The sequence below is a fragment of the Trematomus bernacchii genome, unplaced genomic scaffold (assembly GCF_902827165.1).
Source record: "Trematomus bernacchii unplaced genomic scaffold, fTreBer1.1, whole genome shotgun sequence".
Taxonomy (NCBI): Eukaryota; Metazoa; Chordata; class Actinopteri; order Perciformes; family Nototheniidae; genus Trematomus; species Trematomus bernacchii.
Window position 1 is genome coordinate 3192127 of NW_022987720.1, and position 144179 is coordinate 3336305.

The following is a 144179-nucleotide window of genomic DNA, read 5'->3' on the forward strand; positions in this document are numbered from 1 at the left end:
ATTGTCTAAAGCCTGATGTATTGTGAAAAATAACATAATCCACTGTGTTGTAAGTAACTACATTACAGGTCCACATTCACAGAGCTATGAAAGAGTCATATAAAAAAACCACACTGAGGAGTAAGGTAATATAAAACTCTCTCTGTTTTCTCAGCTTATTGATGCATGTCATGATGTGTTACATCACCTACACACTATGGTTGCATTCCTGTTTGGCAAAGGTGAGACATTGGAAGAAATACCAAGCAAAGTAACAAATAATGGCTTCCAAAACAGGACATGTGTCAGATCATTTTCAATTCCTACACATTCTCTATTCCCCAAGCCCCTTCATTTCCATTTTCCATCCGTCCACACGATACCCACTCCTTTCCGCCTCACATGACTGCCCTCCCATCTGCACACCTGTTCCCACTTCCCTCATCAGCACTGCAGTTCCTCCACCTCCTCCTCCCCACCTGCTGCTCACCTGTTTTGAATAATCCTCGTCAGCAGTGCAGTGTGAAACCGGCCCATTTCCACTCATTTCCAGCCGATTCATCAGAGCTGCAATGTGCATTTGTGCTTTAGAGCTTCTGTTACCTTCCCCTCGCACTCCAAGCTTATATTTTTAACAATTAATCATTAGAAGGCATTTTCTTTAACGGGTTTTCATCTGGTGAAGATGGTGTGAGAGCACGCTTGGGGTTTTAAAATAGGGAACAGTGTATACGATAAGATAAGATAAGATGTAAGATAAATTATGTACTTTATTGATCACAATTTGGGAAATGTTTGTGTTGCAGCAGTATAAAAGACAAGGCATCGCACATAAGAGAAATGAAAAGACTAGAAATGAACAATTCTAAAATGTAAATGTCTCAAAATAGAAATAAAAAAGTAGAGAATATACATGTTGAAATACCAATTTACAGTAAACAAAATATAAAGCAGGATATTATATACATTAAGTGTGTTAATGGTGACTCAAAAGTAAGAACAATTGTCCTTAACTACAAAGCATTGTTGTCTGCTGTAAGAAAATCTATAAATCATCAAAGTATATACACCGTTTTAAAAACCCTGCATAAACCCCCTTAATTCCCACTGGTCAACCAAAATGAAATCTGACATCTGGACGATACAAGGTTTTCACCATCCCACAATGTCATGCTAATTAGCAGGATGTTCGATGCAATACTCGGAGCCTGCAGAGAATCCACTTCTGCTAATACAGCTGCTCTAATTCAGTGTGATTACGCACATTCAGCCTGTGATTAAGGATTTTCATTCACAATTAATACAATTACTTGACACTTGATTACATAAAAGTATTCAAGTGTGAGTCATTGTCACGGCTCATGTCCTGCTCAAGAACATAACAAAATGTGGACTGTGTGGTAAAGTGTTTTCAATCGAGAAACCGGAAAAACAAATCAGTCAGGTCAGTGTGACCTCCCAGACATGAGCACCCAGACATTTCTTTTGAAAAATACATGTATGGAAATGTCTGGAAATGTGATTCATTACTTAGTCTTACTCACACATTGCTGTAATCTTATTTAAGTCTGTACAATATATCACAACAAAAAAAGACTTTCTGGTTAAAGTCGTACCTTAATCAATGGCTTATCGATTCTCAGGATTTATTTTTCCAACCGTCAGTGAATATTTTCTAAGCAATCAGGAGGAGCATGGGCAGGGGGGAAAGTGTCAGCATGGATAATGCAATTGACGGAAAACCACAGTCCCTTTTTACGTCATCGGCAGGGTGAGAGTAGGGACACAAGGAGGCTCCACCTGGATAAAACATTCATTCATCATCATGCTGGAAGGTGTAAAAGTAACACATGTATAAAATATATGCTACCATGTGGAGGTTGGAACATGTTATTGGCGAGTAGCAAAGGCCAAGCAGAATATGTCGAGTTCAGCTGAGAGCATGGCACTACAGAGAAACATATATTTTACTGCAACAGGTCAGTAATTTGTTATGACTCACCAGTTAAACAACTGCTGGTAAACCCTGTAAAAGCCTGAGGTGTAACATGACCTTTAGAATGATAAATCGATAGTATAACCTGTCCTTGTGGACATACAAGGACACTTTGAAATACAAAGTGTGTGTAAACTGATTTGAGTCCCTTGTAGGCAACATTTGTGTGTTTTTGTGTGTGTCTTCTCGTTAGATCTTTGTGTTTCCCACTGCTGCTTGCCAGAGGATATGTGGGCTCAGAAGGCTTTGAGATGGGATAAAAACAATTCAATCTGTAGCCTTCATCTAATTTTAGATAGGAGTTAAAAATAGTAGGAGTTAAAAATAACCAATTTCTAAGAACCCGGTGTATTTGTTTAGGTGCTTTATTTTTAGCTAGGCCAGCCACGTGTTTGGGGGTTGTCATAAGTTGTTTGTTTGTCCACCACTTCCCGACTGACATCTCAACAGTAATTGAATTGATTTCACATCATTTCGAACAGACATTCATGGTCCCTTTAGGATGAAACAAATTAAATCTGGTGATAACTTGATCTTTCCTCTAGCTCTACCAGGCTGACATTAGGGGTTTTTATGTCAAATGTACCAACATTATAATGGACTGCCATGAAAATGCATATCTTTGTGAGTTCATTCACTTAAATAGTTGAACATATATTAGATGGATAGGAAGAGACATTCATGGTTCTCAGAGGATGCATCATACCAAGTCACTCTCCTCTAGTGCCATCACAAGTTTGACATGTGTGCCTTTCACTGATAAATCTCATTATTGGTATGGATGACATCTGCTAGAGACATTCATATCCCCCTCAGGATGAATTGTAATTACTTTAGTGATCCCTTCAATCTTCCTCCAGTGCACTCAATCAAGTTAACATTTTAATATGTTCAAAACAAGTCCATATACCTGCTGAACTAAGCACATTTTGACATGTTCAAATACTTAACAAAGCTAAACATAGTAACATTATAACTGCTAAAAATGAATTTAGCATGTTAACATTGCCCCTCTGTTATGCAAGTTACCTTGTTAACATTGACTCAAAGCACCACTGTGCCCAAGTAGAATATCACTCAGCTGCTAGCATGACTTGCTGCTTTTTATATCTCCAATTCTCCGTGTGGGATTGTCTTCTGCTCGGGTTGTTGCTTTTGATTTGCACTTCCTCCAGAGAACTCCCAGGGAACAATGCGAAAACCTACTGAAGCTATTACTTGTGCAAGAGGTAACTGCTGAACTAAACAATATGTGTCAGCTCCAAGGGTGATTGGCTTAGTTTCTTTGCATGTAAAAAGTGTTGCAAGGCTGAACAGGAACACTATGAGGATAGATAATCTGGAATCCAACACTTTTAGGGTGCGGTGAAAATATAAAATAGATTTCTATGTTTTTGGCTCCAGGCTCTTTAATTTCATAATAAATATTTATCTTTATTGGCCATTTAGACCTTAAATTCTAATCACTGACAACAAATGTAATATATTCTATTCAAAAGTCACATGGAAAACATTGATTTGACCTTTGCTCAGTCCCTTTGTACTTGTTATTAATTAAATTAAACTTCTATTCTTAAAGCAGGCTTGTTTAAATGTTCTCCCTGAAAACCTATTACTTTTTTCAGAGGTAAATTGGGTTTGACAAAAGGCCTGTTTGGTGATCTATTATTTAGTAATGTTTGGTTAGTGTTTGTTGTTTCTGTCTGAGATTGAGTGCTTTCAAACGAGTATTGATTTGAATGCTCAGAATAACACTCAATTAAACTTAAGGACCTGTCTTCACCACTTAGGGAGGAAACACTGATGCCTGTACTGAATATATATAAACTGTGTTTCTCTGTGCACTCAATCACTCTGTGGGTTGAAAAAAAGCTGTATATTTTAATCATAATGGTAGAGGGAGTGTACCTGAACATGCAGAGACAAAATGACTCTGTTGACGACGTGAAGTCCAGCTATTACAAGGTTTGTCAACCCTTTCTTTTCTCACTCACTTGGTCCCTCTGGTCTGCAACACACAGACAAATGCACACTGATAATGGCCTGTCAATTCTGCATGAGCACTACTATGTGTGTGAAATGCAGTTTTTGTCCGGCTGTGTCCTCTGGAGACACAAACAGCAAACAAGAGGAGATGAGGGAAGGGAGGGATGGAGCAGGAGAAATCTCAGCTGGCATTACGATCTGTCAAAAACACAACAGACCTGCTTCAACCCAAACACGTCAGGCTGACACATACATTTTATGATTTTTGTCCATTAAAATCTATTTTTTGATAGTAGAATTGTATGTGTGGTTTGTGTTCAAAGCTGCTCCTATGAACATTTTTTATATAGAATGTCTCAAATGACGAAGCGTAGTTTGTAAAAGGGATTGCTCATGTGACCAACCTAGAATTAACTTTCTCATGTCCTTGTTTCTTGACCATTATTTTGTTTTGATTCAATCTTACTGATCTCATTCAAATCAATCTCAATAAAAAGTATGTGTTTTAGTCACCTGAGAAATTCCCAAACACTTTTAGAGAGTTAAACAGTATCAAACAATAGAAACAAAATTAGTTTCATTAAATGAAAACAATGATTTTAACTCCCAGGGTTCCATCTAAAGCTCTCTAAAAGCCTACTCTACTAGATGCTACCTCCTAAACTCCAGATGGCAGATAACAAATATATCTGGTGAACATATTGGGGCATTCAGCAGCTAAGAGCCAGATATTTCCACCAGGAGTTAGTAGAGACCAAAAGCTGAGCTAAAACAGTAAATATTTGACCATGTAGCTGGAGTAATTATTTAAAACCAATAATGCATTAACTGTTTGCGTGAATAGGAAACTGTTAGCTAACAAAATATACAAATCCTAAGGTATGTCAGTATTGTCCCCAAGTAGCTATGAAATCAATTATCGCAGGTTTAAGTCTAATAATGTTAACATTAATGGTTGACTGGAAGTCTTTTACCTGAAATGATGAGTTCAATGTATGGTGCATTCTGTATGAGTCAAATAATGAGTTAACATACTTCTCCATTCTGTATTGGAGGACTAGGTTAAGTCTCCCCTCAGGCGACGAAGTGTGCTTGATGAATCTGCCAACACGCCAGTGACATGGTAAATGAGGGCCTGTGATGTTTCTGAAGTGGACTGTAATTAGTACTAGCTGTGGAGGAAGGTGAAGCCCTCAGGTTTTCCTTCTAAATCATTCAGAGAGGCATTGGATGAGAATATAACGTGCAAAAGGATGTCACAGATGCCTTGTTATTCTCAAATTACCTTTAGTATCTGGAAGATAAAAATTGCATCCCTACTGTATAGGCGAGGTAAAAGCAGATGTTGCATTAAAGATCTCCTATCATGCTATTTTTAGGCATATAATATGGGTCTCAGATATGTACAAATATATAAAAAGCATGTCTATGATGTGTTTTGCTCAAAATACCAAAGAGATCATGAATGTCAGACATCCCTCATATCCCTCTGTTTCAGCCCTGTTAGAGATGTGCTGATTCTGGGTCCTTAGCTTGAAAAAAAAATAAAATAAGAAGAGGAGGGGGAGCTAATGCCTGCTCAGAATTCTACCGGCAGATACGGCTAAATGCTGCCGTGATGAAACGCCATATCATGTTCAAAACCACTTCAAGGATTATTTCTGAAACAGTATGGAGCTCAAATGCTTTTTCTCTTGCGGGTTTACCACAAGGTGAGTTCCTTTTTTATTTCCTGCTTTTTAAACACATGTACTCTCTCCAGTACAGGTTAGCTCTGAGTGTTAGCGATGCTTGCTAATGTAAACAAAGACCATATTACTTCCAAAACACGTCGTGCATTGTTTTTGATAGCGACGTTTCTGATAGGGCCGTGGGTGTAAAGCCATTCCACATTTCCGATATTACGTCATATCAGCAGCAAATCTGGATCCGCTCCGTTGTACCCCCGTTTTTAGAGATTTGGGTACGGAGGAAAAGAGAGAGGGTTTGTTTTCTGACACTTTGTGAGTTCCCTGACACACCGGGCGGGGACACATATTTATGTACAAAAGACGTAAAAAAGTGCATTTTGCATGATAGGAGATCTTTAAGGTTTGGTTAAAAAACGTGTAAAATAAGGACTTTCTTTACATCGACTTTTCCATTCTCTTCATCCAAATGAAATTCACCACCACAGACTGACTCATCCATTTTCCCTATATGACCCCTTCAATCTCAGAGGAATCAGAAGCTGTTATCATCAAAGACAGTAACCGTGTTTGCCTGAGCCACCTCTTTCAGCCGTGTCTGCCTTTTACTTACTTCAGTTCAAGTCCCTGCGGTGCACTCGCGTAATAAGGTCGACGTGATACATGATAGCATGGGGAGCGATGAATAGAACTGATGAAGTCGGGTGTCTCCTCAAATGTATTACAGCCGAAGAGCTTTAAGCTAGACCTGGAAATCGTTGACAGATAAGATGTGTGTGTACAGTCAGTGTGAGGGAGGCAAAAAGAGAAATCTTGGGGAAATGGTTGCATCACGAAGAGTAACTGCACTGTCAAATGGCATGAACATAATTTTTCCTGAGAGTGGTGCACACAGCCGATGCATACTGATTGATATTGACTGATTGATCGTGACGGATACTGGAAGCCTCTCACTGAATTTCATGCATCACAAACAGGTTACATGACGCCTGATCTGTGGCATGATGATTTTATGGGAAAGCAATAGGTTAAGTGTGCATGTTGAGGTGACTGTGAATCCATAACAATAATCTGGTCTTCTTTCTTGTTAAGCAGATAAAATACATTTTCTGGCATAGGCTATATCAGAGGCTAAAAGTCAATCTTTTTAGTTACATATCTGCAGGGCTTTCCATTTGTAATGCCAATACTGCAAATATCTTTATTTTATTATATATATATTTTTTTAAGGGTATTTCTATATTTCATCTATATTCCATGTAAATATTGTTATATTTTAATGTTAAAAGAGTTTTCTTAAAATAGTTTTTTATCATTTTATTTCTTTATTGTCCTTTTCTTACAACTAATCCTCTTTGACTGTGTCTTTGTATGTACCAAATACCTGGCAACGTTTCTGATTGTGATTCTCAACATCAACAACAACATTTTTGTTTTGTTTATCAAACACTAGCACATTATTTGTTTCTTGTGTTTCATGTAATATGACATTTCATAAACTATGTCACCCTCTCAGCCACAGAACGCTGCCTCCATTATTCACCAACGTAGGTGCAAAGTGAACCAGCTGTTTATTTATGTAACTGCCCTGAAGAAACACAAGTCATTTCATGTTTATTTAATGAAAGAAAAGTTCACTCTTATACTGAGAAATATATTGGACGATATTCCGGCTTGTCTCAGCTTTGACTGTTAAATTATTGCATTAAGTGCTGCTAATGTCCGGAATTAAAAGCAAGGGTAAATAAAGCACTGTTTCAAGGGTAAGTGTGCATCCTCTAAGTATATTGGCCTTAACTCAACCTTAAAAATTAAACTCACCGTTCTTAGGGCTGTTCTGAAATGTTTGCCCCGTGCCACCCTTAATTTCTTACATTTAATGAGCTTACATTTATGCACACGTAATTGAACTTGACATTTAAAGTAAACACACTTAATGCAAAATTAAAAGACGGGATCTGTAATTTCCTAAATTGGCTAGGAAGCTTCCTGGTAAGGCTAACATGAAAAGGTATAGAGACAATATGCAATCCAATCTAATGAACTTACAAATGACTTATTAAGTCAAATAGATGCAAAACACGACTTACTACTGTTTAATGGAGCACGGCTTTCAAGGAAATGTCTAATTCCATAATAATTACTACCAAATTATAATTATTTCCAGGAAAAATCCTAGTCAATCATCAAGTAATTTTGTATTTGTGCACTCTCTTTTTGTTCAAAGCAACATAAGCCATAAATTAGAAGAGACTGTTTAAAACTGACTCAGAAAAAAGCCATATTGTGAAGACAGTATATGTACACAAAGATGGGCGACCAATTCAAGAAAAGCGAAAACACGAGAGCTTTAATGCTCCTTGACAGCAATTCTATGTCCCTCTAATACAGAATATAAATGTATCCTTTATTTGGTATTTTGCTAATCTCTGTCTAACACATTCGTCTACAATTCCATATTTGCTCAAAACGGTTAAGGTCCAGTGACTGCAGAGCAATTAGTCATTATAATTCACACACTTTTTCTACATATCAACCCCTCCCTGCCCTGTTCTCTGTTTCATCTTCATTCTCTATGTTTCTTTGCTCATTTGTTTTTCTGTCAACCATGTGTGAGCGAGAGATAACAGCAACCCCATAAAGAATGAAACCGTATCTGCTATTTCCATAAAATCAATAGTCCATACACTGTAAACAAGACACTAAGCTATAGATGTTTGTCACAGTGAGTGGACTTTGTGTAACTCCTCATTTATTGATGAAATATAGGTCAAGCTGTGTCGGATGAAAGAAGAAGCATGCTGTGTGTGAGTTTACAGTTCACTGGTCTGCAAGATTATTATTTCTTATTTCTCTCTTAACTACATACATGTATTTCCACAGTATATATGATATATAATCAGAAATGAGTATCTGGGAAACAGTTGTCTGAGCTATATAACATTTAAATCAAAACTGACACTAATAACAGCAAAGTGACTTCATAACATTGATTTTTGTATCACTATGATTTCTGATTACACTTTGACGTTTAAAGCAACATCATCAGCAGCTATTGGTCATTAATTAAACAGATGTCTGCTGGTGTTGATTTTACTGGGTATAAATAAGTTGCTATAGAGAAAGCCCATCATTAAAAGCAGTTTATACACAATGTCCATTAAAGCTACGTAAAAAAAAACATTTGTATTCACCACTTAGTACCAGTGAGTGAATTGATTAAATGCTTTTTGATAAATGACTGTGGTGAGGCTTGACAAAAATGCCCAGTTGGCACCATGAAGCCTAGTAAATGTAGTTTTTTAACAGAACTAGAACCGAACAAAAATTCAGGCTTTGAGGATATTAAATAAAAATTACAAAAAATATATTTTGCAGGTATATTTTTACAATACCCTTTAATTTGTTTTGAGTATATGCTGTGTAAAAAGCCTTGACTATGGCACCAAGTTACCAAAATCCGATAAGATGACTTTCCTACATTACTTTTTACCTCCTTCTCCTTTTATATGAAATCAGCAGTAAGCATAGTCTAGTAACTAATAATATATTGTTATTTGTTGTTTGTATAATGTTGTGCACATCAGTAGGGAAGCTCATTATCCCTTCAGTCAAGGCTAGGAGGTATTTAAGTAGTAACATAGTGCCACCATGTGGCCTCAGACAGTTTCTCTCACACCCAGACAGCAGACACCAACAGGAACAACAGCAACTGTTTCTGTGAGCAAGGTTTAACATTCATTAGAGCTTTTATGGGTTATCAAATATGTTTGTACAATATTTGCAATGCATTGGTCAGGTGAAACACTGCCCTGCTTCGTGTGTGATGTGAAGAGTCTTGTGAAAATAGCAGGAAGATGATTTTTCTCTGCAGAGCCTCTTTGAGAGTGCAACAGTTCCCTCAGGAAGCAATGCAAATTGATATGGCATAGTCACAGTACAGAAAGCTGCTTTCAGGATATATTTTGTAGTTTATACAAGCCTACAGAATAGCTTTTACATTATTATTCAAATAAAAACAAAGAATTTGGTTTCCAATAGCAGTTTTTCCTAATAACAAGGAGACCATGTTTGCTAGTGGAGAGTATAAAGATGTAAAGAACGGCTTGGCGGCTGTAATAGGATCAGCACCCCTCATTCTCCCACTCACATCAGCCTTCATTACGACTGGCTTTGAGCAGGATTATTGTGCCTGGAGGTGATGCTTATTTACTGTAGGTGCCCATGTGTGCTGGCGTTTTGCTGATGCATGTAATATATGTGCATTCAATTCAATTCAATGCACATACATTACTTGTTCTGTTTAAGTTATAAAGTTTAATTATCCGTCCATGTCAAAATCTGGTTATTCCTTGAATTGCATAAGCTTTATCACCATGAAATGCAATACACTACATATTTCCCAATCACTTGATGTTAAGTTGTTTTGTGTTTATGTTGCAAATAGATATTGCTTAGTATGTTTACATCTATATTGCAAGATTATCTTGTGTCTCTTTTACCAATAATTTCATTACCGCCTTCCTATTCATCGGCCTCCTTCCATCCCTCAGTCATGTTGAATCCTCTTAGCAGTGGATTATAGGACTAAGATGTCTACACTGAGAGGGGGAGAGAGGGGCACAGAAGTAGAGCATGAGGCACACACAGTGAGTGAGAGAGAGAGATACCGGAGATACACAAAAAAAGGAGAAGGAAATGGAGAAAACCCCTCAGCCTGAAATGGCCTGGGAATGGGGTAGAAGTTGGTCTTTTACTGGGGTGAGTCACTGCCATTTAAGAAAAAAATGTAAAACTAAGGAAAAAATATTTCTGCAGAAGGCAATGCAAAATGTTGTCATGATATCTGTGCATGCATGCATGCTAATGAGCGACTTAGAAAGTAAGAATAGTTTGGCTTTTAAGAGCAGGATACGTGTGCAAGCTTCTGTGTGTGTGTGTGTGTGTGTGTGTGTGTGTGTGTGTGTGTGTGTGTGTGTGTGTGTGTGTGTGTGTGTGTGTGTGTGTGTGTGTGTGTGTGTGTGTGTGTGTGCGTGCGTGTGTGTGTGTGTGTGTGTGTGTGTGTTCATTGAGTTACCTGAGGACAAACTTTAGTAATGTGATAGACCGTGGGGATTAATCCCACTTTGCTAATAGCATGTGTAAGAGACTTTGTATGCAGTAAATATTCTGAGCATGATACACTGATGTTCTCAGTTTCCAGCAGAGCCTCATAAGGTGGAGCACACACTCCTGTGTCCCGTCCTCGTTCTAACTAAAAAGGCCGGGACGGATTAACCAGGCGGCAGAAATGTCCCCCCTGTCCCTCCCCCTCCCCCCCGGCTGGAGCCTGTGCTCTGCTCTCTGTATCCTCACCCTGTTGCTCCCCGAGGCCCGAGCAAACAGCCTGAACACGACCAATCAGCGCAATGGAGGGGGATCCCAGTGCGGAGAGTACACTAACCAGGTAATTACTGTAAACATCCGGAATACAAGCCAATGTAATCTCAACGAGCTGTTTCCTCCTCTTGCTAGAGACGTGTCTGATCTCTGAACCAGCAACTCAACTCTCTGCTGGTTTCAGAAATATATACATAAAGTCTGAATGTAGTGCCAGACAGTTGAAGTACTTATACAACTACTTAAAAAATAGTATTGAGGCCGGGAAAGTACAGATAATATCAGCAAAAAAATACTCAGAGTAACCAAAGTGAATTTCTCCCTAAATGTGGTCCCGGTAAACAATATATTATTACATATTACATTTTGTAATGTATGTATTGTAGCATTTTACCAAAGTATTTGGTCAAAATGCTAGTGCATTATTTTTGGTTGTGTGGGCCACGCCCCCTCCAATGTGTCACAAGAAAAATCTGAGGGGTGTTGAGATAACAAATGCAGTTGGAAAAAAATATATATATATTGCTAGACCAATCTATTTTCATAGTTTGATTATTTTTTGTGATATTTTGAACAAGTTTACCTTGAACAGCTGTTTAAAAGATTAGGATCATATTGTAGTTGTTAGATGTTGAGATGATTTGAACTCTTTAAATACTCTTGGGTAGTTTTATTGAAAGAATTGCATTAAAATGTATTTTTACAAGGTGAACATATGCTTTTTATTAGAAAAGTAACTAGAAAACTGACAACTAACATCAACTGGACTGCAGAATGATGTCATTTGATGCTCCATGATCAACTGCCAAAAACCAGAAACATCCATGTCCTCATTGTGGTTATATTTATACAAATCTACTGTCATATTTGAATTCATTCAAGGATAAGTTTACGGATAACATTGCGGATAGGAATGTATGTTTAAGCCAATAAGTACCCAATCTACCGACTTAATATAATACAATATAACCATTAAAAACTACTTTTTGCAGATTTGCAGCATTGCACATGTACACACATTGAATTTAACAGAACAAATGGAAAATAATGTTCTTATAACATCTAATTATAATTCATGTGTTCTCTATGTTTGAGGCTGTTTTTAAGGACATGGCATAGAAAGTAAAAACTCTGCTTATGGCAAGAAACTGACTGTAGTTAAATGATATATTACTAGATATTTTTGACACCGTTGAGCAACAGCAGGTCTGGAAGTTCTCACTGTTTTGTCATGGAACAGGTGATGGAGGATGGGATGTGCCGGCTGGTGGCCACGCTGCCTCAGCTGGAGGGACAGAAGTGCCCGGACATGTTTCGCTGCACAGATGAGGTCTCCTTCTGGCTGCATGAGAACGAGGAGAGGAAGCAGCAGATTGTGACGCTGAAGGAGACCATTTCTGAGCTGCAGGAGGAGCTGAGGAACCACCGGCACCGCATCAGAGTCCTCGAGCTGCATGTGAGATCTCCATATGGACTTAGCAGCCCTGGGTCAACTATCAGCAACAATCCTCTGAACTGCTTTCGGTTCCTCTTTAGTCCACCTGCAGCTCACCGGATGTTAAACAATGTGACTGCTCCTTTTTAAAGTGATATAAGTTTTTTACACATTTTGAAGAATTCTGCTCTTTAAATCTCTTCTGGCATTAAATATCTATTCAGAGCCAGACTTTTAGTGAAATATTAACTTATTATTATGTATTTCCTCTGCTCAGGGCCTTTTTGCTAAATATTTGATCTGATAAGTCTTAAACATGGTTTGATGCTTTACCTAGCGGTCAACTTTTATGAAACTTTACATAACTTTCTTTAAAAATCCACTCCTGTTCTGTGTTTTAGCACAGGAGACACATTAGTTGCTTACAGTTCTGCAGAGTAACATGGTGCCTGGTCATGGAGCTGGCTCCCCCCTAGCATGTCCTTGACCTAGTCACTAACAGGATTAGCCTACTACTCTTCCACGTGTTGCCTCATGCGTCTCAGGCAGTGAGCCTACACAAACAGAGGCTGTCAGCTGGACCGCTCAGTGGCAAAAGGTGGACGTTGGACAGGGTTCATGAGAACGGGGCCGTGGAGAGAGGGATCCAGGGTTTGTAGTAATGGGAGTTAGTGTTATCCTCCATGTCAAGGCTAGGAATAGACCACATACTGTGTGTCTGGCTTTACGTTTTAGAAGAGAGGGTTCGTCCTTTTTGTGCTGAGAGCACCATGGAGACCTGCAGGTTTTAGTTTTAATGTGCTCACTTTACAGATGTAGGCCCCTAGTACTAAATGTAAGGCTTAGTTCATGGTAAGTTAAAGGCATATTTCACCTCCATAAGTATCACTTGAAAATAAATAAATCACAAGGTGTAACTTTGAATTCTTGGAGAAAATGTCCTAGCATGCCTCGAGCTAAAATGGATAATTCAAATATTCTGTACACTTTTTTTAAAGTGTCCTTACCCAGATCTCAGTTAATGCCTATATATGTTGTGTGTTGTTATGAGTGTGTGCTTTTGTGATTGTGTATTTTCATGCATGTTGTCAGGGTGGAGAGAGGAACCCCACAAATTCCTCCTTAGAGGAGCGTTTTCATGAGTTGGAGCATCACTTTTCTGAAACCAACACCCTGCTGCACCTACAGGGCACTCTGATCCTAGACCTCCAGGTACACCCATCATAAGAAGCCACAAAAAACATCATAACTTATTTTACGGTGTTTTTTATGGTTTTGCTTCATTTCTTTTTAGAACCAGCTGCATAACCTGACACTTTTGGTGGATGATGTTAAAAAAAGCCCCGGTTGCTTGGTCAACATGGTCCGCCCCAACCCGCTGATGAGTGCCCAACAAGCTCCTCAGACAGGTACACTTCAGAAGCAAACAGTGCGTGCAGTCTCACGTGCTGTAACCCCCAGCAGAGGGCGCCAATGTCCCCTTGTGGATTTACTCCTACCAAATCGTATCTCACACTGTGTTCCCTCAGAGTATCAGCATGTGAGAAACTGTCCAATAGACTGTGCTTCCATCTACTACAATGGAGTGAGGAGATCAGGGCTCTACACAGTCGTGCCATTCCTTGCCGGCGTACCTGTGCAGGTCTATTGTGATATGGACACAGATGGTGAGTCATAATTACAATCACATGAGTAGAACGTTCTATTGAAAATGTGTATTTTTAGCTGAACTTCAAGATTTTCCCACCAGATGTTGTCAAGCACAAACAAGTCTTTCTCATTTCACAAGATGTAATACAAAATAATAACCCATCATACGTGGCATTAGTTCTGCAAACATAAGTCAATTAAGTAAAAAGGCAGACGCTATTTTGAAGTTCACTATTGTCACCCGGATGCTATTGACATCCGGGCATACATTTGATAATGTTTTGAATCTATAGGTAATGCTATTTGAACCTCGTGACTATAGTGTACAATGCTATTTGAACCCAGGTGAAAATAGTCAACAATGCTATTTGCACCCGGGTGACTACTGCTGTTGACATCCTGGCATACATTTGATTATGTTTTGAATCTATAGGTAATGCTATTTGCACCCGGGTGAAAATACTCAACAATACTATTTGCACCCGGGGTGTACTACATTGGCTATTTGCACCCTCCATATATGACATTATTACAGTGAGAAACCAACACAATGTATGTCATTTATCCTAACTGTTACATGTGTATCCTTCGAACCAAAGATGCAATGTCTCTGAAAAGATGTCTTCAACTCCCATTCGGACATTACTTTTTTTGGCGTGCTTTGGCGCCTAGTAGCCTAATTCCGCGCTTTGTTGCATTATGCAACGAGGGGAGGGGAGAAAGGGGGTTTGGTGTAAATAGCCGAATAACTGTTGCTATTTTCACCCGGGTACAAATAGACACTCCGGGAAAAAAATCCTGTACAGCCTTCCTCATAAGAGATTTCCTGATTTCAGTTTTTTTGTATCAAATGAAATAGAAAGTCTTTTGGTTTTTAATTAACAAAACAAGGCATTTATGAACATTACACTGATAGTGAGAAATTGCACATGCCCACATCCTGCCAACTCCAATGCTATACAAAGAAAACAAAACAAATTGAAGCAGAACAAATAATAGACAATACAATATACATCTAGTAATATACCTACTTTTTGCCTCAGGTGGGGGCTGGACTGTGATCCAGCGGCGCATTGACGGCTCATTGAGCTTTGACCGCAGCTGGAGGGACTACAGGGACGGTTTTGGTGACCTGCACTCAGAGTTCTGGCTGGGAAACAACCACATACATGACCTGAGCACCCAGGGAGACTACAGCCTCCGCATCGAGCTGGAGGACTGGAGCAACAGACACAAACATGCCCTCTACCAAAGCTTCAGGTTAGCGGCATACAAGTGCACAAACACGCACAACCATCTCGTGCATAATGACCCTACTCCATCATTGTGTGTTTGTGTGTGCAGTGTGGAAGATGAGGAGCATCTGTACCGTCTCCATGTGTCAGGCTTCAGTGGGACAGTGCAGGACTCTTTCAGCTGGTACCACGACAAGCAGGGCTTCAGCACCCCCGACAGTGGCAACATCTGTGCAGAGATCTCCCACGGCGGCTGGTGGTACAACCAGTGCTTCTACGCCAACCTAAATGGCGTCTACTACAGGGTGAGTGTACAAAGATCGCCCCAAACATTATGCTTTTAATGTCATAGGAGTGTTTACTACTTCCTGTTCCTGCAGGGAGGCGTTTACACTCCTAAAGGCCTGGGGCCACTGGGTCCTGATGGGATCGTTTGGTACTCCTGGAAAGACTCTGACTATTACTCCCTACGCAAAGTCAGCATGATGATCCGACCTCACTCTTTCAGAGCACGTTTGTCACCATGACCCACCGTGGCCATGACAACAGTGAGGACAGAAGAGCAACCCCAGAAGTAATGTCTGCAGAGCCATCTCACCAGGGATGTTTTTATTGACAGAGCTCATCATGAAGGAACTGAATGCCACTCATGTCAACAAAGAAGGACCTCTCTTCTGTTACCTCTGAACTACTCTACCTACAGATCTGGCTCTATATCCTCAAAACTGTTTTTCTGCTGCGTATCTTTGCAAACACAAACTTTATACTCTGAAGTTCTGTAATGTTCCTGGACATTTCTCATTGAGTCAATGTGGAGTGAGTTCTTCCTTATTTTCTACTTCTATTTTGTACTTTAGTTTGATACTTTAACACTTGACAAACTCTTATCAATACAGTTTAAAATGGTACATTTGTACGATGTGTTGACAGAGGAGGCATGTGCAGCTGGCAAGAAGACCATGTTTATTGAAGCATCTGCAGTTGTATGATTATCCAACTGTAGTCATTTTAAATTGCAGCCAACTATAAGCTATATCTATTGTGTAAACTGTTTATTGAAATAAAAAGGGTTTGAATACTTTAACAGGTGAAAGGACACTGAATTATATTAGATATAATAACCCTTTGATAGTGCTACTGTCTAACAGTATAGAGTCAGGCAGAGAAGATGTATGAGGACTGTGTATACATACATACTGTATTGATGGTACAATAAACACTATATGTGTATATACAAAATGCAGTATTGGATGGTACTTTTACTTTAATATTTTCTTTGTAGGCCACATTTTTACTTCTACATCACTACAATGCAGAGACAATGTTGTACATTTTATTTCACTACATTTGTCTGACAGCTCTAAGTACTTTACAGACTATTTTTTCTGCACACAAAACATATAAAGGGCGACTAAAATATGATCATTTGTTATAAATTAAACTACTTGTAGTAAATACAGGTACAGCTGTTACAATTAGAAGATTACTCAACTTGTGGATTGACAAAAAGTTAATTTGCAACCATTTAAATAACCTTACGTCATTTTCATTGTTGCTTTGCTTATCATAATTTTAAGGTTTGTAATAATTTGTAAACCAAATTATTTATCCATTAATGAACAGAATATTGAGCAATAAAAATGAAGTTAAAATGAATATATTTACTTTGGTAAATAATTGCTCACTTCCTTACTGACGGAATGCGACGCAAGTGACACAATTGCATATATAAAAAAGTGTTTTTTGTCTACAAGAGCACTACTTACATTCAAATTACTCCAGGCATGGGTCTCCAGAGACCTTTTGCCTATTGGCAGGTTTCTGTTAATTTAGCGGGCATGTGTTGAGCAGATGTGGGCTGAAGGATAAAGGAAAAAAAACTGCAGGTCAGTTCATTTTAAACTATGGTAAAAATAAAATAATAAAGGTATTACAAGATTTTACACACTCAGTATGAGAGTATTTGTCTTATTGCTCCAAGCTTAGAAGCCCTAAACACATACACAACAAATATTGAGAATGCATGTACTGTGTGGTGCATGCAATCCTACATTATGTGGCCTCAACATCCAGCTGCACCTGATGGGGGCAGAGAGCTGTACGTGGGGTAAAAGGGCTCTTTCACTTGCCCAACTACAAGAGTGCACAAACACACTCTTTGACCCTTCACACAGGCTGCCGACTCATTCTCATTCCTATCCATCTCTACGCAAGAAGCTGCTAAAGCGAATAAGGGCTTCACTGTGAGTTATTCAGAGTGTGTGTGGTGTGCAGAGAACAAGACAAGGTTCCTTTCAAAAACACACAAAGAAACTCCCAATGAGTACAAATCATTGTTTAATAAATCAAACAGAATTTCTGCTCCTCTCCGAGTTACACAGTATTGCAAATACTCCTATACATAAAATAGTATCTCAATGACAAGAAGCACCTGATAGGTCAGATATAGAATATATTTATATATATATATGTATATTTTTCAGGTATCAAGTGATAAGAAAACAAAGCGTGAACATGATTAGAGACTGATTGCAAACTGGGTGGTGAAAACAAAAGCAAAACTGCAAACAAGACATAATCCATGGCTTCGCCCCAAACTCTACTTATAGTACAGATTCTTACAGCTAACATTGCTGCTACACCTTCATATAAAACACCATAAAATGGTCACGGACAATATTCTTCAGAAGAACATGGAGCGAGAAAGAGGGAGGTTAATGTCCTTTAAACGCTTTCAATCATGAACCCCAACTTACGTATCAACATCCTACATTTTGTCTTCTCTCCTGAAATGTAAACTGCAGAGTCATGGTACGCAGGCTGGGGGGGGGGCGGCAGCCAAGTCAACCATTTCTATTTCCCTCAAAAGGGGCAAGGCACGTGGTCAAGACAGGAAGGGGGTGGAGCTTCCTGTTAGCTTTTGAGGAAGTGCAGGATGAAAGGGGGCTAGGGAGTGCCAGCAGTGGACATACAGAGGACACACACTCTGGGCTTTGACAACTCTTACAAGACTAGGATTCATAAAAAAGCTCCACTGCTTTCACCAAAGATGTACTGACTTTTTCAAATCTTAACGGTACTATTTAGAGGCAAAACATATTAAAATACCGGGGGGGAAAAAGACAGTAAATCTCTGATTCATTGGCAATGCTGCTTTCAGAAAGGATGGCTTTTTTTTCTGTATAGGAAACAAGTGGATATCTTATCCTTTACCACTAATAACATGGAAAATGGCATAGTATTGATTTAAAATCAACTGTGAGCACAGGCATGTTGGCACCTAAAGCTTTACAAAACTTCAGATTAGAGAAACTCAAATCAATGTAGCACTTTTACTTTCCTGTATAACAAGCTGCAGGCCTGGACAAAGGAAAGTGTGTGTGTAACAAGTGTGTCTTATTCTGCTATCAATGCAGGCCCTAAAATAAGTGTCAGCTGCTGCACATGCTCATCAACGGTCCATTTACATCTGAGGGCTCTGGCGAATGTAACACCATGAGCAGGGACGGTTGGCAAGAGCAGTAAAGCAAGAGATGAGGTAAGAGTGAGAGAAAAGAAAGAAGTGACATTTAAATTAACAGTAGGGAAAAGTATGCCGTGTAAGCAAGGATATTTTGGATGTTGAGCTGGTTTAACTCTTCTTTCTTTGAGACTGAAGGCTCTCACATGGTAGTGAACTGACCGTGTGCTTCTCTCAGCTTTGCAGCAATCTGTGGATTCAAAAGAAGAAAAAAACTAGCGTGAATACAAAAGGCCGGCAGCTACACCCCAAGTGATAAGGCAACAAAAACTGTTACAGACTCCAATTTACTCTGTTAGATGGACGATTAAAATGCTTTACCGTCTCGTAAAACTTGACTTGCTCTTCCAAGTACAACTGCATGACCCTGTTGTAGTCATAGATACGGTTGCTATGGAAGTGGTTCATCTCAGCTGTGGGAGACACGGGGGGAAACCAGATGTCAGATACCTGTGAGAATAACCTCCAGCGCTTCAGTGATTCTGAGTGAGCGTGTTACCTTGTAATGCGTACGACATGGTGCTGACGCGCTTAGCCATGGTCACTTTGTCCTGAGGGGTGATCTTACTGGTGGCCACCAGCTTGTCGCCCTCCTTCACTTTGTCTATGGCTGCCTGTAAGAATCAAACAAATAAACACAATCTAAGAGTCTTCAGAGACATTGTAAGAAGACAAAAGACCATTAAACTTACTAGCTTAAGAAATTAAAAGAGAAGTAAAATATAAGTTTTGCATGTTCACTGCACTGGTATTTTCTGGACTGGGTTTCACCAGATATTTAAAAATCCGTTACAAATGTTTCAAGTACTTATTGAGCTTTTAGCTAATAAACTGCTTTCTAAATGAGGGGTGTAGCAAATAAAGTTGCACAGGTTAGAATTAGCCTTACCTAAGACACCTTCATAGTGTGTATATAAGTTCCTCTTCTGTACGGTTGTACAATCAAAAGCAGTAAAAAATGTAAACAGGAAGTCACTGAAGCATCATAAGCTTTAACATCACTTCCTCGTATAACAGTTTAGGAGGCAAACAAAATATGAAATGGTCTATTCTGTAAAAATATCTATTACTTTTTCCTCATGGTGGTGCAACTGGCTCCTGTCTAAATATATATTTGTTTTTGTTCTAATGATCCTTATGTGACTTTTTCCCAGCTTACCTTATGGACTCCGATTGTGTCCGGGAAGCATCCAAGAAGACCTTTATATTCATTGTTGGTCTCCATGACAAAGTGGAGGTCTTTCTTGGGCTGTGACGGGAGCAAAGAAAGAGACAAAAAAAAGATGAATGTAACCATAAATCAAAAACAGGAAATAACATAAAGCCCTGAAAGTGATAAGAAAAAACAGGAAGACATGTCAAAGGAGCAACTTCCCAAATGTTTAAATTTAACAAATCGGCCTCTTGCCTAAAACAAAAGTCAAGTTTAGAATAGAGCAGATTCTCCTTACAAGAACACAAATATTTAGCTAAAATATCCACATTTCTTTCATATGGTAATACGGTTTAACAACTACTTTATTGCCTTTTTCCAGAATTGATCAAGTAAATGCTGTGTGCAGAATTAAAGCAACAGTTACACAGCATTGTTTTACACATCTCTATCACAGTCCAGATTATCAAAGTCTACTAGCTAAACTACAATAATTCTACAGCAGATCTGACAAAAAGAGTCCGAAGCAGCATGAGCTTACCAGATGATTCCTCCCTCTCAAAGCTGCATGGTTATCAAAAAGTCCCAAGTTTGATTTGATCACACACCAATCAGACTACATAGAACAGTCTGAAAGCCACAAATAGTGTAGGAACTAGATTTAGGAAACACTAGATATGAATTTGCCCTTGGCTTCTTCCCTTACAAATACAGGTATTTAAGAACAGGACGCTAGGTTAAAGGGGCCATTAAAACGCCACAAACAGGAAGTAAACACTGACCGCAAGCAGGAAATGTTCAGACATTGCGAGATATTATGGTTATTGATAGAGTTAACACAAAACAATGTAGTTGAGAAAGACGCAGAAAGGGAACTCTAAGACCTTTGAGGAAAGAGAAGCCTTTCCTGAAGGGAAACAAGTGGAATATATTATGCAAGACAGGCAAAGGAAACACAAGATTTCTAATAATAGTACTACGTACCTGCTCTGCTACCATCTGAGCTATCTCTTCGTATGTCTTGCCCGCTGCCGTCATGGCGTCAGTCAGGGTCGACTCGCCTGAAGGGGTTAAAATGTTAAAATGTCATCGCCGTGTTTCCTAATAGCATCCGTGTGCCAATTTGTTACTTCCCTGCCAGGACTTCCTGCATAGTAAACAGTATCTCATTTTGCTTCTACCATTGTGATGATTCCATTTTTTGGGTTCTCATTGAAAGTAGTTGTATTGGTATTTATTGCAGTACCTTGGTATCCACTGCTGATGAAAACAGATGAGAGGTTTTGGAAGGCTTTGCCGATTCTCTGGTACTCTTTCGGCAAAGCTGTGGAGGGAAATAAACGACAGTGTGAAGGAATTATGTCTCGAGTTCACAAAATACTCAACACAATGATCCATTGTTAATATAAACAGCAATTAAAGGACAAATTGAATGTTTGGCCTGTGTATCGTAAAACATTTATTTAGCTTCAGTGCAGTGTTTACGTACGGCCTGTACATCTCTTCCAGTGCTCGTTGCCCACTGTGAGGATCTCCTTTACCCCGTCATCCATCGCTTTGGTGAACCTGCTGAACTGCTCACATTTCTGCTCCCTGTGGACGGGGGGGCACACTTAATGTCAGTGCTTATTCAGTGCGTTTATTTTACTATTTACAGTGGTTTTAAAGTTTGATTTTAACTCACACTTCAGTAGGATCCAGGTCCGCACCTTCCGGCTCTATCGTGGAGAAGATCATCACTCCTACCGTCTCATCCTTCTCTGCTTTTCTTTTCCCTGTTTTCCAGTCCTGTACCAAAGAATTCCTCATTTTAATTAAAGGTCCCCTATTATACTCTTTTTCATCAATATATTATAGTTCTCGGATATATACAAAACATGTCTCCGAAGTGTTTGACTCCAAACACCAAACAGATCATGCATTGCAGCATCCCATAATCCCCTCTGTTTCAGCCCTGTTTCAAAAGTGCTGATTCTCTGTCTGTTACTTTAGATGAAAATAAGGAGCACGCCAAGATATTTGGTTAAAAAGAACACAATGGTGCTCTAGGAGGAGATTCAGGTGATGGGGGGGGGGGTATCTTGGTTGGTTATTGGCTAATGGTTACACAAGCCAAAAAAAACATTATGACATCACAAAGTGGCCAATATCTGATCAGCTCATTTTCAGACAGGTTTTTATATAAATGGATCAGGACAAAAAGAGAGAGAATCTTTTTCCCTGAAACTTTCAGAATCTCTTCACACAGAGGGGACACATGTTTATATATAAAATACATGAAAAAGTGGATTTTGCATAATAGGTGACCTTTAAGCAAAAAATAGAATCCCCACTTTGAGTTTCAAGAATTTCAAAGTAGGGCCTTTAAATCCTTCAATAATACAATCTTAGAGGTACAGATCTTTTGAGAAATGGAGGAGCAAAAGCATACCTTCTCGTCCTTGTAGGTGAGGAAAGTCTGGAACACATCACTGCAGGAAACGACCGGGTGCCTGCACATCCTGGTCATCCAGCCCTGCAACCGCTCCATACGCATCTTAATGAACTCTTCCTCAAACCGCCCTGGAATAGAGGGGAGAAAAGATAAACATTATTTACTTATGTTGTCGTAAGCAATTTTACTCTTGGTCTCAGTCCCAGTGTCTCTTACCTGTCACCTGCTTGTCTGGTAAAGAGGGGATGGGGATAGCTGACCCAAATTTGTCCAGCAGCCTCTCATACAGCCAATCAAAGTGCTTGTATCTGTGATTGACAGTTCGGTTTGTGGTCTGCAAACCAATAACATAGAGTTTAAGACACTGGTTGGCGTATAAACGTAACTTTTTTCATTATATTAACCATATTTATCCAGCTTATTTCACTGAATATGTAAAAACAATCATTAGATTATACTGGATACTTACATTGGGTATGATTTGGTACTCGATGTAGCTCTTGAGCCCGTACAATTTTGAACCTTTCTTGGGATCAGCCACCACGCAGTCTAGCTGAGTGTCTGGGTAAGACCACACCGGACCCACTTCACCAACCTGAGCAGAAAACAAAAGGTCTAGATACCTGCGACTCTTCATCTAATGGCAGTCAAACATACATTCACACTGGAAAAAACTGAATTCCAAGCTATGAGACTAATGAAACAAATTGTGCTTTTCATGTGTTAAGATACAGCATATGGCTTTTAGGTAACCTACATAGATTGGCAGCCTCTCTTTGCTCTTAGCGAGCTGCTTGCACAGGAGGTAGAGCTCTGGGCCATTCTTGGAGAAGCCAGGAAACCTGCTCAAAGAGAAAGGAAAGTTTGAATATTCACCATGACGACACTGTTTTGCTGCTTCAATACATGTTTCAGAGAGCTCAGGAATCTAAAGCCTTGTGTCTTACTGCCTATTGAGTCTTACTTGTTGAGGGATATTTTCATTGAAGACGCATGCACTCCTCCTCTCTGCATCGCTCCGCCGTCTCCAGATTCTGACTCGGGGTATCCTGTGGTGGACTTGTCATCCCACTCATCGTCCCACTCATCAAACTCCGCTCCTGAGGGCAGATACACGCACACGTTGGTTGTGTTTTAGGCACACACAATACAAATTCAATAACCCTACTGTACAACATGTAAATATACAAGAAGCTAACTGAGTATTAGAAGCTTCAGGGGAAGATGAATAGCCATTTGTAATAGAAGAAAATAGCTTTCGCCCTATTATAACAATTAAAACTAGCAGGAATGGACATTAAAATGTTCCATCCAGTTTATTAGTCAAATTCTTAAAATCACTGTTGTGTTGGGTAGAGAGAAAATGACACGCTGCAGAATGAGTCTGCTTAATGTTATCTAGATGTAGAATATATTAATGTGATATGGGTTTCTTATTTCATTTCCTGAATACTCAGCTTATCGTATCTCTGTGGTCTTGAACATTAAAAAAAATTACAAAGATATTTTTCCAGAGGCTATGAATGCAGTTTCACTAGCTCAGAGGCATGCAGCACTCAACTAAAAGCTATCAGACACACGTAATGTTTGTGATTTAATAACATGCATCACAAGCTAAACTGTAAGCATGTACACTGACCTAAGCTTTAAACCTCCTTTTAACAACTTTATCCTATCTTCCGTTACTGTTCTCTGTTTTTGGTAGTGCAGACATGCTGTGAGACATTATGAAACCAATCGTAAAAATAGCAATCACAACAAAAGTCTGAAAAATTCTAAAAGTTTTACCACATGTATCAGAAGAGCAACATACTGTAACCTAGTCACACTCCTCAAGTCACAGCTGACACTTTCCAAAATCACAATAAGGTTAATAAAGTGTTAATATCAAAGTACAAATTGATGCCTCACACACACATGCCTTTTAGGGATTCAAATCATTATCAACTATTTGCTGGAAATTCTCTTCATGAGCACTTTTTACCAGTCCACACACAAATAAAAAGAAAAGCTTCCAGCAGGCGATGCACGGGATACCTGTGTAATCGATAAGGTAAGGATATGGGTAGATGTCTTTGGCGAGAAAGAAAGGAAGAAAAAAGCCTGTTATTTCTTCTTGTAATTTATTCCACCAGTCAGTTCTATTTCTACAATAACAAGTGGAAAATAAAAAATTGAAAACGGACAAAAAACTTGTCAAGTAATCTGTCCTTCTGAGTCAGGAGTGAGGTTAACTTTTCCATAGTCTGGCAATAACAGAGTCATGATTTGGTTTCTCTGTCCACGTGTGTCTCTGTGAAGGGAGTGGCCGGAGGCAGGCGACTGAGCAGAAACATGTCTGGGAGTTAAAGTCACTTTAAATCTGTAAAGAGCTGGATGAAATGTTTGCATTTTAATAATATATACTGGATGGAACTACCTGGAGTTTTATATCAGAATGTTATCTGTACATTCTCAAGTATTTCTCTTAGTATTGGGTTGAGTTGAAGTACAGAAAACAGTACTGTCCTGAATATATATAATTTATATTGCACTTTAGAGAAGTTGATTTTAAGAATCATTTGCCACGACAACTTGACGTTTACTTCCCCATGGGTTTTTATAATCTTCCTAGTTAACATAAAAAGCAAAGCCCCAAGCACATTTGAAAACATCTTCTGTTTTACAAAAAAGACACATGTTATAGTTGCAGATAATCTCACTGTTCTCAAATATTAACTATAGGATCTCTTTGATTTCCCCCCAAACAAAGACATACAGTATTACCACATCTCTGGGAAACTATGGGACCAAAAATCTTAAAACATACATAAGGTGTACATAGTCCTGTACAAAACGATTCACAAGCTACATAATCTAACTGTGCTGTAGTGCAGTACAACACAAGCTTTCTTATTATTAAGAGTTTTAATTATTATTTGATGAATTTAAGTCAGCAGTACGTCTTGGCTTTCTGTAACAACCATATTGACTACAGCCATATATTCTTTTCCCAGAACTACAGTTTAAAATAAAAGTAACCATAAACTTTTTTGTTTAACAAGACAATAAAGCTAAGTGTGACCTTCCCATGCATGCAATCACAATAAAGAGCTCAAATCGAAGTTTTAGCACCACAATTTCCAGATCATTATGGCTGTTACCTTATAAAACCTAGATCAAAATACATTAAAATAATCCTGTTAAACATTAGGGAGTAAACACAGATCAACAGAGAAGAAAGCAGAAGCAGCATCGTCTTCATTTCTTGAAATTATCATTGAGGTTTTAAATAGCAATGCCGAGTAGTTAATGTAATCCCAACCACAAGAATGAAAGTTAACATTTATAAAATAGCACAAGCTAATGGGCAGTGGCTTTCCTCTGCTGACACGTGTTGTGTTTTTGACATCCGGCTAATCATGGTTTTCAACTGAAAGCTGTTCTTACCTGGGCCCTGGTACGCCTGAGGGTGGCCCTGTGGTGTGTTGCCCCAAGGCTCTGCAGGGCTCTTCCCAGTCTGGGTGCCCTCTGGATTGGCCGCCCAGTTATTGTTGGAGCCCCCCGAGGGGTCCGCGTTCCACACCGACCAGGGATCATTACCGTTACTCGCCTGCAAGAGACGGAGAGAGAAAATGTGAGGAACGAAAGAATGACAAGCATGGAGAGGGAGAGGGAGAGGGGGAAGCGAACACAGAGGAGGGTCCGGGCAAGTTTAGAGTCTGTTTAATGAGACGCTGACAGAAGTATTTAAACAACATGCTTTTTCAAACACCTGATGCAATCTGGCCTCTAACAGGGAACATTTTATGACTTTGTATATTCTGTTGAACACGTGCAGAAACTCTAAAGGCAAAAAGCTGCATACTTGAAAAAAGAAACTCACTTACGATGTTGAATATGCATACACACTTCCACTCTCAAGTCCTCACACACATTAGTTTGAACAGCGCTTACAAGATGAAAATGCAACTGCATGCCATGCTTGCGGTGCCGCCATATTGTGAACCACTATGAGAACTTGTGTGCACAGGCATGCAAACATTTATGTGTGCCCTTTGTAGGTTAATGCTAACAAACTACTAAGCTGTCTGAACACAGAAATAGTGCAAAGTCACTTAAAAAAGAAAGACATCATGCACACAGACATACAGAAAAATACTGTAAATAATCAACCATTATTTTCACCAAAAAAATGCTGCAATGACAAATGAGCACAGAAGAACACAGCACTTTTCAGATTCAGCAGCACCTTTACTGTACACAAATATATCACATTGTAGAGAATATTTTTACGATTTTTCATGATCATCTGGAGGAAATGTTTGTGTTGTGCTCTTATGATTCATCTGTGTGATTCGTCAATTATATGTGAGATACGAAGATCACTGACTCTGATCTTTAGGCTTTGAGATTCCCTGTAGTGCTGATTCATAATTGACTCAAAGGTAATAATATAAAGGGCGTGGAGATCGATTGGTGGCGTGAGTGTGCACTGTGGAGCAAGGTGCACGGAGAGTATGAGATCATGCTTATGCAGGCAGTATGAGTGGGGGGGGGGGGGGGGTATCAGACAGGAAGGGGGCTTGGGGGGTAAAGGTTTTTTTTCCACCACCCCTACGATGAGGCGGTTACCTCATCAGGGGACGAAAGGTAGGGGGAAACTGGGGTGTCGGGGGTGTCCGGCTGGGGACCTAAGACCCCAGCATCCACCTTGAGGGGAAAAGAAGGTGACATCATCACAAAGCGCCAGCAGGGAAGGGTTACACTCGGCATGGGATGGGTTAACGTGATGCTGGATGTGGATGTGTGAGTTAGGGTGAGAGAGGGAGAGCATGAGGGATAATGGCTGACACATTTCCTGCCTTGACTCAACCCCTTACTGTGCCCAAATTTCTACTGACCCAGCAGTACGCTCACAGTAGTGGAACTTCCTGCCTGTTAAAAAACACATTTCACTAGTTCCACAGTTTTTCACTAGAGCTAAAACTGAGTTATAAATGACATGTACCACAACGATGAATATCTTCCACAGCAGCTGCTCTCACTTCTGCATCTCTGGGGTTCTCACAAGCTGCACGGATATCAGCAAAACTCTGTCATCACTCACTTCTGCTTTTCTTCAACATCATCACATACACATATATTGATTGAGCGGACAAATAGGCAGGTGATCGTTGAGGTATTATCGATGTAAAAAGGTATTTACGTTAACTTCTCTACTGATGGTGGCTGAAATTAGGGAAGTTATGGCTGTATCTTAATCTACAACTCTAAATACAGGTCAGAAAATAGCCCAATAGAAACATAGCATTACCTGGTTTTGTGCAGGTGCTGCTGTGGGAGCGTAGGAATCAAAGATGGACAGGTCTTGAGTAACAACCCCAACATTTGGAGTAGGTGCTGGAGGTCCTGCTGCTGGGAACGACGGTACTGCTGCTGGGAACGACGGTACTGCCTTACCACCAAACTACACATTTAAAAAAGAAAAGTGAGAAGGGAGAGTGAACAGTCCCTTTAGGAAAACACATCAAGATATTCCATAGCGATTTAACGACTTTTAAAGGTACATTCTTCAGTGGTTATGTGATCCCGTCTCATTGGCATTCCCTGGGTTTGCAAACTGGGCTTTATCCAAAATGTGTCATGATAGCAATGGCTGTTGATACTTAAACATACACATCGACATCTGCCAGTAGACCAGTAGAGAGCAGTGAAATGAATTGTTCTTCTAGAGAAACAGACTGTGACCTTAGATGAAACATAAACAACAAGTGCAATTGTGATCAGAGTGTTTTTATGAACAGTCTGGGAGCAGCTGGAGAAGTCATTTAAGGTCAGACAAGCACACACATCCACATGAGCGTGTATGCTCAGTAAAGCGGACAGATAAAATCTGTGGCAGACACACATAGTACATTGTTAGATGTTTCAGTGAGGCAAAACTCTTTAAGAAATGTCACAGACTTTACTTTTTAAACCCTCTGTTAGGGCTGCTCAATTAATCGTATTTTAATCGCAATTACGATTATGGCTTGCAACGATTACGAAAACAACGTAATCGCAATAAAACGATTATTTTTGTATTATTATTATTACTTTTTTTTTTTTTTTTTTTTTATTACTTTTTTTTTTATTGGTTTTTCAGTTGAATTATACTTAAAGTTCAGGGTAATCAACTGTTAAAAACATACTGTTCAAAAACAAATTCTCCAATAGATTGATGTTTTCAAAGTAAATGGATAATCGTTTTTAATAATCGTGATATCAATTATTGACCCAAATAATCGAGATTATGATTTTTGCCATAATCGAGCAGCCCTACCCTCTGTGTCTCTTTTTGAATGTCTTCAGCATGAATCACATCCCCATGATGAGCTCAGAGTCAGTGGACACACAAACACAAACCCCCTAATCAGCAAAACCCTGAAGGAGGCATATCCTGTTGTGATTTTGGGTTTGCACAAGAGACAGCCAACTGTTTACAGTCCAGCACCACAGATATCTAACAGTTACATGATAGGGTGTGCTGTTAAATCCTTGTTTTTACTTTGATAAAGAAAGAACACATAGTACACTAAGTGTGTATCTTACCTCGATGTAGTCTTCAGGCACCAGTCCAACCTCCCCTCTGGAGTTCTGTGCTTCAATCCAGCCGCCTCCAATATTCTGAAATAGAGTCAGGCCAAAAAACAGCGTGTTAGCAAAACAGACCTAGAGCAGACAGAAGATGGTATGTTTTTGAATCACATGCAAACAAAAGATCACACTACTGGGAAAGATTGGTGATAGCAGAAGACAAAATGTGAAAGCCAACCCCGTTTTGATATATGAATCATCCAGAGAAAGCTTCATTTATAGCTAGACTCATTCAGTTTGATGTAAGGACACATTTCTACGAGTAATGTGTTACTATGTTTGATCTGTTGCCACAGAAATACTTAGTCATAGTGTATGAAGTATTTGAAATGCATGCAGAAACCCTGTAGAAAGAACATTTCTACAGAAAAACGTTGTAATTTTCTCTTATATTGTATTGCATTTAAGGAAATAAGGCTGGCCATTACATGTTACAGTACTGACAATTACCTGGTGAACTGAACGAGTATCTGTACATACTGTACACTTAAGCTCCCAGGATAAATTCCTCCACAATCAGTTTATTTAGAGAAGAGAAAAAACAGTCTGTTTCCTGATACAGTAGTTTCTGATTGGCAAAGACCGACTTTGATTAGAAAACTATGCAGGTCAGCACACAGTGTGTGACCTTTGAACTGTTGTCGGCTGGCTGTAATGACATCATGTTTACTCCCTCTCTTTTTGTCCTTCCTCTAAACGCGCTTGTGACACGTTTATTTACAATCGGAGATCATGTGAGATGGGCCTTTATAGGATTGTTGGTTTTGAATATTACAGGATCACATGAACATACAAATGCTGAGGTGGCATCACGCAAAGCTATCATAGCTAAACTACACTTTTAGGTCGAAAAAAACCCTTAAACTCACAAAGAAATAAAAAGATTAGCAAATGTACTTTCAGTCACTATTTTAACTTTTTTAATTAAAAAAACGTTTTATTCTCTTCGTGTCAGCACAGCAGATCCATTCTTTATAATCTGATGAAATAATGTACACTACATCAATAAAAAAGTAAGAATTCTAAATGATGACTGCAAAACAGAAACGTCATTCAAACAAGCTGAATACAAATAAAAATGACAGCTAAAAACCAGAAGGAAGTTTGAGGCATTCTACCTTGTTAGTGATAGTGAGGGTCTCTCCTTCTTTCACCGTCAACTCGTTGTTTCCGACCTCAGCAGAGAAGTCATATAAAACTTGTGCCTGAACACAATCAAGAAAAAACATACAATACTTAATAATAATTGATGAACATATATTTTCATGTACACACAAACACACCTTATGCCACCCTCTGGATATTAACTCTTGCAGTTAAATTAGGGCAGGGAAACATGCCAAACAAGTTTTTCTAGGCATGTTATGATAATTCTTAACACCAGTATGAGCCAAAAACAAGGTCAGAACCATCACATTACCTTCAGTTAACACATCAGCCTGAAGTTCTTCTCACACTGACCTACATCTCATCTGCCCTTTCGCCTTTTTTTGGGGGGGGTCACAAATCAAAACATACATGCAACAGTGGGGGGTAAAACTGTGCATAGTATTCTAAATATGACTTGGTTTTTCCGCATCTTAGCTGATTTTTAAGTAACCCCTCTCATTTGATTTTTTTGTCGGTCCCTACTACCTCTAGTCTACACTGTAGTTCACATACACAAACTGTAGTTTTGAATATAGACATTTTGGGTGAATCTGTTAAGTTTTCGAAAGATTGTTTTTATAGATCCTGGAGACTAGACTCGTATTTTTCTTTATTTAATTTAAATGTTTTGTTTGTAGTGGGATGCTTATGTTTAGTTGGTAGGAATCTAGTAGCACAAACACAAAGTTGTAATCTCAGACCCACCCACCGATTTACTGTATTATAACAGCAATAACAGAAATATGTTTATTATGTTTAATACAATGCAATTAATGGTAAAGAAGATCAAATATCACTGAATACTGCACTGAATTAACGTAGCCATACAGACTCTAAAGACAACATTTCCCAGCATTCCACGGGGCAAGAAATGACCCGCACTGGAAAGGTAGTAAAATGTCACAAGACACTTTCTTTAATGAGGCACATTTTCCATGTAGTATAGCAGAAACATTTGTATCACATTTACTGCATACAGATGTGTCGTAAGTGTTCATTACACGATACTTAACCAAAGTATTGACTCTTTGTAGCTTATCGAGTGAAGTGTACACTGTAAACCCAATGCGAGAAACTACAACTCTGTGCTTCAACAAGTCCACACAGCCCGCATTATTCGCAAAAATACAGCTGTCAGGGGAAGCTTAGGCAGACAATACACCCGGGTTGACGTTTAAACAGCCCAGAAAAGTTGTCAGACGTACCTTAAGCGCCATTGTCGAAGCATTGATCAATCATTACAAAACAGGCCCTGCGGTTTTCAGGTTTTCCAATCCTCAGCTGGACATTTCCCCCCGCTGCTTTTCAACTAAAGGAGACGAAACGGTATTTCCTCCCGGTGAATATGCGCCGCAACACAGACTTCAACACATTACTAAAAACTGTTTGTTGATTAAAAACTCAAAAATCCTTGAAAAGGCGGAAGGAAAGCACCAGTTAGTGTAGCTTCAAGTTTGAAGCGCGCACAGAGCTGCTGACAGTGCGGAGGGAGTGACCTGCAGCACCGAGAGAAACCGGAAAGGTAGGGTCGCTCCGACATGGCCCTCCAAGACATGTATACATTTAGTTTTCAAATAGAAAATACAACCAGAAATAAAATACAGATAAGTAGGCTAATAAAGAAAACACCATAACTAAATAATATGCATTGAAAATGGTTGATGTTAAAACCACAAAAAATCAACTTAAAAAATAAGAATAACACAAATGAATAGGACCTATTGTTTATTATAATAATAATAATTATTATTATTTTAATATTGTCATTAATTAGCCTATAACTATAGCCAAATGATTCCAGCTAAATGTTTTACTTAAAACAATTAATTATAATTTCTTTACACAGTCCTTCTTTTATTAGTTCATATTTTATTTTCCAAGATATTTCAACAATGTTCATACTTTCTGACTACATTAGGTTAAATTGATTTTTTTCTGAGTCCAAGAAATGGTCCCAGTGGTATTTTTGTAATCTTAAAACAGCAACTAGTGAGTTTTCTGACATTGTTGTTGATCACAGCTGGCTCACAGGCTGAAAGGGAGGGACCCTGAACTAATTTATTGTGCTGCAGTCGGCCTCTGCTGGCCTCAATGTGCTATTACATTTCAAGCAGGGTCTCCCAATGACTTCACTGTGGTCAGGATCAGAAAGGCCCACATAGCCTTTTGTACATGCATCTATACTGTTCAAAGTGTTGGACTTCACATTGAAAGACAAAGCAACAAAAGCAGTGATGATATTTTCTGTTTATTCAGTGCAGCACTCCAGCACACATGTTTATATCTCTTTGCTGTATACTGCAGAACAAAAAAAGGCTCGATTGTTTAGAAAATTGCAGGTGCAAAAAGGTTTGAATGCCATAGAATAGACATTTTTGAGTTGATGCACAAAGTGTTTTGACGAGACGAAAGTTGATGAAAATAAATAAAGGCCAACAGCTTTTACATTTCAAGTTGCAGCCTTGTAAGCAATTTACATGTTAATGTCTTATATATACAGTCTAATGTATACAGTAATAACTGAAGCAGTTGAGCTTTCAGTTAGGGGTATAAAAGCAATTGAAATTTAACAATGACTCACCTGGAGTGTCCGCTGGTGTGTAACCTTGTCTCTGGCCAAAATAAGTTAAGGTATAACTTTCATTCCTGCTACTTCCTAGTCACCTCCTCATATTTCAAACACCTGAGTGGTCTCATTCGTCTCCATGTGTAAGAACCGGTGGAACGGGTTGAGGAGCTTAGAGGGGATGCAATAAGTAGGTAAGGTCTGCTGCCCACCTGACCACAGCCCGTTGAGAGACACAGAAGGATATGAGTGTGTCATTTTTGCAAAGACTTGGCTTCCAGGCTAATGATTTCCCAACCTCTGACATGAAATACAATCAACTTGCAGATTTGACACTGAGAATAAACTATACAAAAATAAATATATAGCCCAACAACCAGAAAAAGGTCAGAGCCAACGTGTCATTTTTGTTCACAAGGGCAAATGCAAAATGACAGAGCATTTTTTTCCCGTATCACTTGAGTTCATCTAGCAGCGCAGGTGTGTCGGAGGAGGAGGAGTAGGGTAAGAGGGGATTTTGGCAGCTCTACACAGACTGTGAGCTCAGTTTGAAGATTTCCAACTTCACAGAGACATCATGCATTCTCTGCTTCCTTTCCTCTACCTGTTCTCGGCTTGGACAAAAGGAGCATGGGCTGCGGACCCCACCATGCCCTTCATGGAGTACCTGGATGAAAAACATATGGTCTGCCTAATGTGGGGCTTTGATAACCTGAAAGGAAACATCACATTCAAGCTGGAGGTCAACACAACAGGTTGGGTGGGCTTTGGATTTAGTCCGAATGGAGGCATGAAGGGGGCAGACATGGTCATAGGGGGAGTTGGGCCCGATGGAAGTTACTTCACAGTAAGTCATAGATATTAACATGTGAAGGTTGTTTTTCTTTTCATACGTATTACAGGCAAAATATGTGTTGGACAGCAAGCACAACATAATATCTTTCTGCTGTGTGAAAGTTGTGCATTTTTTGTCCATTAGGATCGACATGCATTGGGAAGGTTTGAGCCCTTGGTGGACGAGCAGCAAAGCTACACTCTCCTCTCTATGAATGAAAAAGATGGCCAAACCATCATGTCCTTTCGGAGGTCCATTCAGTCGTGTGATAAGGAGGACTTCCTTATTACTGTAAGTACATTCGGATATTTTGTCTTTCATCTTACAGTAAATATATTCTGCATGTGTGGTATTTAGTATTGGCTACGGGGTTGGGATATAGTAAACTCACAACACAAGTTGACCGTGGTGAATTTCCATTATCAGGATTTGGAGATATTTGTCAGGGTATATTTCCAAATAACACTGAAAAAATTATGAGATTGGAAATGTCCGAAAAAGGTCAGCCCAGTTAAAACTTTATAAAGTGCAAAAGATGTAAGAATTTTGAGGTACCCCATCGCAAATGCTGCTCTTTCCATGGGAACAACACATGCTGCATTACTCTCCAGCTCATTGTTACTATAACTTAGCCTTTGATTGTCGTTTTACACATTGGAGCTTAAAGCTCAGGTTTCTAGGATGCTAGTATCCATGTTACCTGTGCCATAGGATTTCTTTTGTTAGGTTCACCTGAATCTTCGTCAACAACTTGAAGAAGCATTGAATTGGGTGTTTTTAGATATGAAGACAATGGCAACAAAAGAAAAAGGAGCTCAAGATTTTGTTTTGCGTTGAAAGTACTACACAACTTTGGTGATAAACCTTGTTGTATGTGCTGACATATCCTTGTTAAATACAAGGTCACAACATCGATCTTGCCTGTAATTTCAATTAAAAAAAAAGGTAATTATGTTGGTAAATGTATAAGGTTTTCCACTGAATTAAACCCCTTTTATGTTGCTTTCTTTTGTAGCGTATCATATTTGTTGACTAAGACTGTTCTCTCTTTTATAGGCTCAACCTATTAAACTGATTTACGCCTACGGATTAACAGACGAAATAAAATACCACAGGGACAATAGAGGCACAAAGGAGCTCAACCTGCTGGAATATATGCCCAGGACGACCTCAACCAACTTCCTCAGCGCCACAATGGACAATGTACGAATAATTTAGAAATGTGATGACAATGATACACAATGCTTACTTGTGGGAACATTTGTGGATTTTCTTAATTATTTGTATTGCCCTTTCAAGTAATCATCCATCTATCTATCTATCTATCTATCTTACCTTTTTACTTTATTGTTTTATCAGATCACTGTCCCGGCTTACCGTACCTACTACTACTGCAAGAACATGAAGTTGAACTTAACTACAAAACATCATATATATATGGTAATCATCCCTTCTTTTTGTCATCACACCCATCAACTGTCAGGTTTTGTTTGGATTAAAGTTCAATAGCAAAACAAGTCTTACGTAGTTACAATGAAAATACTAAATTGATAATATAAGCAAGTGTCTTTTATTCATCTCTAACAATGGGAAACATGACTAGTCCTTCACCCAAAACAAAATGGACTACAACCATCATGGTCTTTATACATATTTCATCCTTCATTTGCTGCTCTCTTAATCTTCTGACTCTTCCTCAGATTGAACCTGTGATCGAGCAGATTGACATCGTGCATCACATGCTGCTGTACCGCTGCCCCTCCTTTGTGACGGAGGAGGGCGATAGGCCGTGCTACATGGGAGATACCTGCTTTGGGGTGGTGGCTGCATGGGCCGTGGGAGGAGGGGTGAGAAAGTATCAAGGGTCTCTCTATGAATGCTTCAAATGTATTGTCTTTATTTTTCTGTGCATATCCATGTCAGTGTTTCACGTTGTTTTCCTGAAACCCTCAGGTATTTGAGCTTCCAGAAAATGTTGGTATTCCGATTGGAGGTGTGGACAGTGATACAATGTATAGACTGGAAATCCACTACAATAACGCAAGAAAAGAAGCGGGTACAGTACAGTAGATCATTTTCACTCTGTCTATCTGTAAAGACTGAGTGAAAATGTAAAAATGTTTTTCTCAACAATGTTTTTGTAAAGTTTGATATAATGTCTAATGCAGTCGACATCATATCCACAAAGGCATGATTTGGCACTAATAAGAAAAAAATGTTTAATTATTTGTCATTTGCTGACTATTGGACACAAATATAAATATGCTGCCTGCCTTTTCTCATAACATTGTGTGTTTGGGTGACACCCCATTTGGAAAAGACAAGATGTGTTCTGTAGGTCAACTGTGACGTATGGATTCTTGGACCCCAAAGCAGAGACAGACACAAGTTAAGCTCAAGGTGTTTAATAAATAATAGGCCAAGGCAGGTACTGAAAACAGGGAGCTGGCTGGCTGCAGAAAGGTCCAAAAACAAAGCAGAGGGAAACGTCCCAGGCTATACTCGAAAAGTAGCTCAAAAACTGCAAAGAAACAAAACAAAACTCAAGGCTGCAGAAAGGCACTCTGGATCGTTGAACAGCATTTAATTATCTGGCAGAGAAGTGAGGTGAGGGCCAGGCTCTTAAAGAGCAGGTGATTATCTGAGTGGGAACAAGTGTGCCTCATCTGCAGCCAGGAGAATACCAGCCACGCCCCCTGTCACACACCAGCCCTGCAGAGAAGGAGAGACAGAGTAGTGAGGGGTAAAAGGAGCAAAACAGGAAATAACACAACAACAAAACCCATGCATAAACATAACAGTACCCCTCCCTCAAAGGACGCCTCCTGGCGGCCTACCAGGCTTATCCGGGTACCGGGCATAAAAGTCTCTCAAGAGATCAGGGTCCAAAATGAGCGAGAAACCCATTGTCGCTCCTCTGGCCCATACCCCTCCCAATCCACTAGGTACTGGTAGCCACGGCCCCGCCTTCGAACGTTCAGCAACCGCCGTACAGTGAAGGCCCGGTGGTTGTCGACAACGCCCCCAATGCCTGGCAAAAAGCCCTCCATACATGGGAGGAAAACTGCGGACCCCTGTCTGATACAATATCCTGAGGGATACCATGCAGCCTAAAAACATGCTGGGTGAGAAGAGTGGCAGTCTCAAGGGCAGAAGGTAGTTTAGGCAGGGGGACAAAGTGCACAGCCTTAGAAAAACGGTCAACGATGGTCAGAATAGTGTCGTTTCCGTCTGATGGTGGGAGACCAGTCACAAAATCCACCGCAATATGGGACCAGGGCCGGTGGGGAATGGGAAGGGGGCGAAGAAGACCAGCGGGGGCCTGATGTGAAGCTTTGCTGCGGGCACAGACGGAACAGGCTGAGACGTACTCCTTTGTGTCTGCGGACATAGTGGGCCACCAGAAGCGTTGTTGAAGTAGGGCCAGGGTCCGAAGAAAACCTGGATGGCAGGCTACTTTGGACGCGTGTCCCCACAGGAGCACTGGAGATCTAGCATCGGGGGGAACAAACAGCCGGTCTGGTGGACAATCCTGAGCCGCTGGATGGTCCTCCTGGGCCTCCTGGACCACCCTTTCAATCTCCCATCTAGCAGCTCCCACGACACAGGAAGATGGCAAAATTGTTTCATCTGATGAATCCTCCACTGGGGGGGCGAACTGCCGGGACAAGGCGTCGGCCTTCACATTCCTGGAGCCAGGCCGGTAGGTCAAGGTAAAGTTGAACCGTCCCAGGAAGAGAGCCCACCGAGCCTGGCGCGAGTTGAGCCTGCGTGCAGAGCGAAGGTAAGACAAATTCTTATGGTCAGTCCATACTACAAAAGGATGGGTGGCTACCTCCAGCCAGTGCCTCCATTCTTGAAGGGCCAGAACCACTGCCAGCAACTCCTGATTACCAACGTCGTAGTTCCTCTCAGCAGGGGTCAGCCGGCGAGAGAAGAACGCACAAGCGTGGAGCTTCTGGTCTGAGGGGGAACGCTGGGATAATACTGCCCCCACTCGAGAATCAGAGGCATCCACCTCCACCACAAACTGGACCCCTGGATCAGAATGAGAGAGAACAGGAGCAGTGGAAAACATACATTTCAGTTTTACGAAAGCTGCCTCAGCTGCAGGAGACCACACAGAAGGCAACTTGACAGAGGTTAGTTTAGTCAGAGGTACTGCTACCCTACTATAGTCCCGAATAAACCTCCTATAAAAGTTGGCAAAGCCCAGAAACCTTTGCAACTGCTTCCTGTTAGAGGGAGTGGGCCACTCGGTCACTGCTTGGACCTTGGCGGGGTCAGTCCTTAATTGTCCTTTGTCGACGATAAAACCCAGGAAACTCACAGAAGAGGCATGAAACTCGCACTTCTCAACCTTAACAACATCTCAAGAAGTCTCTGTAGTACTAGCCTTACATGCTGGACATGCTCCTGAGGAGTGCGAGAGAAGATCAGGATGTCATCAAGGTACACAAAAACAAACCTGTTTAACATGTCACGCAAGACATCATTAATCATAGCTTGGAAAACACCTGGTGCATTCGTTAACCCAAAAGGCATTACCAAATACTCAAAATGTCCCAGAGGAGTATTGAATGCAGTCTTCCACTCATCCCCCTCCTTTATTCTCACCAAGTGGTATGCATTGCGAAGATCCAACTTAGTGAAGATTGTGGCTTCATGGAGGGGGACAAAAGCAGAGTCAATGAGTGGAAGGGGGTACTTGTTCTTGACTGTGATCCCATTTAGACCTCTGTAGTCTATGCAAGGGCGTAGGGTCTTATCCTTCTTGTCCACAAAAAAGAAACCTGCGCCCATAGGAGATGAAGAGGGGCGAATGAGCCCAGCAGTGAGTGAGTCAGAGATGTAACTCTCCATGGCCTCCCTTTCTGGCCTGGAGAGATTGTACAGTTTACTAGATGGAAAGGGGGTGCCAGGGAGCACATCTATGGCACAGTCGTAGGGCCGGTGAGGTGGCAAGGATAGTGCGTGGTCCTTGCTGAAAACCTCCTTGACGTTGTGATATTCAGGGGGTACAGAGGTGAGATCAATGGGTTTGGGGGAATCTGGTGCCCTAGTAACTGTGGGGGGTACAGCAGAGTGTAAGCAATGTGAGTGACAGAATATACTCCAGTTAACGATAGACGAGTTGGCCCAATCTATGTGAGGGTTAGGGAGCTTTAACCACGGAAAACCTAAAACGAGTGGCGACATGGGTGAGGGGATAAGGTACAGGGAGATAATCTCGTGATGGTTACCAGAGAGCTTGAGGGAAACTGGAGCAGTACGGTGGGTGACTTGGGCTAGGAGTCTCCCGTCTAAGGCAAACACATCTTTAGGTTCAGGAAGAGGCTCAAAGGGGAGCTTAGACTGCATCACAAAGTCAGAGTCAATGAAATTGTCATCCGCACCAGAATCTATCAAGACCTGAAGCGGAAAAGAGGCCTGAGACCAAGAAATAGTACCTTTGACTGGGATGCGGTTGGAGGAGGCTGAGTTGATAGAGGTATGGCTCATCAGTACTCCCCCTGTTGCTGATGAGCCAGGTCTTTTGGCTGAGTAGGACAACCGGCGCGGAAGTGACCAGCCTGGCCACAGTAGAAGCAGAGTCTCTGATGAAGACGGCGTTGACGTTCTGATTGGGTAAGCGTCATCCTTCCCAGCTGCATGGGTTCCTCCATGAGGAAGGGAGAGGCCTTGGTAGCAGGCGAAGCACTGGAAGGCCAGGAGTCTGGAGGATGAAGAGAAGGTCCAGGGAACGCAGGCTGTCTAGGAAACTTGGACTGAGGGGGAAGGGAGGTGGAGCTATGCTTTCCTGATCTCTCCCTACGCCTCTCGCGGAGGCGGTTATCTAATCGTGTCGCTAAAGAAATCAACTCCTCTAAGGAGGAAGTTTCATCCCTGGCAGCTAGTTCATCCTTTAAATCATCATTTAACCCCTTACAAAAAATTCCCAGCAAGGCCATGTCATCCCAACCGCTCTCAGCTGCAAGAATGCGGAAATCTATAGCAAAATTAGCAACAGAGCCTGAACCCTGGTGGAGTGAAAGGAGTCTTTTACCAGCCTCCTTCCCCCTCACTGGATGATCAAAAACCTTACGCATCTCTGCAGTAATAGACGGCAGAGACTGACTGATAGGCGAGTTGCTGTTAGATATGGCAAGGGCCCATGCTGCTGCTTTATCACTCAGTAGGCTCATAATAAAAGCAACCCTAGATCTATCAGTGGAATAAGTGAATGGTTGTTGCTCAAACACAAGACTACATTGGTGCAAGAACTGACTACAAGACCCTAAATCTCCTGAATACCTGACGGGAGTGGGGATAAAGGGCTCACGAGGATTGCAGGGCTGTCGTTCCGGATCAGCTTGAGGTGGAGGAGCAGGATCTGGAGCTTGAGCATTGGCAAACGTCCCAGGCTATACTCGAAAAGTAGCTCAAAAACTGCAAAGAAACAAAACAAAACTCAAGGCTGCAGAAAGGCACTCTGGATCGTTGAACAGCATTTAATTCTCTGGCAGAGAAGTGAGGTGAGGGCCAGGCTCTTAAAGAGCAGGTGATTATCTGAGTGGGAACAAGTGTGCCTCATCTGCAGCCAGGAGAATACCAGCCACGCCCCCTGTCACACACCAGCCCTGCAGAGAAGGAGAGACAGAGGGTGTTTCTCAATCGCGAGTACGCTTGCTTGGTAGCACATGTCTGCCGAGCATCTTGCTTCAAAAGCGAGTCAAGAATACTTCCTGGCATTCGGAAAACAAAGTGTGGAACACGCTAGCAAGTGTGCAGGTGTGCGTCATATGAGAGGCCCCGCCTTACATCTTCCGCCACAGATTTGGGGAAATTGGTCCGTGCGCAAAGCATTGTGGGGATTTTAAGACCGCGAAGTCTACTCATGTGCAGACTCGATATTTCTCCAAACGGAGTACGCCGGGCTCGGTAGATTTCCAGGTATACTGGAGATTGGAACAGTACTTCGGCGGCACTCGATGACGTAGTATGCTTGAAATAGTGGCTCTGAAGCAGCTTTACTCGCGATTGAGAAACACCCACAGTAGTGAGGGGTAAAAGGAGCAAAACAGGAAATAACACAACAACAACAAAACCCATGCATAAACATAACATCCCTTATGTGTGTTACATCACTAGAAGCGCAGGATGTGCGTTTTACTCTACATCAGGACTTAAACAAACTGCATGCATAATGAAACAAAAATCAAATGCCAGGAATATATATTGACTTACATCGTTGTTTCACTGAACAATACTAAGATTTAACATGTCTATATCCTGTCTCCCTCTCTCTGTTTAGGTCGGACAGACAGTTCAGGACTGAGACTGCACTATACCGCCCAGCTCCGGCAGTACGATGCGGGCATCATGACCACAGGTGTTTCCCCATGGACAACTTTGGCCTACAATATCCCTCCAAAAGCCCCTGAATTTCCCACCTACGGCGTGTGTAATACCACGCTCTTTTCAGAGGTATGGAATTATTCAGTATGGATTTCATGGAACTGAGACAAGTAAAGACTTACTATTTTTGCTTGTTTATGAACGTATCCCTAATAGTGTCTACTTTCCAACCTCAGCTTCTGAATCCTGTGCCTGAACTGCAATTCTTTGCCGTGATGCTGCACACTCACTTAGCTGGGAGGAAAATCAGAGTTGTCCACTACAGGTAGGAAAGAGAGATAAGGATATGCTTTATGTCAGTTAATATTAAAGTTTAAGAAAAAAAGAAACATTTATTTTTACAGTACCAAATACAGTACCAAATTGTTGGTTTCTATAAAATATTATCTAGGGTAGTTGTGTTTTGAAATCAAATCAAGTTTTGGTGCAGATTATACATTCTACTATTGTTTTCTTGTACAAATATGAACACTTTAGGAATGGAACACAGACAGGCTTCTTGGCCTTGGATGAAGACTATGACTGTGGGTTGCAGCAGACAGTCAATTTGGGGCACATCACAACCGTGAAGCAGGTAAGTCTCTTTTGCCTTAATGCACAGATGCGATGCCCATGTGTTGCACGACCATTTTTTAATAAGTTATTAGTTGTTCAAGTTAAAAACGATGATGTATGATGCCACATTTCTGTTCTCCCACTACAGGGTGATGAGATTGCAGTGGAGTGCACCTACGATACTTCCGATCGCACCAATGTCACTATTGTGCGTAAATACAGATACAGTCTGCTTTAAATTAAATCAGTATCATCAGAGACATATAAAGGAAAACATAGTAACATAAAGACTTGTATTGAAACAAATAAGAAGTATTATATTTCATGTATCTATTTGGAACTGTTACTATAAACCTTATAGTGGGCACCTTAACATGAACAAAAAAAGAAATGTTCCTTTCTTTACAAATAAATTACATCACAATTTTGAAGAAAAATAAAAACTGCTCAGAAGACAATACAACTCATAAATCTAAATTATTGGAGTGCATGGCTGTCATAGCACCATGCACTGTTTGAAATCCATTTGCTTGTAAAGAGAGAAACTCATGTCTCTGCCATGTTTCATGTTTTCCACGCTCAGATGGGGTTAGGATCTTCTGACGAGATGTGCCTGGCCTTCCTATACTACTACCCTGCAATCAACATCACCTCATGTGTTAGCCACCCAAACACAGGGTACAGTATCTATCTATAAGCTAAGACCTGATGCACTGATTCACATAATAGTTCTGGTTATAAAACAGCTTACATCCTTGAACTATTTGTTTCGATCAGATGTATTTCATAATGCTGTTTTGAAGTAGCTGTGCACTCATTTCTTACAGCATGTCTGAGAACAGCAAAACTTCAGACCAGAATACGATTGCTGAGCAGGAAAGTTTAATGAAGAACCTCCCACAAATGCAGTATGCCTTCGATGACAAAGTAAGTAACAGTCTGAATTGTTTGACAGGGTATTTTCTTTTTTTTTTACTTTGTTAACATAAATACATTTTGTTGAAGAATTGTTGTTTTCCTCCTCAGTCTGTCATTGCTTCCACCAAGTATAATAACATAAAAAGTTATTTCTATATTAAACCATCTGGGTTGTTTTTTTACAGCACAACTACTCAGTGAACGCACATGGCACAGTCAGGGATATGATGGAGACACCTGTCAGCTGTGAGACTAGCAACGCGGCCAGTGGACTCAGCACCTCCTGTAAAATAAAGCCGGCAGGAATCATACTTGTGTTACTCTACATTGCAATAATGTAACATGGTTGTAGCAACAGTAACCATTGACATCTTGATAAAGGAAGGCACAGTTGATCAAATCTATATTGTTTCAAACTTTAAAGAAGAGTGTGTATTCAAATGTCCTCCTTTTATTTTTGTATTGCATATGTTTAGTCTTTATATATTGATTATTAGTCAATGATGAACTGTCAAATTGTTTAGCAACTGACATATTGATTTTCATATTGCGATTTACTGTCACCCTGTTTCATAAAATACAGAAATACCTGCCTGGGACCAATGAACTACACACTAAAGTAAAATGTTCCACTACCTACTTAGATGCATACTATACCAAGAAGTAACTGGAAGGAATTCAGCAATCAGTCATTGTTGAATATATATTTTCCATTTAGTATGCATATGCCATGATTGTGCATGTAATATATCATGTCGGTTTTCATGTATTGTGTTATTTTTAATGCACTGTAAGCCTGAATGATGATTTGTATAGTTTACAGTTATATAAAAGAGCATTTGATCATTTCTCAATAAATATTAACAATCTTTAAGAAGTGGATGCATGTAGTTACACAGACTTTCCTCCAGGGGGAGCTCTAACATACTATGTTGCTTGTGTTGTGCTGTCAGGGAATGAATGTGTATGGCTAGCCGACTGGTAGCTTTGGCAATGTTGTCACTATCAGAATGATATCGCAGCGGGACATAGGAGAACTGGCTCGGTTTTATACTGTCACTGATCCTAAAAAGCACCTGAAAGGCTACACTGTGTACAAAGTCACCGCAAGGGTAAGTAAAGGGACGTTGGTCACTGTGAAAGCAAGGCTAATGCTAGGTGTTGTTAGCTGTATAGCTTGAGCTGTGCTAACCAAGCTAATATGATGCAAACACAAGAAACGTCGTTTTAACCTCTTCGGGATGAACTGGTAACAGCTTTTGTAAACAAAAACAAAATGTCTCTCACAGGTTCATTCAGACTATTTTATTTGTTGAAATCTGTGTTGTGTTTCACCTTCAGTAGATTGTATAGTTGCTCACATTAGCAATATTAGCAAACTGAGTGAATCCTACCTAAACGCAGTAACCTCGGTGTTAACCGCTAGATAGCTAACTAGCCAGCTCTGTTCGTGTTATAGGTAGCTTTACGATGGAATAACACTTAGTATAAATTATAAAGCATCTTTAAGATGGATAAAATATATCTAGTTCATTGTGTCATTATATTTGTGTGCATAATTTCTAGATAAATGCCTTTTATAAGAGGTATTTTACGTTGGAGGGGATTCTGATTTATCACAGATCTAAATGTAGAAATGTCAAAGCCTGGGTTAATTCAAACCTACATTTAATAGCCAAATGCTCCGTGTATCTATCTCCCAGGACAAGGTGGTGCTAAAACTGAAACCATTTCAAATTAGGAGATAAACCCTAGACACAATTCACTTTCACTTTTGGGCAATCAAGATTTTCTCTGTAAGAATGGGCTCCTGTCCCCATTGATAATAATTCAAAACTCCCAAATCAAGTGCTTGTGTAGAGAAGTAAGTCCTCTGATTATGAAAAAAAATGTTTTCCCGTCTACACTTACACCAGATCTCCAGTTACCAGTTTGTGCAGTGATTTTACAGAGGCATTGGCATGCTCCCAGTTCAATAAGAATTAGGCCAGGCTGCTTTTTCCTTTCTCTGCTGCCATCCTGGATGATATGTTTGCTGGTGATGTCTCGTTCCTACACTCAAGACTTTCGTCATTCACTGTATAATGCTCTCATTGTCACACACAGAGCTGTGTCCCTGCTCATACTTGTGCCAGCCTCACAAGGAATTCATAAACCAGCACTGGCATCCTACACCATTGCATAGGAATCAGTAAGATGGAGATTGAGTACGTTTTTCTTCGTTCTTTTCCACACAGATAATCTCCAGGAAGAACCCAGAGGATGTCCAAGAGGTAAGACAAGCAACCATGACTTTGTGAGTGTGAAAGCTTTGGCAGAGTTGACTTTTTTGAAAGACAGGAGCTTGATGGAAATGTTCCCTGCAGGGTTAGAGGATGAGCACTCCCTCTGCTCTCACCAGACCAATTTAATAACATTTTAAAATGTGCAATTTTACAGTATTCATTCATAAAGGTTACAACAAATAGCAGTTGCAAGTGACACTGGTTTGTGATGAAACTGGCTGTGCAAGATGTATCTGCTGTTATGTTCCTCATCCATACCCTTACTAATGAGATTATATAAAGGAAGGTTACCTGTTTTGACATTTCAAGTTCACTTTCTTAACGTGAGAATACTGACACTAAAGCTTTTACTGTCCACAGTTATATAATGTCTCACATCGTCTGTGAGGTCATTTTAACGATCAGTTTTGGCTCAAGACAACTTTTAAAAGGTTTAACAGAATGTTTATATCTTCACCTTCTTCTTCATGTATCTACAAACACACTGCAAACACTCACATGAAGTCTTTCTTAGCATTTGTCACACACCAAGGAATGCAGTCTAGCCTGGAACCAGCCCTAATGCAGCAGGCATGATGTCAATTACTGTGTGAAACGCATACCTCCATTATTGAGCAGTGCTCCTCTTAGGGAATAGTGCTCAGGTCAGTTCTCCTCAAACCGGGGGTTTAAGCAAACCGATCTAGGATATTATATTTGTCTTTATCCCACACAGTAAGGACCTACTTCAATCAGGTTTGTGTATTAGTGTGACTTGTGTTTTAAGTTGTTTTGCGCAAGATGGCGGTGAGATGAGTCTTTTATCTTGTCAAATGTTGGGAAAGGAACAACAGTTGACATTTGATTCCTTTAATATATCAGGCAAGTCAGTGCTGTTGTTATGTTAACCTTCTAAATGTGTGGTTTCAACAAGGCAATGAATTTGAATCATTCAGATATTTGAACAAATTAAATTACCTTTACAGACCAGTACAAAATCAGGTTACTATTTCAGGGAACAAAATCTATACAAGCCATTTGGTGAAGCTTTACATGTCTTCAAACTGAAAATATTGATTACCCAACTCCTCCTTTTCCTTATCTTCATCCGTCTCTCCTCTTGCTCTTGTTGTAGATAACAGTATGGAAGCGATACAGTGATTTCCGGAAGCTTCATCAGAACTTATGGCAGCTGCACAAGAATGTGTGTAGCCAGTCGGAGCTGTTTCCTCCCTTTGCCAAGGCCAAAGTCTTTGGTAAGAAATAAACCACTTAATTCTCCTGCATCAAACATTGTCCAGAAGAGAACATTGTTATTTTAAAAAGCCCTGTTGGATGTTTATTTGGTCATTTGGTACCTTTTTAATATTGTTTTTTGTTAGTGAATGTGTCTGAAGAAAGACTGTGATAGTGTCAGGCTTTGCTGTAGTACAAGAAAATAGTAGTAGTAGTAGTAGTAGTGATGACTGTCCCCTAGAGGCAGTTTAGTGTTATTACTTCTTCTTCTTCTTCTTCTCTCGGTTTTTGGCGGATTTGTGTTATTACTTGGTCAGTAAGCACTACTATCAGTTGTGAAATCACTCTTATGTGTGTGTGTATCTTTCTATCCATGCATGAGCAGGTCGTTTTGATGACTCGGTAGTTGAGGAAAGAAGGCAGTGCTCCGAGGATCTGCTTCAATTCTCTGCTAACATTCCCGCTCTCTATAGCAGTGAGCACATCCAAGATTTCTTCAAGGTACCCACACATGATCCCAGACCCCTATAACTTTCATACTCACCTTAACATAACACAACAATCACTGAAGAATATGTTTTTCATTCTTTTTAAGGGAGGCGAGGTTCACGACGGCTCAGAGCTCATTGGCCCCGCTGAGCCCTTCTCTGACTTCCTGGCAGACAGTTTATCAGACTGCAGCTCTGACGGTATGTTACATACAATAACTATTCCTCAGAATCCATTTTTTCTTTCTGCTTTACATGACTGTGACCTCACACAGAGATGTTTGATCATGTTTTTTCAGTTCAGAGAGACATCAGTGGTGCAGATGATCTGACTATCACATCTGAATATGGAGGTAAGGTTTAATTATGGATACAAATAATACACACCCACAATACAGCTTGGTTATATTTGCTATGACACTGCATTGTTCTCATCCCCAGGCCCGTCCAGTGACAGCGACCTGACCTCCCTGGCTGTGGACTCAGACTCTTTGGCTGGGCTGGACGATGGCATGGCCTCAGGTCGCACCTCTCCAAACCAGCCACAAGGGGGAGCCTCCAACATTAGCAGCAGCTGCAGCCCTCGCTTGCCCTCCCTTCACGACCGCCGCACCCCATCTCCCTCCCAAGTGCCTGCTTCCTCAGCCCCTAACCCAGAGGTCAGCTGGCCAGGCCGAACGCATCTTTTCTCCGGCAGTCTGAGGAAAGCCAGAGGTGGGAAACCTAAGGACAAGAAGTTAGACTACCTAGACAGAGCCAGTGAGCTCATCTGTGTGGCTGTACAGAAGGAGAAGGAGCAGGACTTCCAGGCAGCGTTCTCCTGTTATCGCAGCGGAGTGGACCTGCTGCTGCAAGGAGTGCAAGGTCAGTTTTGGAGATAGCTGGTGAGAAATGTAGGCGTATACTCAACTAATCCATCATAGTGTAACCATGGATATATCTGCAAGCCATGAAGTGTCCATGAGCCAGATACTGACCCTCGCAGCAGCAGGGTTCTTAAGTCGATCTGACATTGGCAAAGAACCATCACTTTCACTTTGTGGTTTATCAGCTTGTAAAAGTGATATCATGCTGTTTTGACAGTGAATAAAATGCTTGCACAGAAACTTTTCCCCCTGCACTATAAAAACTGCTTCGTAAAGAAAAATGACTGACCTCACTCACCTCTTTTCAGGTGAGCCCAGTCCCACGCGGCGCGAGGCAGTGAAGAAGAAGACTGCAGACTATCTGATGCGTGCAGAGCAGATATCCAGTCAGCATCTGAGAAGCAACATGGGTCAGGGGTCAACGCAGACAGTGGTGAGTGGGAGGGAAATGCCAGTGGCCTGTATGCTGTCTATGTTGGATTATGCAAATTATGCTTTATGTGCGTGCATCCACCTGAGTCCTCAAACCACTCGAGACAGTACATTGGGTTTATTTCAGAGAGAAAATTACAGAAATACTATCTATGTATAACAGATACGGAATGATGCCCACTCTGATAATCATATTTTCAAAGACACTTGACTATTCTTCTTCACATATTACTCTTTTCAGATGTCACAATAACTGATAAATGTGACCATGTTTAGATAATAAATCAGCACACCATAATATATGACATTCCTTTGTTGTTGTCCCAGGCTTTGGGGGTGCAGTGCTGCCCGTCCAGCAGCAGAGGAGGCCAGCCGAGTCCCTCCGAGGAGCTGAGAGCTTACAGGGTGCTGGGGGTCATAGATAAGGTCAGTTCAATATTATAAAGTCATGCAACTTGCACCCATATTTAATGTTTTATTTATTTTGAATGCTTGGGTTGTGTTTGTATACCAAAAAGGGATTTAAAGGTCCCATGTTATGCTTTTCTGGTTATTACCCGTCCCCTTGTGTGTTATGTAGGTTTTTATGCATGTAAACGGTCTGCAGAGTAAAAAAACCTCAAAGTACACCCTGTAGCGAGTAAAACTCTAACACAGAAAAGACCTGTCTATGCTGCCCCAGAACGCCTCGTTCGAGATTTCTATTTTTCCATTGTTTACTTCTTGGGTATAGTGACGTATTTCGGGTATAGTGACGTAACGTAACGTAACGGCTCCGCAGATTGGTCCAAATCAAATCAAATGGACCAATCCGCGGAGCCGTTACGTTACGTCCGCGGAGCCGTTACGTTTGGACCAATCCGCGGACTTCCTCACACACACACACACTCGGCGGGACGTTGCGAGGCTCGCTGCTGTGAGGAGCGGGACACTGTGAGCTGGCTCACTGGTGTGGGGTCGGCGAGACAGCGAGACAGCGCGCAACTCAGCCTGGCTGCGTGTGTGTGTGTGTGTGTTTCGCTGTGTCTCGCTGTCTCGCAGACGGCCACTGGGCTCACAGGGAGGGGGGGGGGGGGGGGGGCAGGAGCACCAACAAGCCGTTTAGGACAGAGAGTGAATACACATACTATACAGAGATGCTGTATGAGAAACCAATGTGAGTTTGGAAAATTGCACAATATAAATGTATTTTAGTATACCTCAACAATAGAATTATGATCAGTAGAAATGGCCATGACATGTGACCTTTAAACTCAAAAAACAATTCACTTTTTTTAATTGGAGGCTGGAATGTTCTGCTTGATTATCATAGTAAATATGATTTTAAAGGTGACAACGACATTCAAGGTCCTAACAAAGTAGTTACACTCAGGCAGGCACTAATATTTTCACTGGCCCAGATAAATGTGGATGTGTGAAATATCTCCTCCTTGTGTCCTTTCCTTCTTTGACCACCCCCGTTATCTGAAGCCATAAAGCGTAATAGATTTACTGAATGCTTTGGTAAGGGCTGAGTGTGTGTATGCTCAGCGTCAGTTATGAGTACCACAAGGTCAGTTTGGGTTGCTGGTCCTCTCAACCAGCTGCCGGCGAAGCAACTTCACCACTCAGCCATGAAATGACTTGGCAAGCAGCTCGGAGAGCGGCGCACAGCATTGAATCAATGATGCTCATCCTCCACAAACACAAAACCCCAAGGAAAATGTTGATACAATACTAACATGTGTTACTCTACAGAGGTGCATGCAAAATCCACAATATGTCCCGAACAAATGGGACACACCGGCAAAAACAAAAAAACGCCATAAGTGAAAACTATAGCGCTGCAAATGACCCGGCTTTCCTCTGCTCTCCTCCTTCCTCCTTTCACTTTTTAATGGGGACAGAGGGGACAGATGGAGAGAGCTCCTCACCCTGCTGCCCCTCCCCTCCACCTCCCCCCTTCCCTGATGTTTGTGTCTTAATTATATTAGCGCCCTGGCTAGCAGTGCCACTCTGTTTACTCACAGCTCCATTCATATCCATTTAGCCTGCACCTGTTTGGTCCCGGCCAGGGTCACATGGAGAGAACGCACCCGCTGAACATACGCACGCACCGCACTACGCACAAACACACAGCGGGGCACACACATATGCTCAAGCTCTCCCCTGAGAGGGTGAGGAAGCAGAGGAGCAATGGAGATGTCAGGGAGAATGAGGGAGGAAATGGAGACAGTAGGAAGAGCCAGAAGGAGAAGGTAAAGGAAGGGAAATGAGAGATAGTGAGGGCTCCATTTATGTTGGAAATTAGGCAACGGTGAAAAGAAGGTTTGGATTTAGAGATGGTAGTTATAGCATTTACTGTGTCTGCCGTGAAGCATTGCATAGACTTGTAGTGACATCTTTTTCAAGGAACACAAGACTTTTAGGAGCACAGGGGTTTATTTATTTTTAACAATAAATAAATGTATACATCTATTAGTTGTTCATCTATTGTTTAATCTATGAAACAACCATGGTTACATCTTCAGACAGATTGAACCAAATCTAGAGATACTCAATTTACAATATATATAAAAAAAGAGAGAGGCATGACAACTATATTAGAGAGAAAATAACCTGCGATTGTTTGGCATTTGTGATTGACAAAATACTTAATGATGAGATTATTAGATATGTTTTGCATCAATAAACTAATGTATTCATGAGCTAATTTATAAATAACTGTTACTTCAGTACTTTTATATTCTAATTTTCTTTATAAGTCTGGGACTTGATGTGGTCCGACACAGCAGGATTTGTGTCAATGCCAATTTGTGTAGAATTATTTAGGGACCTCCATTTATCTTGCCGTGACCCTCATGTGTGCCCCGACCCAGTCTTTGAAAAACACTGCTTTAGAGGACACCACCACTACATCATCTCAGACTGTGTGTTCATATCTGGCAATTAATGGCACTCTTCCATCACAGGTTCTTCTGGTCATGGACAAGAGAACTCAAGAGACATTCATCCTGAAAGTAAGTTGTGTGTGTTGTGAGTGTGTGTGTGTGTGTGTGTTGTGAGTGTGTGTGTGTGTGTCCTGTGTGTGTGTGTGTCCTGAGTGTGTGTGTGTGTGTGTGTGTGTCTCGTCCTGAGTGTGAAGTGTGCCAGAAGCCCCTGTGTGTGACCGGTGTAATTGATTCTAATGGGCCTATCCCTGTCAGCTCCTCTGCTCTCAGGTGTGAGACGTGTGCCAGATGCCAACGCACAGCGCGGGCACAGATGAATACACACACATGCACGCACGCACCCACACACACACACACAGCTGATGTGCACTTCACGTGTAGCACTGACAGATTTGTGTGGCTCTTTTAAAGTCACGCGCTGTATGTGGCTTGATGAATCCAGTGACTTTGGGTTGCCAAGGGGCAAAGCTGGCATCTCGTTAATAGGAGGTTTCTCCTTTGCCACGCTCCGGTTTTTTCACACTTCATTCTTCGCACAAACTAAAGCACTCACCTTCCTCTACCTTCTCCCAGTCACTTTGTTAACTCTTATTTTCTCTTCTAGTCCTTACATTTCCTTAGTTCACCTTTTGATAGATATATAGATAGATAGATAGATAGATACTTTATGTATCTCAAGCTGGGAAATTGTTTTGTGATAGCAGGTTTTGGACCGTCAAGCTACAAGATTTACAACATTTCTCAAAAAGAGAATAAAATAAACATTAAAAAAATAAACAATATATACATATTCTCATTAGAAAGTTATATTCAGACAGAATACATTGGAATACTCTCTAATATACCAATCTATTTAACATATAAACATAGTGGCTCAGTCACTGGTACATTTTTATATATAAAGCCATGTTAGGGAAACTTCCATCCTACATCTGCTCCCTGATCTCACGGCGAATTGTAAGTGGCTACTGCCTGAGATCGCATGCTGTGGTTTTATTAAATGTGCCAACTGCTAGGACTGTCTTAGGGAAAATAGCATTTAGATGCGCAGCTCCACTGTCCTGGAATAGTCTGCAATTAAAATGGAAACTGAGCAATCTGGTGCCACTAAATGTTTTTAAAGCTCGGTTGGATGCTACTCAATCGGAAGCTGTTGGTACCTGTGCTTGTGGATAGTTATGTAAATTGTAATCCCTGTAATGATACTGTATGATGTCCTTTTGTTGTTCTGTTTATGTTTTTAATGTTTCTTGTGGAACCTACTTGAGCAGGTCTCCCTTGAAAAAGAGATCAATGATCTCAATGGGATACAACCTGAATAAATAAAGGTTTGAAATGAAATGAAATAGTGTACAATGTATACATAGTGTAGACATTGTGTACAGTATTATGCTCCAAATATCTGGAACAAACTACTAGAAACCTGCAGGTCCGCTGCAACTCTGACTACTTTTAAATCCAGGCTGACGGCTTTTCTTTTTGCCGCTGCTTTTAATTGAACTATTCACATCTTAAACTGCACTGTAACTTGTATTCATGTATGTTTTCTTTTAATGTTTCTTTTATTATCTTTGCTTTTTAATGACTGTTTTTAAATGCCATTTTCTTAATGTCTTTCATTTTTGTAAAGCACTTTGAATTGTGTTGAAAGGTGCTATATAAATAGCCTTGCCTTGCCTTACAGTAGCTTGAAATTAAAAGTCAAATATATCCTGTAGTAACTTTCATTTCATCAGAACAAGTTTGTGTTGTTTCTCAGAGAAAGGGAGACTCTGCTTTCTAAATAAATGAACTGTAATACAATTATTAAATGCAAAATTGGCATTATATATTGGCCATGTGATGCCCTAACTCTCCTGTTATTACTCACCTCCTCTTCCTCTGTCTTCCCCTCGCAGGGCCTGAGGAAGAGCAGTGACTGTGGGCGGACGAAGAGGACAGTCATGCCTCCCTCTGTGCCACACATGGTGCAGCTGAAGAAATTCATCGTCTCCGAAGACACCGTTTTTCTTCTTCTGCAGTACGCTGAAGGTAAGACGCACACATCCCATCAGATTCATCTTCCCCCCCCCCCCCCCCCCTTTTGTCTTTTTTACCTCCCAACTGTCTCCTCACCTGATCCCTCCTGCGCTCCTCTCCCACTCCCCTCTCTGCCCTTGTTCCAGACAGATGTTTGATAGAGATGGGTGTGTGTCACAGGTCATTATTCTGAATACCAGGTGGCGCCATGCTTCATTAGCTATGCCAACACCTGGGCCTCCTTACATCCCACTCACTCCAGGATGTGTGTGTAGCTCGTGTGCGGGTACATTGTAATGCCACCATACTTTTTAATGCCCTGTAACCTATTCAATCTGGTGCACTCCATAACCACGCTGCACTAATATTATTGAACAGTATTTAATGTCGTACGAACATAATCTAATAAAGCTAATCAGAAATAGCCGCAGATCACATTTACATTTTTGATCCACAAAATCCAGGGCTGCTCTTTATGCTTCTTTAGTATGCTGTCAGCAGCTGATTGGCTGAATGGCGATAGACAGACAGGCAGACGGAGGGAGGCAGTGACCTGAGTGACATTGGGCGAAACAACATGTGGATGGTTTTACTTTCTAAGCCATCGAGTTGCCCCACTATCATTATCATCACTGTGAACTCCCTATCTGTTCTCATCACACACAACAGATGGTGTGTGTGTGTGTGTGTGTGTGTGTGGTGTTGTGTGTGTGTGGGTGGTGTGTGTGTGTGTGTGTGTGTGTGTGTGTGTGTGTGGTGTGTGTGTGTGTGTGTGTGTGTGTGTGTGTGTGTGTGTGTGTGTGTGTGTGTGTGTGTGTGTGTGTGTGTGTGTGTGTGTGTGTGTGTGTGTGTGATGTGTGTGTGTGTGTGTGTGTGTGTGTGTGTGTGTGTGTGTGTGGTGTGTGTGTGTGTGTGTGTGTGTGTGTGTGTGTGTGTGTGTGTGATGTGTGTGTGTGTGGTGTGTGTGTGTGTGTGTGTGTGTGTGTGTGTGTGTGTGTGTTGTGTGTGTGTGTGTGTGTGTGTGTGTGTGGTGTGTGTGTGTGTGTGTGTGTGTGTGTGGTGTGTGTGTGTGTGTGTGTGTGTGTGTGTGTGTGTCAGAGAAGTCAAAATGCAAACATTACACAACCCCCAATTTGGGTTCAGTCATAACTGTTTGCCTTGGTTACTCATTCCTAAATGGAAACTAATGACCTTCTTCACCAAAGACTTCCAGTACCTAAGGAGCCCCACAAGCCAAAGACAGGGATTACAAATGTCTTCTGTGCTTTCTTGTGCTAGTGAATCGATTACCAGTTGGACAAGGTGTGCATCTAAATGTTTCCTCTAGACTTAAAGGGGCTCAATAGACATGGGGAACCAATTTGGGTTTTTTCAATGCCTAATGCTGATTTTTAAGAATAGGGCATCAGATGGCCGATATATAATGGCAAATTTGCATTTATTACATTTCATTTATTTCAAAAGTAGTGTCCCCTTGTTTTTAAGAGACAATGAAAACTTGTTCTGCAACTTGTTCAATACATTTTTGTTAATGTTAAGTCATTTCCAACAGTTATATTGCTCTCTTTCATGCCTCACACAAGGGAAGGACCACACCTGTATGAAAGGGGCGATCTAGCACTAATCCAACAACAAATTCACTTTTTTTTTAGGCCGATATCCTCAGAAATAAAATGACAACAGTGGAGCTTTGAATTTCTCCTGAAAAAAGGACCTTTGGTTCAGTTGTAGTACAGTGTCTTTGTTGTTAATGCCCCGTCTCCTTCCTCTCCAGGTGGGAAGCTGTGGTCTCACATCGGAAAGTTCATGCGTACTACCAGCCCTGACGACAGCTTTGACATTCCCTACATCCAGAAGAGCCACACAGCAGCGGTCCACTCTTCCCAGCCGGCCGTCCCACAGCTGGAAGCGGGTTCAGTCGGTTCTGGTTCTGGCCCGGTTGCCGGTTCTCATCCTGTCTCAGCGCTGCAGAACAAAGAAGAGCCACGCAACGCCTCTCCGAAGAAAAGGCTTCTCCCCCCCCGGCGTGTTGGACAAATAGGCGTCCAGTCCGACTCCGGAGCCACCTCGGAGGAAGAGTGCACCAACAGTTATTTGAATCTTTGTAACGAGTACGAACAAGACAAAGTAGAACCAGATGCACTGGAGGAGGAGCAAGAGAGGAGCGAACAGGAAATGCTGTCACTGGAAGTGCCCGTTGCCACCACCACTTCGTCGCGTAGCCGCTCGCTGCTTAGCAACGACAGCCTCTCTTCACCCATCAGCTCTCAGGAACTCGGCTTTTTCACCGAGTCGTCCGACAAAAGCGGCCACACCCTCGACATCGAGCAATATCGTGGCGAGGGTCAGGACCACGGGGAGGTGTTCAGCCCCTTGCCCTCCCCCGCCGTGCCTCTGTCTCTGGATCAGTCCAAGCACACGCCCATGGAGTTCTTCCGTATCGACAGTAAAGACAGTACGAGCGAGTTGACCTGTCTTGACTCGGGAGAGCACCGCCCCTCTCACAAGCATTTTTCTACATCCGATCTGGGCTTTGATGTCGCTGAGGATCTTCCGGAGCTGGCTCAGGAGGTCAAATGTCACAGCGCTGAGCTCTGGGGGCTGGACTGTAGCGATAAAGGCTCCAACGAGTCGGTGCCAGTCATCTCATTTAAAGAGGCAGTGGTGGAGGACGAGGGCCAACCGCCAGACCTTTTGGTCAACCTGCCTGTAACGGGGGGGATTGTGGACTCTTCACATGAAGAATTCGACACATCGGGCGTGTGTCTGGGCCTCGAGGTCACAGCGTCTCCTCAGAAGTTCATACAGCCGGATGTTTTGCAGCTTCACAGCCAGCCTGAGGAAGAGGAGGAGCAGCAAGAGCTTTCATCTCTATGCACAGCGTCTGCTACTTGCGACACCAGTGTTACGTCTTCCTCTCCCTTCAACTCGCTGTGGGATGACTGCAGCCTGGCGTTCGGACAAGAGGCCTCTGACAAAATGATGGTCGATCCCGCATGCCAAAATAACGACCTTCCCTTTGACCTTCCTGTTACAGACTCTCTAAATGAGAAACTGGAGGCCAGTGCAAGAGTAAATACAGACCTAAGTGGCACAAGCACAGGCTTTATCACAGCCACAAATGGGACTGAGGTTGGGAATGTATTAGGTCTTGATGGGGATTCATCAGGAGTTATTAGTAATACAGGTGGCAGCGCATTTGATAAAGAAGTATCGCGGCTGTTTGCAGAGCTGGACGAGCTGTCGCTGGCTGCTTCCCAAGCTTCTATCCCGGAGGAGTTCGTACGATGCTGGGCGGTGGAGATGGTGACAGCTCTGGCTTCTCTGCACCGAGAGGGCATCATCTGTCGGGACCTCAACCCCAAAAACATCCTGCTCGACCACCAAGGTAAGACTTCCATTGTTATCACAGCTTTTAAAGACCCTAACCCTAGATTTTTTTGATAGGGTTAGGGTTGCACAGTGGGATAAAAGTACATGCACTTGTAGGTGAGAAAGACCGGCAAATGTAACTATCATAAACTGCTAGAAAAGATTCCCACAGATTCTGGAGCTATAATATTAGGGCAGCATCACGATACAATATACTTACTGAGAGTTTAGAAAAATATGAAGATTAGCTCAGTGCTAGGTACACCCGAGAATCTCATTAAACTTGAAAACACAGAGAAAATGCATATATCTGATTGCTGTCACACCCAAATACCTCAGGGCACTTTATTTTGGAGACAACAAGCCATCTATATGTATTTTTACGTCTGTTTTAAAGCAAAAACCGACAACAGGCCACCAAGTAGAAAGGCCAGGGAACTTGAAGTAACCCCCATGAATACAAAAATGTCTGTCAAATAAAAAAAAAAACGAAATTATATATGAATAGTTCAATAACTTAAGGAAATCCAAGAGAAATATTGGTGATATCTGCTTATATTTCTCTTACAGCAAGAATTAAGCATAAGTGGATCTCGTTTTCTTGAGCAAAAAGCAAATTATAAAGTGAAGATCTCATCTTTCTACTTTCTTAGAGCAGGTCAAATTAGATTAAGGGCCTTTATGAGTCAACAATAATGTAATCTTGTTACAAAAAGGAAGGCTCCCCCAAAGTGTTGTTTTACCAGGAGGTCACAGATCTCCCCCCCCCCCCCCCCCCCCCCCCCCCCTCAACTTCTTCCTATTTGTCGTCCTACAATCATCTCTCTCCACCTCGTTATCAACAAGCGTCTAATTAGCTGAGTGGCTGTTTTCGTCTCCCTGGTGGTAATTATTGTTCTAAAGGGCCCATCAACGGCGTAGTGTGGTGCATCAGTCTGGCTAGCCTCGGCTAATGGCCACGGCTACCTAATGACACCATTAGTTCTAATGATAGCGTTAACGGGTAGCCGCTAAACAGGAGTAATCGCCGGGGCTGTGTGCTTGAAAAGCTTGCGGAGGGATGTAGAGAGGCGGAAAGGAGCGGAGGAAGGAAGTGCTTTAAAGGTGAGCAAACAGTTTGAAAAGTAGAGATACTCGGGCAGAGGAGGAGCATTAGGTGGATGTTTCTTACTCTGAGGTTCTCTCTTTGCCTCCTTAGGTCATATTCAGCTTACCTACTTTTGCAGCTGGAACGATGTGGAGGAGTCCTGTGACAAAGAGGCAGTCGCCGATATGTACTGTGCACCAGGTGAGACACACATGCTAACACACCTTATCTCTATGATGTACTTTTTACTTCTTAATTATGAGCCTTGTTTCTTGGGTATGTTTGTAAGGAGATTTATGTGGGGTTAATATCACACAGGCATGCAGGGTGCATAATGAGGTCACTTTCATATGGTCACAAATGCCTCAAAAACAACAATAAACAATCATACTCTTGGGTGTAGAAACAAATGGATAGTATTCTTTTTTTTTTGTTTAAATGAGCAGAATTAATCCAAATGAAGCTCTTTTTTCTGTTCTTTTTTTACTCTAAGAAACCACATCATAAGGCTACGTGGAATAATCCCCCTGCCAGTATTATAATACATGTCAAAAAACTACACATTCTGGTTAGTATATGAAGAATAACTTTTTTCCATCTTGCGGTCCCAGTTTTGAGAGGCTGACTCTTGTTGTAGTTCCCTCTCGGTCCTGTAGAGTGTGCTGTTGTGCAGCAGTGCGGCCGGCAGCAGGCAGTAACCCGCGTGTTGCCCTCAGCAGGCTCGTGGCAGCTCTGGCATGCTGTTTACAAGCTGCCTAAAACAAACTGCTGCTAGACTACAGCACCATGTCCCTACTTAGCACTCCTGTGTGTAAGGGGGCGGGGGGGTGGGGGTTGCATTTTGGTTATTGTTTCCAATATCTTGCTGCTTTAAGCAAAGGGTTAAAAAGGTGACTTTGGAAATATAATAGATTACAGATTTAGAGTAATCCTGTTAAAATGTAAATGTATTGTAGATATTTTTCTTAACCTTTCGAACAAATGTTTCGTACTGGGCAAAAAAGTTTGAAATCGAGCGTTTTTACGCTAAACAATTTTGTTAAGAGTACTTTTCTCATTTAAGAAGGCTGATATTGTTTATTTTCCAGCACTGAAAGGCGTTCTTGTCCGCCAACATGGTCACCTGCCTTGCTTAGAGTAATTTGCATTGATATGATTGGCAGGCGAGAGGCAGTACAAACCAGAGAACCAATCAAAACCAGTCCACAACCACAATTTGGGCTCATACCAATTGAACATGCCTGTCTGGACGCTGAGACCATGCCCATGATGGCGTTGCATTCAAATGTGTCCCAATGAGGCATTGTCCAAATGAGGCATTGTCCAGAAATATACTTAAAACCGCTTCTTACTAAAATTGATATATTTCAATTTATCCCCATATTATTCACAAACATCTTGATTAATAACATATTATTTTCGATTGAAATAACAGCGTTGCATTTAAGTTGTTACTCCCTAAACCTATTGAAACATTTGTTTCACACTCCTGCTAGATCCTGTTATGTTTAGTGTAATTAAGTCAGTCTTGAATAGACAGAAATAAATAAATAAAATGCAGGATGGATAACGGTTAGCTGAAAACTCCGGAAACACTCTGAGACATACACAACAACCCTCACACCCATTCACTCTCCCACGCACTTATATTAAGTTATTCTCTCATATTCACCCTCTCTCTCAAGCCGGGAAGGTCACTTCAGATTTAAATCCTCCTTGTGACTGGAACATACAGTATGCCACTGTTGTAATAAATCTGAAAGCAACAAATGCTCTATCTAATATCCAAAGTGTGCGTTTTTATTCCCTTAGCAACAGCTTGTTTAAAAGCCTACTAATGGGAATAGAAGCACAGAGAGGCATAATGTTCAGGGGCCAGCAGTAGATGACCTAAAGACACGAGCACAGGAGTAAAGCTCAGCAAAAGGAGCTTTACGCATAATCAGGGTCTGAGTGCCGAGCCGAGACATGTGAGCCACTCAAGTCTTTGTAATCAATGTAGTCATCTCCTTATTAATATTAGCACTGTGGGGGGGGGGGGGGGGGGGGGGGGGTTATACTTTAGTGTGTATGGTAAGGTTTGAAAGGTAACCATGTAATATGCAGAACAATCTTTTTAGTTTGAAATGAATGAATTCAGTATTAAACATTTTTACTTATTTTTAAAGTGTACATTTTGTGTATTATTAACTCTTACTAAATGTAGTTATAACGGCACTATTGCAGTAGTTCTGGGAAAAAGGTACAAGTGGTTATTTTCACCATGAAATAATTTAATCACCCTTTTTTTTTTTAAAGTGCTGTACTCAAATGTTTTATTCTTTTCTGACGCAACAGTCAAAAACTGAAAGGTATTCCTTACATTTGAATACACAACATTTAAGTGGAATCAAATAAAATGGGAACATTTAAACACATTTTAAAATGTGTGGTTTCTTTACTTGACAAATGATTTAAATAATTAACGACCAGAAGGTAAAAAAACGACAACATAGATATAGTTTAGTTTGGAGACAAAAAGGAATGTAATACATTTTAGACACGGTATAAAAACGTGTCTTTATGTTAAAGCAACATCATTTATAATCACTTTATAGAATGGTGCTCTTTTAATCATATTTATCTAACAATAAATATAAGATTCCCAGTAACTATGTGAAGCCAGCGCTTTAGTGAAATGTCTGGAATTGAACCTCAGCCCAGGCGTGAAAGGTGATGTTAGTGAAACCACCGTAGATCCCATGTGGTTCAATGCATGCTGTACATGTTAGCAGCCAGCAGGGGGGGTGTTATCCTGCTGTTGAGTTCAAGAGATGCTTCCATATCTATTGACTGTCCTACCCAGACACTGGCAACTTTTTCTTCCGTCTCTTATGTCCACCTTTCTTTCTTTACATTTTTGATTCTACACATTTAACCAAGTAATCGCTGTTAAATACCTTTATTTCGTACGTTCAAACTCTTACGTTACATGTGTGTATCTGTTGATGTATGTGCTTGTTAAAACACACACACACACACACACACAGTAAGGCAGAGGTTAGTGAGTGTGTGTGTGTGTGTGTGTGCCTCTCCTGCCCTTGTTATGTATTGCTGTTTATCCAGACAGGGTCAGCTCTAGCGATGGCTTCATTCCTGATGACAGATTTATGAGTGTTTGCCAGAAAGCTAGCAGGGGGTCTGCTTTGACCGTATGTGCGTATGTGTGTGTGTGTCTGTGTAAGACAGAGGGAAACATGTTATTTAAACACACACATTCACACCCAAAAAAACACGGGAGGGGACTCGGAAAATACGGTGGCAGGAGGGTATTATCGTATTTATTCTGCACTGACGCTTATTTACTTTCCAGCCATTTCGTCATTATTGATAAACATCAGATGGCTCACGTTTTGTTCTCTAATAAGAACGAAAACACACAAGCTGTTGAGTGACAGCGCGGAGCAGGAACGGTAATTGTTTATTGTTCTGCCGAGAGGGAAGCCACGCCGAAACCGATTGTCTTCTAAGAAAAGGGAAATTCAATATTCTTCCCCAGAAGTAACCAGTCAGTAACGGATGAATCCATCATCATACTCGCTGTTTGTGTTCACCTGTTTTTTCCCTTTGACCTGCTCAGCCACAGTGTGATCTAATGGAAGATACAGTTAGTTCCCCTTTTGACACAGAGCTGTCGTTTTGTTACTTTGCAAGTAATACATTCACCCTGAAGGTACTTCTGCTTTATATTTGAATATTCTCTGTCCTCATGGTGAAGATGAGTCATAGGATTGTTTTGTTTATATACCTTATTCGGTTTCATCCACAATTTGCTCCATTTGAACCAAACCTCCCTGAGACACACTCAGTCTTGGAACTTCACACACACGATACCTCCTTACTTCCTACCTGCGTACACTCCACTTCCCCTTTCAACAATGACTGTCGGTTACGTTTTTAGGGAAGTGGGTCTAAGAGGAGAAGAGAGAAAGTTCCTTATGGCCCCCAGGAGAGAGGAGATGGAGTGTGATTAAGATACAAAGCAGGAGGGAACTGCATTGTAGAGGGGAAAGGGAAGAAGAAGAGGCCACGAGGTGAACACTCTGTATTGTTTTTAAAAGTGAACTCCTCAGTCTCCTTTTGTTTTGAAATCATGCGCTATTCAAGAAAGAAAATGCCGGCTTGGTGGAGGTATCGCACATTTCCACAGTGGGCTTTGAGTGACCCATGGCCTGTGGATGCGGTTAACTCTCCCCTCCCATCCTCTCTCTCTCCATCTCCCTTTCTCCCTGCCTCGCTCTGACAGAGCGGTAAGTGTAGCCAGCTCCACTGTACTCTCCCTGCAGCTCCTTAGACATTAATCCATTGTGATGACATCGACCTTGCTCTGAGACGTGTGCTTGTGTGTGTGTGAGTGTGTGTGTCCAGTATCTCCCCTCCAGCTCGTAACTGCGCAGGTATCACTAGTCCATTCAATGACGATCTTCTCTCCTTGGCTGTCAAAACAGTGGTCCTGGGGAGCCCTGAAGACTGGTTGCTCAGTTGGCTGTGTGTGTGCGCATGTGTGCGTGTGCGAGTGTTTGTGTGTACAAGTCGTAATCACAGCCCTCTCTAACCTCTGCTGCAAGAGAGCCGCGCAGGCCCCCGGAGCTCCCAGCAGCCTCCGGGAGACGAGGGGTCTTTGTCTCTTACGCTCCCCTAGCTGAGGAGCCTGGTCTCTGTGCACACGCAGCCGTGACCCTGGGTCCCGGCCCTCTGGAGAGAGCAGAGGCAAGCTGAGCGGCACAAGAGGCCATCTGGTACCCAGTGGAGCTGCAGCGCACACACACACACACACACACACACGCACACACACACACACACACACACACACACACACACACACACACACACACACACACACTCTCACACATACTGTGACTTTAGCAAAGGAGTATCCCTCTCCGTTTCTGTCTCTTACTTTGACACACTGTCAAATCCCAACATCTCTCCATCATGCTGCCAGTCAGACTGTTAACGGATACATTACAGACTTACAAAAGACCAAATAGGGAAACTTTTATAAAAGTAAGAGATGGTAAAGGATGTCAGTTAAAGGCAAATGTCCTTTGTGTGGGACAAATAAAGGTATTCTGATTATTTAGTTGTCAAGACGGAAACCTCAGAGATGGACTGACAGCAGGGTCTTTTCAAAGGGTGCCTTGATTTAGGAACGGATACATTGTTGGAAGTAATTTTTCTAGCCACATTTTTGCTTTTAATTACTCAATTATTTGGACTGTTTACCAGAACACATTTGATTCAAATTACAAATTTCCTGACATTTTATAAGCCCAACAATTCATTTATTAAAAAAAGAAAATCATCATCAGAATAATTGATAATGAAAATGAACGTTATTCTGCAGTGTAGATTATTTTCAGGGGCTGAAAATGGTAAAAACCTCTGAAAAAAGATGCTGTACTATTTCTCCTCAGTTTTCCTGCTTTACATTTCTTGGTGTGTGTGTGTGTGTGTGTGTGTTTGAGGTCAGGTCATGCAGATGGTGTGAAGTTGCAGCAGACGGTTTCCTCAATTTAACTGCTTTTTTATTATGCAAATCACCCTTTTTATGAGACGCACACTTGTGCCTGTGTGTGAAACCGCGTGTGTCTCTGTGTCCTTGTTTTTGTGCTCATTTTGAATTGATTTCTGTCAATTCAATTAAATAATAACAGAAACAAGATGTCAGTCTGAAACAGTGTTTAATGTGGAGATGTAAACACTGAAGGACTTAACACAGCTTTAGATCAGTGAATGATTCTGTTCACACATTTAAGGGTTTTGCTCTTATTTTACAGCCATCACCAGTCGATTATTCTTCCCCAGCACATGCGCTATTTCTCTGCTTGTTGATGTATTGATTCATCCTGTGTCTTGATTCATCCTGTGTCTTGATTAATCCTGTGTCTTGCCTCCCTTTTTGCTCTTCCTGCAGAGGTGGGAGGTATCAGTGAGGAGACGGCCTCGTGCGATTGGTGGAGTTTGGGCGCCGTGCTGTTTGAGCTCCTGACAGGCATGGTGAGTCAAAAAAAAACTAGTGGAAAAATGTTATCTTTGTTGCTAAGGTGTTGTGGGATGTCTGTAGGTGTCTTGGCTTCCAACACTCTCTATGGTTGTGCCAGGTTGTGTGTGATCCTGTGCGCGTGTCTGTATGCGTTTGTAGTTTGTTGTTTTTTGGAGTGTGCATGTGTGTGAGGTGCATCTTGGCTCCTGTCTCTTACTCTGGTTCTCGGGGAGTGCCAGGGGTGTCGGTGTGACTTTCTCCCCCAGCCTGAGCTCCATCTGCTGGGCCAGGGGGTCAGCTCCACCCGGGCCCCTCTGCTGGCTCCTGGAGCAGCGCCGGGCTCGGAGCTCGCCTGTCTGAGGTCGGCGGGGAAGGTGAAGACTGGGGCAGCTCTCAAGGTGCTGAAAACATGGCTGTCTGCGGGACAATCCTTTTAAGAGAGAGATCCTGAGCGTTTCTGTATGGAAGACAAAAGATACACACTCAGCTGTTATACGTGCACACATGCTAATTATAACTTGCTGCTCTCTTGAAGGACAAACGCACGCACAGTTGCTCGAGCAGACACCCAGTGCAGGTGCACAGCGTCCCTTCAATATTTCATTGTCTATTAAATTTGAATACATTCTAACTGATTGCCAGTGGGCATGTTTTCATATCAGCGATCAGCCGTTCCCATCAATGGCCCTAAACACGAGTCTGAGTGTTAGGTTAGTGTTCCTATGTCGAACCATACACACCCACTTACCTGGGAAAAAAACAACTCAGTCACACAGATGTCTCCTTTGATGATTATGTCTGGGTACAGCCCTGGCAAGGATACACACACACAGGAACATAGTGTCTCTTGATCCTTGCAGGATAAGATCTCGCCTGGAGCAGTCTTGACTGCGGCTAGGAACCCAGCCAGAACTCCTGCGTAAAGAGAGAGAGGCAACAGACTTAACTGATGGAAAACACACACAAACAGTCCACAGGCTTTCTCCTGCCGCACACGTTGTGTTCTAGCCATTTCAATTTGGAGTTGTAGATGCTCTGAAAGATGTGCGATTGCAGCGTCCTGTGATTACGGTCATTATTGTCAATTACTTTAACAACGGGGCTGCGTTCTGTGGTTGGAAAAGCACTTGCAGGTCTTCTGCTCCCTTTCTCTCACTTCTGAGATTTTTGTTTTGTCTTTTTTTGGACTGTGAGTGCAACAATTCCTTGTAATTGACAGTTTAATACGGCCATATTTTACTGTAAAAACAAATCAAAAGCTTTTAGATTTACTGCTGCTTAACTGTTGGTTCTTCCTGTAAAGTTGCTTTGTATTCAAACCAACCAAAAACAATGTGTTTTTCCGTGTCATCACTCACCTTTCCTGACTCACACACCAAGTTCTAAGAAAGAGCAACAGTGGGTAAACCATTATTACCTTGTTGTCGTTGATCAGTGTTGTTTCAGGTGGTTCTTTGGTCTCCTCCTATTTGTCCAGTCCTGGTGCTCTCACACTGACCTTGGCTGTGCGGGTGTCAGTATATCTGTTCTTCAGTCTGTGAGTTTTCTGTTTTGATTGATAGTTATCTTTTCTTTCCACCCCTCCTTCCCTCTGTGCAGTCCCTGCTGCGCTGCCATCCCGCAGGAATCGGCCACCACACGGCTCTCAACATCCCAGAGTCTGTTTCAGAGGAGGCCAGATCTCTGCTGGAGAAGGTGAGAGTCTGGGGTCTTACTGGGAACTTGTATAGATCTTCTGTTACTATAGACTCAAATAAATCCCCGGTAGAAAAGGTTTTTGTTATTTTTCATCCTTTACAAACTCCAAAGGAACTCAAGGAAAAGAAACATGGACATAAAAAAAAAAGTTGAATGATAAGTTTTTTTTTTTAAGTAATAATCTGTTGCATTTTCACATAAATAATATTTACCACTTTCTCTAACTGGCAGGTAAACACAATAATAATGTAATATTAATTAACATTTAAGAGGGTTATTGAAAATGTGCAATTCTTGGCAGGTAAAAGTATGCATAATAGGTTATTCCCTACAGCAGCAGCAGAGGTTTGTTTAAAATAAATACAGTAGAAGAAGAACTGAGTTAGCATGGCAACCAAAACGGTACCTTTTTGTATTGGTAAAACATGCACGAAAAGAGTATTGAAAACTATGAGATAGGTGAGGGATCACTGGAAAGCAAAAAACATGAAAGCAGTGAGATCTCATTTAAAACTAATGTTGCAAAGAATCTCACTATAACTATAAATGATTGGCAATGTATGTATTCGTGCAGATTATAACAGATTAACACAAGCCATAAACATAGAGAAAATATTCTTAATAGCTGAGCTTCCACCATGTTACTATCTTAAAGCCTGTTGCAAATCCTTAACACTTGTAATTTTTAAATGTACAGTATATTAATATGGTAACAATCCGCCATGAATTCTGTGCCGTTTTTGCTGTAAAGGAGTAGACACTATGGCATCTGTTATACTTATTATACTTATTTTAAAAAGATGTGTGTTGTCTCATATTTGGTCTCTGTCTTGTCCCGCAGTTGCTTCAGTTCAATCCGATGGAGAGACTGGGGGCAGGTGTAGGAGGCGTGGATGATATCAAATCCCACCCTTTCTTTGCCAGAGTGGAATGGCACAAATAGACGCTGTGCATTGTGGGACTGCGTGAACCAGAGCTGGGAAGACTGGCTGTCCTCAATGAATCCTTTCAGACTGGACAAACGTATAGTCATACAGTAAATACAAATCTGGCATTTCTGCACACTTCTGTTTTATGGACATTCATTAACCATGTGCTTTTCTTTTCCTGGAATTTGCCAATAAGCAGTATTACCTTCCCTGTAGATCGCTCGCTTCTTTATCCCATAGAGGGTGTAACCTTTTTGTGCAGGGAATATGTGTGGTGCAATAATTTATACAGTAAGTGCGGGTACTGAGTGATGATCCTCTACGACATTGTTGCTTTTACACTCCTCATACAGTAGCTAAGCCAAAATGACACAAGTGAGAAGTGACTACTTTGCGCTTTCAAACAGACATAACATTAATTTAGCTTCCCTAAAAAACACATATGCAATACAGTTCGTTGCCACCTAATATAACACTTTTATAATTTCTCACATAGCCAACTGAGATTTGCTGTGAGTGAGACGGGTTGATCTTTATATTTGATGAGGATAAAATGTAAGATCTTTTTTTTCAACCTGGTTTACAGCCATGCAGCCCATTTACAGTAACACAGATACACACTATACAAGGTCAATGAACACAATGTTTTGAGGTAGGCCTTAGTTTTGTTGTTAGGTGAAGTATTTAGATAAATGAAGATTTAATTATTTAATAGATTATAGCTGGGAAAAGGTGCAGTTTACAGACATCGTGAGCCTTCTCCCTCCATAGACGGGTCCCTTGATGGGAATGAGAACAAATAAGGAGGGCTTGAACCACGTATTTTAAACCAGACCTTTTACAGATTGTTTTTAAGAATTAAAGAGGAAACTCTGTACTGTACAACAATGCTTTTTTTTGCATGGAAGAATATGATTTATGTAATATATTTACACTATGGAAAAAGATCTATTGAACAATAAATAACGTGTGTTTTGTAAATACACCTTTTTTTAATGATGTTGTGTTGATTGCAAGGTACTCCCAGGCCTTGATTATGTCCAACCTGTCAATCATTTCCTGCCTCTTCAATCAAATCACCATTTTTTTTTGTATTGATTTATGTTTGTACACTGCATCTACTTACTTGCCGCACAGATTTGAATGCTGATTTTGTAATTTGTAATCTGTTATTACTGAGTAATGTGGTTAACATCGCCATGGTTACATTACATGCCATATACCACTTCTTATGTAATCCGATGAGAATTATTGGAGCATATACGAAACGCATTGTAATACATTTATCTAACAATACACAGTTAATCACTCCACTGTAGATGCTGCACTAAATTAACTGACAGACAATGTCAATGACCTGGTCCATATTCTACCTATTAACCCTTTTTATCAGACATTAAAACCGCAGTGAGATCCGATTTTCAGTTTTCTATGCTCTATTCTTGTCTGTGCTGTATGTCTCTACGGGTCTGTCAGTGCACTCTGGATAACAATAAACACACCTGGATGAGAACATGGAGTGATGCTTCTTTTATAGATTTACTGATTATGTGTAAGGATCTGGGAGTGTGTGTGTTCTGAGGCTAGAGACCCTCTTATCAGCGGGCCGATGATGCTCCTAGAAAGCCGCTGTCACTCCTGTTGAGTGTCACACTGACGGTAATGTGAGCCAGCACGCACACACACACACATGGCATGTAAACCCCAAGCACTCTTTGATATAGATGGCCCTTTTTGATCGCAGCTTTGGTATCGCCAGCTCAAGTTTTAAACGTTTCTTGATTATTTGTCAAATCTGTTTGGGGAAATGTGACAAACAAGTACTGTATGCAATCATTTTTGAAAATAATATATACAGTGTTCCATTCAACAGCATAGGGGAGATGGTACTTTATTGAGACATTTTCATTAAGATAAACCAAAGCAATGTAGTATATATTTATTTTGGCAAGGCTCAAAAATGTTGGTAAGATATTTTTGGGGAAATTCAGTTTTTTGCGAGAGTTATATGAGACAATTTGGTATCAATCTCCTTATCTTACTCCCTAATCAAATTAAATAAGTGTTTTTCCGAATATATATTTAATTTCTTCAACTTTTTTTCTCTTGACATTACTACAGTTAAACATTTTCTGACAAAGAAATGACTTGAAGTTATTTATGGATGGTTTGGATACTTGCTTTAAAACATTAAGAATTGGATCAGATCATTGAGATCACTTGGCATAGTACTATCTAATTATATATCTAAAAACTAAATGTATTACTAACCTTTACAAATGACAATATTTTCACATTTTGAAAATTCACTTTGGACTTAAACCTAACCTAACGCATTCCTCTATTACCTGAAATGGCACATGCCCATCTGCACACACACACACGCGCACACACAGGTCGGGGGAGTTGTTAGCAGTGTCGCGGTGTTTCCTCTTGTGTCAGCCTCACTGCCACAGGGTCAAGAGTCCCGGCTGATTAGTGCTTGTCATAAGACCTGTCTCTCATTACACACACACTCAGGGCGAGAGGTTCACTTCAGCTCAGAGAAGAAACCTGTCAATCTTACTCAGCGTACATGTGAGATGTGCCTTCCATGTGGTCACAATAGACGCAGGAACCAGGGGCGGACTGGGACTACAAATCAGCCCGGGACTCTCAACCGGCCCACTTCGGTACCGCAAGTACATACAGCTAGTAAATTGTCAACGGGGGGGGGGGGGGTGCTCGTGACTTATCCGACCGGGCCACATCGTCCGACCGGCCCACTTCAGTCCGCCACTGGCAGGAACCCTCAGAGCCCACTTTACCATGCTGTACAATCTTTATATATTCAGTCTATGTGTACAATACATGACGACGTTCCAATTGAACTGATATAAATGGCATATGATTAAATGTGAAGTCTACCTCTGTATATTACAGTTTAACACAACATGTATCGCAAACTCTCAAGATATTTTGCGGCGCTGGAGCATAACTAAGTTCCTTAACTCAAGTTCTGCACTTAATTACAGTTTTGAGGTAATGGAGTATTTCCATTTTCTGAGAATGGCTGGATCATGTCATTTAAGTTAAGCCCGGGCAACATCTTGCAAGAAACAGCGTCTGAGGGCTTCTTAACATTTAATAAACTATGAATGTGTCATACCCAACTAACGGGAAGAAACTCAGCTAACTGACGATATGAACCATTTTTATCGAAACAAAACACAAGTCTCACCAGAAGCGTCTAAATGAGCCCTGAGCGAAAAAATGCTAACGCACTTAGCACAGAACTCTAGGTATAAATACTTTATCACTTATCGGTTCTGCACAACTAAGATATTAGCTAGCAAGCTGATATTCCACAGATTCCAGAAATATAACTATCATCACTGAGCGATCAAAACTCGCGACAGGGGAAGCAAAGCCAGACAACACACGAAGTAGCTTTATGGAGCAAAATCGGGAAATGTGTCTTTACCTTTTGCTGTTTCTGATCAAAGGTTGTGTTCAATGGCATTAAAACGAGAACAACGCAGTTGAAGGTTAATCCATAAATTAATCCAATGTGTCTGTGTCACTTTGAAATGATTACTGATAATCCATTCCATTTTTATGTCAATAACGGAGTTTTCATATATAGCTGCTATGATAGCTTAGTCAATATCACCATACGGTGAATTTGAGACTTCCCCATTTCCAAAAAAAAAAAAAGAGATTTTCCATTAAACTTCATATTCATTGTATTAAGTATATGTTATGCTGTTAGAAATGGATGTTGGTCAAGCTCCCACACTTTTTATAAATTAACTGCAAGTACATGCAAACAGCAAAATGTATCCACCCTGTCATGGACAAAATTCAAAGAGTAAATACATTTTAATTACATAGTGATTATAAAATGTACATTTTCAGAAAGCTATAGTTCCTTTCTCAACAATATATTTCAGTTAATGGAAAAAGTATTTGGAAAATAATGAAATGATGGCAAACTATTTGTACCATGTCCACCCTGTCATGGGAAGGCTTGCTGACAGGGTGGACAATAGGTGCGTTCACACCGGAGTACTTTGGTGTACTTTTCCCACAATAGTTCATCAGAACTACGATATATTTGCGTTCACACCAAAAAGCCCCAGGAACTAAAGTAGCTCAACTTAGTTCGTGAGACTCGCTTTTCAGGCCCTGCTAGAGAGCAGGGACTGTCGTGGGAGAAAGTAGTTCAAACGTCTGATTGGCTGTGCGGAATGCAAACCACGCCCGTTTGACTCTGAATTTGTTGTTGTAAGCGGCCATTGTATTTCCTCGCTGGACAGCACACCCGAAGAGATTCCTTTTGTGAAAGCAGTTATTATAGCAACACTAAATAAATCAATTGGAGCGGTGGAGTGATGAGGATGTGTCTGCGCTTCTGGCGATTTACTCGGAGGACGCGAAGCGCCGCATTCAGAAGCTTCTACTGAATGCAGTTTCAGTGGATCAGCAAAGTTAGCAGACCTGGCAAAGTCATGTCGGGACGACTACCAAGGTAAAATAAAATACATGCACTGCACTGTTTTAATCTGCACAATACTGGTCTTATATGTACTTTTATTTGCTCAGTAGATCGAGCTAGCCATGCTAGAACTTGCTAACGTTAGGTCCAAGCTGGCTAAACAACATCTAGCTAGCTAGCTATTCTCAGCCGTCCCCGCTATGAACACGTTTTGACTTGTGAATAAGTGTGCAATGTTCTGTAATTTGCTTCACTAACTCATGGCACTAATCGTGTGTTTCAGGCGAGGTGTTTCTCTCAGGATTAGAAACTAGTTTTCCCCTCCGGGATAAAACGATAATATAACGTTAGCAATTAGCATGCTAGCTGGACATAATGCTACCTCTAACAATACATTAGTTGCTATAATTTCAAGTAATTTGCAACATTCATTCTACATGTTAATGGTAAAAGCTTAAACAGTTGATTACCTGCATGCCACAAAGACTGATGTTCTAATATATTTGCACATTTAAGTAGAAATGTAATTGAAATTCTATTTATTTTTCCTTTTTTTTATTGATTGTTATAATTGTACTCAGCCATGTTATGTTAGATGTCAATCCACTTACACTGTAACTACTCTGGCCTTGAAAGAAGAAGAAGGTGATATAACTATTAATAAGTAAATCGAAATATGTATTGCATCACCGCTGCTTAGAGTTCATGCACAAGTCATTTGCTTGATAATGAATTGATGCATTGTAGAAATAATTGTAGTCAATATTAAAGAGAGATGTAATTTTGATATTTCAGTCCAAGCTTGATTGGCCCAGCTACCTCAGTATATGTGATGTATAAATAAAAGGATTACATGAAAACGGTTTGATCTTCTATCTCAGAGTAAACTGGACTATTAATCAACATTTTGCCTTGTTGTTGCGATTAAACTGATCTTGTATCTTGCATATTTCACCTTAGGAAAGTGGGCACGCGATGACAGCTTCCTTGACACCATCATGGCGATGGACCGCCGTGCCATGGTCATCAAGGAGAATGAGGACCTGCGTGCCAAGGAGATGCACGACGAACGGCTGCTGCATTCACACAAGGCCCAGGAATCGAGGTGGAGCAACAAAATACCTTTCAGGCTGGGCTTCTGGCAGTGCTAAGCGAGCTGATTAAATCCAACAGGCCTTCAATACAAAAATTAAGAAAAACTTGTCGTTGATAAACTGTACAATGACTTGTTGGGAGGCGTGTGGTGCAGTGGTCTGATGCGTTGGTGTTCGGATCAGGGGAGCACAGGTTCAAACCCCACTGCAGTCAGGATGTCGTTGTGTCCCTGGGCAAGACACTTCACCCCAAATTGCCTACACCTGGGACAGTTAATTTTGTATTATTGTGATTATATATATATATATGCCACTGTTATTAATACTGACACCTAACTTTGCACTAAGGTGTGTCTGCTGCTGAGCCTACCTATTGTTATTATATATATATATATATATTGCCACTGTTATTATATTGTTTTGATACTACTGACACTTATTGATCTGCTGCTGATAAATAAAAGAGAACCTACATGCACGGCACTAGCATCATGACTGTCTTTGTTTAAACCAGCAGCAGTGCAGCGGTACACAGACTAACCTGTGTGTGTGTAACGTAGTTCTTCAGGTGTGCATGCTTAACATGTGTGTATACAAACGTTTTTAAAGAGCTTTCAACCTCATCCCATTGTCTTTAACACACATTTAACATAATATACTCATTAATATACAAATATACAGTATGAGTACTGTTTTGATACTGACATTTAATCTTTGCACTAAGGTAATTGTGTCTGTTGACTGGTAAATAAAAGAGAGAACCAAATGCACTGTACAAAATATCAGATTTATTGTCAATTTACAATTTCCATGCTGTTCAGATGCCTCTCCACAACGTTGCTTCCAGGCGAATACAGAGGAGTTGAAAAGAGCCCTTGGACATTCGGAAATCTTTGATCCACTGCACATGTTGGCAGCACCTCCCACCAGGCCGACGTTCTATTGTTCACCCAGAGTTCCGTAGTATTCGCATATCTGGAACACATACAAAGACACAAATTAGCCCTACATAACTCCATAAATCCTACATTAGATAGTATTAATGTGATTTAATGAACGTACCATTGCTGTTCTTTGGGCGTGATAACGGCCATCATCCTCGGCAACATAGCGTGTGCTTTCGTCGTCCAATCCTTTTGTTAAGGCTTCTTAACCACCTTCGCCTCCGACTCAGCATTTCTATTGCATTTGAATGGTCGATCTGTATTTGTATTTGTGGCTGAGTTATTGGCTTAAATAACTCCGTTACGAAGCTGTATAACACGACCACCAAAACGTCAACTCCATACCGTGTCTGAGGTTGGAAGGTAAACAGAAGCATACAGCGGAAGCGGAAGTTTTTTTTCTTCTTCTCTCGGTTTTTTGGCGAATTGCTACTTTAAGGTGCATACCGCCACCTACTGTACTCGCCGTGAAGTTGTTTGCGGCCTGCCAGTAAACCCAAAAGCAGAAGAAGAAGAAGTGACGTCAGCGGCTCATTTGCCTAATCCACCCCCAGGAACTCATTTTGGTGTGAACGCGATCTGCTTTAGTTCATCAGAACTAAAGGAGCTCTCATGAACTAAAGTTCTCATGAACTACTGTGGGAAAAGTACTTGGTGTGAACGCCCCTAATGGTACGAATAGTTTGCCATCATTTCATTATTATCCAAATACATTTTCCATGAACAGCAAACCAAAGCACAAGGGGGGGGGCCCAAAAACAATATTTGCACCGGGGCCAATCACAACCTTGTTACGCCACTGATACTACGTCATCGAGTGCCGCCGAAGGACTGTTCCAATGTCCAGCATACTTGGAATTCTACCGAGGCCGGCGTACTTCGTAGCGAGAAATGTCGAGGCTGCACATGTGTAGACTCCACGGTCTTAAAATCCCCACGATGCTTTGCACACCGATCAATTTCCAAATCTTTGGCGGAAATCGCGCTCCATTTAAGGGGGGGCATCGCATATGACGCACACCTGTTAGCCTGTTCCACAATTCTTCGTTTTCCGAGACTAGGAAGGATTATTGCCTCGCTTCTGAAGCAAGTGACTCGGAAGACATGTGCTACCAAGCAAGCGTCCTCGACATTGAGAAACACCCTATGTGTGCACGTGCCTGGCTACTAGAGTGTATGACAGCTTCCGGTTTTGGGTATTCTGGCTACGCATCACTCATTCACCAATGGGTAATGTTTAGATGGATTTTAGGAACTTCCCCTCGATTCTATTGGCTCTAACGGTTAAAAAGAGGTGTCAATCATCAAAATCGACCGACGGGGGCCAGAGATATGGAAAATGCACCCAAATGACCCCAGAAGTGGTTTGTTTTTGCTAAACTTCTCTAAAAAGGTCAAATGTCACTTGTTTTGCATCAATCTTGATACAGGGTACTTATTATATGTTATAGTTTGGATTCCTAAAGCTTTTAGTCTACTATCCCATCATTCAAGGGTGGTTTTCACTATAAGTAACGGACACTATACTGTAATTTACATTTTTTTACTATGTTCAATCTGAATTTACTTTAAAATAAAAAAATCTATATTGATTTTGACTTTTCTACATCCAACTCACAGGTTTATCATTGCTTTGAGAAAAAAGATTATTAATTTACCCCTTTTAGAAGTGAAGTTATAGTCATTTGTTCTGGGAATGTCATTTTCGAGCCTGAGACCTGAAAAACAGGCTTCGGGCTTAACAGGTTAAATCTCTGAAACAAAACGAATGACCATTTGTCCTAAAAAGTTTAAATATACTTCACCTTGATCAGCTCAACAGTGAAATGCTACTATATGCATCAGTATTAATCGAGTAGTGATATCACTCACCTGGGTACTCAACTGCTGAAAGATTACTTAAACTTTTTAACAGTTTGATCGTTTTTATATTAATTTTAAAATCTTACTTAAGTAGGATTCTGTATTAAGAAATTGTAAAATAGTATTTTTACATTGTTGTGCCTGTACTTTTACCTAAGTATCTGAATACTTCTCCCACCATGGCCTATTTGTCTGCACACACACAAAGAACCAAGGTGCATGTGTTTCATATATACAGTTTGTGTGTGTCTTTGTGTGTGTACAAAGCCAAAGGGAAGGATCCGTCTGGTCAGAGGCAAGATTAAGAGGACACGCCAAGGACTCCCATGATGCAATACAGGCCAGAGCCCTTCAAGCGTCACCCGGGCCTGCAGGCTGAATTGACCCCTGAACCCTTCCTGCAACTTCCTGGACCTCCATCTCTCTTTCTCTGCAGTCTTTTCCCACCTCTCCCTCTCTCCTCAAACACACCTCCCCTCAGTCCTCGCACCCAGCACTTTCCCACTGAGGCTCCAGCGAGCGGGCAGCAGCCAAATGGCCTGCCCTCTGCTTCATATTGCTGTTGGTCAGGTTTTGTTTTTGTCTTTGACGGTTTGACTTTCCTTCACAAAGCCCAGGAGGACTCCCTATTGCTCAGGGACGGACACACACACACTCACACACACACACTTGCGCCAAGCTGAAGAGTTCCGCTCTGAGACCCCGGGCATCTTCTCCAGCTTCTGTCAGACTCATGATGTCATTATGAAGAGACACAATGCCTCTTCATTATTGCCCCCGTACACACAAACACACACACCCTTAACACAGCACAGACACACACTCACGAGCTACATGGTCAACAGCATCAGGAGCAGTGCATGGTAGGTACAGGTAAAGGTGGAAACATGAATGGATGATCAGTGGATTCATGTACAGGTTTTTTTAATTCTCACATATTATATGATGTTTTGACTCAAAATCGTTAGTACAATAAAACATCTGCATATTGCTCTTTCCTTACAATTTGTATTAAAATACAAATAGGAAAAATGTTGTCCATTCTGCCCTTTGCATCTATTTTATGTTAAGAGGTAAATGTGGTTTTGTAGTGCAACAAGCAGTAGCAGCTGGTGTCCAGTGTCCTCCTTAGGGAAGGGATCATGACCAAACAATAGTGTAAACTGAAGTAGTGGACCAAAAACCAATACACAACCATCACACAGCATAAATGTGTTCTTTTGTCATGTAACAGAAAATCTAAGAAAGAAAGAAGCTTGATTATAAAATTGTGCAAATAAATACCAATATTCCTACTAAGTATCTTCAGGTTCTCTAAAAAGGGCAACAATTGTAACTAGGTTATCAAAAATGTGATGTACAGTGTATCTCCCCAAAAAATTTCATCCAGATTAAAGGTTTTATTAAATCTCTTCTTGGCCTGCCTTTAATTAACTGCTGTAATACTACTTGTCACTGACCCTGTGCCTTGGGCTGTCTCGCGCCTTAATCTGATCAGATAATACAAAGCAGCTCTGCCTCCTACCTCTGCTCCTCCACTGCACTGAACAGAAATGAAGCTGTGCGGTAACCGTGCAAGACATCTCACGTGCAGGCAGTAAATATCAGTGTCTGTAAACACAAACCCAAAATTAATCCCAAATTGGCCTTAAGGGTTTAGGCATATTACAAGCAGGTCATTGACCTGCAGTGTGCGAGAGCACCACACTCCCTTCATTTGCAGAGGGCTTCCTTAGCCACATGGCTTCGTACTGTGATCCGCTTTGCCGCCTCAAGACAGAACTACCGGGTCTCCGAGAGGTCAATGGAAACATAGACCCATGAGGTTATATAAAGCCACCCTACAGGTTTTATGGTTAGCATGTATGACCTTTGACCCTCGAATTATAATTGTGAAAATATCAAATCTTTTATGAGAGCCTCAGATGATACTGTAGAGTCAGTGAGATCACGTTGTAAAGAATCAGATGGTAAAACAATTATGCTACACAGAGATAATGAAAAAAGGGTAAGAGTAAAAAAATCAGCAACTGAATGCAACCTCCAAATTAAATCTAAATCAAGATTCAGGTTCTGATGAAATAATAAGGCCCATCAGTAACATGTAGCCTAATTGTTTTAGTGATAGGTTATTTATTTCCTTAGTTCAGGGGTTCAATGTTTGCTGATAAGCAGAGGTGGAACTAACCAAGCAAAGACGTTTTTTGTAGCCAACTTAAAGAGCGCCCACGGCTCCCGCTGCCTCTCCTGCTCCCTCTGCTGGTTCTACGGGGCGGGTTCAATTCCAGCACCCGCGGGGCCAGGCCGGGCGATCCCGACGGGCCACAGTCCCGGCTCCGCGTCAGCAGAGGGCTTCGGGATGGGGTGCACCGTCCTCCCGGAGATGACGGGCGGTGGGAGGAAGTGTCCCGGCGGAGATGGCTTTCTCCACCCAGGACGCGAGGGCGAATCCCGCCTCCTCCCTTTATGATGTGTCAATACTGAAGAATGCTTTCTAAGAGTCATTCCTCTCGACAATTACACACCTCCCATCCCAAGAGGAGATAGGTTTCCTCTCGGCAGAGATTCAGGTCCTGTTGCAAAAACAGGCGGTGTCTGTTGTGCACTCTCAGGACAGGGAGCAGGGGCACTATTCCATGTACTTCCTGGTTCCCAAGAAGACAGGAGAATTCAGGCCCATTCTGGATCTTCGCAGCCTGAATCGGCACATTGCCTGCAAGAAGTTCCATATGTTAACTATAAAACAGTTACTGGGGCTAGTGCAGCCGGGCGATTGGTTCCCAACCATTGACCTGAAGGACGCTTACTTTCATGTCGAAATTGCTCCAAAGCACAGAAAGTATTTGCGTTTCGCCTTCCAGGGGGTAGCCTACGAGTACAACAGACTACCGTTCGGCTACTCCCTATCACCACGCACGTTCAGCAAATGTGTGGCCACAGCGCTCCAGCCGCTGCGCGACCATGGCATGAGGGTGTTCTTTTATCTAGACGACCTCATAGTCATGGCCAGGTCCAGGGAACAGGCAATGTTTCACACAGCCCAATTGGTCCTACACCTAACCGAGTTTGGTTTTACGGTCAATTGGAAGAAGAGCTGCCACATACCTCACCAGCAGGTAGAATATCTGGGGGTTTTGCTCTATGCAGGCAGACTGCGTGCCACCCTGACAGAAAGCAGACAGGCATCCCTGCTTTGGGCAGTTTGCAGACTGCGTCAGGGGGCGACGGTGACAGCTTTGACCATCATGCAGACTTTGGGTCTCATGGCGGCTGCTCACTTTGTAGTGCCACTCGGACTGTTGCATACACGTCGCCTGCAGAGGTGGTTTATCGGCCTTCGTTTAGATCCCAAGAGGCACACATGACGTCTGGTGACCATCCCCCCCTCAGTAAAGAGCAACCTCCGATTCTGGGGGTCCCCAGGGCATCTGCGGGCTCCACTGGGGCGAGTGACTGGGCCTGCGCGCGCATTCAGGTAGGCTCGTCCCGATTGGCCGGCTACGTTTATGCAACTCAGTAGGTGAATGCACGCATAGCATGATACAGAGTAGTACCCATAGAGTCCAGTAGAGGGCTCCACCTGTGCTTATATAACTAGGGTTACAATACGTAACCCCCCCGTTATGAGGAAGGTAGGAAAATGATATTGCTATGGAAGAAATGGCTGTGTGGTGTGATGTGTAAGCCTTTGCCTTGACATACATTAAGTTTGCCTATACTGTATTTTGTAACTTAAATGTGTTCTTTACGTAAATACTGTAGGTCTACCATAAATCATCATAAAGGCCTACAATTTCCCTTTCTCCCCCCTTTCCCTTTTTAAAACGTACTGTCACTTAAAATACATTTTAACTGACATTTGTGTCAGTGCTAGAGTAAAGATGTAAAGAGAGAGAGAGAGAGAGAGAGAGAGAGAGAGAGAGAGAGAGAGAGAGAGAGAGAGAGAGAGAGAGAGAGAAAGAGAGAGAGAAAACAGCTTGAATGCCTGCTAACCTTGAGAGATATCTCAACTCCCTTCAGGTCAAATTACCCAAGGTGCCTTGCTTTATAAAGCCTTCTCTGTGTACCTCGATTTGAAATGCCAGTAATTTTGTTCTGCTCTGAGCGTTGTTCTACCTCACCTTCCACGCCACATTGCATTTAGGGGTCTCTTTATATAACCAACATGCCTGCGCGTGAGTCATGATACGAGAGGCTCAGATGGTAAAGGAGTCCCAACCGGTGCCCAAAAGACGTGTCACTAGTAATACCTCCCCCGCAGACCTGAGGTGTCTCCTTTCGTTGTGCTGTGGGCCCCTGTGATCCGTGTGGAAAGGCGGAGCGCCAGGGCCCAGGCATGCCGTTAGCATCTCACTAACATAGCATTAGCTCCACGGTCATCTCAGTGGGCCTGCGCTGTCTCAACTGTTTCCTCACGCTCCGCTACACACACCTTCTGTGGCTCACACCGCTTGTTAGCTGCAGACCCCCTCTGTCATAAGACCAACCATCCCCTTCTCCCCTCCCCCTGACTGTGTCTCCTTCCAGGCCGTTATCCTCCCTCTTTTTCTCCCTCTTTCTCTGGAGGCCTCAACAGGAGCTCCTGTGAGGGCCACGCCACATACAAACACACTGAAACATCACAAGGTTGCAGCTCAGGGGCAAAGGCGTTTTGACTATCCTGCTAAGAAAGGAGAGATAAGGAGAAATTACACAGAGTGCCATCAGATCACTTTTCCTCTCCTTGTGTCGGGTGGTGGGGTTGGCTGCGGGCGACCTGGAGGGGACTGCGATGCTTGTTAAGGAGACGTTCCTGGGAATGAAGCTTGAACGCCGTGCTGGAAGCAAGAATCCACTCGCTAATCTGTCTGTTCCTCCGAGGCGTATGTCTTCCTGGCGACGACACACACACACACGCACACGCGCGCACGCACGCACACACACACACACACACACACACACACACACACACACACACACACACACACACACACACACACACACACACACACACACACACACACACACACACACACACACACACACACCCCTAACATTTACAGTCCCAGCCAGACGACATCTCCCTCACCCTCAGGGGAGAGAGCAAAGGAAGAGGTTCAGAGAGAAAAAGGGGAAGGCTGGGGAAAAAGGGGAAGCAGATTAGGGAGGTAGATGACATGTCACACATCCTGACAGGGGGGCATTAGACAGAAACGAGGGGAGAATGGACGGGTGTCAGCGGGGAAACGGTGGGGGCAGATGAGATTATGGAGAAAAGGGAAATTAGCCGAGGCAGGGGAGGTGAAGAAGCGTTAGGTTCAAAGTGTTGAGTGGGGCAGGGGGAGACGAGAGTTTGTTTTTTCGTAAGCAATGAGCAGACGCCACAGAGTTAGCTGGACTTCATGATATCATTTCTGAGGTTGAAGCGTGAAGCGGGAGAAAGGGGGTTGAAAGGGTGGGGTTAGCAGGGCGTAGATCAGTGTTCTTGAGGGAGTGTGGAGGATCCTTGGAGTCCTGGCACCTTATGGCATGGCCTGCAGTCAAACAGATGCTGCAGGCCTTGCCAGCCTTGAGCAGGGCACAGATGAGACCATTTAGAAGCAAAGGAGAGACGTGCCTTGTCTTACCGAGCAGCGCAGGAGCATGTGTGTGTGTGTGTCTGTGTGTGTGTGTGGACCTGTCTCTCAAAGAAAAGAGAGCGTGAGTTGTTTGTTGAAGTTATGCTAATGCCCATCAGTTGTCTTCAGTTGATTGTACATTGAATGGGTTTTCAGATCGTGAGGCCTAGACAGTCAGCTGCTAACAGGAAGTGTGTTAGCACAGGTTTCTGTTGAGCTAACAAACTGTGTTAAAACCAGCTCACTTTTAGGTTAATGCACATTCAGTCAGCTCACTTAGCTGATGCATATCTTATTGTTTTGGAGGATGAGGCAAAAGCGATAAAATAGCATAGACAAGGTGTCAACAACTTTTTTTAAATTGATTTAAAGGGGCAATCCACCAACTTCAACATCGATGTAGACTTTGTGTTGAACATTTTTGTCTATAATCTATTTCTATTCAGTCTAAATTTGACACATAAAATCTCTTAAGTTTATCTTTTAAGAAAAAAAGATGATTTGATGTATACATATGTCATACAAGAAAGGAAAAGTGACATGAAAATGTAAGGATGCAATGCCTATTGGAGATGATAGGTTTCATTACATCTAACTACAGCCATTCCTCCTCTCTTTCCATTCCTGTCTCTCTCCACAAATCACACCTGCTTGTGTAAGAATGGTATACAGGTTAGACCCCCCCCCCCTCCTCTGTATCTAGACTTGAGAATGTATGCCTCTGTTTTGGAAAACTACTGACTCTAGTGGGTGGAAGCATGTGCAAGTGGAAGAAGAGCAGCACCAACTCTCTCCTCGCTGTCTATTCTCTCTCTCCTACATCTCTATTTTTTCAAGTGTAAGTGATAATATCCTCCCTTTTTCTGCCTCTCACCGGCTTGAGTGATTTGCTAAGGCGATGTGTTCATATGTGTGTGCGTCTCACATTAGCCTTTTTCCATTAAAGCAATTTCGCCGCCCATTGTATTCCTGAAGAGGACCTGGGAAGTCACTAATGGTGCCTTGCGTCCACACTTGCGCGCTCACACACACACACACACACACACACACACACACACACACACACACACACACACACACACACACACACACACACACACACACACACACACACACACCCGCCGCAACATGCACACAGCAGAACCTCTCTCAGTGCGTGCTATCATCACCTGTCGCCTGATTGCTGTAAAACACACACATTAGCATAGAATGAGACACATTATCACTCCTGATTATGGGACGCTAAGAGGTTTCACAGAAAAAAAAGACCTCGCACCTTTTCTCCACAATGCCTGCTGCTAGTGAGATAAATGCATGTTGTCCAACATCTCTGACGCTACCGAAACAGCCTGAAGACTCTGCTGATGGATTTAATGGCCTCTTGTTGTCCATGTTCGTAACTGCTCAGATTTGTCATGTCAATACTAATTCTTTTAATTCAGACGATGCTGTGATCCGGCTGCCACCATCAAAACATGTACTTTGTATGTTTCCTGCTGTTTTGAGAGTGAAAAGCGCCCGGCTGGTGGTAATTTCAATAGGTTATTACTTATTTTAGTGGGATCAAATCTAAGTAGGAGCAGAGCAGAGACACACACACTCACAGACACACACAAACACATCCACACTGCATCCGCCATTAGAGGTGAGGGCGCATGGTTAGCAGGTGGCCTTCTCTTCCCTGTCTTGATGAGTACAGGAAGTGTCAGCCGTGTACAGCGGAGGCACAGGACACTTGTTTGAGTCAAAGGTCATCCCTCTCTACTCTTTGCACTGTTTTCTTAATTCTGGGGGGCCTGATGAGGTCTCGCTGCGTTTTAAAAGGCCTCACTCATTTCAGGGGTGGAGGAGGAACAGGAGGAAAGAGGGAAAAAGCTGTCATTCATGAGTTTGTATTATTTTCTTTTGCCTTTCTGGGCTTTTTCGCCAACATCCTGGAAATGGAGGAAGACCATGTCTGGATCCCTATATAGCCTGGCAGGGTCACAAAGGTGATGGGTGGAAGAGGCTTTAGGCTAAGGTGGGAATTCCCCTGCCTTTGGGTTCAGTTCTAGGTGTTTTGAGAAAATAGGGTTGACAAAAGCTTTATGTTCTCTGGAGAAAATCCACTTTCTACAAAAGAGTCACTGAAAGCACATTTTTTTAGATTTTGAGTAAAGGAATAGTTTTTCTTTTTAGAAAATGTGTATTTCTTGTCATCAAGACTGGAAAACAGCTAGCCAAGGTAAAAAAGGAAAATCACATTTCGCTAAAGCTCACTAATAATATCATTATTTAGTCTGTTTTTTATTCTTTACACAAATAGAAGTGTAACATTGATCATTTGTGGTTTTAGCAGGGGTTATTTGCAATGTTTTTCGGTGCTACCAGTCTTTGAGAGAAACTAAAACAAAAGCCTGCTTGATCAAACGTCATATACTTAACAAAGAGACATAAAGTGATACATCTTGGCAAGAAAGCAGAAAATGCCAAAGTATTCCTTTTAAGGTTGAGAGAAGCAGGGAACCTCACTTTTTGGAGAGTGATTGCGAAACATCAAAGATTTTGAGTCTTTTTTTACAATAAACTGCACAATAAAAAAATGCTGGGCTGGACAGAGGACATACTATTTAAAGTGAATAAAAAAACTAACAGAAAGTGGAAGATTGTGTGTTCAGATTTCCTTGGCACTTAGTAGCTTCATTTGCACACCTGTCAAACAGCACACACACAAACACACACATACGCGCACAGAGGTCTGTGATAATGACATAATTGTCCCGGAGCACACAGCCATGCAAATAGGGAAGATGGCTTGTGTTGCCATCCGTAGGTCTCTGCCATCTATTCCCATTATTCTAATGCACTGCTACTGATGACCTGCTCTCACACAATTAACAGTCAGCGAGAGAGAGTGAGCGAGGCTTAGGCAGAGAGAGAGGGAATGTGTGGTATTTGAGAATAGCATGTTTTTGCCCTTATCTTTCTACCCTGATCTCCTGGCCTTTCGTTTTAATGGCGTACCAGCAGTAACATATGGTAACTTTTCCCCTCTCGTTTTGCTTGACTTTTGTCAACTCTTCAACCATTTCTGGAAGCACAGTTGGAGCTCGCTAAACTTTACAAATCAAGAATGAAATGTGGAAATGTTCCGTACACACTTTTCATGCCATTATACCCTCCATGTTATTTTTTCCACGTCTCATCTTGGCCCTTTATTTATCCGTGTGTGTATGTGTGTGTGATCTTGGAAGAATGGGCTGTTGATTCTGGTCTATTCCTTGGCTCCCCGTCTCATGGTCTTGGCCCAGGTCTGATCCCTGCGATTGGATCGGGGGGCTTTTGTGGTGGCTGATGGGACAGAATTAAGCCAAGTGGCACACACTGAGCACGCTCCATGGCGGGCAGATGGACGGAAAGTGAAAGAGCTGTGATTTCTCATTGTGTCCCGCCGTCTTTTGGGGTGTGTGTGATACCTCCAGTGCACATCCTCCATTCCAAGAGCTCTATTCTTCAATCAGCAGCAACCGCTTCCTGGGTCCAGAGACACGCCTCTCCAAGATTTCATCTCTGTATCAGAACACAACCGGGTTGCAAGCAGCTTAGAGAAGAATAAGGCAGGGTAAGATATAGCAGATCAGTCTTGGCTCTGTTAAAAGTGGGAAATACACCGTTTAAATAACATTATTTAAAGAAACAAAATTGAATATTCATGATACTTCACCCTGAAAAGTTTTTTTTAAAGGACGTATTTGCAGCTGTGCTCCAAATTAAACACATTTTTAGAAAATGATGCTCAGCAGATAAATCTAAAATATAATGTTGTTATTTAAATGAAGTCTCCGGATCAGTGCACTTGCAGTTGTGTCCAGCTGTTGACAATGAGCTCGTATGCTCAAGAGATTTGGGAGGTAAACAGATGCCCAAAATGTCTGTTTAAACATGTTCTAAAACCGATTAAAAAGATCTAAAGGGGTTAAATGACCGAGGCTGTAAAAGTTCCCACAGATCGTGTTTAACCTCTTACCTTCGGAGCCACCCCCTGTGCTCAGCCCCTAAAGCTAAGCCCCAATGAGATTTACACCACGAGTGTGTGTAATAGTTATTTGACCCCCTGCCTTCCTGCGCATATATGTGAGTGTGTTTGGGTGAATTTGCCGATTACAGCAGATTACTTACACCCATGTAAAAACAGGAATTAGTTCCCAATAAGAACTGCTTATAGGCCCTAAAAACGTTAAAGATAATCATTAGGCCAAGGGGAACATCGCTTATTACATTACGCAAACACCCACTCACCATTACACGTTAAAAAGGAGTAAATACCCTTCTACCGCCTTTCTCCATCCCCTCCACCCCTCCTGAAACTACTAAACTGAGCTGTCGGTGGAGATGCTTAACTGCTCCTCTGATCTGGACTAGTGAAGGGGCTTTGGAGTTTTATTTTGAGGGTGGAAATCACCTGATAGGGCCAGAAAAGCCTGGAGTCGTAGCCAGGAAGGGTGGAGAAAATGTTTTCCATCCATCCCATCCTCTGTCTAGGACTGATTCAGGCAGAACCTTTTGTCTCCTGTTCTGAGAGCTGAGGGAGAGAGAGAAAGAAAGAGAGACCATAGGAGATAACTGTGGTCACATGGCGTCCCCAGTAAGGGTTGAGTGATCTACTTAGAAGGGGCCATGGCAGGCCCGGCCAGCAGAAGCCAGATAGATGCCTGAGCAGGCTGGCCAGGGACCAGACACCCCTTTAAATCTGTTACTATGGCTAATCTCTAATCTGGAGATTTACTATATCTGTTCCCCCTCTCCCTCTGTTTCTCTTTTTCTCTCTGTTTCTACTTCTCCACATCTATAAATGGAGCAATCTGTGAGTATTTCAAAAATGCATTTATCCCCAAAACGTGTCATTAAAGACCGTCTAATTCCCTTCACATCCCTCAGATCCTCCTACCCCACCCCCTGACCATGCCCAACAACACACACACACACACACACACACACGCATTTCTTTTTTTTTCCTTTTCTTTTTTGCAGATGGTCACATAATGCACAATCAGCCAAACAAGACAGCTGATTTCAGGGTGGAATGTTGGACCCCCTCTCTCTTGGAGGGCATCCTTGGTGGACATTGCTAGCTAGAAGCCATTAGATGTTAGCTGTTTGCAGTGAGCCAGCACCAGTCAGAACCAATCCCAAATCTTTCCTTAACTGGACCGAGTTCCAGTCCAAAAACTGGAGCGAGGAAGAGCTGGTCTGCCCTGGAACAATGTAGTGGGATTGCAGAAAGACATGCTGGGTGCCATGCATATATCAGGTGATTACCTCACATATCTTGCAACAAAAAACACACATCTTTCATGTCCCATCTTTTCAAAGATCTTGCTAACACATTTTCGGTCTTTTAATGGATGTTGCAGTCATGGGGTTGGCTTTTGAAAGATGGTTTCCTTTGCTGCCAACAAAAGCACCTTTCCCCCTAAAGCACTCAACACATGGCAGTCTTGAAACTTGCGTGATGAAGACATGATGTGTCATAATAATTGGGAGGTGGACAAAGGATCTGCTGTTTAACATGGAAATCTATGCAGTCCCCAGTGTTTCCTACAAAGCTACATCTAGCATTTTCCCTTTTTTTTTGTCTGCTGTGTCCGGATTTGTTCGATTCACTTTCATCGTCCCTACCGTCTCGGAGAGGCGAACGTTCACTGACACTAATGTGTCGCAGGTCAAGAGAGGAAGGGTTCCACCTAATGTGCATCTTCATCTCTGCTCTCCTCCCAAAAGACAATGCTTCCCTCCTCGTTCCTGCTTCCCCATACTTAGGCCCTCGCAGCAATTATGCCCAATCACAGGGCCTCAATAGGAAGCAACCAGGGCTTGTTTGTGCCTCTGCGGTCATTAAGAGGGGGGCGAAGAAAGGAATTAATGACTTAATTGAGGAGGAGAGAAAAGGGGGAAATCACACAGACTCTGGGAGCGGACGGGAGAGTATGAATGGGGCGCCTGGAACGCTCCTGGAGCAGGGGATTGTGGGATTGCTGAAGTGTGTCAAGATTTTGGTCGTCCTCCAGAGCAGATGGTGGCTTGTCGTTCGCATACCATCTATTCTCCTCTTTGTCAACCCAGAACGGCTTCTTTTGTTCCTCCCCGTTGCTTTGCTGCAAAAGTTCATGGGCGAAGAGAAGAAAAAAGAGAAAAACAACACAACAAAACTGAAACACTGGTCCAGTTTGCTCCAGATTAACAGTGTCAACGTCTCTCTCTCCTTCTCGTTCTCTCTCTCTCCCTTCAAAAGTTTTGACCAAATCAGAAAGGATGCTGTGTCTAAAGTGTTAGTGTGCCAGCCTTGGCACATTTCTATTCATTCCTCCCTAATGTGGCAGGGTCCCCCCACTGCCAAGCCTCAGCTCCTGCTCCACAGACTCCTGATTACTGTGGATAAACACGCAGGAGGAGATCCCCCTCCTCTCCTCCATCCACCCCAACTGAGACTTGAGAGATATGCTACCTCCAGGAAATTCTGGCTTGGCTCGCTCGTGCAATTTCTCTTCCCATCCAAGATTTCAAAAACCGATAAAGTAATCAGGAGGAAAGTGAAAAATAAAACAGCTTGCAGAGTATTTAACACTTGCCGAGCATCTGAAATGTTCCACTTTGATTGTTGCATAAAAACGAGGACGGACGTTGCACTGTTAAGCCCAAGGGTCTACAGAACTATTGATAGCAAGCTGAGGTGCTTTCATCAGTTTCCTTTTTCCTTTTCCTTTCATGTGTCCTGATTCCTGGAAGCATTCCTTCTGTAAACACCAACTGAAAAAAAAACAACTGAGGCTTATTTGGAAAATGGCTAGCACCTTTGCAGGGCTGAATAATTAATGTATGCTAATGCTAACAGTGTATTAGTTATTCAAATGTGATCCTTTTAGACAACAGCACTGTTTACCCCCTATTACTCCCTCTGATCGTCCACTCCAAAAGGGGAGAGAAGAGAGGAGAGATGAGTGTATGTGACACTAGCAGACACCAGCCAACACAACAAAGAAACACAGTGAGATTAGCATGACAGAGAATACCAGCGCTCCACACATTAATACACAACATGAACTATAGCCATAACCCTCAGGGGCCCGATGCAATATTCATCTCCTCTACCTCCTCCTTCAATCTTTTCACACCTCTCTGTCATTTTCTTTTTTTAAACATTTTCTCCCCTCTCTCCAGTCTTTTCTGTTCTTTGCTCGTCTCCTCTGCCTCTCTTTCCCACCCCTCTGCTCTTTCTCAGTAGACGTCTGAAGGGCCCTTCAGCCCAGAGGAGATGGGGACTGGTCTTACCGGGGGCAGGGGCCACTGTGTGGGATGGTGGCTCAGGAGGAAAGAGGAGGGCTCTCTGTCTGGAGAATGGAAGGATGGTTATGTGTCTGAATGTTGGGAGAGGAGGGCCTCCCATTGATAGATTAAGGACCAGGTTGGCTGTACTTGAGAACTATGGTTCTCTATCGCAGGAGGTGAGACTCAAGAGCCAGGTCACGCATTAGCATGTGTTTTGTTTTCGACTCTGCTGTCCCAGAGTCCGTTACTCAGTTGTATCACTAACAACCAGGGCGATGTAGAGGAGGGTAAATCCACTGTCTTGTTTGCTGAGCAGTATTTGCACAGCGTGTTAGGCTTATGTAAAGTATGTAAATCTTTCTGACACACATTTATTCTACGCATACTGGGGATTGGTTAAAACACTGCGACCCCTCTGCTACCTATACATTAACTGTGTGCTGTAAAACTTTGTTTCTGTTAACATGTAGCTGAGAACCCTAGACCACCACAGTACTAAATATAATTCAGCTAACCTAAACTGTTATGGGGAAATTCAACGATTAACATGATCATGTCTTTTACCGTGATGTTTTTGGCTTTCATAATAGTGGCGTGACAACTTCATACACAATGATCAGCCAGGATTATGAAACGCTGCATCAGTTTTCTGTGAACTTGTAGCGTTTACGTAGGCAGAAGGGATGCATTCTGGGAATGGCAGATTTGGCACTAAAACTAAAACATACTGTAGAAAGTTATTGACTGATTGTGAGTCAATTGAAAAATAGGTTTGCTTTAATAAGGATTATACATTTCAATCATTAAAACTATTGGTACCAGGGTATTAATGCAGATCATTAACAGATCGTCTGGGTCTCTTATATTGATGAAACCAAAGATGCTCAATGGTGCAAAACTAGAGAGAAAAAAGACATACTATAGAAATTACCAGCATCATTTGTTGGCTGAAAGAGGTGCGTTGTCTTTAGAAAAGGAAGCTGAAGATCCACAAATGTTTGTTGCATTTGTGTCTGTAATTTAACCACAATCACACGTGTTTATCATGAAGAGTTTTATGGTGTATGGTCTGAAGGAGGTGTAATGTACACACTTGCGTATGCGTAGAACTTAGTGAATACAAAGTACACTTACCTTGTTTATTGTTTATGTTTTGTATTTGGGTCGTACAATCATATTATTCTAACGGGAGTTATGGCAAAACTACTCGTACTAAGTGAGAAAAAAGATGTTTCCTTTAAAGAAGGACATCATTTGGAGAACTGTATGTTAATATAAGATGTCGTTTGCGTAATAAGCACCACAGACCCTAAGTCTTTAGTTACAATTGTTCATACAGTAATAATCCCCACTTTTCTGCAACCTAACCAACTATATCTTTCAAAATGATCTTCAGGATCTGGTTCTCCACATGTTCTTTGCTATCAAAATTCACATACTTGAGAATATTTGCATTAATGGGACATGCCTTGGTGGCTAAGGTTGTGCTCAGCGGTCGCAATATCTTTTCAAGGGTTTTTAAAAAACATATTTTTATGCCATCCCTTCCGTGAGCCGCTTTAATTTGTGAGCTAAGACCGCCTGAAGCGAGCTCCTCAAGGTGATTCAGTCTGGGAATGTCTTTGAACCTCCCTGAAGCTATGCCTGGCTGCACAAAAGATCAATGTGTCTGTGAAAATGCAAGAGCAGTTGAGTTTACCCCCCTCCTTTCCTCTACTCATCAAAGATGAGCTTGCATTAGGTGCAATTAAGGTGTTTCCAAAGCCACCATAAAACAAAAACCACATGATAGGACTGCCGTGGCATCACCATTACCAATAATCGCCCACTAACTTCACACATTGTCACTCAGCAGCAACAAGGTCAAAGATGTGAAGCTGACCTGTTTTCAGAAGAAAAGAACAACGTACATGCCAATCACGTCAACAGCAAAACCTCACTAAGGGTCTGTGAAACAAAGTGATTTAAACGCTGAAAGCTATAGACCCCCCTCCTCTGTTTCCCCCCTTTTGATAATGATATCAGTAATAGAGTCTTTTGTTTGATAATGAGAGATGCTATTTCTGATAGGGAATAATAATACACGGCTATTACAGTTTCATCTGTTGGGACTGAATGAATAACAATGCTTCGTGCAACATTCAGCGTCACACTGAACACACACATTCTGTATGTCTGTAATTGTGGGGTTGATAGTGAAGTGGCCGGCCACCTCGGTCAGCGTCATGGAGAGGAAGGTGAAGGTCCTTGGAGTTATTGTTACGGGTGTAACAATGAAGTCGAATGGGAGCGTTAATCATACGCTTTATGAAGTCCTGCCTCTGTTCACCCTTTGATGAGACTGTTTCGATGCTAATTGTCCAATGAAATAATAATAAAGTTAATGAATATTTAGGAGAACAAGTTTGTGGTGCTGATGCTCAGTCCTCGCTGTTTACAAAAGTTGCAGTCAAGATCACCATTCACATTGATAATTATGAAGTCAGTGATGTCAAGGGAAATCCAAGTTGTTGCACACTTTGAAAAAGAAAGATTTGGACAGGAAAGTCTAACTTTTATGTTGGTTCAAAACTAAAGTGCAAGCAGTTTTCATGTTACTGTGCAACCTGTGAGAGTGAAAAACTGAAAGAGGAAAACTCAACACAACAAATTGACAACTTTCTGTTACTCCCGCTGCCTGCCAACTTTAATAACTCCAGCTGCAACTGCCAAAACACTGATTCACAATCTGACAAAACTGGATGATGACAAAAAGCACATTCTTAACTCAAAACACTGTGCCGATGCTTGAGATAGAATTTCTCTCCTTTGTGGGATGGATGATAATAGGTGAAAACAAAGAAGCGGGGTGTAAAATGCTTCAGCTGAGCGTGATTACAGCTGTGGCCATCATTAGGCAGCCTCTTTAATGTAATTGATGGAGTGGATTCTCATAGCAGACCTCAATAGACTGGGCAGGGTCTCCTCGGTTATTTGGACTCATCTGCATTTGGTCTGTGTGTGTGTGTGTGTGTGTGTGTGTGTGTGTGTGTGTGTGTGTGTGTGTGTGTGTGTGTGTGTGTGTGTGTGTTTATGTTTATTAGTGTATGTGTGTGCGTGTGAGGTAGAGCCAGAGTGTGCAATAATTACGACTTCACACTCTTCAGACACTTAGAGAAAAGAGCAAAACAAAGCGCAGTAATCAGTGTGTGTATATATGTGTGCGTTTGTGTGTGTGGTTCGGTATATTCTAAGTGCAATTGTGCATACGTGGTCTCAGTGTCTACGTATGTTTGCGAACACATGCTTGTGTGAATGTGTGTGCAGCTACTGTGCACAAGTGAGTTTGTAAGTGTGCGTGTGTGTGTGTGTGTGTGTGTGTGTGTGTGTGTGTGTGTGTGTGTGTGTGTGTGTGTGTGTGTGTGTGTGTGTGTGTGTGTGTGTGTGTGTGTGTGTGTCTGTGCGAGAGAGGGAGAGAGACTGTTTGCATTTGCTCAAGGATCCTGACCCTTCAGAAATGACACGTTTTCTCTATCTACCCCATCCTTTCCCCACACATTAGGTGCTTACAAAAGACAGAGCACTAATGCATCATCTAATTGGCCTAGGCTCCTGCCTCTGCCTCTCCCTCCATCACTCTATTAGCTCAGTAATTACCCATATGCCTCAGCGAGGCGGGCGTCCAGATAATGGCCGCCTCAAGGGCCCTTGAGCGCGGCAGAGAGGGGCCGCAGTCTGTCGCCGCGGGAACACAGTGAGCTCTCCAAACTATCCCAGCATCGCACTGGGAAAAACACAATGGGGAAGGAGATGGCAACTTGGTATGCCCCCACCCTCTCCTCCTCCTCAAAAAAAGAAGAAGTTATGAGTCGAGGGAGTAGAGATGCAAATTGGGGCTGTTCAAATTGGATGTTGTCTATTTAGCTAATGTGCAATTATGTGTGTCTGGATGAAGCCCATGCATACTTTTGCATTTCTTTAAAGGAAAGGTAGCAACTTTTTGCTTTTTTCACGTAGATTAAAATATTCAATTTATGTCCAATGCCAATGTACCCTATAAGTAATGTGGTGGATGTTAGGGGAGGGGTTATTATATCGGGGTGGGGGTGGCGTGTGGTTTCATGTACTGCTATGACATAATATTTTTCAGGAAGGCCAGTTTTGGGGGAGATATCCATGCATTTAACGCCATATTAGACTGCAAAAATACGGCCCATATGATTATAATATTCTATAATACACAGAATTTTACAACTATGGAAAGTTATGACAACAGCGATTGGTTTATCCAATTCTAAGTAATGTTGAGCAAGGTTAAGCTTTTTCGATGGATAATCCTGAGGTTTTGCAGTGCTTTGAGTCTTCTGCATTGGCATTTGATGAGTTGGCGGACTGGCTTTATTGAAATGACAAAAAAGTATCTAGAAAATAATAAACATTAATACAATAAATGCTGGGTGCTGGACAGAACAACATTTAACCTGTTAAGCCCCAAGCCTGTTTTTCAGGTCTCAGGCTCGAAAATGACATTCCCAGAACAAATGACTATATCTTCACTTCTAAAAGGGGTAAATTAATAATCTTTTTTCTCAAAGCAAAGATAAACCTGTGAGTTGGATGTAGAAAAGTCAGAATCAATAGATACAGTAGATGTTTTTATTTTAAAGTAAATTCAGATTGAACATAGTAAAAAAAATTGTAGTGAAAACCACCCTTGAATGATGGGATAGTAAACTAAAAGCTTTAGGAATCCAAACTATAGCATATAATAAGTACCCTGTATCAAGATTGATGCAAAACAAGTGAAATTTGACCTTTTTAGAGAGATTTAGAAAAAAAAAAACACTTCTGGGGTCATTTGGGTGCATTTTCCATATCTCTGGAACCCATCGGTCGATTTTGATGATTGACACCTCTTTTTAACCGTTGGAGCCAATAGAATCGAGGGGAAGTTCCTATAGCTTCATTATTTCGCATAATGAATCAAGTCTTAAAGTCGACCTGTCCAGGGTTTTGCAGAGTCATGTCTTTCTTTTGTAGCACAGCTTCAGTTGAAAAGCTCAGAAACAAAATCCATTATTCTGTTCTGTTTAAAAAATGTATTCCAAAATTCACATTCTGAGTATTGTATCAAGACTGACATCCCCTCTGTGTTCCTCCCTTTGTAGCTCGCTCTCGCCTTTCTACAGTAACTAAATCTCTTAGATTTACATCCTTTGAAAATGGAAATCATAATTCTCCAATCTTCAATCTTCAGCCTCCTAATTGAAATCTCATAATCTGTCACAGAATAGAAACGGCCGCCCTCATCCCATCCCCAAATGACACTTCCAAAAAGAGTACAACAAAGAGCTTCTTAAATAATTCCCTCGCTCTCGGAATCATATAATATGGATTACAGAGGGCTCTGTCTCTCTTTCTCCCTCAATCTGGGATATGATCTCATCCCTCCATCCTACCCAAGGCAGATTTTGGGACACTCAAGCTGACCAAGCAGCATTATCTCTTTTTAAAATCAGATAAATATATAAATAAAGAATCCAGCAGTAATGCTAATATATGCCCTAAGAGGGTCTAAGGCTTCCGCTGTTGACTTAATCCCGGTTTTGGGAAGGTATCTTCCCTTGGCCGTTCAGAGATTTGCGAGATCACTGTCAGTCCTGGGCCGGCTGAATTATCTTTGCGTATTGTGTTAATCTGTTGGCATGCAGATTGTGGTGGACTAAGGTTCAAGTGGGAAGGATTAGGGGAGATCTGAGCAAAGCTGATGCAGGCAGCCTTCTCAAATACGCTCCATGCGTTTGGGCCCCTCTGTGGGTTTTTTGCACACTGACCAAAGGGACTACTGAAGCATGGTCTCTCTCTCTCTCTCTTCCCCTCTGTCCCCCTCTCCCTACACACTCACACAAAGATACACACAAATCGCCTTCATTCCTCCCTCTCCATTCTAGATAATTCCCCTCTTTAAATCTCCCCTCAGACCAACCACTGCGAGTGCAGGACCCAAAATGCAAAAACCAGTGGCCATGCCCACTCCACAAATCCTAAAACCTTTTAGAGCTACTTGACAGAGAGAAATCCTTCTGGAGAGGATATCCACCGTCCATTACTTAAAGACTAATGTCTAGTTTTAACTCTGCGGTATTTATTTACATCACAGCATCTAAATAAAGCGCATTTTATAACCCAAACTCACCCCAGTAATGCCTTATTAAGATGCTTCTCACACAGCGCCTGAACATGGACAAGGTTTGTAACTTTGTTAATTGTTCGTCGTCAGTTCAATAACCCAGCACTTTGTGTCGGACTCTCCATGATTATCTCTGGAGAGTGATAAAATCACTTCAGGTAAATGAGTGATTGGACTGGAGGACCGCTGAAGTACAACTTAGCAGTCCTTTAGCAGCTTCTGTTTGCTAAATGGAGCCATGGAGTTGGGAGTATGAAGAGCCTGGAGGGGTCAGAGGGGTCCATGTGGACCAGCACTTGGACGTCTCTCGGAGGGACGAGCAACCAATCACGTTCTCTACGAATCCTCGACCCGGAGATCCAGCAGGAAAGCCCTGATTTTATTTCCACCAATCACTTGGCTTCAATGAAAGCTAATTGAACAATTCCAATCTCTCAAATGGTTTTATTTGGTTTAATCTCGGTGACAGAAATAACAGCGTTGGAGGTGCACTTACCTCTATGGAAATGTTCGAGAAAAAAAGTCTCATTGTTGTGTCGTCCAGAAAAAAAAGACTGCTTTGATTTAGGAAGACACAAGGAAATAAAATTGAACAAATTGCTTAGCTATTCGACCAAAGGATAAGAATGAAACTGGAACAATTGCTACCACCTAATAATGTAAGAATTCATATATTAAAAAACTGTGTTGTGCATCAGGTCAAACGGGATAGGAAAAACCAAGACACTGAAACAGAGATATCATTGTTTCATCTATGTAGTTTAATCAACCAGATGTCTTTATATGAGTTCCTACTTAATATGATGCTTAATTAGAGGAAGAATCTTCTGGATCTTTCTGCCTGCGTTGATACGGTTAATAGGTCCCTAATATGGTTATTGTCTGGTCAGGGAGGGGGACCAAAACATTTTAATTAAGGAGCGACTGGCTTTTTTTCTCTCCTCACGTCGCATATACTCTGCATGGCCCTTAAATTAATCCTTCAGATATCAAGACTTCCAGAGCAGTTGTTTTGTCATCTCTCCAATTAAAGCAAGCGAACATCGGAGAAAGTCGCTGGCTAATTCCTTTTTTCAGTTTGAGCGAGCAATAAGGACACTAATAAAATCAGATTAACATTGTCCAACGGACTCCTTGATGGATTCTTGTCCAATATTGTTTTCCACAAATGTAATTAGGCTCAACTCTAGATACTAACGCAGCTCTTCATTTCAATCAATCCAGCACCATTTTGCTCTTTCTTTACTAAATGCCGTTTGAATACCACCAAATTATGATTTTGCTCCTTTACATTAAGAAACACTTTTCCACACACATCTTAAAATAAATACGCGTTTAAATGATCAAGCAGAACAGAGGGGAAGTGTGAAACAAATACTTGTAAGCCTGGCAGAGAAGTTACAATGAATGACAAAAGCTTGATTAGCATTCATGTCAAACAATTAAAGCAGGAGTATTCAGAAAGGGAAGGATCTTATTAGCTGGAGAAAAACAGAATGAGACGGACCATTTCTCGGCCGCTTAAGCCTCGGGATTACTCAACCTTTGGTGGCAGAGAGGAACAATGTGGCTTTTAAAAACCCATTTTGGAGAGACGTGTTTGGATGACAATTATGTGCCCCTAATCTGTTTATTAGGTGGTTGGGAAGAGGTCTTTAAGATCCTCATTCAGGACGAGCGGTCTGGGCCGCGGTGTTTCAGGCTTCTCAGAGTATCTGTGTGGTGTGTATGGGGGGTACGAGAAGGGTTTTAGGAAGAGCCTGACATAAGAAAAGAAAGAGGGAGAGTTTTAAGCCTGCTAAGCAGATCAGTGTCTTTGTGTGCGGTAAACAGAGGCACTTGAAACTTTTCCTGAGCCCAAGCTGTCTGAAGCTAATTCTTTCTTTTAATTGCTTTTGTAAAGACGCGAGGAAAAAACAAAGGAAGGGCATTTACGAAATACTTGCACATGCGCCTCTACACTTGTTGAAATATGTTGCTGGAAAAATGTTACATATCAAGGGACAAGGCTACATAACAATATGGGATCCAGTAAATCATATCCACAAACTGATGACTAATGTTATTCATGAGACTTTTAAAGTAAGGTGAACCCTGAATCACAAAATAAAATGTCCAATGTTCTGCCCCCTTTTGACTCCTTAAAGCAGCCTGTTTGTGTTTACAGATTGATTTAAAAAAAAGAAAAAAAAAGAAACGTCAATAATCTGTTTTCCCAAACGATTTTTAATCACCCTTTCAAATATTTGTGCCGGCGCTTGTGTCGACTCGTGTCCTTTAGGATTTCAGATAGCCACAAACAACAGGAGGGAAAAAAAAGAGGCACCACCAGAAAAAAGATCAACAAACAGGCGAAGCATAGAGACAGAACAGTTTGAGGATGAACGCTGCTAATCCTGACCTCGGCTAATGCTAATGCAAATGCATGTTTATCAAATATGTAATCGACATTAGTTAGGAAAACAAGGATCTGCCCGCACTCTGCTCTTTGTTCCGTGATTGTGGAAGAGGGAGATTAAGATGGGCTTTAGTGATGCTCAGATGGATGGAAGGAGAGTGGGATGGAGGGACGGCTGGATGCACTTATGCTCACTGTCAAGAAAAGAAGTGAACCTTTGCAGTTAAATCTGCTCCTGTTGTTCATTCGAGCCGAGCGGAACTGCATCCAGCCAGAGTTTGCAATCTTGCACCGTTTTTTAGTATTGTATTTTAGTGTCTTGAAAAAAATATGTAGTTTTAGCACACATTATTATCACATCTGGATTAAATTCAGTCAAATATAATAAAAACATTTTAGTTGAATTTTCAACTATTACTTTTTTTTTAAATCTAATTTCCATAGATTTCAAATGTTTCTGTCTCAGGTATTCTGAAGCTGTTGCCATATTTAACGAAAGTGTTTTGAAAGAAACATTTACACGTTTTGGCATAATAGTGAGAAGAGAGCATTCATTATATAGGGGACAATTTATTTTAAATGTCAAACAACACGTATACTGTAGGTTTCAATAGTGTTGTGTTATGGTTGGAATTGTTTTCCAGCTAAATAAGGCATATATCTTATTTTTAGAGTGTGCAATGTGACAGAAATTGAAGCTACTGTTAGCACAAGAAACACTGTTTAGGTTACACATTTTTATGGAGAGTTGTTAGTAGTGTTGCAGGGCGGTTTTTGTGGTTAAATGATTGCAGGATGACACAGGGGCAAAACTCTTGCCAGTTTGTTTCTCCGCGTGCCCAGGGGAGGCAGAGGTAACCTATTTTCTTTGGCAAGGTTGAGCAGTCACACGGAGACAGTGTTTGTGTTTATGTTGTTTGATTGCATCGTTCCTTGAGGCTGTCTTACCTTGCTGTGTCCTTTTTCCACCAACATCCCCTTTTCCTTTTTTTCCTCTGTGAGCCAATGCTTTCTCCTCTTATCTCAACTCCTGCTCTTCCTTCCTTGTCTCCTCTCCTTTTCTCTCTTCTGTCCCTTTTATCCTTGTTCCCCTCCATCCACTGTCGCACAGGGATAGAAGTCTTGCTGTGCTGTGTGTTTCCTGCTTAGATGCACGGTTTGTTGTTAGTAAATGAGGTCATTAGAAGACAATCTGACCTAACCAAAGGCATTTGTTCTGCATGCTGCATTTTTTACCCTCCTTTTCTCAGTATAAATATACACCTTTGATGGAACGGCCAGATGCTTGGATCATTAACATGTCATTATATCACCCGGCAAATGAGTGTGAAACATTCCTTTACCTATTCCTTTCACCTCTATAAGCATTAGATAAAGTGACACGTGAATAAATACCTATCTATTCTTTGTCCTGCTCACACACTTTCAGATGTTATCTCTATCCTCTCCTGACCTCTTCTCATCCATCTGATGTTTTGGTATATCTTGCAGCAAGGTGACACCTCCAGGCGAGCCTCAGGGCCTTTGGGTCCTCTCACAGTGGCACCAAGCCAGATCCCTGATGACACCTGTGAGCCTTGGCAGAGCTCCTGGTTTACAGTAGCTGTTAGCAGGCTTTTATGTCAAACAAAACACCAACACAATGTGTTCTCTCTCACTGTACCTCAACAATTCCCCACCCCCAAATGACTCCAGCCCACTTTCTCCCACACTCAAAGTGGTCGCGGCTCTTTCTGCAATCATATGCCACTGTAAACACCGCCAGTGAATCAGTCTTTTTCTAACCATGTCAACGGCTTTTAATTAGCGGTGAATGTCAAGGATGTCTGCTGGGTCCACCTCATTTCTCTCAGAGCCAAACCCATTTCTTGTGTTGTGTAACATCGTCCCCCATTGTCCAAGCTCACTCATAACCATACTTCATACGCAGCATCTCTGGAGTGTATTCCATTGTTCCTCAAGTGGGGAGACGAGTGTTGCTGCTCTCAAAATGGACATTGGCGCATCTCCTGAAACAATATAGTTCCCCCACACCACATCACTCACATGCGTTTAAAAACGCCAGACCTTGACCACTTACGCCTGGAAAGAAAATTACCTGAGCACAAAGCGGGAGCTCTTGTCTACACCCTAAAACACATCATAGCACTCTTGTCATTGCAAGTGGAGGGTCTATTATAAACAATTATTTTAGCCCTTCACGGACAGTTTGGTCTTTGTGATGCATTGTGTTTTTGAGCGAAGAAGTACAGGCAGTAATCAATGGAGGAGCCGTACGGTCAAGGTAAGGCTGCCGGGTGATCTAAACACATGCATACGTGGGAGGGAGAGGGGGGGGTGATGAGGTAGATACTGAGGTTTGATGTATTGTATGCATAAAGAATGATAATAGCACAGAGAACTCTTTTTTTCTGATTGGCTTGCAGTTGTCCGTTAGAATAAAATAAAAATAAATCCGTAAGCGTAGTTCTGGAACACTTTAAACAACAGTTGTGTACAAGATATGTTTAATTTAAGGTTACAGGTTTTGCTGCTATACGTTTTTTCTCATTAAAATGACAACAAGAAAATGTTAAAAAAAATGTATGACAACTTAAAGCAAGCCTTTGTCTTTGTGGTTAGCCAACATGGTAGCACACTGCAGGCTAGGGCTGTGTATTGGCAAGCGTCTGGCTTTACAATATCTATCATGATTCACGGGTTATGATTTAATAAATAGGGATTCTGTAACTGCAAGGCAATGTATTTCTTATTTTTTACTCTTATTTTTTATTGAATTAGATTTAGTCTATTTTGTTGTCCATTATCTACTACACAATATAAGACAATAGTTTATAGAATTATTGTAATTATAATTTTTGTGACATTGGAAATGAACTACATCTGCTTAACTTCACAATTCATTATTTTGATCACTTGTATAGACAACAGAGAAGAGAAATTAGGAGCCACATTAATGATGTAAGTTTTATAAACCAGTATACAGTACGTCAGTGGCAATCTGCAGTTTGTTTTGGAGCAAGACATTTATTTTTTAGTGTACATTTTACAGGTTTATATTTCAGTTCAGATGCGAGATATCACTTAAAAGTATAAAGTAACCACATAATAAAAAGGATACTAAGCATGAGTATTAGGGAAGGTGCATAAGGGCTTGATATAAATGTGGTAAGGGATAGAAGGACAGAGATAAGAGACACCAAGCGAGAAAGAGAGGTGCGAGACGTGTGGGTGGACACTGGGCACGGTGGCAATAGGCACAGGGGCTTAATGAGAGGTGAGCCAGAGGAGAAAGCGAGCAAGGACAGACAGAGAGAAGCAGGGAGAGGGAGAGGTGAGAAGGAGGGAGTGAGTGATAGATGGTGCAGCAGGAGAGGGGAAATGGGGGAAGAGAGGGAGGATGGGACTTTGGAAAACAAAAGCAGTAAACAAACAGCCAAGAATAGAGTCCAGGTGTGAAAAGTGAAGAAACAGGTGAGGGAGACAGAGGACGGGACAGAGGAGAACGCTGAAGGAAGAGCGAGGCAGGGTCAGCAGGAGGTGTCCTCCAGTTTATAGCTGTGCAGCACACTGAAGGAAAACATAAAAACAACACCAAAGAGTATTAGACAAGAAAAAGGGTAACGAACACTTGCCATTGACTTCTGTCTCACAACTGCTGCAAACAGTTCCTCTTTTGTGTAGCAGTTAATGTTCCAGCTACGATAGCTTCCTCAATTTTGGACTTTTTGTAACCTTAAAGGTCAGCACTGTCAAGACGACTTGTTGTTTGTAAATGGTAGATACTCGTGGGTCACTGTTCACAAAAGTAGGTTTTTCAAAACAGCTTTTTTTCCATTGGAAACTAGATGAATTTTGCCGGTGTTAACAAAAATGGCGTAACTAGGCCTTCATGGTGACACTGCATTTTTTTGCAAGCCAACTGGTTGCTGATTATCTTAAATGCAAAACTTAAATAAAAAGAGACTGATAATATTATATCATATCATTATATTGGGATTTTGTGAGAAATTAAAGGGAAGTTTCATACAGACAAAAGGATCAGAAAACATCAGGACGTCACTTAAGACAGAAATCACTCCTCAGACACAAAGGAAAAAGGGAAACGGACCAACGGAAACTTGGCTCTGTCCCAACATGTGAAGGAGTTTGGGACAGCATCGCATCCCCCAACCCTCCACACCTCCTCCACCAGCCCCCTATAAAGGTGATGTATGACCAGGGGTTGGATGTGCCCTTGTCAGAGCCCTATGTCTGAAAATGCTGATGGATGGAGGGATGGAGAGGAAAAGGCGAAGGAGGAGAAAGAATGCAGGTGATGGGGAGATGACAATGATGAAGCATGGGTACGCCACACTGCCACATCTCAGACAGCTGTTTAGCGACGGGGGCTAACACTCCCAAGTGTGTGTGTGTGTGTGGAGGGTGTTAGTGATGCATACTAGGAGGAGGCTGCAGTTCTGCAAGATTGCTAAAGGACTACTTGAATGCGTATTTACAGAAGAGAGAGCTTAAAATCAAACTGCCCTGCCCTGTATATTGGTCTATTTTGTGTTGGTAGCTTGTCAGAATCTGTTGGCTTGCCACAGAAAAGAGGCAGTGTCTCCTCTGTCTGTATCTCATGTCCTTCAAGGACTGGCTGTAGCCTCCAGGCAAGCCTCCGGCTCCAAGGCCTCCCTCCGTGTGGCAGGATACCAGATCGGACTCAGACACACACAGCTGTGGCCCAGGGGCCTTTACTCCTCCCGGAGAATGACACTCAAGCTCCCCCGAGCCATATTTAAGTGCAACAGTCAGTGATTATGTGTGTGTGTATCAACTGTATCTGTGTGTTTGTGTGTGACTTTTAACCCTCCGCCAGCAGGTATCCAAGGGCCCTTTCAAATTAGAAACGGTGCTGGTGGGGGTGTTGGCCGATTCTCCTCAGAGCCCGCTGGGTTTCCGAGGCAAGGACTCTGGGAATATCAGGAATATCTGTCACAGTGGAACACGGCTGAACATCACAGCCACGGTCATAAATCACACAGCGTGTGTCGCTCATGATCCACCGGCCACAGGTTACACTTTCTGAGTTTTACTACAAATCAGAAAGGAATAGAGCTCTCAGGTTTAATATCTGTTGTGTTTAACTGCCCATGAGCAAAGCCCTGAATATCATCAGTTTCAAAGGTGCTGCTCTGTAACTGACCTTTGACCTCAATACAAGGAGCCAGACTTTTAAAGGACACTTGCTGATCTTGTTTGCTCTGCCATACAGTTGTCCAACAACTTGTAATTATAGAAAGTAAATAATCCAGAGCTTATCCAGAACTTAGTTTTTTACATTTCTGTCAAACTTGTATCTGTCAATGTGTTTCTGCATCAGAGGTGGTGAATGCAAAGTGTGCATGCACACAGAAAGGCTACAATTAAAAGCACCAGGTTGTTGAAAAGCACCAAAATGTTCTTTTATTTTTGATCAATCAGTCATTCCCCTGTTACTTGTATATGCCGTTTACAGTTTCTCTTTATCCAATTTTAGTTGTGGAACAAGGACCGATTACACTCCTATATGGTAGAGAGTAAAAAGAGAAAGAGCACTGACACCAAAAGGGTGTTAAAAAAACAGTGGGAAGATGAAGTGATGCGGATGTGACAAAATGGGGCAAGTTTAATTGAGGGCTGGAAAAGCGGGAGATGAAGTGAAGAGGAGGGGCGAGGGAGAGGTCTGGCTTGGGACAGTGAACTGGAAGTGTGCGTGTGTACATGTGCGTATGTGTGTACAAAATGCACTTGTGACACAGAGCAGTATTGACAAGCAGGGCTGATGCCCCTGAGAAAACCTTCAGAATTCAATCTCATTGATTCCCACAGAGGAGTGGAGGACGCTGCCTCTGGAGTCATTACACACACACACACACACACACACACACACACACACACACACACACACACACACACACACACACACACACACACACACACACACACACACACACACACACACACACACACACACACACACACACACACACACACACACACACACACACACACACACACACACACACACACACACACACACACACACACACACAGCACTCTTTCATTGCATTTCAAGCTTTTTTCTCACAATATTCCAGTTAGAAAAATATCCGAATGTGGAAATTAAGCATCAAAGGGTTTTTCTAACAAAATAGTTTTCAATCTAACTGACAAATTAGGACTGTGCTGTATAGAAAGATATCACAGTCATTTTTACCTCTAATTATTTAAACAATATTGTAGGGTTGCATATTCGTCCAGTCAGAAAATAATTACATTTTCATATTTTTGCTAAATTACCCTCAATATTGGGGTGTGAGTGAGTAAAGACAACTAGTAGAAAAGCAAGAACTGTCAGATTAATTTAGAAATGATTTAACTGTGATGCAGCCTTTAAAAACAGGGGAAATAAATGCCTTATTCCATATTGAGATACCCCAAATATACCCGGCCCTATACTGCATATGCTATAACCAACATACACATTATTATTTCCAAACATTTACAGAATCCCCCTTGAGCCCTCACTGTGTTTTCATGCAGATCAATATTGGTCTCATTTCTATAGCTGCCACATTTAAAACTTTATTACATTGTTAATCTTCTTGTGACAGTATAGTGTGATGCTTACATGTAAGACAGAGAAATTAGGAGGTGGAAGAGGTTGTGGTGGGTGTTGAAGGGGTGGTTGTAGTGTTGAGGCGGGGGTGGTGGTGGATGGGTGGCACAGAGTCCATGTGTTGTATGACCTTGGTCACTGCTGAGGGGACCTAGTTTCTTGCCAAGCCAATCAATAAGCTAAACAGGCGGAGGATGGCTATTTGGAGCATGGGAAGCCAAACTCAAATACTGATAGGTTATCTGCCTGTCCCAGCACCACTTCTGTGCAAATATTGGACCAGCACATTTTTCACGGTGACTTGCATTTGGAAAAAAAAGAAAGAGAGTCAGAGAGGAGTGAGAGGGGTGTTGAGAACAGACATGGTTGAGTGGATATGTTGCAGAGGGCAAAACCCCCCCTCCTCCCTCCATGTCTCTCTCAGTCCCCCTCTTCTTCTACCCCCCCTTAAACCTCCACCAACAAGTGCGTCCCCCTCTCCCCCCCCTCACCTCTTTCTCTCACTCTGTCTATCCCTCTTGGGACAAGTGAACAAAGCAGACTAATAGCAAACAAAATGACACATTTAAAGTATTTAAAACATTGAAAGAAGAACTGTTTTCAGGGAAGTCTTATATGCTAACCTAAAGTTACATTCTCTGCTATTGAATCATTCTCTAAAGCACTTTAACTTGAATTCACCACTGTTGAATAAGGCACTTTTTATTAAAAAAAACGTTATAATATTGTATTATTTAGCATATAATCGTGTCAGCAATCAAGAAGTAAATGACATTTTCCGGTTGTAAAATACAAATTCTGGTTGTAGAAAAACAACAATAATTGGTGTAAATCCTATTCCAGACTGACATTAGAAATCAAAGTCAATTATAAAATGTTCAAACAAACTAAATCTGCAGTTGCACATTTTTATGAGTTGCGAATTATTTACATGAATGCACACAATGTACAAAATATCAGTTTTTTTTTGTATTACTGCACATATTTTATTCCATTCTATTTCTATGTAAATACTGCTATATTTTACCATATTTTTTAATTATTTTTTAAATGTTATTAAAATAGTTCTCTGTCTGTGTTTTAAATTTAAGTTTGACTTTTATGTATGCACCATGACATCAAGTCATTTCTCGGACCTGGTAATAAACCTGTTTCTGATTCTGATAATGAGGATTTTGCTTTTGGTCACAAATGGGTGATTTAAGCAAAGAAATGTTGAACCAGGCTGGGTGCTTGTTCAGGTTTCTGATGAAAACTGCTTGAGAGTGTAAGACGGACACAATGGTGTTTCTCTAAGTGATCTGTAGATGATGGCAGCTGGATCTTATCAATAATGAATGAGTGACACATGCCAACCACTGTATCCCAACCTCTCTTGAGAGACGGCAGACAAGCCAATATGTGTTTGCCTGTGTGTGTGTGTGTGTGTGTGTGTGTGTGTGTGTGTGTGTGTGTGTGTGTGTGTGTGTGTGTGTGTGTGTGTGTGTGTGTGTGTGTGTGTGTGTGTGTGTGTGTGTGTGTGTGTGTGTAAATGTGTGAAAGTAGTCAGTGAGACCCCCTTTGAGACGATTCAAAGCTGAGATAAAGAGAAGAAAAGTAATAGAGAGATGCATAAATAGACAGAGGGTGAGCTGAGGGGGGGAGAGCTCTTTTCCCATCAGGTGTAGCAGTCAAAGCCAGCTCGCGTTGGTACAGCGGAGACTGGAACAATGACTTCAAGAGCAGCGCACAGCAAAACCACATTAATTATTAGAGAGGAGCGATCAAAGCACAACTGTGACATGAAATAAATGAATTCAAGCTGGAAAAAAATATTGCCATCTGGACGAAGGGTTTCACATCCCAGAAACTGCTCAGATGCCTGCCTTTGTTTTTTTTCACCCGCATATTTGCTTGTCAGTTAAATATTTCCACAGTATGTAGGCTAAACTAGATTCAACAATGCTCATATTTACATGAATACAACTTATAAAGGATACTTGTTTCTATCATTAAGGAGGTTATGTTTTTCATTTGGTTTGCTTCTTTATTTGTCAGCCCTTCTAGTTGACACAATATATGTTAATCTAAAAAGGACAATTTGTTGTTTAAGGGGAAGTTGCGAGATATAACTTTTTATTGGTAGACAACAGTATACAGTAGTGCAGTTACTTCCTGTTCTCACTGTGAGGTACCATGAATGTTTGAAGACTGGATACAGTGTCGGTGGCTGGGCCCCGTTCATGGTTGGGGCTGTGCCCAAATTAAGCGACTGTAAATTCAAAAAGAGCGACGGTAAATTAAAAAAAGTACCCGTGTCTGGACCATGGATGTATAATAAGAACTGGATACAGCGTTGGAGGCGGGGTCTCGTTCTTTCCTATGAGAGCTGTTAGTTGGCGCATGAGGACAAAATGGCCCAACTTTTGAGAGAGCGAAACGTCACAGATTACCCGTCATGCCTGGCTGTCAGAGCAGAAGTACCCGTATGTGCGCTCATAGAGTATGCACAGTTGAGTTGCCCCTTAAGCCCCGCCCCCGGGCTCCCACTCTCAGATGCGTGTTCATAATGCAGAGGAAAATAACTCTCATAATAATGTTATTAGCACATTTTACAACTTGAGGACCGAATGTTTTTAATAAGGGCTATACAGATGTTCATACTGGTTTATTTAGTTTAAAAAAAATTATCCAACGATTTACAGACCACTCTTTCCCAATGTTAGTCAATGGGAAAAAGTGTTTCCGGGCCCAGCAACCCATACGGAAGTGTAGTACCGCCGTTTGGCCACAACAAATATTTTCCTCAGAGTCCGGCGCACTTCCTGGGGGCTTGGTCTGGACCCAATCGCACTTGAGTTTTCCTTAAGCCCCGCCCCCAATCTCCCGCTCTCGGCTCAGTCAAATTAATGGGGAGGGGGAAAAAACTCTGGATTTGGCTTTGGCTTTTTAGACCCTCATGATTTAAATAACAACTATGAAAGTGTTTCTACTGGGTAGTTTATTTAGGTTAAGATACACTGATTTACATATTTCCCAATGCATGTCATTGGTTAACATCACATACTAGAATGTAACTGTAGTACCACCATTTGGCCACTACAAAAATGTGCTTCAACGGCTAGTGCTGTTTCTGGGGGCTTCGAGAAGTGTTGGGCAGACATAAATGGTCAAGATTGATCAAGAGATAGCTACACTACATAAGTCCTCCTAAAATCAAGAATTCAAGATATTCATAATTGACTTTGAACAGAGCTGGGTTAGGTCTTGAGGCTAAGCTAAGCTACTTGCCTCTTACAAAATGTTGAACTATATTCCTTTAAATCGCCCACTGTTGTCGTTGTCGACCTATAAGTGTTGGTGGAGGCTGCAATTCAGTGCAGGCATGTGATTACAGATTGTGTGTGTTTGGGAACAGAGATGGCCTCTTTTACTGTCTATGTGCAGCTCTGGCTGGCTGAGCTGGTGTGATGTTGTCTTCCTGTTTCTGCTCCTCCACTCGAGTCTGGCTGCCGGCCCTCGCCTCTCTCTTTCCAGCTATATCACTCTCTCCCTATCTCGCTTTCTCCCTTTTCTCTCTCTCTCTTTCCATTTCTCTCTCTTTCTCTCTCACTGACACTGGGCACTGCTCCCCTCCCTGACCATCTGGGCCTCTCCTCCACAAAAGTGAGTGTGTCAGTGTTTGTGTGTGTGTGCACATACAGACAGGCGTGTGTGAGTTTTAGAGCAGTTTCTCCTCAAGAGGGGATATATGTGTATGTCTGTATTTGTGGGTTTGTGTTTTGGTGTGTGTGTGTGTCAGCAGAAGGGTCTTCCTTCGCCAGGTGGACAGCTGCTACTTAGTAGCCTTACAGCCCAGCCAGCAAAGTCAGGGAGAGTGAGCTGGCGGACTTAACCCTTTATGTTCCAAAACAATGCTGAACCCCAGCAAAATACTGGTGTGTGTGTGTGTAGCATTATTCAAATGTTTGCTGATGTGTCTTGTCACTACTACCTTACTTACTAATATATCATACCAGTGTATTGCTGTATTCTCAGTAACACACAAATGTTTGAGTTGTATTTTTGTACGTGTGTATGAGCCATTGACTTTTGTATGTATGACTTGCAGGAATCATTTAGTATGTTCCTTTGTTTTATTTACTCTACATTTATCTCTTTTTTTGTAGTATTTATTTAATTAGAAGTCATTTAAACGAGAAGGGCACAGGCCTCCACCAAGTTTAATGAAAATCAGGCTAGTAGCTTTTCCAAAATTCTAAAACTAAAAACATAACCCTTGAGGCAGAGGAAATAAAAATAAAAAAAAGGTCTATAGCTTACAACTCACATGCAGAATAAATTATAGTGCATTGAATTATGATCTGAATACTTTACAGCGTAATCTAACCTGTAATGTAGAGTAACTCAAAAAGAGGTTAAACTATACTATAGTTATAAGATCTGCTGCTGCTGTGTGTGTGATGCAAGAACACTTACCATCCCTGGCTGTGTGTGTGTGTTTATGTGTTGTGTACAATCTACATCCGTGTGTTTGTGAGCCTGGCAGTCAGATTTAATACTCTTATCCGTCCCGGCGGTCCTGTCTTTGTCTGGTCCTTAAATGGAGGTTTAGTCTGTGCAGCACAGCCCTGGCTGGAGGAGCTTAATCAAACCATTAGAGTCCTGATCCCAGAGGAGCATCTCACCACCTCCTACTGAGAACTGCTTTAAGACATGGTGGCAGTGGCAAACACTCAAACCTCTGGATTAGATCGGCTCTCAGCGACTTAGCGGCGTCCCTCTCGCTCTTGTTCTCTATGCCAGGCTTTATATCTAACTGACTAAAAGCACTTTCTTTACAGGCCTTTTAGAAGAGTCTTAAGGTGAATGCAAGTACAAACAAAGAGGTGTAGGACTGGACTTCAGATCAGTGACGGATTATTGAGCGACAACAAACACAATTAATTCAAAATAAGTTCAAAGACTTTCTTGATTGTTTCTCCATCCATAAACTGAAGTCTTTCTACAATGCAGGGTGTGGGATGTGCAGGTGTTTCTAGACACGCTTTGGACAACTTGTGCAAAGTAACGACCTCTATGAATCCCCCAAAACTTCTCCAATGTCCTTGAAAATACAAAATACCCACTCTCCAAAGATTTGGAACTTGGTTTTGGTGAGGCCCCCTTCCACGGGCTCTCCTTAATTGATTTCACATTCGACAACTGTGTATTGTCTTCCCCGAATGTTCTTCTATGTCCAGTGTGCAAATGACGAGCACCGACAATGCTGGTTTTGTCCCTGGCCTCTTTTCTTGGCTGCTTGTGTTTCAGTGTTCTTGCTTTGATAAGCAGTATCGGAGCGCATTCTTCCTTGCGCCCAGAGGATGATGGGTATTAGTGTTTTCTGAAGAGTCTGGAGTCCACTTCCTCTGCAGCCTTCGGTCCAAGGGAGACGAGCGTATCAAAACACTTCCCCTTAGTCCGGCTGATGCGCCATGTTAAAAGATTAGAAACAGTGGCTTAATTTGAAGTGAGAGCTTTGGAAATATCAAGAAGAGGCCATCATCCCCTGTGTTTAGTTTGTAGGAAGTGGATAGAGATATCCCCCATTGTAAATCTTTCACTGTGACATTTGTTTGGAAAAAAAAAGGGAGAAAGAAAGAAATGGGACATACTCTAAAGCCTTTCTGTGTCGCTGGAATTAAACAAACGCAAAAAAGGGATAAAATCGGCTTAGACTGTTGAGACAAGTACATCTAAGAGAATGCACAAAAGGAGGGGTGTAAACGGTGGATTCTTCCCAGCTAAAAACTTATCAAGCACAGGCTTTGTGCTCAATCCATTTAAGTGGGTCCCTTACACGCCCCTATTGTATGCCTTTAATGGTTGGAAAGTGACTTGTGCTGGGCTATCGCCTCTTCATGGGGATTACAGCTAAGTGCTTAAGTTGTAGTGAAACCCGGATTTACTGATGGCAAAGAGAAAAGGGCAAGGGAGGGAGGGCAGAAAAAAGGACCCTTACCAAGGATTTGTGTCAGGATCGCAGTGTTCTGTGGCGAGTCGAGAGGACAACTGGTGTTCACATGCGAGCCAGCACGCAGACACACACAAGTAACAATGCGTTTGCACAGCATCCTCTTACTGTGCGTGTCTGTGTTTTTCTTGTGATCCCTTCCCGTCTGTCCCTCTCTCTCCCTCTCTCTTTCACCCCCCCCCCCTCTCTTCCTCTCTTGTTCTATCTCACTCTCATCTCCTGTTTTAATTAATTTCTAGCTGTGCTGCCGTATGAGACTTGGCCATGGAAGTGTCTGCTCCTGCAATTTTAGCCCTCATCTCCTGTGGCTGCCAGTAAATGACTCAATGCTCCTTGCGTTTCAAGAAGGAGAAGTAAACAAGGCCAGCAAAAAAACAAACAAAGGCAGAGAGAGAGAAACTGTACAAAACGATTTGACTTCATGATTTATGAAGGTGATGTGAGACATTTTTAAATTATTGATTTCAACTTGTGCTACTATCAGACTATGACGAAGTTCAGAAACCCTGTCTTAATTCTCTCTATTTGCTTTATATTGGCGCTCCAATGATTGAGTACGCCATTTCCATTACGTTTAGAGATTGTCTGGAGGCAAAGGTATGACAAGAACAATTGGCTCCTACTTTTGCAACTGTTGTCTGAACATGTTTAAAGGAAGAAGTGTTTAGTGTCATCATAATGGATGAGTAGGGGGCGGACCCTTTGAGAAAATCTATCCTGGAAAGCATTTAAGGTGTTGAACTAAGTGATTGAAGTGGTTGTGTGCAGAATGACAATCAGGGCTTCAGAAAAAGTATGACGAAAGTTAGAAACCCCCCCTCCATATACATTAGTCTGATGTTGGAATGGGGGGCGCCATGTCCTAGCATTTCTGGAAAACTGATAATCTGACTTTAACGCAATTGGAAAGGTTACCAGTGCCTGAGCTTCTCCCTTTAGTTCACTTTCTTTGCTTGCTCTTTTCCCAACTCTTTCCCTCACTTTGTGTTTGAAAGTAAGTGAATAAAGGCATGAATCACACTTTGAATGTCTTCCATGAAAGAGTGGTGAGACAAGGACGTTATTCTTTAACATCCTGCTTGTTGTCGCACTCTTTAAGGGCTGATTTAAGTTCGTAAAAACATCGACCAAGTTCCAAAAACCCTGCATCCTATACTCACAGTGATGAAATAAGACCATTTTATTTTTTGTAAATTTGTTTTCTAGCAACACTTGAAACGCCGTCTCCCTCTAGAAACACAAAATACACTTGGTTTTCACAGGAAGTAAAGTGGCACCCTGACCAAATAAATAAACTAGGGCGGCAACCAATAATTATTTGTAAATTAATTCATCTGAGGATTAGCAATCGCTTGATCAAAATCATTTGGTCTATAAAACTTAAGAAAATAGGGAACATGTCCATCACAGTTTCTCATTCAAGTCATGTCTTTCATTTCAATACGTTTTCAGACCACAACCCAAAGATACTTAGTTAAATATAATTAAGAACAGAAAAAATCAGGACACTTATATATGAGAAGCTAAAAGAGCATTTTCTGACTTTTTTGCATTAGAAATTACTTAAAATATTTAATCAATTATTAAAATAGTTTGCTATTATTTTTTTGTCCTGATTACATTACATTACATGTCACTTGTTAGACGCTTTTATCCAAAGCGACTTACATACTCAATACTGTGGACAATCACCACAGGAGCAATTTGGGGTGAAGTGTCTTGCCCAGGGACACAACGACATGCTGACTGCAGTGGGGTTTGAACCTGTGACCCCCTGATCCAAACACCAACGCACAACCCACTACGCCTCCCTGATCTATGGGTCCACTAGGCGTTGTTGGAAAACAGGAAGTACAGTGTATTGTGTGTTTTCAACGCAGGAAGTGGATGCTTGTCATCTACCTGCACCAATAGCTCGTTGGCGTCACTTTCCGACACCAGATACGATAGACCTTCACGTGGAAAGGAAGAGAGCATGATGATGCCGACGATGGATGAGTGTGCAAGTGTCGGGAGAGAGCGCTTCTCCTTGGGCATTGTGTGTTTGTGTGTCTGTTCCCTGAGCTAACAAACTGTATGCAGGTAAACTCGGAGCACCTGCCCTTATTGTCATGCTCTCACACACCTTTCACATGAGCACACAACACCCAATACTGAGTAAAGATGAAGAAAAGGCCAAGCCCTGCATGAGGCAAAGGCTGACTATTCAAATAAAGATGGCAAACCCTCTGTCTTTTCTCTCACTAAGCCTTGATATGTTCCTCAAAGCTACCAGGGCCCATTGTGTGTCTCTACCTTTGTTGTCTTGTGTTTAAGCAGGCTGATGATTATAATGATGATGATGTTGACGGTAATGTTGACGGCCATGGCTTAAGGCGAAGCAGCTGCCGAGGGTTGAGAGAGATGCAGACAATCGGTGTGTTTACCCAAGAAAAGGTACAGTTTGGACGTTCAAAGTGACGGCTGCTGAATGGAGACTGACTTGTGCATGTGTGTGCATGTGTGTGTATGTGTGTGTATATGTGTGTGTGTGTGCAGCAGGAGTGCCCTCAGGTCCATCTAACACAGTCTGCAACTAATGCTTCAGATTTCTGCTTGATTAAATTTCATCTTACTGTTTGTCATTTAATTTGGGGCTTAACGCAAATACTAATTTTAATAATGATGGCCTGACATTACAATTCATAAAGTACACAAGGTTATATAATAGCTCAGTTGTTCAAATTGTTCGCCCCTTAGAGCAAGGGGAACAAGCTGAAGACATTGAAATATGTTTATCTCACAAAGTTGTTTTGTTGAATATTGTAGCATACATGGACTAGCATTAGCATGCAATTTTATGTGCCATATCTACTAGAAACCTAAAGGAAATATCCTTGCTAAATGCTCCACTATGTTAACCAGCTTGTTGCTTAAATGTGTCTATCATTGAGTGCAGAGCAGGTGGTGTACAGTTGTTTTATCAGAGCATTTTCACATACAACGGTTGCCTTCATAAGGCTGGAAACTCTTTTGAGTCATTTGTTATTATCGAAAAATGCTTTGCAGCTTTGAGAAAAAAATCCACGAGTGCAAAGTTGTACTACTTTAAGAGTGATCTTTGACAAATGTAAATTACAACCTGTGGTTACTTGTACAGAAGTTTGTGTCACTATTAAATTATCCTCCTGCAAGAACACTTACTGCACTAAAACGACTGAATATTATTATCAAACAGTTATGTAAAACAACGGAAAACGTTTTCAGTGGCTTCCAAAATGCTTTGCAAAATGTTTTATTATTATATGAAGGTCAGTGACAGCTAGTAGACACTAGATTATCTACTGTAATGTAACCTAATGAACATTATCTGGATACAGGGACTTATGGCAGATGCCTCATAGCTCTCTCTTCAAATACAGCTGAAGAAAAATGAAATGTAGAAAGAACATTTGTAGCATCTCTTTTACATCTCTTTTTTGATTTGTACTGGCTTGACCGGATCTTCCATCTCTGCCTGTTTGCAGGATTTGTTGTCCCCTCACCGAGGCGACAGTGATATTTCCGTCCTACTTAAGCTCCAGATGCTGAGAGGCTCCTTGTACTGGCACTGCTGCAAGAGGGCCACAGAGGTTAATGCACCGAGGGAGGGAGACGCAACCAGCTGTTGGCCGTCTAATGTTTGAAATCTCCTCCCCTCCATCCATCCTATTCTTTCTCCCTCCCTCCACCCCTCAAAGGAAGAAAGCCCAGGCAATAAAAAGCGCTCAAATGGTGAAACATCTGCTGGTAGCATTTTCCGTGCAGCCAAGAGCGTCTTAAGTCCTCCTGAGCAACAATATGAGGACATTTTGTGGTCAGGGGCGACAGGGACTTAGGAAGAGATAAGAGGAGATAATGGCTGGGTGGAGGACTTGGGAGCTGCAAATGCACAATCAGGAGGTCTGCACGGAGATGGGGATATGAAGGGAGGGACAGGGGGAGGAGAAGGAGGGAGGAGGGGGGTCTAGGAGGCCAGAGGAAAGTGGTCTGGTAAACAATGCCGCCGCATTAGCATGATAATCTGAAACATGCCTTTATTTAGATAAATATGTAGGTTATACTGGGGGAGGAGCATGTGACGTGTAAGAGTCTGTGTGTTTTCTGCGTGCAGGAGCTTCTGTATGTGTGTGTGTGTGTGCATGTGTTGAAGTTGAAGACATGGGAAATATACAGCGATATACAAAGGAGGTGTTTTCCATGGATGCATGGACATGCAGTCACAACACAGCAAGTCTAAATGCTAAGCAGCTTATGCCAGCATGTTGCAGCCTTTGTAGAGCACACACTGTTATACCATTCAACATCTCTGAGAGACTTGAAATGCCCTCAGTGTTTTTAATAATATACTTTATTTGCACAAGCCAATGAGGTATCACAATCTTCCTTCCTGAAAAATTCCTAGTTTCATTCATTAGCAATGAAACACTCTCTTGCTCAGTTCCACATGCTTGGGTGTTTTGCTTTTAGTCACCAATTTAGGCTAATGTTAGTAAAGAGTGCGATGGATATTGCTGTGTAACGGACATTACTGAGTCTGTTTGCAGACGGGTGTGTAACAGGTTTAGTGATACTTTCTGGCTGGCTTTGTTTTTGTTGCACCAGCTTGATGTTTGTTCTTAGCAAAGTTGTGTTCATATGACACAAAATTACACTTGTTACGTTTTTTACAACCACTTAGAAGTACTCTCCTGCTGTTTTTCTGGCTTATGCAGACATTGCCTCACTGTTACTTCAAACATAAAGTCGATTATCTTTGTCCAACTGTATACCACTTAAAAAGAAGATATGTAGTTTTACTCATTACTATTTCACAAGATCTGATTTCTGAGGTCATGCATGCAGTCAAATGCAACTCATTGTCATTTTCCCTGCAATGAGATTTCAGTTGCAGTGCAGTGCTGGGGTTTCACCACACACTGATCAAGCAACAGACTGTATCTGGGGAATCTATCAGTATGTTGGGGGGAATTTGCAGTTTTGGATACTATTAATTGGTTTTGCAGGATATAGGTAAAAGTAAATATAGCGAAAAGTATTTCTTGAATTCTGAATATAGTTGTCTTTTTTCCAGTTCATTCAGTTACAAGGCAGTTTACGGAACATTTTGATAAATAAATCCACTAAATATGTTTACAAATATTTCAAGTTACATTCATAGGCCAGTGTTTAAGGCTAAGACAAATAGGGAAAGTAAGGAGGAAGCAGTGAAGTGTGTTCAGCATGACACACACATGCATGCACTGCTGCTGCATGTCCTCATCACATGCTCGTGTCATGTACTTTGAAAGTGAGAAGTAGCAACAGCTGGGGTCACCGTTGCGTCTGGACGGCAAGACGGACAGTGAAGTGTGTGTGTGTGTGTGTTTTAAAAGTTTTTTTGAAACGATAATGGTATATCTGCCATCTACTAACCATTTACCCATGCCTACTTTACATAGTGTGAGTGTGTGCATGTGTAAACGAGTCTAATTTGATGCATTTGTATGGTACATGAATGTGTGTGTGGTTTGAAAATATGTGTGTGTGTCAGTCCAGGCGCCACTCGCCCTGATAAAAGCCCTTTGACACTCAGCTGTTTAACAGCTCAAACTGTCTTTGCTCTGTGGATTAATCACACACACAAACACACACACACACTCATAGCTTGAATGACCTCCATGACACCTCGAACACACCCCTCCCCAATTTAACAAGGAATAACTTGTGAGTATGTGCTTGTGTTTATGTGTGTGTGCGTGCAAATTCAAGCGTTTACACACATATCCAGTGGCCTGCTGAGGGCGTCCTACACCATGCGGCCCCTCTCCTCTGCATTTTAACACTGTGGTGACAGGTGCTGGTCCAAGAGACAATAGAGCTCCTCCAGAGCTGGCAGCCAGAACTCCATGAGGAGAGAGGAAAAGGAGAGGCATTTGTAATTGTGAGTGCATGAGAAAGACTTTCCAAATCTATTCTTTCTACCAAGTTTTGCCTAAATTCAAAGGTGAGAATAAGTGGTTTGAGTTACTGTAGAAAACAGAAATGGAGACTGAGTAAGTGAACTTGAGTGCTGCTGAGAGAAGAGGGGGTGAATAAAAAAGGAGCTTGAAAGATACGCAGCTACACCCAGCTCTCAGCTCTTTCAGCTCAAAAAGCCTGTTGAAAGTTTTCGGCGAGTCTTTGATTTCACCAGTTTGCAATGTGACTCCTCACAGCACAAAGACGAGACGCCCGAGCACTTCTGTGTTGTAGCACCGTCCGCACAATACAAATGCTGCTGCCAATTGAATTCTATGGCCCCGATTCAACATGTTCGGTGGTTTCTGGCAGTGTATTTTTAGTAAGAGTGTAATGTATGTTTCCTGAATGAGATCATGTGCAAATAGAAGGTTCCCCTGTGGCTTGTTTCTTAATAAAGTTCATCTGCAGCCAGGTCACACAGTGATATAAATGACCTCCTCAAAATTCTTAGAAAGCATTTGGCTGTGTGTGTGTTTCAGATTTAATCCCAGTGGCTGAGTGTGAGATGCAGGTTGATAGACAAGTTTGAAAAAATGTATTGTTTTGTCAGTCCAAAATCCAAAGATGCAATTTGATAAAACAGAGGAAGGCCGTAAATCAACATATTTAATCAATTATCAAAAGTTGCAGCAATTTTGAGTCCACTTATTGTGGCCACTCTAGTGTATAACCCATATAGAAAACATGTATCGTGAGTTACTTTAAAATATTTTCATTACTAGCATGGCCTCATACATTATACTGGCTACAGTATTACTAAAATTGTTTTAGTTTTTTGTTTATTCATAGAAACAGGCTCTTAAGGTTTGTAGTGGATGGAGGTCTTGAGGTCTCGGAAAGGCGTCAAACAAAGTGTATTTCACTTTTGGAAACTGGCATTCGAAGTAACATAACTGTGTACAATCAATCAAAGGCAACACCATATGCATTTACAAAGAGAGTATGCACTGTTATGCCTCTTTGCAGGATCTTTTGCATCTTTCTCCTTTCTATAACAGATCATCTTTGGAGGTCCTTCGAGTCTCTCCAATCTGAACTGCTTTCTACCTTCAAACACGGTTAGTATAAAGTGGTTTGTAGGGGAACAAATATTGTTCTTTTAAAAAACGTTTTGGAAATGATTAAGAAATCACATCTATGACTGTTGTTCAATTGAGTCTTGTGTACTGTCTCAAGACCTCATTGTCATTTTGCATGTGTGTGGCATACATTGTTTATTACATATTGGCTGGTAGTGCGTGAGTGGAGCAAGTTAGTGTGTTTGTATGTGTGTGTATATCGATGATGTGTGTACTTGGCATGCCACTGGGGCCAGGTGCAGGGCTGGGTTGTAATCACGAGTATGGGTTCTGCTCAGGATAAACAGGGTCTCATTCTCATCTCTCCAGAGGCCACCGTTTCCTGGTACTCTTTGTAATGGGAGGACGCAACTTAACAACAGCAGAGAAGATCAAACAGTGGTCGTTTGCTGAGTCAGGCTTAAGAAAAACCAGTTCACTCGAAAACATGTGTGACTGACGGAGGTAAATTAACAGAACACCAAATAATGCAAAGCAGGTGTTGAAAGTGTCTTATGAACACTTCTGGAAGACTGGTTTTATGTTGGCTATATAATAGTTTAGTTTGTGTTTGCTTTGTTCTTTTCAAATCTGGCAAGTGCAACGTGCCCTTTTTGAGGTGTTATTACCACCATGTTTTTGTGTTTGTTTCTTTTGTCAATTGAGGACTGAGAAACCACGAGATATGATCTATGTGCCTTAACTTCATTTCAATCTTTCAACACATAAGTCTTTATTTTTCTCTCCAGAATTCCCCTTTCAGCCTGTGATAACCTGCCACCCCCCCCTCTGCCTTGCGGGGCAGGAAGCAGAGCAGCTCAGACATACTGTACGGTCCCTCGCGTCTGGGCCGGAACCAGGATGTGTTGCTAGGCGCGGGGATGATTGTGTCAGCACTTGCTGCTCCGCTTCGTTTCCTTACAGGTGATCTCCTGAATGGACAATGACAGATATACGTTTCCTGCTATTTTCCACTTCTGCAGGAGGGGATCAGAAAAACACGGGACTCTGTGACCACAGGGCCACCTCCGAAAGCAGTAAGCAGGCTCCCAAAGATAGCAGAGCTTCACACCGGGTGAGACAATGACACATTCAGCTGGTCAGCCATAAGACCCCGCGGTGACCCTGTGACCTCAGACTGGAGGCCGGTGTAGGGTTCAGTCAGTGGTGGCTACAGATCTAGGAGATGGGGGGGGGGGGTTGGATGATGAGGAAATATTGAGGAAGCCACTCTTGATTTCTGACGCGTTTGACAAACTTTGATGGGTGGAAGGTCGAGGAGGATGGTGTGGCAGGAGGTGGACGGGGAGGGGGGAGCGGGCGATGGCGTGTGGCAGGATAGCTGAGGTCGTTCTTTTGATTTATGATTTTTCAACTTTTTCTAGCTGTGGAGAGTATATGCACAGCACGGGAGGGGAAGGGGGAGAGTGGATGGGAAGTGAAGAAGGGATGCGGCGGGGAGTTGAAGTGGAGGGGTGGTCACGCTCTTTTGATTTATGACTGGGGTGATTAATGCCCAAGGATATTACCCCTTGGAAAAAAGTGGTGGCCCCTTGACTGAAGTTGTGTTTTGCTACATGTCTGACAGGCAGGAGCGATTTGGCCTCCTTTTGTTTCGTGACGACAATGTGAAGAGGGGTCACCGCTTGTTCACGAGACAGGAAATATCTTCTTGATGAATTTATAATGGGTATGAAGCAGTAGGATTAAACTGGTTAATCCTATTAAGATAAACAATCATTGAAGAAAGACATCCCTTTCAATCACCAGTGCTAAAAAAGTCTTATTTTGTAATGTTGAGATCAGCAGTCATTATTCCTTAAGATTAGCACAAGTCATTGAAATGACATTAAATGCACCACACACAGCTAAACTGTTTTCTATATATAAAACAGTTTCCTCTCATTCACAGTCTCTAAACACTGCAGCTTCAGAGCTAGACAGTCCGTCGACAGTCTGAAATACACACAATGCAACAGATCTTAGGATTTTATTGTCTTACTATGATAACCATGATACGTATCTCTCTATGTAGTGCCACAGTTTAAGTTCGGCTGTGTTGTGGGAACTTTTCTGAATTAGTTGAACCTTTGTCAGATTGAGACATTCATAGTTGCTGTCGAATCATTTTCTGTCTTTGTTTTATGTGCATGTTTTTGAGTACTTATCCCCTGCAGAGCAGAAAACACACACACAACCACACGACAGTGACAGGAAACACTGAGGTCAGCCATGGTCTGCTACCTCTGCTCAGCCATCTTGTTTTTAAAAGACATAAATCACACAAATCCACCGGTTCCTCTCCTCTTCAAAGGCCTTTGTTCTACAGCCTCGGCACAGAGGTTATCAGCAGGGCAGCGGCAATAGTGTGTATAATAGACGTACTTACACTGCTTGATAAGAAGCATTGAGAGTCTGTGCATCTCACTTCAGACTGTCAATACAACCGAGGAATCTGTGTGTTTTTTCAGGCATTGAATTATATCGCATCAATGTGACAGCGGCACAATTTTTCGACGCAGACTTGTCTGCCAATAAAATCCGCGGAAGAATTGTTTGTGTTCCTGTCTGTGGGTTTCTACGAATGACCCTGTCGGCTTGATTAAATGTCTCCGTGCGGCAGGTTTCAGCGCCATCATCCCCAGCTGGATCAGAAGGTTATACAAGCAGCCGCGTACAGTAGATATTGATGTCGTCAATAAAAGTGTCTTGGAGTTATGTCGGCCGACTAGACGCTCCAAGGTTAAGCGGTGTTAAGCACACCTTCTCCTCCTCGTTAGACACTGTTTGTCTCAGTGTCAATCACGCCATATGTCAGCCTCTTTTATGTTTGCTTGTTCACTTGCAATGATCACTTTTTGCTCCCGCCGCTTTATGCCCTACTCTTCACTACAACATCTAATCGTAGGTCACCCTCACGGTACTGCGCATGTTGAACCAAGGAGCGCAGTGGGGAGGAGGGGTTGTGTCGGGGGCATCGGCTATCGCTAATCACTAACACTATGGCTAACGGTAGCGCTGTGGAAGCAGTAGCCTTGCAGCCGTGTGATCTCCAGCTAACCTTGCCCACGGGCCTCTTTTGTCTGCACGCCGCACACGGCTGGCTCCATCCTCTCTGTTATTGAGCGGGTTGGATGGAGGGGTGGGGGGGGGGGCCGAATCAATGGCAAATCGCTGGCACGGTTCTCAGGACAGTGACCGCAGCCCAGTCTGTTGGCCCCCTTTTGCATCCCCTTCCACTGAACTCTCCCATTTCTCCTGCCTCCCTCAAACCGGTCCTCCACCCCTCAGTCACAGCACCCCCCCACCCCAACCCCTCCTGTCTGATTGACACTTGAAAGGTGGCCGAGGACGGGGCCGGAGGCGATGTTCCACGCTCTGGAACCCTCCGTGCAGGGGAACAGCTGGTGACATCTGCAGAGAGGCCCACAAAAGGCAGTTGAAAGCGTGCAATCGCGCCCCCTCCTTCTCTTCTTCCCTTGTCTCCCTCACTCTCTTCTTCTCTGTCTCCCCCTCTCACCCTCTGCCTCTCCAACCCAGCTCGTTCTTTCTCTTTCATTCTCTCTGCTCCTGTCTCCCCCTCTCTCTCTGCCTCAGATGTCCCCTCTATCTCCTAAGAGCTGGCCCGTTTGTCTAAAACAGTGATATAGGCACCCAAGCGCCTTTGAAATGCACGCTTTAAAGTTGAAGAGCTTACGCCAGAGCATGTGTGTCTGAGCAAAGGGAAAGAGGGGGGGGGACTGAGAGAAAAAGAGGGGAACGCCTGTATGTTGTACAACAGCAAAACACTTCTCTCCCTTTAAAATAAACTCCCTCCAGTCATCTCATTTATTTATCTGTGTGCTTCTTCACTGAGAATTCACCCAGTGTCTCTGTGTTTGATCTTCTTACATGGAAAACTATCGGCTGTATTGATATCCACATGCACACGCCCAGTTAAAAGCTGCCTTTTAAGAGGCCCCATTGTCCCTGTTCAATGGCATTACCCCAGCTCAGCTCACAGTGAGTGCTTGGGAAGCGGAAGGGGGTATCGACTCCCGTTAAAAGAATCCAAACGCGTTCACTGACGAGACACACATCGCCCACAGGAATGTCAAACTTCCGACCCATTCCCCGCTCCCTCCCTCTCCATCTTTCTCTCTCATCACTACATTTCTCTGTCCTAGAGTCAAAGGCTAACTCTGTGCTTTCTGTCCTCTAGTGAGTCTTTTTGAGAATGGAGGCGATCCTTTAAAAATTAATGTATAAACTTTTTGGATTTCCCATAGTGGCTGCGATATGCGTTGAAACAACTTAGAGTATGTGTAGATTTTCTCCCCATCATCCATACAGATTCCTGGCTATTCCGCCTGGCCACACCTCACACTTCCGGCCTCCTCCTCCCTCCATCTCCACCTCTTCCCCTCCTGTAAGAATGCAAAGGAGAGGTCAAAAGGTCGGCGTGCTCCGGGTATCAATATTTCAGAGCTGTGTGAATCCCTCCTTTCAGGGAGCCGGCCTCGCTGACTGAAGGTATCTTCAGGACCCAGGGGCCGGCTGACGGATGAGCACAAAGCACCCGTCAAGCCCTGAGCAGCGCCGCAGCTCGCACAGTCCGCGTTACCTGTGTGTGTTTGTGTGCGTGTGAGCGTGTGTTGTGTGTGTGTGTAAGCGGAAGGCTCGGGCAGCTCCCCTGCGGTCTCCTTTGTTGGGCTAACCTGCTGTCTGAATGGAGTGGGAGCTGTGAGTGACAGAGGAAAGTGTAGCTGGCGGTAAAGTGAGATATTGACCTCTCAATCGCCATTGAGGGTAAGCGGGGGGAGTAAAGCGGTCAGCGCTTGTGTGTGAATATACAGCATGCGTCTGCGAAAGGTGCGCAGGGCCTATAAATAAGATTGTCGGTCAAGGAACTAGGAAGTGTAGGTTTCTTTGAATGGTGTGTGTACTTCGAAGCTGAGTGTTTGAAAGTGAACTGCTCCTGTCAGGTGAAGTGACGGTGCACTCAGCTAGCTGGCCTAGCCGCACAGTAACATGAAACAAGATTCCCCCCAATGATAATATTCAGTTTCAGCTCTGCCAGCGCGTCCTGTCTGCCCCTGTCCAGAGCCCCTCCAAGACAAAGGGGGAAGGAGCCTGGCGGGGGAACAGTAGCTTCTTGTTATTATGACATGTGGTAACATGAACTCCTTGGAAGACTTCTCCTGTCATCCCGGCCTGAGGTCCTCTTTATTCCACAGGCAGGGGATGTGGAGGTCACGACCTCCCGGACAGATTATATTGGAACACGCCGCGCTGTGTTGAAACTGACTTGAATAAGTTTATTGGCTAAGCCGGTGACGGCCCTTTGTGAGGACTCCCTTGGGAGGCTGAATACAGATTAGTCCATGGATTGACTATTCATATCAGATTGTACTCAGCCAGAGTTTTATCTCGCATCACACTTCTCACCGTCTTTACTTTAGCTTGAGGAATTCTCGAATTGAGGGTGAAAATGATGTGATTTCAAATCCTGTTTGTGGATTTTTATTTTACAAACTCTAGTCTTTATTTTAACATAGCGCTGAATTTTTGTATTTTTCCCTTTAAGTTTTCATGTGATGAAGACTTGATTCGCCAGGGTAACAAGATGCATATGCATTTCATCAGTACCATACTGTCAAGCTCTAAGTATTCCCTTTAAGAGATATAGTGATTTTCTATTGTGTCAAATATAAAAAAATTCCTGTAGCAGCTATTATGTCTTAATGATGAATTGTAATGAATAAGTTATTACTGGTACCTGTTTGAGTCATGTTAAGAATTCCTCGAGCAATACTCATTTTGCTGTTGCCCCCTCTATCTTCTTTTCTAAAAAAAGTTTAACTTTTAGCAACAATTAAACTAAAGCAGCTTTGTTTAAAACAAACAAAACAGGCATTACTTTTCATTGCTTACTCCTGAGGTCCTTGAAAGCGTTATAAAATGTGACGCTTTTTTCTCCTAAAGGTGTCAGTGACACTTGGCCTTTGACAGAACTCTGCTATTTTTAAAGTCTTGTTTGTTGCACTATTAATATTCTCACTCTGTAGTCCATGGCAGGGTTGAAAGGCGCATGCCGCGGTGCAGGAGATGACAAGTCTGCTGTGGCACTGAGCGAGCCAAGAGAGTGACAGCAACGCGGCCGCTCGCTCTTGTTAACGAAATAAATAAATGTGCTCTGAAAAGCCAATAAGCGGCAGGCGGGAAGCGGAGCCAAGGATCACTGCGTCAAAAACAACCGCTTCAGCCATTAATCTCTCTAACTCTCTTCCCCCCCCTCTCACTTTCTCTCTCTCTCTCCTCTGAGAGAATTACTGCCATAGATGTATAATTCACGGTGGTTTGGCTTTAGAAGGCAGCGGTTCTGTTGGAAAACACGGTGACAGCCAAGTTAGCGCACCCTCTCATTCAACTCAGCCACCTGTTCACAGGGGAGGGGGCAGAGAGAGATGCTTGATTTATATTTCATCTTTCCTCCCAGTCTAATGACTTTGTTTCGCAGTCCGGGCTGGAAATCGTCTCATGTATTAAAGATGACAACTTAAAGGAATCCTAAAACCCTGACATGATTGAGCACTTAGGCAGACACTTTCGGGTGTAGTTTAGATTGCTTGTGTCAAGTTTAACTTGTCAGCTTTCTATTCCCAAGACCAACTCATCATTTCAAGTCCAATCAGTGTCAGCAAGTTTCAAAGAATGGCAAAACTTTATGCAAGCATGTGTATTAACCTCCGATTGTCATTTTGGCAGCATTCCCAGTCCATCTCCCAATAGAAGTTAAATTCAAACAATATATATCATATTTTTATGATGAAACCTGTGTTTGTTTGTGAATGTACCTGTGTCAGTGAAGCCATACACGTGCATGCCCGCGTCAGGGCCATTTATTAGCATGGCGTAATTTTTGGAGGTGAGGAGGAATAACAAGTTAGGGCTTTGGCAGCCGAACGCTCTCGCCCATCTGCGCAGCGCCGGCATCAGTCTCAGGGTTTCCTCGCCGATGATGAGGGCTGTCAGGGGCTTTTTAACCTCCTAACTGCTGCTCCCCACCGGCCCTAATCACACATTAATGACATCAGGAGGACCCCGGGGCTGGCCGCGTTGCTGCCTGCGCAGACAGAGTACTGATGAAGAGGGCAATTACCGACCAGCAAATAGCATAACCTCCACTGATCTGTACAGGGGTTATGGGCTATTAGCAGGCAGGTTACGCTTAAAAGATACAGCACAGGCTTAAGGAAGGATCTGGTGCAGAGAGTAATTGGTGAGGTGTGTGTGTGTCAACGCATGTGTGTGTGAGTCAACGCATGTGTGTGTTGAAGAGAAGAGGGGCCTATGATTTTATTCTCACTGAAATTAAGTTTTAAGTCAATGTCCTTTTTTTTGGATCTGTGGCCAAAGTTTCACCTCTGCATAGTGTGATTACTATGCAGAAGGAGTGTGAAAACTATGTCATTAAAATGTCTTTGATTTCACACACACACACTTGCCCCTTCACACACTCACGCTGCGCTCTCAATCCTGTCCGTTTCCTTGCTCGGAGATGAGTGAGAGTGTTTGTATGAAATATTAACAGGCCATTTGCTCCTCTGCTCCTCTGTTTGAGAGCTGGATGTTGGCCCTGTGTTTCTGGTCCCTCTTTGAGGCCATCTGTTGGGTACGGGCACCAGGGAGGTTTCCGGGAGGGGGCCCTGTCACCCAGGCAGGGCCAGCCCAGAAAGCAGCACCGCCCTGGGGATCGATACACCCGACCTGCTGGGTGACGGAGCATCAAAGCCCTCCAACCTGCCAGATCACTGTACATGCTACGAGGACCATGGATATGTAAACGCTGCTGCTTATTATCGGGCCCTCGGGGAGCCGTCGCAGTCTTTGTGCCACTTCTGAGGGGCTTTTCAGTGCAGTTTATGTGCTATTTATGTTAACCTTTGAGGAATGGCGGTTTGGTAACAGAGCCATTGACATAATGCCCAGATTCCCTTTGGAGAGTTTGTCTGTTTCTTTAAGGGCTGCTTTGCTTGTTTGAAAAAATTAACTTCAAAATCATTTGTCTTTCTCTTTTGAAACATTTATTTAAAACCCTGAATTGTGGCAAGCCTGGAAAACCAGCATATAAATTATCTACAAAAAATGCAGCACCCCCAGCTTTTTTCTTACAACTGGTATTAAATTAACAACTGATCACGAAGGCGTGTCAATAACTATTGCCACTTTGCTTTCTTCCCCATTCAGTAATTGTTGCATTTCATGGAGACACTTCCCTCTGATGACATCGATCAAATATGCTTTGGAGCAAGTATTTACAATCTGTGAGTATGTGTGTGTTGGTTTGTGTGAGTGTGTGAGTGTTTGTTGACATTTGATGTCCTTGTTTTGGGTAATGGATTTGTCCCTGGCAGAGAGAGGGGCTGGGCCAGAGGCGGTCTTATGAGGCCCCTGGGTTAAGGAGGCTGCATTAGCCCACTGCTAACTGATTACTGATCAGACAGCTGGTACACACACACACACACACACACACACACACACACACACACACACACACACACACACACACACACACACACACACACACACACACACACACACACACACACACACACACACACACACACACCACACACACACACACACACACACACACACACACACACACACACACACACACACACACACACACACACACACACACACACACACACACACACACACACACACACCTGCGTGCATACATATGTGCAAACACACATACATACGTGCATGCCTGTGCAATTGCAATCACAACTGTGCTATTACCGTAATTAAAAGCTCCTGAAATTAAAATGCACTAATGTAAATGGTCCGAAGCAAACAATGAAAAGTAATTTCATGAGGCTTCAAGACACTCTGGTGTTATCTCTTTAGGAAGTGATGCTGGTCAAATAGATTTTTACGGTGTTTGTAGAATTAATTTACTTATTTGTACTGGCATTAAATGCATCGGATGACCTAAATAAGCCCTGCAACATAGAGCGAAGATTAGATTTGTAATATAAAGAGATTAGTATTAGCATGAGGGTATCATCTTCATCTGCATTCCAGACCAACACTGGCCTTTTCTCAGGCAGGACACACACACACACACACACACACACACACACACACACACACACACACACACACACACACACACACACACACACACACACACACACACACACACACACACACACACACACACACACACACACACACACACACACACACACACACACACACACACACACACACACACACACACACACACACACACACACACACACACACACACACACACACACACACACACACACACACACACACACACACACACAAAATATTCTGTTTTAGCCCAAAAGCATGCATGCACACAAACCTCTACACACACTGTTCTCTCAGTCACACACACACACACACACACACCACGTCTTGGCCCTTTCCTGGTTGGCCGGCAGGTGCCAGGACACCGGTGCCATGGGTGTCCATGTGTGACGCTGGCAGCACCTGGGGCCTCACAATAAAAATACAGCCATCATCAGAGGTCTTATTCACAGACCAGCACACCGTTACCTCTCAAACACAGGAGATGATCTGCTGGCCTCCATCTCTGAATTCAAACAGCATCTGATCTGTGCTGCACTGATAAAAAGAGCAGATAGCACACCACTATTACGTCGGGAAACACTGAATCTAAAATCTGATTTGATGCTTTGACTCACTGTTGTGTTATCGACTAGAATGTTTACTTAAAAATAAACTCACACAGTCAGGATTTTGGCTTCGAGGAGAGGGATTTGAGGAACTCTTTTATCCATAAAGATGGCATCCTATTACTGCGCGCTGTGAACTACATTTAAGAGGCAGGATAGGCGAAGCACTAAAGCTACAAATGGCTCATGGAAGTGTGACAACCAAGAAGAATAGATTTGATAGTGTGTTAATGGACAATTTTAGTGTCGGATTACACCCCAGGGGAGCAGCTATACTGTACTGTGTATGCTCACAATAAGGCTCAAGGCACTCTCCCTGAAACACACACACTCACACAAATAATAATAATTATTACTATGACTCAAACAGGTACCAGTAATAATTTGGAACACAATTTAAACAATTTGGATCGGATTTCAATTTCTAACAAGCTTTAGATTTGTGTGTGTCAAGGTTTGCTTATAATAATACATTTGATTTATATAGCACACTTTAAAGACAACGTCATCTCAAGGTGCTTCACAAAGCTATAAGGAGAAAATAATTAAATAATTAAAATAAAAAAATATCTAAAGGAGCATATTGAATAAAATATGGTAATATAAAAAAATAAAATAAAAGGTTAAGAGCATAAAAGGTTTAAAAAAAAAAAAAGGTTTATAGACAAATGCTGAAACTGTGCGGCATCATATGTGTGTGCGTGTGTGTGTGTGTGTGTGTGTGTGAGAGTGTGTAAAAGAGAGAGTGAGAGAAAGCGTAGGTAATGGTTAAATAAGGCAGATTGAGGTGTTAACATAATTATTGCACATTTCCTCCCATGAAATACAGCATTGTTTCCTCTTCTGCCATCACGATGGGAATACCATAATCCCAGATTAAAAAGGATGGGTTAGCGGACACACAGCGACACACAATGAGCCTTTTGTGTTTGTGTGTTTTGCGTGTGTGTGTGTGTTTATATGTGTGTAGAGCGTTATTGTTTACTGTGCAGCTTAAACACCTGCGGGAGGGGGAGAAACGTTCTCATGCATGCACTTTTGCAACGTGCATTGCTGTTTCTATTCAGCACCAACGGCATCCTCGAATGTGGACACATGGTCACAGGACAGCAACACACAAGTGTCATATGGCCTTTTAATAAAATGATTTGTGACATTAGCTGAACGTTGACACATTTTCCTGTCACAGTGCGGATTCTCCCATGCCTTGAATATTTATGGTAGGAATCCTCCAAATACTTTGATTACATTCCTTCAATTTTGAAATATTTTGTATTATTCAGCATCGTCCTGCCTGTTCTCTCCACATGATGGAGATTTGTACCTTACAGGGTCCGTATGGGGTCACCCAGTGTGCAGGGGCTAAGACCCCCTCTAAAACTCTCATAGTTCTTATCCAGTCATGCAAGAGAATCCGTGGGTCACAGAGCCGGCTGGAAAAAAGCAGCTCACAAGTTGCTCACTGTGACAGATGTCCTCTGGAAGATTTCTCTATCTCGTACGACCCCCCCCAACCCCCTCACCCTCTCCACCTCCGTCACCCATCCCTCCCCACCCGGCCCTCTCAGTGCTTCTAAGCTGGGAGAGCAGCGCGAGGTGATCCCGGCCTGCTTAACCTACTTCCCAAGACCTTGCTCTTAAAACGGTGTGCGTGTGTGTTTATTCCCCAGGATCAACTCTCAATACTTGTCTCAACGCAGGCATTTGTGCCAGCAATGCCTAATGCTCTTTGATTTCTTTGACTCTGACACTGATATCATCATATTGATGATGATTTTTTTATTCAAGTTAAAGTGAAACTCTTTTGATAAATGAATTGATTAAGTCATCAATCTCAAATGTACCACAGTCCCTGGTTTCAGCAGGCCTTAAGAAGTGTTGATGGTCATATTTTGACATTTTATGGGACAATAAAAAAAGTTGTTGGATGCAGCCTCTATGTCATTTATCAATTCATATTATTATTATCAACCTCCTCAGTGTTTTCTTCCGACTTTTATTTTCTCAAATAACTTTTTCTTGTGTAATTCTGCACTTGTTTTGTGTCTGAATGACATAAAACCACTTAAAGAGGAAGTTAACTAAATGTCTGTCACTCTTACTACAGCTTTAATGGTTTAGAAGCGTTGTTCTTTAAAGTATTTTTTCTATATTATAATTATTTTTAAGTATTCATGACATACTGTAAGTGCCATGAAATCAAAAACTGCCCTCTTTATCAACAGAAATCAATACCTTCTAATTATATGTCCCTTCTGAAGACCATATATAAGTGATATCATTGCAGCTTTTATTAAGATGATACCGTATATACTAACAGTTCAAATGCAGTCATTAAAGTGAGTTTATTGGCTTGGTTTAGCATCCAGTGCTCTGCTTTATATGAAGTAGGAAGCTGCGAATGTGAGCAACATTTCTACGAGTCATGTCTGCAGTGAAACAGGTAGCGCCATGTCATATAAATGTAGAACCGTTTTTCATAAAGAGCTTAGATCTAGAAAGCTAGTCGCCCCGTCTCCACTCAGACGCAGTGTTCCTGTCACAAAGGTTGGATTAGGGACCTTGCAGTAACTAACTCTAGCATGTCATCAGTCAGATGAAGGGAGGGAGTCTTTAGATAAAGAGAAATTAAACAGAGGAGGGAGGGAGCGGTGAAGGGCTGTGGGAGTCTCTTAAATAAAGAGAAATTAAACAGATGAAGGGGATGGTATCTTTAAATACCGCTCAGCCACTGTACAGCCTGCCTCATCCTTTAATGTAATGAGAAGAGGCGGAATAAAAGGCTTGGCCCTAGGATGAAAAGGTGATGGCATTTTTATTCTTCTTTTTTATTTTTTCCCGAGCGGTGAAAGCCTTATCCTAATGTAGATTAGATGTTAAATCTGACAGAAGGGTGAAGCTTTGGTTAGAGTCTGTTCACCTCGTTTCACTTGGCCTGGCTGAGGGTGACAGGAGTTTGTTCTCATAGGGACAAATAGCACAGAGCGTGCTATTAATCTTCCTGCTTGGGCTTTGTGTCTTTTCCAGAGAAAATGGGGTTTTAATATTTCTCAGAGTGGAAAAGACACACTGTCCATGTAACACACACACACGGCCACACACACGCTTTGAAGTGTATCACAATGTCTGGTTCATGTCCACTGCACTGAATTTGAGGATAAATACCATTTGTTGGTCAAGCAGGTCATTAGTGAGTGACTGAGAAGAAAAAATCTGTCTGTTGGCTGTTGGTGTGTGTGTGTGTGTATGTATGTGCACATTTTCTCTGTAATAATAATCCCTATGAAATCCAGATTTCTCAATCCGGTAGCTCAAGCTGACACTTTAAATAAAATCATTCTAATCCCACATGGTAAGAGAAATGAAAATGAGGAGATTAACATGGGGAAGAGGAGGAGGGGGGGGGTGCCTTCCTCCCCCTCTGTCTCTCTAACTCACCCCTGTCTCTGGCCGTTTCTCAATGTCGAGTATACCTGCTGCAGAGCCACTATTTCAAGTATACTACGTCGAGTGGCGCCGAATGCTGGGCATTTAACATGCATTTAAACAGTCCTTCGGCGCCACTCGATGACGTAGTATACTTATAGTATATAGTGGCTAGTATATAGTTCCAATAGTGGCTCTGCAGCAGGTATACTCGACATTGAGAAACGGCCTCTCTCTAGCTCTCTCATCCTTGAACCCCTGTTGCTTTTTCTCCATGAGATTGTCCTCTTTCCCATAATGCTCGGGGTGAGAGAGGTAGATATAGAGAGATTATAGCTGGCCAGTGAAGACTGAGGAGCTTTAGCCTTTAGATTTGTAAGGAAGATTTAGCTAGTGTGTGTTGTAATGTGTGTGGGTCGTTGTGATGTGTGTGTTTTATGAGGGGAATACAATAATTGGACACTCGCAGGACCCCTGATCCAATCAAATGATGGGGAATGATCTCTATTTATTTTTCTTGCACAGTCATGCCCCCCTAAGAAAAAAAACACACACACTCCAGAATCACTCTCATACATAACATTATGAAAGGGTGGACTTTAAATGTGATGGGATTTTGAAGCTTTTTGAATACGCCAAATACCTTTATGCCAATATACAAAATATCCATTATGCCTGTTGCAGGTAACACTTGAAACAAACACAATACAAGCAATTTCTAGTTATTTACTAGTAATATACTTTTGTCAGATTTTGCATTCAGAAAAGCACTGAGTAAGACAACACACAGGTAGAATCAATCTACCTGTGTAGAATCAATCTACCTGTGTGGAATCAATCTACCTGTGTGTCAAAGGCAAAACGTATTTGTATAAATTAGGGGGAACAGCAAAATGAGTACCCAATCTGTCCTAAATTCATTATTATCGTACTTGATTTCATTAATTTATTTACATATTTTTTAACAACCAGTTCTTGAGTTTTTCTGTGTGAAGGTTTTGTAGGTATCGGTTTCTTATTTTAGTTGGTAGGTTGTTCCACAGTTGAAACATGAGATATTCATAACACAGGAGCTGGGTTATTATTATATACATTTCATATAAAAGACATTTCCTGGGTCGTTACAATGTTTTTATACTCTGCTGTGTTAACTGACTGCGAAAACAAGACCAATTTTTCACGTCTTTTTATTCTTTAACCCTACACTGCCTGCAAGTACATAAGCGGCTACAAATTATTTAAAACATTAATCTAGCAAGAAGACTACGTACTGTATACATATTTTGCTTACATTCATTAATGTAACCCTTAAATAGGCCTTACTTAGACTCTTCTGTTGATGTTTGACTAACACAAGTCAGCATGTGCCCTCCATTCCCCGTACAGAGCAGAGATGCTCAGTTTGCTTAGTGACCACTTCACAATCCCTGTTTTTACTGCTTAATCCAGCTCTTGTCCTCATCCTTCCTGCTTCCTCCTCTTTTTATCTCTCCATCTCTGCCTCCCTCCGTCGACCTTCCTCCGCTCTCTCTCGCTCCATCCCCTCACCTCCATCTCAGCTTTTCATTTAGACGTTTCCCTCGTTACCGTATTTTCTCTCCTCGCTTTTTTGTTAACCCTCTCCCACACACACTTTATCTCCATATGATTAATTTGCCCTCTCCCATACTCTGACTGTCCTCGCAATCTCTCCCTCCATCCGCCCCCTCTATATCCATCTCTTAAGCACATCCTTTTTTCTCCTTTTCTCCTCCATCTCCAGCGCCATCCCTTCCTTTTAAAGGATAATCTTCAGCTAAGTGGACAGCACTTCGCTTTCTCTCATTCCCTCTTAAGTGACCATCTGATAATCTCAGGATTCTCTGTTGAAGCCCCACACAGAGGGGAGAGTGGACGGATCAGAAAGCCCAGAATGGAAGTCCTAAACTGGGTCAAGAAAAGGCCAGTGCCTCGCTCCTCTGGGGCTGATGGGACCAGAGTGGGATGGAGAAAAAGCTAATGCCAAATAAAGTTGGAGAGATCATCGGAGCAGATGGACATCATTTCTCTATCCTTTTATATCTTCAAGGCTGCGAGGCCTTGACTTTGAGATAGAAAATAAAAACGGATCTGTTTGTATAGAGATCAGATAAAAGGACATCACTTGGTCGATGTGGGAATTTGATGTTTTTTCTATCTTGAGGCTGAAAAGACGAAGGGAAGAGACATAACATTGTTGTGGTCGTTTAAAGGACGTGACATTAGACACACGCGCAGATATGCAGAGGTTGTGCTGATCGGACAAGATTCATTGCGCCTCCTTACTGCAGAGAAAATAAGCCCTTAGTCAGGTTACACACACACACACACATACACTTGTTGTTTTTTTCTTCCCCTGTCCTCTTCACGGGTCAGCGGGTGAATAAAGCCGCTGTCACTTTCCTTTGGGAGGCGTCACTGACAGGCAGGCTGACCACGATAAACTTCCGCACAGGAAGAGGAGATTCCTGCAAGGAAAAGGCCAGAAGGATCAGGAACGGCCCTGGGCATCACTTGTCCTCTGGCTTAGCTAAAGACACAGAGAATAGCAGCAGTGTGTGTGTGTGTGTGTGTGTGTGTGTGTGTGTGTGTGTGTGTGTGTGTGTGTGTGTGAAGGTAGTGGGCTGGGGGTGAGTAACACACCAATCAATATGCCACTTTAACAGAATTGTAGAATGGTGCTTTAGATGCTGAAACAAACATGTTGTAGTTGTATTGTAACAACGTTCAATAAGCTGGTCTTTCTATAATACTCGTCACATAAATGCTTAAACTAAAGCAGATGTAAACCATTTTTTTCTAGCTTCCCTAAGACTTTATATAGATTTATAGACTATACAGATTTGATAACTAAAATATTTAATCTCAGAATTAATAGAAGCAGTCTATTCTTCCACCCACTGACTCTTTGTGCTCCGTTATTAAAAATGAGATGTCCATGGACTAATTTAAATGAAAGATTCTGAGGCACACCGCAAGCGCCACCGACAGAGGTTACAGCTGGACAGCCATGTGAGTGACATTTTCCCTTATCTAAAACTTGTTTTTACAGTGTACAGTTTGTACTTCACCTGCTGTGTAAAGTACAAACTGTACACTGTAAAAACTGTTGCTTTGGTAAAAATAAAAAAATAATGTGTCAACAGTTTCCAAGCAATTTTAGGAGTTGGGTAAACTCACTAATGTGATTTTTTCTGCAGGTGAAAAGATGAGATGAGCCTACAATTAAAAGCCAAGATATTAAGTGTAACCAATGCGAATAACAATCTGCTAAGAACCACATAAGACAAGAATAAATAAAGTAAAGTATAAAACACAATTGAGTTGCCGGAACCTATATACGACAAACTCTTCCTGATTTCAATCCAACCCTTTAAAGTGGACCTATCATGCTATATTTAAATTATATATTGTAGGGCCATACCTATATAAGGTATATTTATACGTTTCTGTTTTCAAAATACCAAACAGATCATGCATTTTAGCCATGCCTCATTTCTCTCTATTTGCTGTTCTCCAGCCCTGTTTTTGCAGGGGGCTGATTCTGTGAGCTGCAGCTGACCACGCCCCCCTGCAGGAGAGGGGAGCCGCTCTGATCAAGTCAGAAGAGGGGGAGAAAAATAGATCTCCGTCCTCCATGTTTTATTATAGCCTATTATATTATATAGAGTCGTTATTCATTTGTTTTAAAGCTCAATAAATAACAAAGAAGACCTTTGACCGGCACTTTTCTAATTTTGTCCGGAAGATTTAAACTTTAACGGACATCTTGACCGGCGAAAGAAACTGAAACTGAAACTCTGCCGCACGGTCCCCTCGTTCCTTGGAAGAGGCGGAGAGGTGGGTGTTTGTCATCTGCTGGTGGACTAACCGGAGAGAATTACAGTGCTTGCCTCGACGGGGAGGGATTGCATTGAATTAAAGCAGCAGGAGCAAACGCTTGCCTCGGGGAGGGAGAAAAAAAGCCACAGCGGAGAATAAACAGAAGGGTAACCATGGTAACCATGCGCGGGAAGTCTTCTTCGCTGCTTTTGTGGCAGACTACAGCGCCACTTACAGGCCTGGCATATGTACTACAGCGTCTCCAGCGCTTTCGAGCGGCAATGGCCGGCCGTGGCCCAACCCCACATTCTCCTGATAGGTGGAGAGTTGGCCCAATAGCCGTAGCGCCACCGTCCTGACGTCAGGACAGTGTTCAAATCTGGATCAGTTTTTATCAGATCCGTTGCAGCCAGGGGCGGACTGGCCATCTGTAGAATCTGGAGAACCACAGAACGGCCGGTCAAGGGCCGTTGACGGCCGGCCCTTTAAAATGTGTTTAACGTCATCTTTTAAGTTGCGCTGACGGCCGACAGAGGGCGACAGCGGCCGCTAATGCAGTTATGTGGTTCTTATCTGTCAAATAATCACACACGAAGAAGAAAAAAGACCGGCTACACGAAGAGAAGGGATTAGACGCAGAGACAGGGAGAATGAAAAACATAGATACAAATCAAAGAAAACGGTGGGGGCGAGAAGGCAAGAGGAAAAATGGTGAAGTCACTCGCAGGTGAAGCATATAAATGTCGCAAATTGACAGACCTTTTTGGCAGCAGCGCTGCCACAAGCACTATCATCAGCAGCTTAGAACAAGTGCAAGATGATGAAGAGAATGATGAGGGCACGAGTTCAGATATACAGCCAGCCTCCTGCGTTCATGATGAGGGACAGAGAGTTGAGCTGGTGGAAGAACCAGCTCAACTGGCACATACAAGAGCAGGGCAAGAGCAAGAGGTGGGTGAGAATTATCTCTTGAACTGCATAAATGCAGCCTAATAAACAGCTGATTTCTAATAACTAATAACAAATAGTACTGTATGTTTGTGTGTTTACTGTTTTACGATGTCCCATGTGTTTAAGACATCTGAGGAGTGTCCGCCCTCTTTAGGTGAGAATTATCCCTTAAACCAGGCGGCGCGTGAGGCTCAGGTTTGGGAAGGCTAAATAACTTTTTTTTACCTGACGCTGCCCGCCTCCGGCGTCTATAGAAAAGAGATCAACTCAGTGAAAGCACCGCCTGCTGACCAATCAGAGCTCAGTGTGCGAAGTTTAAATCTATCAAGTCATATTACAGGATAAAGGAAATAGTTTAAACTGCCGTAGCCTATGCAGAGAAGACGCCGACGTGTCGCACTTATCATTCATATCACATCATCAATCAGATCATCGATCATATAATATCACAATATTTCCTTATCTGAGTTAGCTTCTCGAGCCGTATCTGGCCGTGCAACACTTACATTGTCACATATACTGTATGCAGAAGTATTATTTTAAGCAACACATTAGGTTGACGAAACACTCAACTCAAATGTAATTAAAGTCAGATCCACTCGTGTCTTATGGGGCAGTGATATCATAAAACTGTTGTACGCATTCAAACACTCTGTAGCCTAGTTTATTTATTTTTTAACCAGTTGTTAAATATTCACCTTGCAGGTGCAACTATGTGGCTTGTATCCTGGATTATATGTTTAAGTCATGGATGTTTAAAGTTCATATTTGTCTAATATTAGTTTACTTTTCATTAATGAAGTATGATGCTGCGCTGTCAGTACACTTGTCCCTGTTTGTGACGGTCAAATGTAGCTAACCCCACCCCTTTCACGTGCTCTCAGCTGGAGAGAGAAACCCTGGCTTGATTTACCGAGTTGATAACCAGCGTCGTAGGACCGCTTAGCGAGATCTCGTTTGTTAGGGTTAGTTAAGATAACTCAAACATATCCAGGGTCTGTTGAACTGGCTTCATAGTACAGGGCACAAGTGGCTGCATAGCAGCGCTAATGTCAAAGACACAAACATTATACATTATATTTTGATTTTACCAGGATGCAGTGACACAATTATTTAAGGCTTAGCCTTCCCTAGCCTACAGTAGGCTACCCGCCGCCCCTGCCTTGAACTGCATAAATAGTAGGCTATTGTAAAATAAAATCTGATGCCACCGCCCCCCACCCCCCGAATGTGGCTGGTCTGGGTCAGATTCCAGGGCTGAATTTTAGTCCCAGTCCGCCCCTGGTTGCAGCCCCTTTTTTAGAGATTTGGGTATGGAGGAAAATAGAGAGGGTTGTGTTTTCTGACACTTGGTGAGTTCCCTGGAACACCGGGGACACATATTCATGTATAAAAGACGTACAAAAGTGCATTTTGCATGATAGGTCCCCTTTAAATATTTGATAGCATTGAAACCATAGACTGTATATATAAAGATTGAAACATTGCAGATTAAACAAATAGATTTCTAAAAGGGAACGTTATGGACATGTTATTACATTTTATAAAAATGTGATTATTTCAAAACCGTTTGCATAAAACAGTAACAAGTTAAGCACAACACATTAACATACATGGAGACACATGGTTATTACTTGATGGTTATTCCAACTGCATCTGGCTCGTGGGCAATGTATAACTTCATGCTGTGCATCACGGGCCTCTGTTGCACTTCGACCTCTGCTGTTCCCTGTAAATACAAACAAAACACTAAATTGAGTATAATCAGGAGTGGACACACCATGCGTTTTCCTCAACAACAAAAATAAAATCCGTCTGGCGGCGGGGTGCTAGTGGAGCCTCGCAGCGGCAAAACCGTGCCACACTAATTGCGCCGCATACTGTAAGCGCATAGGTGCGCCGCATTTGCTGCTCAGTTGAGGCTCCCTCCGCAAGATGAGGCCCCCTCCGCAAGGTGAGGCCCCACGCAGTCTACGTGATCTGGCTGTAGGGAGGGACGGCCCTGTATACATTTATAAGGATGGCATTTATTAAGGATGGTATTGGTAGATACCAGTCAAATTCCATGATTCTCTACACAGCGGATCCTAATTACTTCAATATACACTCCTTTATCTCGTTTGCATACTGTCTAATATCTACTTTATGTTGCATCTCTTTAATACAACTGTATTTATTGATATTTCTCACTAAAGACTGCATTTTACTGTACTACATTGAACACATCCTGCAGACGTTATAAATGCATCTTCGCCCAATAGAGAGGCGAAGTCCCTCGCCTTCCGGTGGACCTCCATGGGACCGGTACTTCGGAAAAATTATGCATTGAAGTCAATGGCGAGAGAAAGATTATCTTTCGATCCCGTTTGAATTGTGCCACGAATTTCACATATAATGTTTGTAAATTTCAAAGATAATTTTGCAAGTCAAAAAAATTAAAATGTGTCGTAAAACTGTGAAGTAACACATTTGTTTGTGTGAAATGCTCAATGAACTACATCTCTGGTCTCGCACACGTCACTAACACCAAGATGCCGTCACGTTGGCACATTTCACCTCTTTCTTTCAGAATGAGGCGAAAAGTATTAAAAGAGGTGAAAATCACTACAAGTCTGGGCATGTTGAGAGCTGTACATACGAAAAAGGGGAGTTAGTCGGTTCCGTAAGAGCCAGCATGCGGGACCGGCTTTACAAGGTTTCGGTGAGTAACACGAGTGTAATGTGTAACGTTAATGACATCACTTACACGATTCTGGGATTTGTAGTCTTTCTAGATGCGTATTTTTCATAGTCTTATATTTCAACAGTTTTACGACAAACTGTGACATTTTTGACATGGAAATTATTTTTTAAGATTGACAAACATCATATGTGTAATTCGTGGCACAATTCAAACGGGATAGAAAGATAATCTGTCTCTCCCCATTGACTTCAATACATAATTTTTCCGAAATAAGGTCCCATGGGGCGGAAGTAGAAGGGCGGGACTTCGCCTCTCTATACACACTTTTACTTAATTGCGCCTGAATGCACCTTAACTGAAGTCAATGGCACTTCTGTCACTGGCTACTGAGAGCTAACGTAAACTCTCCTGCAGATTCAAACATGGATTTGCATCTATAGCGTTGCATAAGCATGAAAAATATAGTTTGCACTTCATATTGTATAATAACAACTCGATGCTGTAACTGCAGACTATGAGTTTAAATTGGGTACACATCTAGATTGTAGAAATATAATAAATAGCTCACAGTAAAACAAACGGTGAAATACATACAGAGGAATTCATATCAAATAGGCGCATTAGTAGCTTACTCTTACATAACCACTGGGTTATAAAGTAGTAGGGAATAGTTTTAGCGGAGGTATTTTACTGCACAACATGCTCGGCGGCAGAGCCTCTGTGCCCCACGGCCGCATGACGGAGCCCGGCCAACGCTTACAGCGGCACAGTTTGCGGAGTTGATTCTTAATACGCAGTCTTAACTTAACCACTTTTAACATAATTGTATAGTTAAGCACTTGATGCAAACTTTGCCCAACACCATTTGCACGAAAAAATAGACTACACATGAGCATGAAAGGGCTGAGTCTAACTTTAACAGCAGTAATGGCGCTGGCAATGGCATGCATTAAAATGTCGATGTTCCGTTCGAAACAGTGAATACAAGAAAAGTAAATAACACTTGCTAGTTAAAAAGCAGTAATTAATAACTCAGGTGGTATGCTTACTTGTTTTACGATGATTTGAGAGGATCCAACGCAAACACGCGTAGAACTGCTGAAGAATCGCTGGAAATAGGAACCGGAAGTCTCACACCGCGGTATTCTCGTTTGAGGGCGTGGCATGACCGTGGCGTTGACAAAAGCATTTTTATGAAGTTTTCCAAAACGTATGAGAAAGTTCAAAAAATGTGATATTAATTTACAAATTAATGAGTTCTTAAAACATGTTCTCATTGTTGCTTAAAAGTGGGGCTAGGTACGTTTGAGAAACCGGCTCGAGATACACTTTTTGTTATATTCCATGGAATGCTCTTAACATCCCGATAGCAATGAATATCTTAAGTGCTTTGACAAAAAATCCATAAAAAAATGTCATCTGTGGAAGCCGTAGTACTGTAAAAAGCACGAACAATCATTTTAGCCGGCCTGGCTAAAATAACTGGATGGCCTACCTGCCTGTCAGCCTTCCATCTGTGCACAAACTTATCTCGTGACCTCATTGATCATGTGCGCGTTCGTGTGTGTTGGAGGAGGGGCTCTATAAGGAAGTGGCAGATTTTCTCCGGTTGTGTATTTTCAAATTCTAGCGAACTCGAGCCGGTTTCTCAAACTTACCTACCCCACCTTTAAGTGTTACTTATTTAAACCCTACAGTGTAGGGAACAGTTCATCTCAGAACATGTACAGGATAGAGGAGGGGACATTATTCTTAGATGAGATTGTCATACCAACCAAACAAAAGACATAGCGTCCTATCAGGGGCGTTTCCTGGACCTGGAAACATTCGGGGCAGTTCATTAAGGTACATTAAGGTACCGGGCGCTACAGTGGAAATTTCTACTGCAACACTCCCCACACACACATACACAGAGCACCCGCGACTGTTACAATGAAGGCTTGATAATCAGCTCACGGCATATAGGTGTAAGCAGGGGTAACCTCCTATAGGGGGGTCCTCACCTCCTCTAGGGGGGTCCTCAACTCCTCTAGGGGGGTCCGGGGGCATGCTCCCCCGGGAAGATATTTTTTTAAATATTGAAGTTAAAAGCATCAATCTGGTGCACTTTGAGAGCAAAATTAAGAGATATGGATACATCTTTCAACACCCATATAAAACAGAACTGTAAACAGATTTTCTTTTTCTTTATGGATATTTTACAAATCACTCCCCTGTGACTGTGTAATGTAAGGTAGCTTCTAGCTTCATGTCGAACACTGACAGTAAGTCAACATTTTCCAGAGAGCTTTCTTTGAAATCACCAGGTAACGCTAAAACACATAACATTTATATTGTATGACAAAGTGTTAATTTAATATCTCTGGCTAGCTATAGCAACTTGCTAACGGTTTAGCTTACCCGCGCGAAGTAACGTCAACAACGTGTAATGTATGCTTTGCTTACATGTTCGCATAACTTGGAAGTTTACTGACATTTACATACCTTGTTTACCTGGCGCAAGTGGTGGCTCTGGGGTTGTTGTGTGAGCCACCACTTGAGAATTGTTGTATTTTTTAAGAAAATAAATTCTTATGTCCATCTTCAAAAACTCTGAGTCCGACTGACAGTTTAAACATTGTCACAGGATAGGTACCTATCAGCCAATAAGACACGTTTATTTCCATGCAACTCTCTGGTGATTGGTCTGGTGTCGTGCCTCTGTTGCATTCACTGAACACGGGAAATTACAATCCTGCCGTCCTCTCTAGTGTCATGATGAGGTTCAGGTAAAGCACGGTGAATGTATTATATTATTGAGGGAGAATTGTCCGGGGCTAAAGAAAACACATCCGGGTCTTTACGACGCGCCTGCGTCCTATTATGGCACTCTCCTCTCACACTGGATCTGTACCGGGCCCGGCACAGGTGCACAGCTTCATTTATAGTCAGGTTAGCCCATGGTTAAGGCATGGAGCTGCGGTGTGGCATTTGCAAACATACCAACGCAATGTACACACACTGCAAGCAGCCGAATTAAAGTCCTTGTTTTTGGGTGTATAAAGAGAGGATTATTCCACTGTCTTTTCTAGGAACTGCCCAGTGAGTGTAAGTGTCTGTTGGCTGAGGCATGCCCTGTGTGTGTCAGTGTCTATGAGGGAGTGTGTGTGTTTTGTGTTTACATGCATAGGGAGGTGTTTGTTTTTGTTGGGGTCGTACCTCATGGTCCTCACCAATGTTTAAATATTCCACCTAATGATGATTGTGTGTGTGTGTGTGTGTGTGTGTGTGTGTGTGTGTGTGTGTGTGTGTGTGTGTGTGTGTGTGTGTGTGTGTGTGTGTGTGTGTGTGCGTAAGCGAAGAGTGAGATCTTTTATCTTTATAACAATGATGCCACAAATAGTCACATGCTCTGCTATTCTTGTCCTCTCAAGGCTCCTCTGGCGTTCTGGTGGACATACTCCTGCATACAAGGGGTTAGGGAGAGATTTGGACTTGGGTGGGTTTTTTTTGTGCATATGACTTTGGATATGGATATGGATCCAAAGTCATAATTATGTGTCCCCTTGTATTTGCACATATTTTTTAGGGGACTAAAGGAGCGTTTTTCTTCCAAAATTTGAATTTCCACATCTAAAACATGCGTCTCCTTCCTCTAACAAAATGAAATTAAAACACACTGTTGCATATGAGTGAATTTATTGGCAGTTCTGAGCCTTTTACTTAAAAATTGAATTTTAGAGATGGTAATCATTTGTGTGGTTGCATGCCAACACACAGCAACAAAAGAAATACATTTTCCAAAGTGATTATTGTCTATAATAAGGCCTCCAAGTGGAATGCCAAGAGTAGACCGCTGGGCTGGATTGTTTGCTTAGCTTCTCCCTCTGCAGCCGTGAAAATCAAGGGAACTAATCAGCAGATAACCTAACACTCCACACATTCTTTATTCTTTGTTCACTTTTATGTCTCTGTTGGGTGGTGAGGGATTTTAATGCTCTATTATGAGCCTGTACATTTGGCTCCTCTGGACGGGCAGTAAAATTACCTCCTTTTCTCTCCAGAAACATTATACTTCCTCCAGAGGGGGCCATGAAGGAAAGGTGCACGTTCTCAGCCAAATATGGCACACCCTGAGGTAAATGGAGCGGAGGGAGACGATTGGCCCAGAACACCTGAACCAAGCCGGCACACGACAGGATGAGGGTGTCAGCATCCTCCTGCTAAACGCTTGCTTCCTGCTGTTTTGCTCTTCTCCTTTTTTCTTTTTCTCATCCCACTCTTCAAGCAGGAAGTCATTGGAATGGAAAAAAATAGTTAAATGAAGATGGGGAGGGGGTTTCTGTGTTGTTCCAAATAAGAAGAGCTCTGCCAGACTGCAACAGCTAAAATTCCTATAGGCAGAAGAGGAGGGATGGGGTGAGAGATGAGATGGAGGAAGGGAGGAGGAGGGGAGATGAGGGGAGATGAGGGCATGAGGGCATGAGGGAGGCCTCCTCTAGGGTCGTGCTCAGAGGGCGTCGGGCAGCACGAGAGGCAGGATGTTATGGTTTATTCAGCCCAGGAGTGGGGGCGACGTGGACAAGGTGTGCCTTGCCCTCAGCACCAGCCTCTGCGTGATTTATAGCAGCGCTGGCAGACGCTCCTGTCCACGGGGAAGTCTTTGAAAAATGCCGAGGGTGATTTGCATGAATGTAGGCCTGTGCATTTACACCATACATAGGCCTCACTTTGTGTTTACTGTATGTGAGTGTGTGTGTGTGTGGGTGTTGACTTGTGTACATGAACACTTTATAGGTTGTTGGTTGTTAACCTGTGGTTGGAGCATGTTCATGCATGGCCCAACAGAGGATAGATGGGCAAGCCACTCTGATTAATTACCAGTGACACACATACATTACACTATATAGAAACACCAGCATCCTGAAGGCAATGTGATCAAAATAGTATGGTAGGTGACACTTTTTCAGGTCATTGGTTTAAAGCTTTGCTAGGTAATATTGGTAAAACCAGCAACAGTAAGTGATGTTTTGTTGAATTATCTAACTGTAAAACCCAGCCAAATGTTGCTTAAGCTAGCAAGAAAGTTGGCATGTTGTTTACGGTAGAGGGAAACATTGGTGATTTTCATCGTATAATTTCAATGTGGGTGATGTGTGCAAATGAACAATGTTACCGGCTCAGGAAACTCCTCGCACACTGAGCGGTGGGTGTCTGAGTGAACGCGTCACTTCACATCATCGGGCAGGTGAGCGGGAGCTCCTGGCACTGGTTCAACGAAGGGAAGTTGAACAGCATTCATTTGCACATACTACCCACAAAAGCAAAAATACAAAGCCGGGTAAAAACGAACTTTTCCCATTGCAAACTTAGAAACCAGTTGATTCCTCAAAATTCCTGTATAATGTTTCACAGCGTAGAGCAGAAAAATATATAATATTTCCCTCTAAAATTAGGTGTCGTATGAGTATTAGTATAAAAAAGGAAACGCTCGAACAAAGGACAGTAATTACTTTTTTAATCATTTGAAAAACATTGATTAATTTCCAGTCTGACAGAGCCAGAGATTTCAATGATAATCAATAACAAGCCATAAAAAAACCATCCTCAAATCCCTGTGTGTGTTTGTCTGTATCTGTGTGTCTTTACAGGCCCCCTCCTTATGACCTCCCCTGAGGCAGCCGAATCTCCTCTGGAGTGAAAGGTCAGTGAGAGGTCAAGGGAGGTCGCCAGCGAAAGGCCGCTCTAGTGTGGAGAGCTTTCTGGGTGCCATGCTAAACATCCACAGTGGGGGTCAAAGGTTACCCAGATACATAAACCAGACAAAAAGGTGCCAACAGGTACAAGATGTGTGAATGTCCACTGGTGTAACAGGAGAGCCGACTGTTGCAGAGAGCTAAACTTATAACTGGAGACTAATGTGTGGTGAGAGAGGCACTTTAAAGCTACTTAAGCCTTGTACATGTCACTTCATAGCCTATAGACGCCTCTCTTTATAGTATTTGGGGAAGTGCAGAAAGGCTGAAGCACAGGTAACAGATCACTCACTAATTATCCTTAATTGCCTCAGACAGCTAAACTTTGTGTGTGTGTGTGTGTGTGTGTGTGTGTGTGTGTGTGTGTGTGTGTGTGTGTGTGTGTGTGTGCGTGCGTGTGTGTGGGCCTGGTTTACCCACCATATATTCGTAGAAGCTATTAAAAACTCATTAACCTGCGTTTTATTTGAAGCCCCCCTGCCCCCGTCCATCATACCACTAATGTATTTTCCATGAGGCTTTTTTTCCTTCTGATTTAATTTAGCTATACTCTTTGATTTTACGACTCGCCTCTGTTATTGTAGGATATCTTCTCCTTTCCTTGTAATTTTATTTTATGACATGGAGTGATTCGAGTACAATACGCCCCCCGGGGAGGACCACTTACCTCCACGCCAACAAATATAATTACCGCTGATCAGAGGAGCGAAAACAGACCGCCGCTTCCCTGCCACAGCCCGGGTCTTTTTTCTATTTTTTTTTCCAGTTGTCTCACTGCAGCATGATGGCTATGAAAATCTAAAAATGAAAATCCCAAAAACCTGCAGCCCGCATGTGCTGCCACGCTCCATTAACAAATGTAAACATTGTTTATTATTTATTTATTGACAAGATATCCAAACATAGCCTAACAGAAAAAACACTTTAGATACGTGAATCTTTGAAACCCATTCTTAAATTCGGCATGGGTTAAATACCAAAAAACACGCTCATTTTAATTGAATTGTAATTTGTCTGATCGCTATCGCTATGTCAAAATGCCCTACACCGTGGGGCGGTAGCGAGCAGTGTGGGGGAAATGAAGTTCATGCACTGTCAAACTGATCCAATCCAACTTGGATGTATGCTGGATTGTCTATCGATGCAGCACACATTGTCTAAAACAATAAAAGTCAACGCCTATTTAAGAAAATATGCAACTTAAGAAGTATTTATTAAAATAGTAACATTATTGAACGGAGTTTGGCGTGGATTTAACCTCGCCTTGACGCGCAGAATCAGCTGTGTCCGCGCGGCCTTGCAGTGAATAAAATAGGTTAAGTTACCGCCAGAAGTAAACAGCTAAAGTCCTTTCGTGTTTACCAAGTAAAGTCCTCTGCTCCATGTTGACAGGTGAGAGTTCACAGGAGCAAAGTCGGTCCCCTCCCAATGGAGCTGCGAGCCTGACTGTGTAACCCCCAAGAAATGGTGAGTGTGTGTGTCAGACAGAGGGAGAGATAAACAGGGAGAGTTGCTGAGGGGGCTCTTTGACTTTGAGCGCATAAGCCCTTATTTCATGGTGCCATTGTTTGTTTTAAGGACGTCAGGCTTAATACAGTTCCAGGCGATTTCCCAACATGTCTGTCCGCCCGAGCACCTCCAAGGCGCTGTGTGCAAGTGTGTGTTTGTGCGCGTGCTCACATGTGTGCGCGAGCCCTTCATTCCTGTCGACTTTAGCCTCACCCCTGTCATAGGCAGTGATTTAAAAAATGTGTATAGGCTACTTTCAAGGTTGTTCGTAAGACATGTTAAATTAACTCAGACTTTGCAGAATTTACTGAGTCATTTCCTACTAAAGAAATGTTAAATATTTAGCTAATCATGGCTAGGACTAATCATGATGTTTAGTGTATATCTGTGGTTTTAATGAGTTTGACTTAGCCATATTCCCATCAGCCTCACTGAGCAGCATTAATTTAATTGCCTATTATTTCCATATAGGCCAGACGTGGAACTTTATTTAATGTTAGAGCAAACAGGTTCTTTATCACATGTTGAAAACAGGACAAAAAGTGTTGCAATACTGTATTTTATCACTCACGTGATGGCTGTGTGAGTCCACAGGGGAAATAGAGATGGGCCAGACAGACTGGCTTTGTGTATGCATAAACTATTGCATATTATTGTTATTGATTGTTTGTTAGATAAATCGATGTTTGCTTTGTGTATGTTGTCATTTTTGACGGTCACATTGTCATACATTTACTTTAACAATTTTCATTAACAATTTATGCAAATAAAACATATTTGAATTTGAGAGAGTGTGTGAGCAGTATGTCTCATTGAATGGCTTATAAAACAGGCCACAGTGGATCACAAACCCCTCTCTCTTTCTCTCTCTCTCTCTCTCTCTCTCTCTCTCTCTCTCTCTCTCTCCTC

General features: G+C 42.1%; 4 protein-coding genes across 8 annotated transcripts; 3 read left to right on the forward strand and 1 right to left on the reverse strand.

The window, feature by feature from the left end:
- The first annotated feature begins 10939 nt into the window (after positions 1-10939).
- Positions 10940-15947, forward strand: si:ch211-203k16.3 (angiopoietin-related protein 7). The gene is made up of 8 exons (XM_034143986.1): positions 10940-11095; positions 12269-12484; positions 13556-13675; positions 13758-13872; positions 13993-14130; positions 15157-15373; positions 15458-15653; positions 15729-15947. The coding sequence occupies exons 1-8, from the start codon at positions 10940-10942 to the stop codon at positions 15873-15875; spliced, it is 1305 nt and encodes a 434-aa protein (XP_033999877.1). The 3' UTR covers positions 15876-15947.
- Positions 15948-17667: 1720 nt separating this feature from the next.
- On the reverse strand, positions 17668-31725 carry snx9b (sorting nexin 9b). Of its 4 annotated transcripts, none has more exons than XM_034143987.1 (19): positions 31428-31725; positions 30192-30278; positions 29029-29103; positions 27752-27904; positions 27070-27147; positions 25885-26047; positions 23420-23555; positions 23213-23300; positions 22925-23050; positions 22672-22789; positions 22453-22583; positions 21706-21809; positions 21511-21614; positions 21268-21345; positions 21006-21082; positions 20028-20117; positions 19368-19482; positions 19190-19281; positions 17668-19058 (listed from the first exon to the last, which is right to left on the reverse strand). In XM_034143987.1, the coding sequence occupies exons 1-19, from the start codon at positions 31437-31439 to the stop codon at positions 19011-19013; spliced, it is 1875 nt and encodes a 624-aa protein (XP_033999878.1). In that variant the 5' UTR covers positions 31440-31725; the 3' UTR covers positions 17668-19010. The 4 variants fall into 4 exon arrangements, with proteins under 4 accessions (XP_033999878.1, XP_033999879.1, XP_033999880.1 ...); XM_034143988.1 differs by having other exon boundaries at positions 23213-23297; positions 31428-31724; XM_034143989.1 differs by lacking the exon at positions 27070-27147 and having other exon boundaries at positions 31428-31724.
- Positions 31726-33365: 1640 nt separating this feature from the next.
- moxd1l (monooxygenase, DBH-like 1, like) lies at positions 33366-43118 on the forward strand. Its single transcript, XM_034143991.1, has 13 exons — positions 33366-33635; positions 33768-33914; positions 34680-34826; positions 34983-35063; positions 35324-35470; positions 35577-35679; positions 40918-41090; positions 41198-41286; positions 41499-41595; positions 41725-41784; positions 42160-42254; positions 42404-42503; positions 42680-43118. The coding sequence occupies exons 1-13, from the start codon at positions 33366-33368 to the stop codon at positions 42833-42835; spliced, it is 1665 nt and encodes a 554-aa protein (XP_033999882.1). The 3' UTR covers positions 42836-43118.
- Positions 43119-43428: 310 nt separating this feature from the next.
- On the forward strand, positions 43429-67353 carry rps6kc1 (ribosomal protein S6 kinase polypeptide 1). 2 transcript variants are annotated; one of them, XM_034143992.1, is made up of 16 exons: positions 43429-43606; positions 44732-44767; positions 45894-46014; positions 46380-46495; positions 46590-46683; positions 46782-46835; positions 46924-47346; positions 47657-47781; positions 48108-48206; positions 50732-50779; positions 52609-52741; positions 54504-56117; positions 57300-57389; positions 63145-63227; positions 64813-64908; positions 65753-67353. In XM_034143992.1, exons 1-16 carry the CDS (start codon positions 43505-43507, stop codon positions 65852-65854), a joined length of 3336 nt encoding a protein of 1111 aa, XP_033999883.1. In that variant the 5' UTR covers positions 43429-43504; the 3' UTR covers positions 65855-67353. The 2 variants fall into 2 exon arrangements, with proteins under 2 accessions (XP_033999883.1, XP_033999884.1); XM_034143993.1 differs by lacking the exon at positions 43429-43606 and having other exon boundaries at positions 44732-44790.
- Positions 67354-144179: the final 76826 nt, after the last annotated feature.

Bases quoted from the DNA above. Each gene is read 5' to 3' on its own strand.
- si:ch211-203k16.3 (XM_034143986.1), top strand. From the start codon at position 10,940: ATGTCCCCCCTGTCCCTCCCCCTCCCCCCCGGCTGGAGCCTGTGCTCT. The intron at 13,676-13,757 runs GTACACCCATCA...ATTTCTTTTTAG, and splicing joins CTCTGATCCTAGACCTCCAG to AACCAGCTGCATAACCTGAC. The intron at 14,131-15,156 runs GTGAGTCATAAT...TTTTTGCCTCAG, and splicing joins TTGTGATATGGACACAGATG to GTGGGGGCTGGACTGTGATC.
- snx9b (XM_034143987.1), bottom strand. The intron at 26,048-27,069 runs GTAACCGCCTCA...CGTCTCTTGCAG, and splicing joins ACCTTTCGTCCCCTGATGAG to GCGAGTAACGGTAATGATCC. The intron at 21,083-21,267 runs GTACTGCAATAA...TAACCCCTTCAG, and splicing joins CATCAGCAGTGGATACCAAG to GCGAGTCGACCCTGACTGAC.
- moxd1l (XM_034143991.1), top strand. From the start codon at position 33,366: ATGCATTCTCTGCTTCCTTTCCTCTACCTGTTCTCGGCTTGGACAAAA. The intron at 34,827-34,982 runs GTACGAATAATT...TTGTTTTATCAG, and splicing joins TCAGCGCCACAATGGACAAT to ATCACTGTCCCGGCTTACCG. The intron at 41,785-42,159 runs GTGCGTAAATAC...TTCCACGCTCAG, and splicing joins ATCGCACCAATGTCACTATT to ATGGGGTTAGGATCTTCTGA.
- rps6kc1 (XM_034143992.1), top strand. From the start codon at position 43,505: ATGATATCGCAGCGGGACATAGGAGAACTGGCTCGGTTTTATACTGTC. The intron at 56,118-57,299 runs GTAAGACTTCCA...TTGCCTCCTTAG, and splicing joins CATCCTGCTCGACCACCAAG to GTCATATTCAGCTTACCTAC. The intron at 63,228-64,812 runs GTGAGTCAAAAA...CCCTCTGTGCAG, and splicing joins TTGAGCTCCTGACAGGCATG to TCCCTGCTGCGCTGCCATCC.